Consider the following 144,179-nt stretch of genomic DNA (forward strand, 5'->3'; position numbering starts at 1 on the left):
GTGTATGATTGCGTTTGTGTGTGTATGATTGCATTCGTGTGTGTATGTATGATTTCTTTTGTGTGTGATTGAGTTTGTGTGTTTGTGTGTGTGTGATTGAGTTTATGTGTTTGTGTGTGTGATTGAGTTTGTGTGTGTGTATGATTGTTGTTGTGGTTCTGTTCGCCGAGCTGGGAATTTGTGTTGCAAATGTTTTGTCCCCTGTCTAGGTGACATCCTCAGTGCTTGGGAGCCTCCTGTGAAGCGTTTCTGTGCTGTTTCCTCCGGCATTTATAGTGGTTTGTATCTGCTGCTTCCGGTTGTCAGTTCCAGCTGTCCGCTGCAGTGGCCGGTATATTGGGTCCAGGTCGATGTGTTTGTTGAAAGAATCTGTGGATGCGTGCCATGCCTCTGGGAATTCCCTGGCTGTTCTGCCTCTAGGAATTCCCTGGCTGTTCTCTGTTTGGCTTGCCCTATAATAGTAGTGTTGTTCCAGTTGAATTCATGTTGCTTGTCATCTGCGCGTGTGGCTACTAAGGATAGCTGGTAGTGTCGTTTCATGGCTAGTTGGTGTTCATGGATGCGGGTTGTTAGCTGTCTTCCTGTTTGTCCTATGTAGTGTTTTGTGCCGTCCTTGCATGGGATTTTGTACATTATGTTGGTTTTGCTCATGCTGGGTATCGGGTCCTTCGTTCTGGTGAGTTGTTGTCTGAGAGTGGCTGTTGGTTTGTGTGCTGTCATGAGTCCTAGTGGTCTCATAAAGAAAAAATGGTCAAACTAACACACAACAAAGAGGACACCACAACATACACCTGGGTTAGAAACCTCTCCCACAGACAGCTCACAGACATGCAAAGAACAATACTGGCCAAGGGACTCAACTACAACCACAGGGACGCCAAGACAGCAGACTTCCTAGCAGCCCTAGAATGCACACTCAGGAACAATGGACTAACAGAAGAGACACAACAAACAGTGAGACAAAGTATCAGACCTCTGATAACAAGGAAAAGACAAACACACAACCTCAACATCAAGGAGAGGGAAGCATTAAAATCACTAAGAAACGATAAGAACATAATCATACTACCAGAATGACGGTCATCCTGGACAAAGCAGAGTACATCCAAAAAGCGCAACAACTACTTGCAGATACCAACACCTACCAAAAGAGGGAGTTTGACCCCACCCTACAGCTCACCAATAGGATAAACAAGACACTGAGGAATCTACAAAAAACGGACATATAACCAGGTTTGACCTACAGAGAATGAAACCTGAAAGCAACAACACCCCCAGATTCTATGGACTACCGAAAGTGCACAAACCAGACATCCCACTCAGACCCAGAGTATCACTACCAGGGACACCATCACAAACTGGCTAAAGAACTACAACAGAAACTGAAACACCTGATCAGCAGATCCAGACACTCTATACAATCAACACAGGAATTCTTGGACATCATCAGAAATATACACATAGACAAGGAAGAAAACGGATACCCGCGCAATTTCATCAACAGATGCCTAAGGGAGAGACAACGGAACGAGGACATGCCGCAACCCAAAGGACTGGTCACACTACCATACATCAGGAGCATTTCCGAACTGACAGCCAGACTGCTGCGACCACTAGGACTCATAACAGCACACAAACCAACAGCCATTCTCAGACAGCAATTCACCAGAACGAAGGACCCAATACCCAGCATGAGCAAAACCAATCCAGTGTACAAAATCCCATGCAAGGTCTGCACAAAACACTACATAGGACAAACAGGAAGACAGCTAACAACCCGCATCGATGAACACCAACTAGCCATGAAACGACACGACCAGCTATCCTTAGTAGCCACACGCGCAGATGACAAGCAACATGAATTCGACTGGGACAACACTACCGGCCACTGCAGCGGACAGCTGGAACTGACAACCGGAAGCGGCAGATACAAATCACTATAAATGCCGGAGGAAACAGCACAGAAACGCTTCACAGGAGGCTCCCAAGCACTGAGGATGTCACCTAGACAGGGGACAAAACATTTGCAACACAAATTCCCAGCTCGGCGAACAGAACCACAACAACTAGCACCCGAGCTACAAATCTTCTCCCAAACTTTGTATGATTGAGTTTGTGTATGTGTGTGAGATTGAGTTTGTGTGTGTGTCTGTGTGTATGATTGAGTTTGCATGTTTGTGTGTGTGTGTGATTGAGTTTGTGTGTGTGTATGATTGAGTTTGTGTGTGTGATTGAGTTTGTGTGTGTGTGATTGTGTTTGTGTGTCTGTGTGTGAATGATTGAGTTTGTGTGTGTGAATGATTGAGTTTGTGTGTGTCTCTGTGTGTATGATTGAGTTTGTGTGTGTATGTGTATGACTGAGTTTGTGTGTATGTCTGTGTGTGATTGAGTTTGTGTGTATGATTGTGCGTGTGTGAGTGAATGCTTGTGCAAGTGTCTGTCAATGAGTATGTGTGTTCATGTATGAGAGAGTTTGTGCTCGTGAGAATATATGTTCATGTGTGAGAACGAGTGTGTATGCATGTGAGTGTATGACAGTTTGCGTGTGTGTGTGTGTCTGTGTATGAGGTTGTGTGTGTCTGTATGTGTACATATGTGTGAGCTTATGTCTGTCAATGTGTGTGTGAATGAAGGTATGAGTGAAACTTTGTGTGTGTATCTATATTTGTGTATGAGTGAGTGATGGCATGTGTGAGTGAGAGAATGTGTGTCTGCGAATGAATGTTTTGCATGTGTCTGTCACTGAGTGTGTGTGAGTTAAGATGTATGTGTGAGAGTGTGCGTGAGGGTGAAGGGATGTGGGTGTGTGAGTTGAGAGTGAAGGTGTACATATATGAGCATGTGTGAGAATGTGTGTGTGCGTGTGAGTGGATGTGTGTATTTGTGAGTGCATGCATGAGATTGACGATGTGTGAGTGTACGACAGCATGAGAGTGGAGAGGTGTGTGTGTGTGTGTGTGTGTGTGTGTGTGTGTGTGTGTGTGTGTGTGTGTGTGTGTGTGTGTGTGTGTGTGTGTGTGTGTGTGTGTGTGGTACTTTTTGCTGTGTGCGAGAGAGTAGACATTGAGTGCTGTTGCAGGTTTCTGCAGGGTTAAATGACTCAGTCTTTGAGGATCAGCAACTCACAGAGGACTGTAACCCAGAGGCATCAAATCACCAGTCAATCCTGGTGTAAAACACCCCTCTGATCTTGTCCATCAGTTGCCCTGACAAACAAGATGGGAATTTTGAGATGGTCTGAACAGCAGGGAGAAAAGGACTGGAGGAAACGCAGGCAATTAAAGTACTCACAGGGAAGCAGCCCTTGACTCTGTGGGAATGTCTCCCGTCCTCCCTCTGACTGCCTTTGTACATCACGCACACATTGTGATTGGGGCTGGTCAGTACTTACCATCAAATAACAGCCTTCCAAATGAAAGGCTGCTAGGAGGCCTTTTCAGCTGCTGCACAGCTAATGGCATTTAAATTTGGACTAATGTCGCTGGTGCACTTTCATCTGCCTGCTTTCCAGACACAAAATTGATTCCGTTTTCTACGCCTTATACTTACCTTGCCATCTTGAAGGCAGTAATTTGTTGTAATAGCCTCTTTGCAGAGTTGCTCTGCTGTGACCTTTCAGGAGAGGGCTCGCTTCACCAGCCACTTTGCTCGCACTTTCCTTAAAGGGACCACAAGCAGGCTCGGAATGCCCAGGGGGGAGGGGCGCAGGGGGGAGGTTGTGATTAACGGTGTTCGTGCCACCACGGCGTGACTTTGAAATGCCAACTTCGACTGGCACATCTGGTGCTCTGTTTGTATATGTTTTTGGTGTCTCTGTGCTCACAGAGTCATACAGCAGGGAAACAGATCCTTTGGATCACACCGACCAGATATCCTCAATTAATCTAGTCCCATTTGGCACACATTTCTCTAAACCCTTCCTATTCATATATCCATCCAGATGCCTTTTAAATATTGCAATTGTACCAGCCTCCACCACTTCCTCTGGCAGCTCATTACATACACGTACCACCCTCTGCGTGAAACAGTTGCCCTTCAAGTCCCTTTTAAATCTTTCCCCTCTCACCCTAAACTTATGCCCCCTACATTTGGACTCGCCACCCTGGGAAAGAAAGATCCCAAGTATTTACCCTCTCCGTGCCCCTCATGATTTTGTAAACTTCCACAAAGTTACCCCTCAGCCTGCGACGCTCCAGGGGAAAACAGCCCCAGCCTGTTCAGCCTCTCCCTGTAGCTTTTCTGAACCCTCTCGAGTTTACCGACGTCGTTCCAACAACAGGGAGACCAGAGCGGAACGCAGTATTCCAAAAGTGACCTCAATATGTCTCCGTGACAGAAAGAGACAGCCTGTCTTCCTTCATTGCGTGTCAACGAGAAGAAATCTTGTTACTTTGCTTATCCGGTTTCTTACATGAATTCATATGATTCAAAAAGTCAGAGGTGTGTTCCCCTCCAAGATCCCTCAGGGCCCCTCACTTTCCCATGTGGTGATTTTTAAAATAATTTCTTGGCACCTATTCAAAAAGCGAACAGAGTACATTTTATTCCCATTAACTTAATTCACACCCGCTTTTGCCTTTCTATCATTCGGTCAGCTTTATAATAACTCTGGGAAGTGACTTGGAGGGGGCGGGGACTGTTAATCTATTCAAGATAGCCGATAAGTGTAAGAGCGTGCTCACACTCACAAGCAGGAGGCCGGAGGCTCAGCTCAGTGCCTGCACCAAGGGGCTCCCAAGCACACTCACAGTGACGACAGGAAAGCATCAGAGGCTGAGGGGTTACCTTTATCAGGGTTTATAAAATCATGGGGGGGGCATGGATAGGGGTCGTTTTTTTTCCCCCAGGTTAGGGGGAGTCCAAAACCAGAGGGCACAGGCTTAAGGTGAGAGGGGAAAGGATTTAAAAGGGACCTGAGGGGCAACATTTTTACGCAGAGGGTGGTGCGTGTATGGAATGAGCTGCCAGAGGAAGTGGTGGAGGCTGGTACAACGACAACATTTAAGAGGCATCTGGATGGGTATATGAATAGGAAGGGTTTGGAGGGATATGGGCCGGGTGCTGGCAGGTGGGACTAGATTGGGTTGGGATATCTGGTCGGCATGGACAGGTTGGAGTGAAGGGTGGTTCTGTGCTGTACATCTTCATGCCGTGATTTTTGACTGAAGGGTTTTTGAGCTGGTGAGATGTATCGACGTGAGAGACGGTGACCTCGCCAATTCTCCTCGGTGTCTCTCCCTCACTCTGAGCTGCCTGTTTCTTTCTCCCCCCCACAGACTAATGGCGGCTGGCAGGATGCAACCACCCCGTCCTCTGTGACATCGCCAACGGAAGGGCCCGGAAGCGTCCAGTCTGATACCTCCAACTGATCTTCTAGCAACAGGGCAGCCAATGGGGCGTTCACTCTGCACTGACCAATCAGACAAGGGGGTGGGGCAGGGAGGGTTGGGAGAGGGGTGGTGGGGTGGGTGGTGGTGGGGGGGGGCATGGATGGGGGTAAACATCGACCGAAGGCCCAGTCGTTTTGGTGGGTGCTCGACTTGGACACCCTGTTTTGTCTTTCTTTGTCTGAGTGTAGAAGCTTTCTCTCTTTAATAAGTGAATATTGTGAGAACAAACCAGTGGACAATTACCTCCGTCGTGACTTCACCTCAGACCAGTAAGTGATCCCTATCCTGTACATTACAGCGCTCACACTCTACCTCTTAGCCCCCTTGGCCTGCTCAAGCCAAATGTCATTCCTCACACGACCGACGTACCCTCTGTCGACATTGAATTCCTGGGGTGAGTTAGGCCCAGGCACCTCCTGGTCTGGGTGCCCACCAGACAAATGTGGAAAATAGAACTCCTTCCCCCCCCACCCCCGTCTCCTGCAGTTTGGTGAACTCGATGCTTTTAGTCTCACTTCCGTGCTGTCCATTCATAACCACGAATTCGCTGACTTCAGGGGTTACCTCCCATCTTCAAAATGTCTCCGTTGGTTACACATCCCTACCAACACCTCACCGTTACCCCTTCACACAGCCACCAGCTTCAGCTTTGCATTTCAGGTTGAAACTCCGAGTTTGACTTGGACATTGTCCCTGGGGTTCCTGGGCTGTGGGCTCTCGTACCTACGGCTTAGCTTTGGGATGGGTTTGTGGTTTGTGCCTGAGGTCGAACTGGCCTGTCCCAATGCCGTAGTCAGGGCAGAGTTTTAACTAGGCCGCAGTTTCCAGAAAGAACCAGCAATCTCCATCTGGCAACGGAGACGGCCTACCATATGGTCTGCATCTTTGGATAGCTGCTTTGTTTGAATAATAAGCTCCAAGGGATAACTTGGTTCTATAGCCTTGGATGATGCTAATTCATCTAAGTATAAAAGATTAAGGTCTTATTATTGAACCAGGCTAAAGGGGGTGGCAGGTTTTTTTCCTCTGGCTGGGGCGTCCACCTCAAGGGGTAAAGCCTTCGAATTAGTGTTGAGCCATTGGGTACCATTCTTCCGCACAGAAAAGGGAAGGGAATTCTGGAATTCTCTCCCAAATAACAATTGAGGCTTGAGGTCCATCAACAGTTCAGAAGCTGGGATTGATCGAGTCTGGGTGTTAACAGTAGGGCTGGGTCATTGGAATTTGGTGAGAGATGAATTAAAATCTAACTGAATGGTGGACCAGCCTGAAGCAGCTGAATGGCTAATGGACTGAGACATAGATCTATACCTTCCTCCTGCTCAAAGTAGGCAACTGCTTTGGGGAAATCAAACATTGGACTGCAGCAAGGAGAGGTCAAAAGTCAGTTGGTGAACTGACCCAACGAATTTTAGGCCCTAGTTCTTTGTCAGTAAGCCAAATGGTGATTCTTGTCCGTTGAGGTGTGATGAAGTAAAAGAGTCCCTTGATCAGTCATGGTACTAATACCCTTCCTGAGCAACAGTCAAAATGGCCGCTTACACTTACCATCACTACAGTTTGCTCAGTGCCACCTCTATCCTGACCACAACAAATGGGTCATTATAAGCTCCATCCTTCAAAGGGTAGGAGTCCCACCCAATCTGGTGAAAGGACGGTTTTTTTTCAGCTGCCCCCAACATGCCACCCCGGCGACACCCAGAGCCAATGCTTCACTCCAGTGACTGAAGACCAAAACCAGCTTCGGTTAAAATGACCCTCATTCGGAAGTGACAAGATGATTAACGCAGACAGACCTGGAAGCCCACTGCTGTTGTGCACCAGCTCCTGTTTGTTCTCCTCAGAACGATCATTCCCACCTCCTGCCCAGCAACCAGCCCCCTCTCCCTGCCCCCGGAATAAATTTTCAAACCCGAATCAGGCGGACTGGCGTGTATTTTGTTTTTGTTTATTTGTGGACCTGCACACTCACCATCTTCCCTGTCGAGCCCCTCTGTATTTCCAGCCCTCTGCTTTGATCTCCAGTCCCAAACTTTCCAACCTCTTGACATTACCGTGACCTCTCGGCCCATATCAGGATCTACATTTTCCATCGCTCCATAATCCTTTGCTTGCGGCAGGTAGGCAAAGAAAATTTACAGCCCAGGAACGGGCCCTCCAAGCCTGAGCTGATCCACATCCACTGTCTAAACCGAGCACCCAATTCCTAAGCATCTGCAACCCTCTGCTTCCCACCTATTCTGTACCGTGCCTGCCTCTACCACCTCTGCTGCCAACACATTCCAGACGCCCACCACCCTCTGTGTAAAGTATTTTCTGCTGTATCCCCCTTAAACTTTCCACCTCTCACCTTGAAAGTGTGACCTCTCATTATGGAATCCTTCACCCTGGGAAAAAGCTTGTCTCTATCCACCCTGTCTATAGCCTTCATGGTTTTGTAGACCTCAAACAGGTTCCCCCCTCAATCTCCTTTTCTCTAGTGAAAACAAACCTAACCTACTCAACCTCTCTTCATAGCTCGCACTGCTCACACCAGGCAACATCCTCGTAAACCTTCTCTGCACCCTCTCCAAAGCATCCACATCCTTTTGGTAATTTGGCGACCAGAACTGTACACACTATTCCAAATGCGGCCGAACCAATGTTGTGTACAATTCTAACATGGTCTGCCTGCTCTTATACTCAATAGCCCATCCGATAAAGGCAAGCATACCATATGCCTTCTTGACCACTCTATCCACCTGCGCAGAAACCTTCAGGGTACAAGGGACCTGAACTCCCAGATTTCAACAACATCTCCCTTGTCGAGCCCTTCAAATAAAATCTAACCTACAGATTCCTCAACACCTCCTTATTCCGCACTCGTGCCTGTGAGGCATCATGGGAATGTGTTGGGAAGTCAATGACATATATTGGTGGGCTATGACGAGCCAATTCAAGCCACCATCCCCACCCCCATTTGTGTGGTTACATTGAGGGGGGCAAGTTCAAATGCTTCAGGAGACCCCCCCCCCAAAGGAACTGTCAAGGGGTAATTAATACTGACCTCAACAACTAGAATCAAGGGATTGCTGACTCGTATCTCCTGTCAACAGGCCTTGAGTATCCGACTTTGACTGTTTCTTATCAATCATGAGGTTCGAACCCATGACCAAAGAGTTGAGTGTGCCTGAAGTCATCTCTCACTCTCCGAATGTGATTATCCCAAGGTCCAGGCTACAAACACTGAGGTGGAAGTGGGGATGGATGTTGTCGCCTCTTGTATCTCACGGAGAGAACTTCTCATGAGACTGAGCCTGAAGGGTTAAAGGGACATTGGTACAGGGGAGAAGGGAGGCTGCAGTTCTAGAGTCTTGGAGGCTTACAGCATGGAAACAGGCCCTTCAGCCCAACTTGCCAATGCTTCCCAATTTTCACAATCAAACTCATCCCATTTGCCTACATTTGGTCCATATCCCTCCATAACTATCCCAAACCATGTTCCTGGCTAAGTGTTTCTTGAGTGACGAATTTGTACTCACCTCCACTACTACCCCTAGCAGCCTGTTCTGGAAACTTCTGTGTGAAAATATTGTCCTTGTGGACTCTTCTGTGTCTCTCCCCTTAAACCTGTGCCCTTTAGTTTTAAACTCCCCTACCATGGGGATAAGCTGTTGGCTATCCACCTTATCTATGCCCCTCATGATTTTATAGACCTCTATAAAGTCACCCGTCAGTTTCCAACGCTGCAGGGAGAAAGATCCCAGTCTATTCAGCCCTCTCCTTGTTACCCCAATCTTCCAGTTTAGGTAGCATCCCAGTAAATCTTTTCTGCACTCATTCCAGTTGAATAATATCCTCAAAAGAGTGCAGAAAAATGTTTAGTGTTGTCATTGAATTGTCAAGGGCAAGTAGGGAGGCATGGTGGCTCAGTGGTTAGCACTGCTACCTCACAGTGCCAGGGACCTGGGTTCAATTCCACTCTTGGGTGACTGTCTTGCACATTTTCCCCATGTTTGTGCCGTTTCCTCCCGCAGTGCAAAAGATGTGCAGGTTGGGTGGATTGGCCATGCTAATTTTTCCTTGAATGTGAGTTAGCCGTGGGGAATGCAGGATTACAGGGAGAGGTGTGGGTGGGCCGCTTTTCAGACGGGCTGAATGGCCTGTTTCCACACCGTCAGGATTCAGTGATGTGTGCATCACCATCGCCAGCCAGGAGGTCTAAAATGGGCATTCCTTCGGCCTTCCCCACCTGATGAAGATGGCCCCCTTTTGGGTTTGGGAGGGTGGGTTACTCAGAGCACCCCTCTCCGTCAGAATTCAGTTGCTTTTCCTTCTGTCCATTCAGACTATCAACGCGATACCAAAAAAATACAATCAGAGCGTACGAAAGCCCCAGGGTAGGAATGAAAGAAAAACGCACGATGTAAGGTTTTCTTTATCCTCTTCCTGCCCCCTCCCCCCCCCAATACAGATTTAGTCACACCTTCCCCCCTCCCCCCACCCTGATCGCAGTTTGAGTCTTGTTACCTGTAGCTCCCATTTTGAACAATTACGAGTGAATGTTCTTGTACAGGGGAGGGTGGGCGGGCGGGGTTAAACAAAGAACCAAAAAACTGTCAAGAAAACCGTGTGTAATCCTTACTCTCACTGGCATGTGAATCTGATCTAATGACTGTTTGCTAATATCTGTGTCAACAGCTGATTGATTATATTCTGTCCTAGATAAAAATGTCCATTTCTGTGTAAAATGCTAAAGAGTTGCTGAACTACCTACCCTTTTTATCGGCTTCTTGTATTTATTTAGTGGTGACTGGCGACAGGGCACTTGGGTTCCTGTCTTCCATTTTATGGTTCGGATCTCAGCGTTCATGAGGGATGATGTGAAAAGCGGCCTTGACACAGTACCTCTCAGCGAGAACAATTCACCACACCACTTTGACTCTTCAATCCTTGCTTGACTTAAGTTGGCTTTCCCCTCCCCCCTCCCCGTTCTTTCAGGGGATGTGGGAGTCTCAGATGTTTGTTGTCTATCCCTAACTGCCCTTGGTACAGAGGGGTTTCCTCAACCGTTTCAAAAGACCATTGATGTCGAAAAGGGTGGCACTGGGAAAGCACAGCAGGTCAGGCAGCGTCCGAGGAGCAGGAGAGTCAACGTTTTGAGCGTAAGCTCTTCATCAGGTCGTTCCTGGTGAAGGGCTTTTGCCCGAAACGTTGACTCTCCTGCTCCTCGGCTGCTGCCTGACCTGCTGCGCTTTCCCAGCACCACCCTTTTCAACTCTGACCTTCAGTATCTGCAGTCCTCACTTTTACCCAGAAGGCCATTAAGGCAAGGCCTGTGGTCAGGGACTCCATTAATGGTGTCAGGTAGATCCCTACCTGAATCACTTGATTCTCCCAAGTGGCTTCGGCGCTTCCAAAGCTGTGGATCTGTGAGCTGTAGCCTTGCCCCTGAACTAGAGGAATGTGGCCGTCTGTCCCACAATAGAGACCTGAACTCGGTCTCCTGAAGTTTGAAGCTCTTGTCTCTGAGCTGGCATATTTATAGAGGCACGGTCTACCGCAGCTCCACGCTACAGATTTCCACCCAGCACCAGTTCAGAAGGACAAGGCAGTATTTATCCCTCAACCCCCTCATTCACTCTCCAGCTATTATCACACTGCTGTTTGTGAGCCCCTCGCTGTGCTCATAACAACTCATCGCCGGGTTTTTCGGGATGTCCCCGAGCGCATGATTTGAAGCCGAGTCCCCCTTTTTCCCTAGGATGCAGAGTGCAACGGAGGGCTGCCTGTGAGACTCTGGATATGCATTAATGACTCCGCAGTTTCCATAATGAGTCACCTCTCACACTGAGGGAGCCACTCTCAGTGGCTGTACGAGGGGTGGAAGTTGCTCAGGCCTCATTTCCAATAAGCTTATAGGCCCCAAATCAAATCCTCGACGGGAATTGATCCCACCAAACTTCCTCCTCCTCCTCCTCCGGAGGCTCTCGGATCGACCTCATTGTCCCTGGCCGGGATTTTGTGGAATGTTTCAATCTTCACCTTGTGTCGCTGGGAACAGAGAGCGCTGGAGCGGGTCTGGCAGTGTCTGTGGAGGGAGAGAAGATGTTTCAAATCTGGAATGACTCTTGTTCAGAACCGGACTGAACCCTCAAGAAGTTCATAAGACACAGGAGCAGCATTCGGCCATTCGGCCCATCGAGTCTGCTCCACCATCGAGCTGATATTCTCCTCACCTCCATTTTCCTGCCCTCTCTCCATATCCCTTCAACCCGTACCCAATTAAAAATCTGTCTGATTCCTCCTTAAATTTACTCACTGTCCCAGCGTCCACCGCACTTTGGGGTAGCGAATTCCACAGATTCCCAACCCTTTGGGAGAAGTGGTTTCCCCTCGGTGGTTAGCACTGCTGCCTCACAGCGCCAGGGACCTGGGTTCGATTCCAGACTCAGGCAACTGTCTGTGTGGAGTTTGCACATTCTCCCCGTGTCTGTGTGGGTTTCCTCCCACAGTCCAAAGGTGTGCAGGTCGGGTGAATTGTCTGTGCTAAATTGCCCATAGTGTTCAAGGGTGTGTAGGTTAGGTACATTAGTCAGAGGTCAATATAGGGTAGGGAAATGGGTCTGGTTGGGTTAGTCTTCGGTGGGTTGGTGTGGACTAGTTTGACCAAAGGGCATGTTTCCACACTGTAGGGCCTCTAATTCTAATTCTGTTTTAAATGTGCAACCCCTTATCCTAAGACGATGAGCTCTCATCCGAAAATGCCCCACAAGAGGAAGCTTCCCCTCCGTGTCGATTTTTTCTGAAGGAGTCAGATATGGTTCTTGGGGCTAAAAGGGTTGGAAGGTGTGGGGAGAAAGTGGGAATAGGGGACTGTGTTTTGGTGATCAGCCATGATCATCATGAATGGGGGAGCAGCGTCAACAGCCTACTCCTATTTTCTATGTTTTGGAAACTCAGCTTCTCTCTCCACCGATGCTACCTGACCTGCTGAGTCTCTCCAGCGCTCTCTGCACTTGTTTCAGATTTCCAGCATCCACTGTACTTTGCTTCTGTGATCAGTGTCTCCTAGTGTTGCCCTCTCTCTCCCTCAGGACAGTGAATTATCTCAAATGTTGATCATTTCACCTGGAAAGGTTTGTAGAAGCAAAGAATGTCAAAAGAGATGAGGGTAGCAGGTAGCTCAGTGGTTAGCAGTGCTGCCTCACTACACCAGGGACCCAGGTTCGATTCCAGCCTCGGGTGACTGTCTGTACAGAGTTTGCACATTCTCCCCGTGTCTGTGTGGGTTTGCTCCGGGTGCTCCGGTTTCCTCCCACAGTCCAAAGATGTGCAGGTCAGGGTGAATTGACCATGCTAAATTGTCCATAGTGTGCAGGTCAGGTGCATTAGTTATGGGTAAGTGTAGAGTAACAGGGTAGAGGGATGGTCCTGGGTGGGTTACTCTTCATCAGGTCAGTGTGGGCTTGTTGGGCCTGTTTCCACACTGGAGGCATTCTATGACGTCCCAGTGTTGGCCATTTGGAAGACTTATCCAATGAGTCCCATTTCCCTGCAATTGTCAAGAATTTATCCAGTTCCTTTTTACAAGTTGCTGCACAGTCTGCTTTCATTCATTCTTAAGGCCACAGCTCACCGTCATTGAAAAGAAACCCGTTTCTCCTTCATGTCCCCACTGGTTGATCTGCTCCGTATTTGAAATCTGTGCCCTGTGCTTCCTAACCCTGTTGGAAAGAGATCATTGGGGATTGATAACAGCAGTCTGAGAATCAGACTGTGCCTTTTAACGTTGTCGAAACTGAAAACTGCCTCCCCGTGAGTCATTCTTTGATGCACACAAAAGAAAACTCAGAGCTGAAGGGTGATGTACATTAAACTCTCTTGGAGTCAGGACTGATCTGGTCACTGAGGTTCAGTTCAGAGAGATTTCCCAACATCCAGGCTTACGTAGAACTTAGAACAGTACAGGCCCTTTGGCCCACGACGTTGTGCTGAGCATTTATCTTAATCTAAGATCAACCTGACCTACACACCCCTCAATTTAATGCTGTCCATGTGCTTGTCCAGCAGTTGCTTAACTGTCCCTAATGTCTCTGACTCTGCTACCACCGTTGGCAGTGCAGGGCTTGTTAGGCCATGGGATACCTCACTAGGAAGGTGATGCAGAAGCTAATGGATGTTTTAATGTAAGACAGGTACTCAAACAAAGCAAGATGTAGGTCTATAAGGGAACGAGGCAGAGAAGGATGCATTTGGGACTGACAATAAAATAGGGTGGAAGTTAGGTAAGACTGAATCTCTCACAGAGTTAGCACTGGGACAATGGGCTTTCTCCAACACTGGCAGGGAAATGAGTGATGAAATGTGACCAAAGAAATATTCAGACCAAATGCCAATATGACATAGAGGTGGAACAGGGAGGCCATTTGGCCCATCGGCCCTGAAAAGCCCAACAACGCCATAACTTCCTTGTCCACCCCATACCCCCTGAACAGGTCACCCACCCACCACGTATCCTCCCGCTGTTCAGTAAAGTGATAGACAATCGTACAGGGAAAAAACACTCTTGGCTTTGACTACTGGGTGAGGTCTTCATGTGGGTGTGCACTTTAATGCCCATATTTGTACACGTGTGCACGTGCCAATTAGATTAATCCACATGTCAAGATCGCTCAGAATCTTATCTGTTTCAACCAAATCACCTCTTGACTCTTCTAAGCTCCAGCAGATGCATCCTAGTTTGTTCAACCTTCCTCATAAGGCATTCCAGGTATAGTCTGGTAAACCTTCTCAGAACTGCTTTCAGTGTCCTGCCTTGAAAAGGTGTGTGCAGTACACCAGAAGTGGTCTCAACAGGGCCCTGTTTAGTCGAATTCCTATCTCCCTTTACCTTTGTGTTCAATCTCTCTCGCGATCAGTGGAACATTCTATTCCTGATGACTTGCTGTGCCTGTTCACTAACCTTCCGTGATTCTGCATTGGGACACCCAGATCCGTCTGCATCTCAGGGCTCTGCAATCTCTCCCCATTTGGATGACATTTTTATTCTTCCTGCCAAAAAGGACAATTTTGCATTTTCCTACATTATGCTCCATTCACTAGAGTTTTGCCCATTCCCTTAACCGATTCTATATCCCTTCATAGTTTCTTCAGCCCTTCTTAAGTCCTCTTCAGAACTTACTTTCCTCCCTGTCCTCATACATTGTAGAAAATGTTAAGGGTTCAGGCCCCAACACTGATTCTTGGGACCTATCACACATTTATCGACCAGAAAATGATCCATATATTCCTACTCTCTGCTTCCTGTAAGCCAGTCAGTCTTCTATCCATGCCAATACATTACTTAACCTCTACACCATGACCCGTCTGCAATAACCTCTGATGTGTGACCTTATCAAATGCCTTCAGAATCTCAGTACATCCATCAGTTCCCCTTTATCCTTGACACATGTTACGTCCTCAAAGATTCACAATAATAGGTTACGTATGAATTACCTTGCACAACTTTGCCGTATTACCCTGACATTTTCCTAAGTGCCCTGCTAAAATAGTTTGAGCTATAACTCGTCATGTTTTCCCTATGACGGTTGTAAAGCCATCTGGTCTGTCCTGCTTTTTTGTCTTCCTTTTTGAATGGAAAAGTTACCTTTGCAGTTTTCCAATTCAGTGGGACGATCCCAAAACAATCGCGCTTTGGATAAGTTCAAAATCGACTATCTCCCTGGCTGCTATTTTTAAGATCCTGGGATTAAGTCTCATCCCATAACATTCCAACTTGCTCAGTACCAATTCCCTGGTGATTGCTATTCCCTGCTATTTCCAGAACAATCTTACTTGTATCCTCCGGAATGATGGAAACTACCTGCTCCACTCATTTGGCTTAATTTCCAATATTAATTCTCCAGACTCACTTTCTGTAGGATCAACAGTCAAGTTGTCAACACACCCTTTTTAAAATATGTGCATAATCTCTTACTCTCTGTTTTTGTGTTTCGAGCCATACAGCAAGGAAGCAGATCCTTTGGATGCAGACCGTGTTTCCTAAACCGAACTCGTCCCATTTGCCTGCATTTGACCTGTATTCCTCAACACCTTTCCCATCATGTATCTGTCCAAATGCCTTTTAAGTGTTGGAATTGTACCTGCCTCTACCACTTCCTCTGGCAGTTCGTTCCACACACAACTCGTCTGGCTGAAAAAGGTTGCCCCCTTAGGTCCCTTTTAAATCTTTCCCCTCTCACCTTGAAACTTCTAAACTTTCTTACAATTTCTACCTATCCTTCTCTCATAACCGAATTTCCTCTGAATGTTTCGAAATCCTTTGCGTTTTAAATTTTCTGGCCCATACAATGTTATGCTTTTGCAAAATGACATGCTGTTTTTTATTTAAGTGTGATACTTTCTCATCATGATTCCTTCTGTGCCTTCTAAAATATCCCCTGAAATGTCTATCAGTGTATCTCTACTGACCTATCCCTTAACACAATTTGCAAGGTTGCTTTAGCTAGCTTGGGTTCTCTCTGCTCATTCAGCGCCTCTTTTACATCTAAAATATTACCCATGGACCCTCAGTCTTCTCTTCCTGAAACTGAATACGAACTTCAATCATGTTATGATCACTATTGCCCAGGAACACCTTCACCATGAAGTTAGTAATTTAATACCATATTTAGCCCACAATTTATTATTTTTTCCCCACATGGCTTGCCCTCTGGCTCCAGTGAGATGGATTACACAAAGGCACAGTCAAGGCCAAAGTCAGAAGTCTCACGACACCAGGTTATAGTCCAACAGGTTGAATTAAACTCACAAGTTTCACTTGACGGAGGAGCAGTGCTCTTAAAGCTTGTGCTTTTCAATAAACCTGGTGGACTATAACCTGGTGCCGTGAGACTTCTGACTTTGCCCACCCCAGTCCAACACTGACATCCTCATGTCCTGGACAAGGAGGTCGGGTTTAAGAAATGTCTTTGAGGAAGAGAGGGAATCGGTTTGGCTCAGTTGGCTGGGCCTTTGGTTTGCAGAGCAGTGTGACGCCAACAGCGCGGGTTCGATTCCCATCACCAGTTTGAGGTTACCATGAAGGACTCTCCTTCTCAACCTGTTCCCTCACCTGAGGTCTGGTGGCCCTCAGATTAAATCACCACCAGTCGCTTCTCTCTAATGAGAGAGCAGTCCCTATGGTCTGGGAAGACTGTGGCAACACAACAACAAAGGAAGAAGGTGGGATTGTTACAGGTCGGGAGGGGATTCCATTGCTGGCAGAAGGCGAGGCAATTGAAGACACAGCCACCAGAGACGGAGTGATTAAAGAAGGTAGTGCATGTAAAAGGCCAGAACTGGGACAGTGCAGAGATCTCCTGGGGAGAGAATATGGAGGTATAGAGAATATACGAGGTCAGATTATTGAGGGGGTTAGATTGAATGACGAGACTGCTGAACAAATTTTAAAAAAACATAAAGCGGATGCTGTAAATCTGAAATAAACACAAAAACAAACTGCAGGTCCTGTGCAGCAGTGAAACATTTATTAGCATTAAATCTTACTGCACTGCATTTACAAAAAACACCTACAACAGAATGACATGACGTTTCGTCCGAGAGGAGTCAAGGGTCTTGCTTTTCAACATCACGAGAAGTCCTAAAATGCAGGCAATTTTGCCTTTTTTTAAAATTAAAAGGTTAGATTTGAATGCATTTCGACAGGGAAGGATCATCATTGCATAAGAGTTGGCCACCATTTGCATATTGGTGTTCATTGTGAGATATTGCAGTTCATTGTTTTTTGTTTCTCTGTTTTTACTCACACATCTGTAAATAATTGAGATTCGTTGCTTGTGTTCACCGGTTAACGTCGGGGAACTTGTTTTTCTTAACTGCCGGGTTAGGACAGGCTGAATAATGAGGTGTAGGTTGGATTGGTTTTTAATTTGCATTTGTCAATGCATAATGCAAAATAAATCGTTCCACTTGTTGCAAACTGATGGCGGGCCGCTGGTTTTTGAGGTGAATTGTTCGGGGTGGAAAGCGAACGTCTCGTCTTGCCGTGTGTTTCTGACCGCGCGCCTTCTGGCCTGAAAGGGCTCATCTCCCAGACTGAGCCGACCAAGTTGAACCAGTGTCAGAAAAAGAGACTCCCCTGGTGGGGGACAATGATCAGCCCCATCGCCACACACTCTCGACCCTTGCATCTAGTCACAAGCGTCGACAGACTTGAATCAGCCTGGCTTCCTGCTCTTTGCGAACTTCGAGGTGGTATCATCGAGGGTCCAAGCACAGAAAGAGGCCCATTAGCAGGAACCGACCTGATTATTTCGACCCTTTTCCTCAAAATCTTGTCGGTTTTTTTTTTCTTCATGATTTGGAGATGCCGGTGTTGGACTGGGGTGTACTAAGTTAAAAATCACACAACACCAGGTTATAGTCCAACAGGTTTAATTGGAAGCACTAGCTTTTGGAGCAACGCTCCTTCATCAAGTGGTTGTCCAATCTTTTACTCTACAACCACCTGATGAAGGAGCAGTGGTCCGAAAGCTAGTGCTTCCGAATAAACCTATTGGACTGTAACCTGGTGTTGTGTGATTTTTAAGATTTTTCTTCCTTCTTCAACTATCTGTCTATTTTCCACTGGGCGTTTCTCCTCACCTCCCCTAGGGTTCTTCTGCCCATTGTATTAATTCTGTTAGCCTGCTCCCAGTGGAAACAGAGTCTTCCACCGACTTGATCCGAACCGTTTAAATTCGGAACACCCCGATTAAACCTTGGTTTTGACTTCTCCACGATAAGGAGCATCCCTGCAGTTTCACCAGGGTCCCATCCCCAAACTGGCAACCCTCATTCCTGGGATAACGCGGGTCCGTCTCCGCCGTTTCCCTGGTCTTGGACGGCCTTTTTCTGAAACTAGGGGGGTGCCTGCGGTGTTCAGGTGTGCTGCGTTTGATTATGTGAGTCTGTTTCCTACTGAGGCTCACTGTGCCTGATCGGCTCGGTGTGCTCACAAACTCCGTGAATTGGGCTAAATAAACGAGAGAGGTGGGAGAAAGCGGGCACTTGCAGATGCTGGAGATCGGAGTCGAGAGAGTGTGGTCGCTGGAAAAGCACAGCAGGTCAGGCAGCATCTGAGGAGCAGGAGAGTCGATGTTTCAAGCATAGGCCCTTCATCAGGAATAAATAGCTTATGCCTGAAACATGATTCTCCTGCTCCTCAGATGCTGCTTGACCTATAGAGCTAGAAGCCAGAGCTAAAGCATACATTCCAAACCCTGTTTTCCCCAGTTCTGTCCACACCTCAACATTAGAAGTCTAGAAATCTCCAGCATATCACATGCCAATTCGATTCATTCCACATGACGCCAAGAAATGGTTGGAAGCACAGGACACTGCAAAGGCTATGAGCCCTGTAAACATTCTGGCAATAGGACTGAAGACTTGTTCTCCAGAATTTGCCACTCCCCTAGACAAGTTCTTCCAGCACAGTTACAACACTGACAATGTGGGAAATTGCCCGGGTATGTCCAGTACACAAGTCCAACCCGGCCAATTACCGCCCCATCAGTCTTACTCTCCATCACCAGTAAAATGATAGAAGCCATGATCTTACTGCATGGAGGAGCAGGCTCGAAAGGCCAATTCCTGCTTTTTGTTCTGACATTCTCAAGGTGTCGTCAACAGAGCTATCAAGCTGTACCTGCTCAGCGACGCCCAGTTTGGGTTTCCATGAGGGCCATTCAGATCCTCACCTCATTCCAGCCTTGGTTCAAACATGGAAAAAAGAGCTGAATTCCAGAGGGGAGGTGAGAGTGACAGCCCCTTGACATCAAGGCAATACGTGACCGGGTGTGGCATCAAGGAGCATGAGCAAAGCAGGAATCAATGGGTTTTGGGGGCAAACGCTCCACTGATTGGAGTCATACCTGCCACATAGGAAGATGGTTGTTGGAGGTCGGTCATCTCAACTCAAGGACATAGGGTCATAGAATCCCTACAGTGTGGAAGCAGGCCATTTAGCTCATTGAATCCATACTGACCACTCTGAAGAGCATCCCACTCCCCCCGTCCTATCCCTGTATCCTTCCGTTTTCCGTGGCCAATCCACCTGACCTGCACCATCTTTGGATTGTGGGAGAAAACCTGGAGCAAACCCAAGCAGGGAATGTGCAAACCCCACACAGACAGTCTCCCAAGGCTGGAATTGAACCCAGATCCCTGGGGCTGTGAGGCAGCAGTGCTAACCACTGAGTTACTGTGCCACCCCTGTCTTGGCCTTGGCCCAGACATCTTCAGCTGCTTCATCAATGGCCATCATGAGGTCAGAAGTGGAGATGCTTGTTGATGATTGCACTCCATTCACAATACCTCAGCCACTGAAACAATCTGTGTTCAAATGCAACAAGACCTGGATAATATCCAGTTTACACCACACAGTGCCAAACATCTCACAACAAGGGAGAATCTAACCATCTCCTCTGAACAACCTTAGATATCCCCATCACTGAGGCCCCACAAGTTATCAACATCTTAGGGATTACCCTTGATCAGAAACCTAGCTGGAGTCACCCTATAAATACATTGGCTTCAAGAGCAGGTCAAAAGCTGAGGAATCCAGCAGCGAGTAACTCACCCCCTGATCCCCTAAAGCCTGTCCATCATCTATAAGGCACAAGTCAGGAGTGTGATGGAATACTCCCCACCTGCCTGGATGGGGGCAGCTCCAGCAACACTCAAGAAGCTCAACACCATCCAGGACAAAGCAGCCTGCTTGATTGGCGCTGCATCCACTCCCTTCACCACTGACACTCAGTAACAGCAGTGCATACTACCTGCGCTGGAGAAATTCCCCCAAGATCCTCAGGCGGCACATTCTGAACCCATGGCCGCTTCAATCTAGAAGGAGCAGGCAGCAGATACATAGAAGCACTGTCCCTTGCAAGTTCCCCTCCAAGCCACTCGCCATCTTGACTTGGAGGTGTATCACCATCCCTTCACTGTTGGGGTCTAAATCATGGAACTCCCTCCCCAACACCTTCTCCAGGATAATTAAGGATGATGGTCCAGCTAGAGGTGCCCACATCCGATGAATGAATTAAAAAAGCATAAATATATAGCGGTGTCAAGACCTGAATCTTAGACTCCAAGTCAGGGTTCGACCTATTGTCTCCCAGTGCCCTGTTTAAACTGTTGATGATGGAGGGGATCCTGGAGCAGTACAGCTCCCTTGACACCTCTGTGTGTCGAGTACCCACAGTCCTCCTGTCGCTCTCTGACGTCCAAGTGGATGAAGAGGAGGAGGTGATGGTTCGGTCAGGTCAGGTTCACACATTGCTCTGCCTTGCTGCAGATGAAATGATGGCCAGGGCGTTGTGCATGGCAAACGAACATAACCACTGCATGCCTTTGTTCAGGGTTTTCCCAAGCATTATGGCTGCTGTGCAAATAGAATTCTGAAATGGCAATCTGCAAATGTTTAGCGCATTTATGTCAAGCTCCTCTGGAAGGGCATTCTGAAACTGCTTCTGTGTCTCCCTAATCTGGAACTTTTGCTCCTCCTTTCAGCAAGGCCTTGAGAATCCACCTGATGGACTTTGTTTTCATCACATGAACCGGAGGTGGCCATTCAGCCCCTTGAGCCTGTTCCACTGTTCACTGAAATTGGGTTAGATTCCCTACGGTTTGGAAAGAGGCCCTTCGGCCCCTCAACTCAGCTCAGGTCAGGTGAATTGGCCATGCTAAATCACCCAAAGTGTTAGGCGCATGAGTTAGGGGTAAATGTGGGGAATGGGTCTGGGTGGGTTACTGTTTGGAGGGTCGGGGCGGACTTGTTGGGCCAAAGGGCCTGTTTCCACACTGTAGGGATTCTAACCAAGTCCACACCAAACCTCCAAACAGTGACCCACCCAGATCCATTTCCTTACCCTACATTTACCCCTGACTAATGCACCTAATACTACGGGCAATTTAGCATGACCAATTCACCTAACCTGCACATCTTTGGACTATGGGAGGAAACAGGAGCACCCGGAGGAAACCCACACAGACACGGGGAGAATGTGCAAACTCCACACAGTCAGTTGCCCGAGGCTGGAATCGAACCCGGGTCCCTGGTGCTGTGAAGCAGCAGTGCTAACCACTGAACACAGCTGATCTCTGTCCTAACTCCATAAAACCACCATTGGCCTACATTCCTTAATAACTTTGCTTAACACAAGCTATCTGTCGCAGATTTAAGATTAACAACTGATCCACTGCCATTTGTGGGAGAGAGTTCCAAAGCTCGGCCACCCTTCGTGTGTAAAATTACTTCCTAACATCTAACTTGAAGCAGTCTGACCCCAAAGCTCAGACTATGCCCTCTCATTCTAGAATCCTCAACCAGTAGAAATAGTTTATTTCCTGGCTGTTTTCCTATTGATATCTTGAAGATTTTGTTCAGATCATCCCTTAACCTTCCAAATTGTCGAGAAAGCGGACCTAATTTGCATAATCCCTCCAAGGCCAACACACCCTTCCAAAGGATGTGCTGCCCAGATCTGCTCACAGCACTCCAAGTGCAATCTCACCGGCATTTTGTAAAACGTTAGCGTAATGTCTTCATCCTCATACTCCAGTCCCCTCGGTATAAAGGCCAGCACTTTGCGGGCGCCGTGGGGGCACAGTGGTTAGCACTGCTGCCTCACAGCGCCAGAGACCCGGGTTCAATTCCCGCCTCAGGCGACTGACTGTGTGGAGTTTGCGTGGGTTTCCTCCGGGTGCTCCGGTTTCCTCCCACAGTCCAAAAATGTGCAGGTTAGGTGAATTGGCCGTGCTAAATTGCCCGTAGTGTTCGGTGAAGGGGTAAATGTAGGGGTGTGGGTGGGTTGCAGGTCGGTGTGGTCTTGTTGGGCCGAAGGGCCTGTTTCCACACTATAAGCAATCTAATCTACTCCAGTAGCTGGCCTGTTATTTTCTCCATTAAAGATCTATGCACCTGAACACCCAAGTCTCTTTGGACAGCCACTGTAATTAACTTCATACCATCGGGACAATACCCAGATTTTTCACCGGAAAATGGGTAACCTCACACTTGTGTACATTAAACTCTATCTGCTACAATTTGCCCATTCACTTAGCATAAAATTTCAAAGGGGTATTGATGAACCATCATGCACACGGTCGACAGGGCGGCCTAAATTTGTCTCATCAGCAAGTTTGGATAAATGGCTTTTTCTGCCGTTATCCAAGTCGTTAAGAAATAATGTGAATGGTTGAGACTCTAACATTGATCCTTGTAAGACACCACTGGCCACATCCTGCTCATTTCAGCACCTACACAGTATCACTATGTTCTGTTGCCTGCCACTCAGCCAGTTGCCCAGCCATGTCAGTAATTTACCCACAATCCCATGGGCTTGCGTCTGGGTTAACAGTCTCTCCTGTGGGACTTTATCAAATGCCTTCTGGAATTCCATATAAATAATATCCCATAGACATTCCTCTGAGCACTAGCTTAATCATCTGTTCAAAAAAATTCACTGAGGTTTGTCAGGCATGACCTTCTGTCGTGACTTTCCCTGGCTCAGTGAGAATCTCTCCGGTGTGGAAAGAGACCATTCAGCCCATCAATGCTGCAGCAACTCTTTGAAGAGCATCCCAACCAGACCCTCCCCCCGCCCCCACTGAGTCTAACCACACAACCTCCACCGCCTTTTCCTGGACGCTATGGGGAATTTTGCATGGCCAGTGTACCTCACATCTTTGGACTGTGGGAGGAAACCAGAGCACCCGGAGGAAACCCACACAGTCACAGGGAGAATGTGCAGATGCCTACAGCATGAGCCAAGGGTGGAATTGGACCCAGGTCCGTGGTGCTGTGGGGTAGCAGTGCTAACCACTGAGCCACCGTGCGTTCAGTACTGTGACTTGAATTAGTTTCAGTGGCGGCATCACCAATTTAAGGTAACCATACACTAATTGGGGAGGTGGGAGAGTGAGCATCATGGGATCTGCATTATGCAATACTAACTCAGGTCCAACCAGCCTGATGGAGATCGAAACACAGAAAATAGGGGCAGGAGTAGCCTTTCAGGCCGACTCTACTATTCCATATGTCCATGTCTGATCAGGCTTTTGCCCGAAATGTCGATTTTCCTGCTCCTCGGATGCTGCCTGACCTGCTGTGCTTTTCCAGCACCGCACTCCAGATCCAACTCCTTACCCTGTTCCTACTTCCTCCCCATATCCTTTGATCCCTTTAGCCCTAAGATCTATATCTAATTCCTTCTTGAAAACATTCAGCATTTTGTCTTCAACTGCTTTCTGACACAGAGGATTCCACAGGCGTGCCGACACTCTGGGTGAAGACTTTTCTCCTGACCTCAATCCAAAATGGCTGACACCATGACCTCTGGGTGAATACATTTTTCCTGACCTCAATCCAAAACGGCCGACCACATGACCTCTGGTTCTGGGCTCCCTGCTCATCAGAAACATCCTTCCAGTGTTTACACTGTCTAGTTGTGTGAGACATGCATTGGTTCTTGCAACGTTAATGTTATCCAGCAGCTTTCCCAGTGACATTCCTGAAGGCAATCACTTCACTGGACAGCGTCACCAAGAGCATTCAAGACCAAGGTCAGATAATCGTCTGTCACTATTTCTTTGACCTCATCCTTTCCTCAAGACATCGCTTCTGCTCGATGACTCTTGAAGTGACCATCTGGGAGGTGTTTTTACATTTTGAACCCCTCCTCCCCCAGGGATGGGGTTTTTGTTGGGGAACAGTAGCACATAGACAATCAATCTACTCTACCTCCTCTGGGTTTTGAACAGTCCGACGCCATTGATCGGTCCCCCACCCAGGGGATAGGTTTGTGTGACTGTCAGGACTGGCTTCCTGTGAAACGCTGGAGTGAAGCCACATCGTTGGGCATCATGGTCTGTGGTTCTCTAGGATGGGAGAGGTCAGTGCTGCCAAGGGTGAATGCCAAATCCCTGACTCCATTGGTGAGGAGGAGGGTGATGTTTGATCTCTCACCTTGGTGAGGCAATCAATATTTTGGACAATACTTACCCATTAACCGATGCCTAAAACAGATCTATCAGGTCATAGGGTGAGGCGTTTGCCTTGTGGTATTATCAGTGGACTGTCAATCCAGAGGCCCAGGTAATGGTTTGAGTTTGATTGCCGCCTCAGCATGATAGTAAGAATTGAATTTAATAAAACTCTGGAATTGTCTATTGTTAGGAAAAACCCATCCAGTTCATTAATGTCCTTTGGGGAAGGAAATCTCATCCTTACCTGGTCTGGTCGGCAAGTGACTCCAGACATGTGGTTGATGTTAAACTGCCCTCTGAACAATTAGGGATGGGCAATAAAGGCTGGCCCGCCCAATGATGCTCTCATTCTGTGAATGAATAAATAAATTACTACCCTCGGGCTTCGAAGAACTTGCTGTGTGTAAATTGGCTACCACTTTTCCGAAATCACACTGAATTAAATTGAAATGCAATATCTGTCTTTCTTTCTTCATCTTCTGCAGTGTGTGTGCCCAATTTATTTAGTATAGCGACTATTTCTGGAAGATGCTTATGGTTGTTAGAAATCAGTCATCTCAGCCACATTACGTTGAATCATACAGCATGGAAACAGACCCTTCAGTCCAACCAGTCCATGCCGACCATATTTCCCTAAGTACCCTTGTCCTGCCTTGCCTGTGTTTAGTCCATATCCCTCCAAACCCTTTCCTATTCATGTACTTATCCATTAAATGCCTTTTAAACATTGTAACTGTACCCGCATTCATCACGTCATCGGGATGTTCATTCCACACAGGAACCACTCTCCGTTTAAAAACGTTGCTTCTCGCGTCCTTTTTAAATCTTTCTTTATTGAGTACAGGAGTTGGGAGGTCATGTTGTGGCTGTACAGGACATTGGTTAGGCCACTGTTGGAATATTGCGGGCAGTTCTGCTCTCCTTCCTATCGGAAAGATGTTGTGAAACTTGAAAGGGTTCAGAAAAGATTTACAAGGATGTTGCCAGGGTTGGAGGATTTGAGCCACAGGGAGAGGCTGAACAGGCTGGGGCTGTTTTCCCTGGAGCCTTGGAGGCTGAGGGGTGACCTCATAGAGGTTTACAAAATTATGAGGGGCATGGATAGGATAAATAGACAAAGTCTTTTCCCTGGGGTCGGGGAGTCCAGAACTAGGCTTCGGGTGAGAGGGGAAAGATATAAAAGAGACCTAAGGGGCAACTTTTTTCATGCAGAGGGTGGTACGTGTATGGAATGAGCTGCCAGAGGATGTGGTGGAGACTGGTACAATTGGATGGGTACATGATTAAGAAGGATTTGGAAGGGATATGGGCCGGGTGCTGGCAGGTGGGACTAGATTGGGATATCTGGTCGGCATGGACGGGTTGGACCGAAGGGTCTGTTTCCGTGTGGTATATCTTTATGACTCTATAATATGAAATCCCTAGTCTTGAAATCTCCCTAGAGAAGAGGCACTTGCTATTCACCTTATCTATATCCCTCATGATTTCATAAACCTCTATCTGCTCACCCCTTCCAGGGGAAAAAAAAGTCCCAGTTTATCCAGCCTCTCCTTATAACTCACAGCAACATCCTGGTAAATCTCTTCTGAACCCTTTCAATTTTAATAGCATCCTTCCAATAATTCGTTCCCTATCACTAATCTTTTACATTGATCAATTATTTTAAAATGGATTACAGCGGTCCAACCAATAAAATGTTCATTATTGAAAAATGGGGATTATCTCATGAACATTGTCAGGAGCCTTTGCACCCAAGCCCTGTTTTGCATGTGTAAATAGAACAATTTGCCAATATAAGTAATTGGGACTTTTTGTTTATCCAATTGAATGCCTGTTAGTCGGATCTTACAGTGTATGATAATGGGGACAACACTTTATTAACAATCAAATGCTTTTTGACTGCCAAGGTTTGTGGACAGTTACTGTATAAAGTCTGATCTTCAGCCTCGCTAAACTCTTTCGACGTAACTTGGGCTAATCCCACTTGATTTCTTTCTGCATTCGACACTGTTGTGAACACTATCACGTTGTGAACTTCTCTGCCTCTCTGGTGGACCTGTACTGTTTAGCGACTGGAGAGGTTTGCTGATTTTCTGTCGGCTGCAGTTTGGTATTCATGTTAACGTCAATGGGTTCATTTTTGCCATTAGAAGAGCATTCCTCTTCAATGCTTTCAGCACAACTTCGAGGCTTCCCTCCCCCCCCATGGATTCCTCAGGAAGTCCCTCCTTCCCGTTGAGTTCTGTCCCTTCTTGCAGGTTCTGAAGCTCAGGGGAGGAGCTGGATTGGATTAGATTACTGACAGTGTGGAAACAGGCCCTTCAGCCCAACAGGTCCACACCGACCCGCCAAAGCACAACCCACCCAGACCCATTCCCCTACACTTAACACTATGGGGCAAATTAGCATAGCCAATTCACATATCCTGCACATTTTTGGACTGTGGGAGGAAACCAGAGGAAACCCACGCAGACATGGGGAGAATGTGCAAACTCCACACAGACAATCACCTGAGGCGGGAATTGAACCCGGGTCTCTGGCGCTGTGAGGCAGCAGTGCTAACCGCTGTGCCACCGTGCCGCCCGATTTGAGTGTGGTCAATATTAAATCCTCCTTCTGAGGTCTCCACAGTGAATGAAGATGGCACAACCTTTTCAGTCCTCCAGGTATACCCATACCAGTGCCCTGTACAGCTGCAGCATAACCTCCCTGTTTATAAACTCCATCACTCTATCAGTGAAGGACCATATTCCATTTCTTAGTTACCTGCTGTACCTGCAAACCAACTGTTTGTGAACCATGCACAAGAACACCCAGATCCCTCTGCACAGCAGCATGCTGCAATTTTTCACCTTTTAGATATTAGTCTATTTTGCTGTTATTCCTTCAAAGGTAGATGACCTCACGTTTACCAACATTGTACTCCATCTGCCAGACCCTTGCCCATTCACTTAACCTCTGCAGACCTTCTGTGTCCTCTACACACTTCGCTCTACTGCTCATCTTAGCGTCATCTATGAACTTTGATACACCACATTTGAGCCCCAACTCCAAATGTAAGTTGCAAACAGTTGCAGTTCCAACACTGATCCCTGAGGCACACAACTAGCTGCTGATTGCCAACGAGAAAAAAAATTATCCGCACTCTTTCTTTTCTGTTAGTTAGCCAATCCTCTATCCATGCTAAAATATTATCTGTAACACCGTGCACCTTTATCTCATGTAGCAGCCATTTGTGCGACATCTTGTCGAATACCTTCTGAAAATCCAGATGCATCACATTCACCGGCTTCCTGTTATCCATCACCCTCGCAATGTCCTCATAGAGTCTCAGTAAATCAGTTAAACGTGCACCCATGCTGTGTCTGGCTGATGGGTCAATCTCTATCCTGTGGAAGATTTTCTTCTGCTTGAGTTCACACAGAGGGTGGTACGTGTATGGAATGAGCTGCCAGAGGGAGTGGTGGAGGCTGGTACAATTGCAACATTTAAAAGGCATCTGGGTGGATACATGAATAGGAACGGTTTAGAGGGATATGGGCCGGGTGCTGGTGAATGGGACTAGATTAGGTTACGGGTGGACCAAAGGGTCTGTTTCCGTGCTGTCCATCTCTATGACCCTGTGATTGGAAGTTGATGATGACTTGGGGGTGAGGGAAGCAAAGTTACTGATTAAAGCCAACAGCTTATTCATTAAACCTTCAATGAATCCTTTTCAAACCTTTGGCAACTGGAGTAAGTTCATTAGAGCTGAAAATGTGTTGCTGGAAAAGCGCAGCAGGTCAGGCAGCATCCAAGGAGCAGGAGAATCAACGTTTCGGGCATAAGCCCTTCGTCAGGCTCATGCCCGAAATGTCGATTCTCTTGCTCCTTGGATGCTGCCTGACCTGCTGCGCTTTTCCAGCAACACATTTTCAGCTCTGATCTCCGGCATCTGCAGTCCTCACTTTCTCCGAAGTTCATTGGAGTCTATTTGAGTTTAACAAGCCGTTAAAATATTCAGTTTTCATATTGTCCAGCTTTGTCAAGACATGCATCAAATTATACAGATGATGTCGGCTGTGTCTCACAGGGAGTAGTGACATATGTCCCTGATGCTACTTAAAAATGTATTTGCAAGATACAAATTTAGAAAATGACCAAGGTATAAAAAATACCATGAAGTCCTGCCTAATTAAACAGACTATGGCAGGGCCGTTACAGCATCCACAATTCTTTCCATTTAAATTAAAGTAGGGCATTCGGATAAGTTCAAGAGAATAAAGCAAAGTCAGGGGGCAACAGATTGGCATGGATAGAAGACTGAATGGCTGAGAATAGGCACAAATGGGGCTTTTTCAAATCTCTGCAGGAGTTCCTCAGGGTATTGTCCAAGGCCCAACCATCTTCCATCAATAACCCTCCACCCACAGTAAGGTCAGAAGTGGGGATGTTCACCGACGGTTACACAATGCTCAGCACCATTTGCAGCTCCTCAGATACTAAAGCAGTCCGTGTTCAAATGTAACAAGATCTGGACTGGGCTGACAAGTGGCAAGTTACATTCATGTCACATGAATGTCAAGATATAACTATCACCAAGTAGAGACAATCTAACCCCCGTCCCTTGACGTGCAATGGTATTAGTGTCACTGAACCCCCCCCCCCACCATAATCAACATCCCGGGCATTATCAAGGCCGGAAACTCAACTGGGTTCGTCACGTCAACACAGTGGCTACAAGAGCAGCTCAGAGGCTAGGAATATTGCAGCAAGCCACTGCCCTCCTGACCCTCCCAAAGCCTGTCCGCCATCTACAAGGCACCAGACAGGAGTGTGATGGAATACTCCCCACTTGTCTGGATGGGGGCAGCTCCAACAACACTCAAGAAGCTTCATTCTATCCAGGACAAAGCAGCCACTTGATTGGCCCCACATCCACAAAGACCCACTCCCTCCACCACCGATGCTCAGCAGCAGCAGCAGCAGCAGCAGCAGCAGCAGTGTGTACCATCTACAAGATGCACTGCAGAAATTCACCAAAGATTCTCAGATTCCAAACCCCCGACCACTTCCACCTAGAAGGATAGGGCAGCAGATACACGGGAAAATCGCCTCCTACAAGTTCCCCTCCAAGCCACTCACCCATCCTGACGTTCCTTCACTGTTATTGGAATTCCCTCCCTGAGGGCATTGAGGGTCAGCCCACAGCAGGTGGACTGCAGCGGTTCAAGAAGGCAGCTCCACCCCCACCTTCTCAGGGGGCAACTAGGGACCAGGCAATAAAAGCTGGCCCAGCCAGTGACACCCACATCCCACAAATAATAAAAAAAAGGACAGCCATCTTTGCTGCTCCCTCTGCATGGTAATCAATAAATTCTAGCTGTATATATCTTGGAGCCAACTAGCCACTCAAATGATAGGAGCAAGCAGGATTTCATCCCCGAGTGAGACTTGGAGGGAAATCATTTTCGTTTCCCGTTCCCTCCTGATCAATTCCGATGTTGTCTGGGAAGGTGTGGGTTATGAAGTGGAGATGCCTGGACGGTGCTGAACAGATGATTAATGAGATCCGAGCTCGGAGCAGGAGGAATTAAGGGAGCTGTTATAATGCCTGTCAGTAAAGCAGGGCTAGGCTGCCTGAGCTGATTGACTCCTGGGTGACAGGCTCGTTTTGTCTCAGGCCCGAAACGCGTTTCTTGTGCAAATGGTTGAGCACAGAGTTTATGGCAACCCGCCCTGGTTTCTCCTAAAGCCTCACTCGCCCCTCGATCCCCACCCCTCGGCCTGCATCGCTGCTGACAGAAAGCAGCTGGCCATCGTCACTGCTGTTTCTGGGACCTGGCTGTGACCCAACAGCTATGACATTTCAAAAGTACCTTCCTGATTCTTCAAACGTTGGGGCCTCTCCAGGTCGACTCAGTTGCTACATAAATGCAGGTCCCTGTGACTTCCGCCAGGTCAGGTCTCTGAACGGACTCTGCCTCGCACTGAGAAACTCTGAGGTCGGTTACTTTCGACAAAAGGGAGGGAGCAGGCCCTCACGTTAGCTGTATATTCTTATCGACTGTCGCAACATTTTGACACAGGTCTAAAGGTCAATGAGTGTGGCAGACTCAACAAAATTAACCTCAGCAATCGAGAGCAGGGAGTCTCCCGGACCCCGACACTGGGGATTGGAGGCCTGTGGTGGGAGAGGCCAGGAGATCCCGAAAGGGCCCATCAATATGTCCTGCCACCTTCACTGATTTATGCACACATCCTCCCAGATCCCTCTGTTCCTGCACCCTTTTCGGACGGGTGCCCTTTGCTGCCCGTTGCCTCTTATTCCAAAATCAGTCACATCTCAGCTCTCCACATTGAAGTCCCTCGGCTACCCCTCTGCCCACTCCACCAACCTGTCTGTGTCCTTTGGCGCCCTTCCTTTGACAGTTCACAATGCCTCTGGGATTTCCCTCACCTGCAAACTTTCAAATTGTATGTTTAAGTCTAAAACATTTGTATATGAAGCTGTAAAAGCTGGAGTCCCAACTCTGAACTCCCTGGGAACTCCCTTCCACCACCCCAAAGAAATTCCATTGACCATTGCTCTCTGTTTCCTCTCATTCTGTACCTAATTGACAGCCAGCTTTCCGAGATATTGAAATTCTAGTGTTTCCTGGAACTCATACACTGTCTGTAAATTGCCAATCCATGGGACATCAGAGTGGCACACAATCAGAATTGTAAATGGAGAAAATGGCAGGCCAATGGGCAATGTGTCACTCACACATAAGGGCTGTGCCTGCAGTAAAGGAGCACCCACTGCTTCCCTCCGCCTTAGACTCATAGAGTCATAGAGATGTACAGCACGGAAACAGATCCTTTAGTTCAACTCGTCCATGACGACGAGATATCCCAACCCAATCTAGTCCCACCTGCCAGCACCCGGCCCATATCCCTCCAAACCCTTCCTATTCATATACCCATCCAAATGCCTTTTAAATGTTGCAACTGTACCAGCCTCCACCACATCCTCTGGCAGCTCATTCCATACACGTACCACCCTCAGTGTGAAAACAATTGCCCCTTAGGTCTCTTTTATATCTTTCCCCTCTCACCCTAAACCTATGCCCTCTAGTTCTGGACTCCCTCACACCAGGGAAAAGACTTTGTCTATTTACCCTATCCATGTCCCTCATAATTTTGTAAACCTCTATAAGGTCACCCCTCAGCCTCCGACGCTCCAGGGAAAATAGCCCCAGCCTGTTCAGCCTCTCCCTGTAGCTCAGATCCTCCAACCCTGGCAACATCCTTGTAAACCTTTTCTGAACCCTTTCAGGTTTCACAACATCTTTCTGATAGGAAGGAGACCAGAACTGCATGCAATATTCCAACAGTGGCCTTACCTCTACCCTGAGTCGTCATTCATAGAACCCCTACAGTGTGGAAACAGGCCATTAGGCCCAACAAGTCCACACTGACTCTCCGAAGATGATCCCACCCAGACCCAATCCCCTACCCTATATTCACCCTGACTTATGCACCTAACCTGCACATCCCTGAACACCGCAGGCAATTTAGGATGGCCAATCCTCCCTAACCTGCACATCTTTGAACTGTGGGAGGAAACCGGAGCACCCGAAGGATATCCATGCAGACATGGGGGGAATATGCAAACTCCACACAGACAGTCACCCGAGGATGGAATCGAACCCGGGTCCCCAGCGCTGTGAGGCAGCAGTGCTAACCACTGAGCCACCATGCTGCCATGTTGTCTAGCCTGCTTTGCCGTCTCATGTGTCCTCCATCCGGTTGGACAGAGGCTGGGTCTCACGGTGGGAGCACAGTGGAAGGGAGCACGATTTACCGTCTATCCGCCCTGTCCCACCTTACCCAGCTCCCAGTTAGAAAAATGGAAGTGGGAGGATTCCGAAGTCCGCCCCGGTGTATCAGAGAACGAAAGTTCGATCTGCCAAACAGGTCCCTGAGGGAAGGGCAATGAGCAATTGGTACGGATACTCTCAAATGTTAATTTCTTTCTGAAAGCCAGCCTTTTGCAATGACGCTTAGGAGTTATTTGAGGCAGGACATGTAGTAAACATAAGACCAGAAAGACTATGTGATAAATCAGTATCCCAATAATCCTCACAATGTTTATTTTACATTTGACTCAAATCTACTTACTTAACCTGCTCCCAACTAAATATTGATTGCTGTCATTAATCCACAAGTCCATTATTATTAGATAATGTAATTCTGAGGACGGAGGGGGGGAGGGGGGATATGTGAACTCTGCAAATGACTTTCTTCCTCTCCCTCATTATTCAGCTCTAGTTAAGACTTGCATTGTGCTTGTCAGAACCACCCAGACGTCCCACAGTGCTGTACATCCAGTTAGGCTGCTTGTGAAGATGGTACACGGGAAACATACATGATTTGGAGATGCCGGTGTTGGGCTGGGGTGTACACAGTTTAAAAATCACCCATCACCAGGTTATAGTCCAACAGGTTTAATTGGAAGCACACTAGCTTTCGGAGCGACGCTCCTTCATCAGGTGATAGTGGAGGGCTCGATCGTAACACAGAATTTGTAGCAAAAATTTGCAGTATGATGTAACTTTAAAAAGAAGGGTTTTGTGATTTACACATGAAAGAAGTGAAACTATCACTGTATTCTAACAGATGAAAGGCTTAACAGACAATCAATTTTTCAATGTATAATTTCAGTTATATCACACTGTAAATTTTTGCTATAAATTCTGTGTTAGGATTGAGCCCTCCACTATCACCTGATGAAGGAGCGTCGCTCTGAAAGCTAGTGTGCTTCCAATTAAACCTGTTGGACTATAACCTGGTGTTGGGTGATTTTTAACAGGAAGCATACATTCCTGTTCCCTTCAATTATAATGACCAGCAAAGGCTTTCCTGAGTTCACCTAACCTGCACATCTTTGGACTGTGGGAGGAAACCCACCCAGACAAAGAGAGAACATGAAAACTCCACATCGCCCATGGGTGGATTTGAACCCGGGTCCCTGGCGCTGTGAGGCAGCAGTGCTCACCACTGAGCCAAAGTGCCACCCAGATGGGTGACAAGCCCTTGTGATCTTGATGAAGTGTCAGCATTCCATGTGCACGCATGTTCCTGCTTCCAGATGGGGCAATGGAGTCTCAGGTACAGGCCCCCATCCATGGACCATGTCTGTGCTCATGAACTGCAGCTGGATGGTGTGGAAACGTGTGGTGTGCATTCATATTTGGTTTGATTTATTATTGTCACATGGACGAAGACACGGTGAAAAGTATTGTTTTGCATGGAATCCAGGGAAACTGTACCTTACATAAATACATCAGGGTAATAGAACAGTGTATAGTATTACAGCGACTGAGAAGGTGCAGGGAAGGATCAGCTCTAACATGTTGAGAAATCTGATAGCAGTGGGGAAGAAGCTGTCCCTGAGTGTAGTGGTACCTGTTTTCAAACATTTGGAAGAGGATGGAAGAGAGTACAACTTTGATGATGTTGGGTGCTTTCCTGAGGCAGCAGCAAGTGTAGACGGAGTCAATGGAAGAAAGGCTGGTTTTCCTGATGGACTGAGCTGTGTTCACATCTCTCTGTAATTCCTTGTGATCTCGGGCACAGCGGTTCCTGTACCAAGTTGTGATGCATCCTGGACTGCATTTATTTATTCATGCCTGTACAATTCTTTATTAATAAAAGCATTTATGGGCACGCCTCTATCTACAAAACAGCTTTCTTTCATCTCTGCCACCAAATATGTTTCCTTCTCCCAGTCCTTTTGTTAGGATCTAGGCCAGACCTCTCAGAACATTTTGAAGTCGACAGCCCAGACTGTAATTTGTTTTAGCTACGTGTATATCCCCCGAGTATGTGAGCCACCAGGTTTTAAACAAACAAAATTTATTCACAAAATCATGGAATGAAACACAAAGAACCGAAAACAGAATACCAGATAACGAATCCTATCCAAACCCGACTTAGTGATGCTGTTCCGAACATACTTTCAATGGTCCCGACATCCCTCAGTAAACGATGGTACAGGTAACTTACAGTCTTCACAGTTAGATGGGCCGAAGGAGAGAGAGAGCTTCCAGTTCCGACTGGGACTCCTACTCAACTCACTCCCAAACTGAACTGCGCAGCTAGAGAGCTGGCCACACCCCCTTGACCAGACCTGCTTCTTCAAAAGACTTTTCAAGCTTTTGCCCCGAAGCACTTTCTGTTCGAGTAAACAGTAAGGCCCCAATGAAACAATCAAACTTCAGACACGATGGAGCCTGGCCAAATACCACCTCTCTGATAAAAAAACTCAAGGGCATAATAACCTTGTAAAAGACCAGCATTGTCACACTTCCTACTCCCTGCCTCTGTGGTGGGGATGGAGGGTCCCTGCTCTGATGAACTGTCCAACTCAGGCTTCACCCCTCCCCCAAGTCCCTCCAATCACATCCTCATGTTCACATATGTACTGCCGCCCATCCCATCCCTTAATGCCAGGGTGCCTCTGACCACAGCATTAACCCTACTCCGTTCCCAGTCCCTCCTCTATCCCCAGACCCTCCACAGAGGCACAGACACCCTGACAGAGATAGCCTCAACTGAATACCTAGCTGTGATCAGTGCCCTTGGCTGCTCCGAGTCGTTGGCTAACTGTGCTGGCATCCCCTGATTGATGGGCACCCCTATGGACCCTCCCAATGAGACTGACTCCCCTGAGAGCGGGTGACAGGGCTGTCGGCTTGCTGTGCATGCAGAGTGTTTGCCACCTCAGTCTCTGCCAACGTGGAGACTGACGTGGCGCACTGGCGTACAATAAAGACCGATGAACACCAAAACAAGCCCCCTGGCTGTGGTGGCTGTACTCATTGACATGGCAAGTCAAGGCAGGGGTGGTGCAAGCATGCCAATATGTGCTATGATTGAAAGCACTGAGAGGGCGAGCAAACAGCTCTGAAACGTAGCCCGGTCCGAGGTAAGGGTGTCGGTCCCCTATGTACGATGCTCTCTCATCAATGCCAGTCGCCTGTGTGCCAGTGCACTCACTGCCAGTGCAGTGTTGAAATGCCAGGATGTTTGTGATGGCTTGGCAGATGGCAGACACCAGTGTCCATGGAGGCTATGTGCCCTCATCTGCTGCCTGAGGGTCATGCCCTATGTGACAAAGAAACAAAGCTCACTCACTTTAATAATTTCAGTCCGAGACAAGATCTGAAGCGATTGGTATGTTTATTCAATGCTTGCAAGTGTGGTGCCTGGAATAGGGCACGCAGAGTTTAGCAAGTACATATCTTATATAGGATCCACTACTCCCAACCCGGTGCCCATTCCTATTGTGTATCTCTTGCCTTATCCTGCCTTGTGCATAACAAAGTACAAGTTTTACTCGGCCATTTCACCACATCCTGCTGTGGCCCATTGTTAGATATTTCCTCCTTCACTACTATCTCCTTCCCCCACCTGTGACATTTCCTCCCTTTCCCCAACCATATTGACCTTTCAATTGGGGTTTGTTTTTGTGTTTTTGCAAAGGTGGGAGACAGATGCTTATAACTACAGCTTATACAGGCACATCTGGCTTAACCTACACCCTCACAGCACCTGATCTAGTTGTCTACCATTGTTTGCAGGCGCCTTTCATTCTTGTATGCACATTTTAGCTAATACAAAAACAATTAGATAATTCCTCCACATAGTTTTCATTCTTGTTGACTCAGCTCTTGGCTGAAACAATTATACACTGGTGTGAGTGCATTCACCTTGCATAAGTAATTATGATTGCAGAAGTGACACTACTTGACCTATATCCCACACCTGAGATGTAATTGGCCAGCGTTCAACCACAGAGGTCACACCGAGTGACGTCGGTTCTACCCACGTAGCATTCCACCTCATGAGAGCGACACCAGCCACTGATCAGTCTGCAAACTGTGAAGCTCAAACGTCCTGTGGGATCAGCTTGGCTGGGATATCGGGGGAGATACACACCCTGCAAGCCTCGCACTCCATTTGGCCAATTCCAAAAGCCCAAGGAAAAGAAAAACAGTTAGTTACCCTTAGAATAAGTACAGACTTTTTATGAAAACTATTTCTCAGAAAGACAAAGAGAAGAAAAGTCTAAACATGAGGTAAAAGCTCAACTTTCACTTTAAAGATTAAGAATATTAACCAATCCGACTGACTAATCAGTTTATTTCCCTGCAGTGGTAACATTGAGCTGACCACAGCTCAGTTTCTCAATCCACACTCACTCATCCCTCACTCTTTTTTGCTGTCGGCTTTGATTAAACATTTTTTCCACATTGATACAAATTCCCAGGTACTCTCTGTTTCTGCCTCCCCCCTGGCGTTGTCTCCCTCACCCTGGCCAGGCTGCTGACTCATGTTGAAGCCTGCTGCCAACTTGCCCTGAGCAACCTCACACCCAGTGTTGACGTTGTTTGTCAGAAGCGGCCATCTTGGCACGGCCCGGTCACTCTGGAGCCTGAGCTCCAACCTCCAGCCATCTTGGCATGGCCTGGCCACTCTGGAGCCTGAGCTCCAACCTCCAGCCATCTTGGCTTGACCTCAGGCTGACATTTTAACATTGCCTGACGAAAATCATGACAAGGAAAAGCCAGTAAAACTTGCAAAAACACACTGCTCTGCCTTAGAAACTGAGAAAAAAAATGGAGGTCCACTCAACTCTTTACCTTTTTATGTTAAAATTGAACTTTCCCTCTGGGAAAGAAAGCAGGTTTGTTTTTTAACCTTTCAGCACTTGGGAGACAAATGTGGGTCCTGTATGACTTGTCCTGAACTGAACCAGGGTAATGCGAGTATTGATTTTTGCATAAAATACACATAGTTTACAAGACTTGTTACTTTGGAGAGTTCCCTCAATCAATGTTAATGGCTGGTAAAATGTCAGGCCATTGTTTAATCAGTGTGGCTGATGTTATTGGCTTCAAAGACTCAAAGGGATTTGGCTGCGTCTCATAATTGACCTTTCTTAGCAGACTGTTGTGGCATTTCAAATATACTTTGCTTTCTCCGCCTCTCTCCCAGCTCGACCCGAGAGAATTACTCGCAGCAATTTCAAACACGTCTGTTTCTCTCCTCCTCCACCCTTCAGGCAGAGTGTTGTACTGAAGTCATGCCTTTGCCCTGTAATTTGCTGGAGACCGGGCAGCATCATTTGTATTACGTTTTTCAAATGCCGTAGCTTCAGGGATGTTGTAAGGGCAGGCTGGAGATTGAGTGTTCTCCCACTCTCTGCTCCCAATGTCAGTGCCGTGCACTCCCCAGGTCATGTGCAGTGCCGCCAACAACGCCAAGACAAATCCTCCTTTCAGAGGAGAAGGGAAACTGTGTCCAAGCCAAGTTCTGAAGATTACCTGCAGATTTTACACTGTCCCTCATCAAACACTCCCAGGACAGGGACAGCATGGGGTTAGATACAGAGTAAAGCTTCCTCTACACTGTCCCTCATCAAACACTCCCAGGACAAGGACAGCACGGGGTTAAATACAGAGTAAAGCTCCCTCTACACTGGCCCCATCAAACACTCCCAGGACAGAGACAGCACGGGGTTAGATACAGTGTAAAGCTCCCTCTACACTGTCCCCATCAAACACTCCCAGGACAGGGACAGCACGGGGTTAGATACAGAGTAAAGCTCCCTCTGCACTGTTCCCATCAAACACTCACAGGACAGGGACAGCACAGGGTTAGATACAGAGTAAAGCTCCCTCTGCACTGTTCCCATCAAACACTCCCAGGACAGGGACAGCACGGGGTTAGATACAGAGTAAAGCTCCCTCTGCACTGTTCCCATCAAACACTCACATGACAGGGACAGCACAGGGTTAGATACAGAGTAAAGCTCTCTCTACACTGTCCCCATCAACCATTCCCAGGACAGGAACAGCATGGGGTTAGAAAAATTGTAAAGCTCCCTCTACACTGTCCCCATCAAACACTCCCAGGACAGGGACAGCACGGGGTTAGATACAGAATAAAGCTCCCTCTACACTGTCCCCATCAAACACTCCCAGGACAGGGACAGCATGGGGTTAGATACAGAGTAAAGCTCCCCTTACACTGTCCCCATCAAAAACTCCCAGGACAGGGACAGCACGGGGTTAGATACAGAGTAAAGCTCCCTCTACACTGTCCCCATCAAACTCTCCCAGGACAGGGGCAGCACAGGGTTAGATACAGAGTAAAGCTCCCACTACACTGTCCTCCATCAAACACTCCCAGGACAGTGACACCACGGGGTTAGATACAGAATAAAGCTCCCTCTACACTGTCCCCATCAAGCACTCCCAGGACAGGGACAGCACGGGGTTAGATACAGAGTAAAGCTCCCTCTACACTGTCCCCATCAAACTCTCCCAGGACAGGGGCAGCACAGGGTTAGATACAGAGTAAAGCTCCCACTACACTGTCCTCCATCAAACACTCCCAGGACAGTGACACCACGGGGTTAGATACAGAATAAAGCTCCCTCTACACTGTCCCCATCAAGCACTCCCAGGACAGGGACAGCACGGGGTTAGATACAGAGTAAAGCTCCCTCTACACTGTCCCTATCAAACACTCCCAGGACAGGGACAGCATGGGGTTAGATACAGAGTAAAGCTCCCTTGACACTGTCCTCCATCAAACAGTCCCAGGACAGGGTCAGCATGGGGTTAGATACAGTGTAAAGCTCCCTCTACACTGTTCTCCATCAAACACTCACAGGACAGGGACAGTACCAGGTTAGATACAGAGTAAAGCTCCCTCTACACTGTTCCCATCAAATACTCCCAGGACAGGGACAGCACGGGGTTAGATACAGAGTAAAGCTCCCTCTACACTGTCCCCATCAAATACTCCCAGGACAGGGACAGCACAGGGTTAGGTACAGAGTAAAGCTCCTTCTACACTGTCCCCATCAAACACTCCCAGGACAGGGACAGCACAGGGTTAGATACAGAGTAAAGCTCCCTCTACACTGTCCCCATCAAATACTCCCAGGACAGGGACAGCACAGGGTTAGGTACAGAGTAAAGCTCCCTCTACACTGTTCCCATCAAACACTCCCAGGACAGGGACAGCACGGGGTTAGATACAGAGTAAAGCTCCCTCTACACTGTCCCCATCAAATACTCCCAGGACAGGGACAGCACAGGGTTAGGTACAGAGTAAAGCTCCCTCTACACTGTCCCCATCAAACACTCCCAGGACAGGGACAGCATGAGGTTAGATACAGAGTAAAAGTCCCTCTTTCCTTCCCTACCTTGCAGTGTTTTGACAGTTCCTCTGTTGACTGGGTATCATGTCCATTTGGAGAATGATATGCTCTTGGTGTGGGCAGAGTCTATCAATGACTTGTCCGGACTTGTCCGACCTGCCTATCTCCTTTTCCACCGATCCACCCCACCCTCTCCTCCCTGACCGATCACCATCATCCCCTCCCCCACTCACCCATTGTACTCTATGCTACTCCCTCCCCACCCCCACCCTCCTCTAGCTTATCTCTCCACGCTTCAGGCTCTCTGCCTTTATTCCTGATGAAGGGCTTTTGCCCGAAACGTCGATTTCGCTGCTCGCTGGATGCTGCCTGAACTGCTGTGCTCTTCCAGCACCACGAATCCAGAATCTGGTTTCCAGCATCTGTAGTCACTGTTTTTACCTCTATTATTCATGCAGTCTGGCCTGATTGGGCAGAATTCTGAAGTTGACAGAAGGTGAATGGTTGCAATAATCTACAGTGCCGGTGGAGATGTGGATGAGTCACACTGATGGCTGGGTGGATGGACAACTCGGATATCCTTGCTGCTGAGGGCGCTGCTGGCCTAGTGGATGGCTTCCCTTACGGTTCCTCCTGCGCTAGGATGCTGACCCTCCATGCAGTGGGAGACCCAGGGTTTGGGGAGAATCCCAGTTTACGATCTCCAGGCCCGATCTTGCTGCATTATCGCTTCAATATCCCCTGAGGCAGCCTGGATGGTCAAACACGGTCAACTCCAGCCTTCGTTTGACTGACCTTGGGGGTGATACGACTCAGGTAATGAGCTGACTACACACGAGACTGTGAACAGAAGGATGTTGGGAAACTTGAAAGGGTTTAGGGAAAATTCACAAGAATGTTGCCAGGGTTGGAGGGTTTAGTTTACAGGGAGAGGCTGAACAGGCTGGGGCTGTTTTCCATGGAACATCGGAGACTGAGGAATGACCTTGTAGAGATTTATAAAATCATAAGGGACGTGGATAGGGTAAATAGACAAGGTATTTTTCCCAGGTTGGGGGGGTGTCCAAAGTTGCCCCTTAGGTCCTTTTCAAATCTTTCCCCTTTCACAGTGGCGCAGTGGTCAGCACTGCTGCCTCACAGCGCCAGAGACCCGGGTTCAATTCCCGCCTCAGGCGACTGACTGTGTGGAGTTTGCACATTCTCCCTGTGTCTGTGTGGGTTTCCTCCCACAGTCCAAAATGTGCAGGTTAGGTGAATTGGCCACGCTAAATTGCCCGTAGTGTTAGGTGCAGGGGTAAATGCAGGGGACTAGGTCTGGGTGGGTGTGCTTTGGCAGGTCGGTGTGGATTTGTTGGGCCGAAGGGCCTGTTTCCAGACTGTAAGTAATCTAATCTTAAACCTATGCCCTCTAGTTCTGGACTCCCTTACCCCAGGGAAAAGAGCTTGTCTATTTACCCTAACCACACCCCTCATGATTTTATAAACCTCTGTAATGTCAGCCCTCAGCCCTTGCCTCTAGCCCCTCCAACACCCGCGTAAATCTTTTCCGAACCTTTTCAAAGTTTTGCCATGCCTTTCCTGTCGCAGGGAGACCAGATCTGAGGGCAGCATTCCTAAACTGACCTCACCGACATCCTGCACGGTGACCTCTGACCTGCTGCCCCCCACAGTAGAAGCGGGATCGGTTTCCCCATTTCCAAGGCAGACAACGAGACAGCGAATGAGCACCCCGAGAGTTCGCACACCCAGTTACGGCAAACCAGTGAGCAGCAGCTCTGCATTACTCTGCCGGGTTGGAGACCTGACCGCTCTGTCTGTAGCACGTCAGCAGTGAGCTCAGGGTCATTGGGGTTTACAGTAATCCTGATTCTAAGTAGCCATGCACCCACAATTCTGATCCACCAATGCTCGCCCTCTGCAATTATCAACAGAGAGGGTGGGCTGTGCATTAATCGTTCTCATTGTTTTTTTTGCCAGCTCAGTAATTCAATTAAAGCAGCAAATTATCTTCAGCCCCAGTGTTGATGTTCTTGCTGTACCTCTGACAATGAAATGAGACTCCTCTACACGTGAGTGTCTTCCTCCTTACTTATCCAATTTGCTGGTGCTCTCTCCTGCAAGACAAATGAAGCTTCCCCAGCCTCAGGCCTGACAGCTTGCTATCATCTCCAAAGTTCTTCACCACTGCCGTCACGGTGAAGGAGGGTACCGGCGTCTGCTCTGCCCAGGACTGCAAGAAACCGCAGAGAGTTGTGAACGCGGCCCAGTCCTTCGTACAAACCAGTCTCCTATCCATTGACTCCAAACTGTGCCTCGGGAAAACAGCCAACATCATCAAATCCCCCTCCCACCCCGATTATAATCTCTGCCAACCCCTTCCATCAGGCAAAAGCTTAAACACACAGGTTCAGGAACAGCTACTTCCCCGTTGTTCGTAGACATCTGAATGGACCGCTTAAATTTTAAATTCACTGCCGATCTCACTGTCCGTGCACCTTCCATAACATCGCCTTCCTCACTCTGTTCTATCACTCTAATGCACTGTGTACAGTATGATCTGCCTGTACTGCATGCAAAACAGAACTTTTCACTGTAGCTAGGTACATGTGACAATAATCAATCAAATCACTTCAAAGTCAAATCAAGAGCAAGAACTTGTGTTTGTGATTGAGTTGTTTGTGACCGTTCGGCCCAGCGATTCGATGCTATCTCCCCCCCCATGGATCATTTTATTTCCCTCCCGCAGCCCTGCAACTTTGTTTCCTTCAAACCAATAAGTGTCTTTGGTTTGACCACCCTCACGGGCCAGTTCAGGTCGTTAAACAAGGTTCTTCCTCACAAACACCCTCAATCCCCTCCACAACCTTCAACCAAAGCCCTAAATCTGTGTTCCCCTGGTCTTCGGTGTCCTTGCTAACCTTACCTATCCCTGTCCGAATCTTGGCCATCCTTAGCCAACCTCTCCCCTTGCTTCAAGAACAACACCAGTTTCCTCAAAACTGCCTACGAGACACGTTTAAATCCCCTTGACGTCCTTTCGGGGTGCGGCCTATTAAAGTACAAATCGTACCCAGCAGCCCTCAGCCGAGAGGGGACAAAAACGTAGTCAGAACAGGTGTAAAACCAACAGCTCCGACACGAGCTGGAAGTTCAGGAGAAATCTGGTGGTGCATCGGGATCAGTCAATTGTGAAACAGAAGCCTCAGTCCTTGGAGGGGGTCCAGAGAGATTTGCATCAATGACCTCAGCATGAAGGAGTCGTTGAAGACTCTGGGTCTGTACTCAATGGATTTTAGAAAGATATGGGGTCGAGGGGAGGTGGGGGGCATCTGATGGAAGAGACCTGGACAGAGTGGACATGGAGATCATGTTCCCACCGGTAGGGAAGGTGAGGACCCACGGGCACAGAGTGAAGGGATGACCCTTTCGAGCTGAGATGAGGAGGAATTTCTTCAGCCAGTGGGAGGTGAACCTGTGGAACTCATTGCTACAGAGGGCAGAGGAGGCCAAGTCATTGAGTGTGTTTAAGACAGTGATAGATAGGTTCATTATTGTTAAGGGGATCAGAAATAATGGGAGAAGGCAGAGATTGAGGAACAGGTTCCTTTATCTTACGGTCATATCCTCTCTGACCCCCTCGGTACTGCCTGGGGTCCTACCATTCACTGGGCACTGTCTCATGTGGTCAGTCCTTCCAAAGTGTATCACCTCACACTGTTCGGGACTAAAGTCCATTTGCCAGCGTTGAGCCCAACAGACCAGCCCTTCTCCATGGGAGGCAGTCAATGTGACATACAAACTGCACAGTCCCCTCAGCCAGCCGCCAAGGCCAGGCAAACAAAGATGGGTGCTGCAAACACCGCCTCCCGGTGGTGGGAAGAGTGATCATGCACCGCCACTCAGAGAGGATGGAGAGCAACCGCCAACCCCTGAAGACGACCCTGCTGGAAGTCAGCCTGATGTTGCGACCGACCCAGGGCCCGGTTGCCTCTCTCCTCCCCTGCGCTGAGGGGACTCAGGCTGTGGGGTCAGTCTATCAGGTATTGAAAGAGCAGCTATAGCAGAGGAGCCCGGACACCAGACTGAAGGCAGCTGGTAGTCCACTGGGCTTGGACAGAGAGGAGGAGAGGCGAGCAGAAGGTCACTGTGAAGGTGTGGATCCTGGCCCTGGGGCGCAGCTATGTTTGCCTGTAGGGGGTTAAGTGAAGGGTTTCCTTTCTTAACGTTTTCAGTTACTGATTTGCTAAGACGTGCCCCGATGACCCTTGTTCCTCCCCTCACCCCGCCGCCAACTTATTTGATCACACCCATCACTAGTCTCACCTCACCTGGGAGTCAACAATCATACCTTTACTATCAGTGGACCACTCTGAGGATTGCAGAATCCCTCCAGTGTGGAAAGAGGCCATTCAGCCCATCGAGTCTGAGCCAACTCTCTGGACAGCGACCCAGTCCAGATCCAGTCTCCTACAGTAACCCCCTCATCCCACATTTCCAATGGCCAATCCACCTAACCTACAAGCCCCTGGTCACAATGGGGTGATTTAGTATGGCCAATCCACCCTGACCTGCACATCTTTGTGACTGTGGGAGGAAACCCACGCAGACAGGGGGAGAATGTGCAAACTCCACACAGAGGATCGCCTGAGGTTGGAATCGAACCCGGGTCCCTGGTCTTGTGAGGCAGCAGTGCTAACCACTGAGCCACCCACACAGCCACACATTGACTCACTGCATCTCTCAGTTGAGTTGAATACTTATTGTTCTGCACATAGAAGGCATTGATAACACGGGGATATTGTGAATTTGGAGAGCATGGTCACACAGACCAGGCATGGAAACCCAGTCCCTCCACCTCTGATGGATTTGTCAGGAGATTCCAGGCACTTTGTGTTTGAGTGACACACTGTTAGAAACAGAGTTATTCAAACTTGAAGTGATTCTGGTATCAAACTAGGTGTTAATTTATTCACTGAAGGTTTATTTTGTTGTGTTCTTAGAAATTGACATCTGCCTCTTCGGCCAAAATGGAATAGGGAGAATCGCAGGTGACTCCGATAAGAATATTGTTGTCCCTTGGCTGGGATTTTAAGCAGGGCCCATTTTGTTCATCTCTTCCTCTGTCGACTTCCGCGTTGCAGATCGCTAGTTATACAACATTTGAACATAATTATACGATTTGTTGTGATGGAGAAGCTCTTCTCTGTGGAAATGTGAATTGAAGAACGCATGGCAGGCGAGGGAGGGAGGGGAGAGGCCTTGAACTCGTGGCTACAGCCTTTTGTTGGAGACAGCAACTCAGGCTCCCTCCTCACCCTTCCTGCAGCCTCTGCTGTCCTCTGATGGCTCCGTGGAAGCACTGCAGCTTTCCCCAACACTCCCGGTCTCTGCAATGTATGTGCCACTGAGCCAGCTTTGTAACTGGGTCTGTTTCTGGCTTTGGCTTTGTGTTGGAATGCAGTTGCATTGAGCATGCAGCAGTGTGTTTGGGCTAATAGATTGCTTCTGATCAGTAATAAGGAATTTCTGTGTGTGTGTGTGTGTGTGTGTGTGTTTGTGTGTGTGTCTGTGTGTGTATTTGTGTATGTGTGTGTGTCTGTGCGTGTTTGTGTGTGTGTCTGTGCGTGTTCTGTGTGTCTGTGTGTGTGTTTGTGTGTGTGTGTGTCTGTGCGTGTGTCTGTGCGTGTGTGTGTTTGTGTGTGTGTGTCTGTGCGTGTTCTATGTGTCTGTGTGTGTGTGTCTGTGTGTGTCTGTGTGTGTTTGCGCTTGTGTGTGTGTCTGTGTGTGTGCCTGTGTGTGTGTGATGTGTATCTGTGTGATGTGTATCTCTGTGTGTGTGTTTGTGTGTGTGTCTGTGTGTTTGTGTGTGTGTGTGTTTGCGTTTGTGTGTGTATGTTTGTGTGTGTGTTTGTGTGTGTGTGTGGTTGTGTGTGTTTGTGTGTGTGTCTTTGTGTGTTTTTGTGTGTGTGTGTCTGTGTGTTTGTGTGTGTGTGTGTCTGTGTGTGTGTGTCTGTGCGTGTGTCTGTGTGTGTTTGTGTGTGTGTGTCTGTGTGTGTGTCTTTGCGTGTTCTGTGTGTCTGTGTGTGTTTGCGTGTGTGTGTGTGATGTGTGTCTGTGTGAGTGTGCCTGTGTGTGTGTCTGTGTGTGTATGATGTGTATCTGTGTGTGTGTCTCTGTGTGTGTGTTTGTGTGTGTGTGTTTGTGTGTGTCTGTTTGTGTGTGTGTGTCTGTGTGTGTTTGTGTGTATGTTTGTGTGTGTGTTTGTGTGTGTTTGTGTGTGTGTGTGCGTGTGTCTGTGTGTGTGTTTGTGTGTGTGCCTGTGTGTGTGTCTGTGCGTGTTCTGTGTGTCTGTGTGTGTTTGCGTGTGTGTGTGTGTGATGTGTGTCTGTGTGAGTGTGCCTGTGTGTGTGTCTGTGTGTGTGTGATGTGTATCTGTGTGTGTGTCTCTGTGTGTGTGTTTGTGTGTGTTTGTGTGTGTCTGTGTGTGTCTGTGTGTGTTTGTGTGTGTATGTTTGTGTGTGTGTGTGTCTGTATGTTTGTGTGTGTGTGTTTGTGTGTGTGTGTCTCTGTGTGTGTGTGTCTGTGTGTGTGGTGTCTGTCTGTGTGTGTATGTGTGTCTCTGTGTGTTTGTGTCTGTGTGTGTGTTTGTGTGTGTGTGTGTGTGTGTGTGTGATGTGTGTCTGTGAGCATTGGTGCTATACAATGTACATTGACATTATTTTAATCCAGTTTGGTACATTTATTCATATAGATGTATCTCTGTCACTATATGTGCGCGTGTCAGAGCTTGGAGCTTACACGTTGACTCTGGGTGTGTACATGTGTACACAGTATTTGCATGTATATGCACATGTATGAGGGTTTGTGCTCCTATGTCAGAGTATGTATACCATCATGATATTGTATGTCTGAATTACTAGACCCCAGTGTAGAGCTGGGCTTAGGAGTACGATCAGGACAAGGTCAGCTAGGCAGGTAAATTCCATTCCAAAGTCCCTGTCCCTCACCAGCATTAAGAAACCACCTTCAGGGCAGGATTTAATGGTAAGGCCCTGAGGGAGTGTTGCCAAATAAAGAGACCTTGGAGGGCAGGTTCATAGCTCCTTGAAAGTGGAGTCGCAGGTAGATAGGATAGTGAAGGCAGTGTTTGGTATGCTCTCCTTTATTGGTCAGAGTATTGAGTACAGGAGTTGGGAGGTCATGTTGTGGCTGTACAGGACATTGGTTCTGCCACTGTCGGAATACTGAGTTCAATTCTGGTCTCCCTGCTACAGGAATGATATTGTTAAACTTAAAACAGTTCATAAAAGATTTACAAGGATGTTGCCAGGGCTGGAGGATATAAGCTACAGGGAGGGGCTGAACAGGCTGGGGCTGTTTTCCCTGGAGTGACGGAGACTGAGGGGTGACCTTATAGAGGTTTACAAAATCATGAGGGGCATGGATAGACAAGGTCTTTTCCCTGGGGTCGGGGAGTCCAGAACTAGAGGGCATAGGATTAAGGTGAGAGGGGAAAGATATAAAAGGGTCCTATGGGGCAACATTTTCATGCAGAAGGTGGTGTGTGTATGAAATGAGCTGCCAGAGGAAGTGGTGGAGGCTGGTACAATTGCAACATTTAAAAGGCATCTGGATGGGTATATGAACAGGAAGGGTTTGGAGGGATATGGGGCCAAATTGAACTAGATTAATTTAGGATCTGACGAGTTGGACTGAAGGGTCTGTTTCAGTGCTGTACAACTCTATGACTCTGTAAAACCTGTACTGAGGGAGCAGACAGGCAAGTCCACATTGATAACAGAGTTAACAAGCACCTCATAGATAGACTGATAAGCTACAACATCAGTAATGGAATTCACAGAGACTGGCCCAGGACAAATTGAAGATATCTCAATCCATTGAATCGTTTCTTGATGCAGAACATAGTGAACAAAGAACAAAGAAAATTATAGCACAGGAACAGACCCTTCGGCCCTTCAAGCCTGTGCTGATCCAGATCCTGTATTTAAACCTGTCGCCTATTTTCCAAGGATCTGTGTCCCTTTGCACCCTGCCCAGTCACGTATCTGCCTAGATGCATCTTAAATGACACTATCATGCCCGCCTCTACCACCTCCACTGGCAAGATGTTCCAGTCACCCACTACCCGCTGCGTGAAGAACTTTCCACGCATATCTCCCCTGAACCTTTCCCCTCTCACCTTGAACTCGTGACCCCTAGTAATTGAGTCCCCCACTTTGGGAAAAAGTTTCTTGCTATCCACCCTGTCTGTCCCTCTCATGATTTCCCCCTCAACCTCCGTCTTTCTCATGAAAATAATCCCGATCTACTCAACCTCTCGTCATAGCTAGCGCCCTCCATATCAGGCAATATCCTGGTGAACCTCCTCTACACCCTCTCCAAAGCGTCCACATCCTTCTGGTCATGTGGTGACCGTCAGTCATACGGTAGTGGCAGTGGCAGTGGCAGTGGTAGGGTCGTGTTTAAGACTCAGCTACTGCTTTGTGGTGCTGAGTTCGAATCCCATTGAGGTTGCTGGTGGGATTTAAATGTGTTTAATAAAGCTGCTCACTACATTTGAAAAAGGAAACCTTTGATTCTCTTTGAAGGTTGAGATCTTTGGGACTGCAAAGGCGAAGGATGCAAAATCTTTCAGTATTTCTAAAGCAGAGATTATCGGGGATATGCAGGAAGTGGAGAGTTGGGTTTAAAGTTAGATCAGCTTCTGATCTTGCTGAATGGGGGAGCAGGCTGGAAAGGCTTCCCCAGTCAGGTCAGGGGTACCCCTGGATGTTTATGAGGGGAATTGGGAGGTCAGGAAACATTGCCTGGCGTCAACGCTTTGAGTCAGGGAGGTCAGAGAGGCAGTGAATGGGAGAGGTCAATGGGAGTGAGTGAAGGTCAGCGAGTGAGGGGGTCAGTGAGTGAGGGGGTCAGTGAGTGAGGGGGGGTCAGTGAGTGAAGGGGGGTCAGTGAGTGAGAGGGATCAGTGAGTGAGGGGTCAGTGAGTGAAGGGTCAGTCAATGAAGGGTCAGTCAGTGAGTGAGAGGTCAGTGAGTGAAGGGGTCAATGAGTGAGGGTTCAGTGAGTGAGGGTTGGTCAGTGATTGAGAGGGATCAGTGAGTGAGCAGTTAGTGAGTGAGGGGGGTCAGTGAGTGAGAGGTCAGTGAGTGAAGGGATCAGTGAGTGAGGGGTCAGTGAGTGAGAGGGGGTCAGTGAGTGAAGGGGTCAATGAGTGAGGGTTCAGTGAGTGAGGGTTGGTCAGTGATTGAGAGGGGTCAGTGAGTGAGCAGTTAGTGAGTGAGGGGGTCAGTGAGTGAGAGGTCAGTGAGTGAGGTGTGGTCAGTGAATGAGGGGAGTCAGTGAGTGAGGGGTCAGATATGGGTCATTGAGGAGTCAGTGAGTGAGGGGTCAGTGAGAGGTCAGGGATTGAAGGGTCAATGAGAGATCAGTGACTGAAGGGTCAGTGAGGAGTCAGTGAATGAGGGGGATCAATGTGTGCGGGGCAAGTGAGTGACGGGCCAATGAGTGAAGGGTCAGGAATGGAGAGTCAGTGAGGAGTCATGGATTGAAGGCTCAGTGAAGGGTCAGTGACTGAGGGGTCAGTGAGGACTGAGTGAGTGAGGCGTCAGGAATTGAGGGGTCAGTGAGTGAGGGGCCCATCAACTCTGCTCCACCATCCATCATGCTGTTATGATTCTCAACCCCACTCTGCTGCCTTCTCCCCTTAGCCCTTGATTCCCCTGACCAATCAAGAAAATGGCTACCAGTTGGGTGAGAGTTTTAGGCACCAGGAGGGTGAGGGATCGAGGGTGCCAGGTGTCCTACTATCCCACAAGCCACTACAAAAGTACCAATCGCCAACAAGAGGGCCAAGATGGTCAATTTGGCTGAATGAGCGTTAAACAGGTCAGAAACAGGTTTCGGACAGAACAGGGAAAGAAACAGGTTTTTGTATTGGAAACATGCACATTTTTTTGTCACAATTTCATTCCTTTGGATAGAGAGGGTCAAAGATCATCTAATTAGGGGCGAAATCCTCTTGACTTTGAAATGACACACTTACTTGAGATTTGGCAGGAAGTTCGGATGAGGGTGATTTAAATTGTCAAATGGAATACAAATACTGGGAAAACCTTTGTTTAACGTCATCCCATCCTGGCGCCATCTTGAAACACAGGAAACAGAAACAGTGCAGAGAAGGTAAAGCTGGAAAATAGGTCGTTATATTTCATTGTTACATGCTCCAGCCCTTTTGGATATAATCATCCCCTCCAATGGCGACCCCTGGTGTGGGCCTAGGACTAACTGCTACAGACTCACACTGTACGCCATCCTTATCCACCAACATGGCCACCCTATCACCCTGATCCCACGCTTAATCTTCCAGGCAGGGGGGCCATCTCCCCTGCTCCCCAGCACCCTCTGCTAATGTCACACTGTCAGTTAGTTCCTCAGGATTTCCCTGGAGTCTTCACCAGGAACTTGTAAGACAAATTCAACCCAATTGTGATGCCGGAGTAACTACATACGAGACGGTAAACTGTCCCTCCACATCACTCACTCAGAGCTTTCCCCTTCCGCTCTCCCACTCATTCGCACTGACCCCCTCACTCACTGTTCCGGCACTCACTGTCCCCTCACTCACTGACTCCTCTCACTCACTGACCCCCCCCTCACTCACTGACCCCCTCACTCACTGATTCCCTCTCACTCACTGTCCCCTCACTCACTGACCCCCCCTCACTCACTGACCCCTATCACTCACAAAACCAGTCGCTCACCGACCCCCTCACTCACCGACCCACCCTCACTCATAGATCCCCCCTCATCACTGACGCCCCTCACTTACTGACCCCCTCACTCACTGACCCCACCTCACTCATCAACCCCCTCATTCATGTCCCTCCTCACCCACTGTCCCCCCTCGCTCACTGACCCCCTCTCACTCACTGACCCCCTCTCACTCACTGTCCTACCTCACTCACTGACCCCTCTCACTCACTGACCCCCTCTCACTCACTGACCCCCTCTCTCTCACTGACCCCCTCTCACTCACTGACCCCCCTCACTCACTGACCCCCTCTCACTCACTGACCCCCCTCACTCACTGACCCCCTCTCTCTCACTGACCCCCTCTCACTCACTGACCCCCCTCACTCACTGACCCCCCCTCACTCACTGACCCCCTCTCTCTCACTGACCCCCTCTCACTCACCGACTTCCCTCGCTCACCGATCCCCCCTCACTCACCGAAACTCCTCACTCACTGACCCCCTCACTCACTGACCCCCTCACTTACCAAACCCCTTGCTCACCGACCCCCCTCACTCACTGACCCCCTCAATCACTGACCCCCTCTCACTCACTGACCCCCTCTCACTCACAGATCTCCCTCACTCATGACCCCCCTCACTCACTGACCCACCTCACTCATGACTACCCTCACTCACTGACCCCCCTCACTCACTGACCCACCTCACTCATGACTACCCTCACTCACTGACCTCCCTCACTCACTGACCCCCCCTCACTCACTGACCTCCCTCACTCATGACTACCCTCACTCACTGACCTCCCTCACTCACTGACCCCCTCTCACTCACTGACCTCCCTCACTCATGACTACCCTCACTCACTGACCTCCCTCACTTACCGACGCCCCTCACACAATGACCCCTCCTCACTCACTGACCCCCCTCTCACTCACTGACCCACCGATCCCCCACTCACTGACCCCCTCAATCACTGAGCCCCCTCACTCACTGACCCACCTCACTCACTGACCTCCCTCACTCACTGACCCCCTCTCACTCACTGACCTCCCTCACTTACCGACGCCCCTCACACAATGACCCCTCCTCACTCACTGACCCCCCTCGCTCACCGACCCCCCACTCACTGACCCGCCGACTCACTGACCCCCCTCAGTTAGCGACCACCTCTCTCACTGACCCCCCTCACTCACTGTCTCCCCTCACACACTGCCACCCCTTCGCTCACCGACCCCCCTCACTCACCGACCCCCCTCAGTCACTGAGCCCACACTCACTCACCAACCCCACTCACTCAATGACCCCTCACTCACTGATACCCCTCGCTCACCGATCCCCCCTCACTCACCGAAACTCCTCACTCACTGACCCTCCTCACTCACGGACCCCCCTCACTCATTGACCCTCCTCACTCATTGACCCTCCTCACTCACTGACCCCGCCTCACTCACTGACCCTTCTCACTCACTGACCCCCCTCACTCACTGACCCCCCTTTACTCATTGACCCCCTCAGTCACTGACCCCCCCCACTCACTGACCCCCCTCACACCCTGACCCCCCGCACTCACTGTCTCCCTCACTCAATGACCCTACTCACTCACTGACCCCCCTCACTCACTGACCCCCTCACTCATTGACCCCCTTTAAACACTGACCCACCCTCACTCACCGACCTACCATCACTCACTGTCCCCCCTCACACACTGACCCCCCACAATCACTGACCCCCCCTCACTCTCTGACCCCTCTCGCTCACCGACCCCACCCACTCACTATCCCCCTCACTCACCGACCCCACCTCACTCACTGTTCCCCCTCACACACTGACCCCCCTCACTCACCGTCCCATCTCACTCACTGACCCCCCTCACTCCCTGACCCCCTGCATTCACTGTCCCCCTCACTCACCGACCCTACTCACTCACTGATCCCCCCACTCACTATCCCCCCTCACTCACTGACCCCCCTCACTCAGCAACCACCTCACTCACAGACCCCCTTCACTCAATGACCCCCCCTACTCACTGACCACCCTCACTCACTAACCTCCCTCACTCACCGACGCCCCTCACACACTGACCCCGCCTCACTCACTGACCCCCCTCGCTCACTGACCCCCACCACTCACTGACCCCACCTGACTCACTGACCATCCTCACTTAGCGACCACGTCACTCACTGACACCCCTCACTCAATGACCCCTCACTCACGGATGGCCCCCTTACTCAATGACACCCCCTCACTCACTGAGCCCCTCTCACTCACTGACCCCCCTCACTCACCGACCCCCCTCACTCATTGACCCCCTCATTCATGTCCCCCTCACTCACTGTCCCCCCTCGCTCACTGACGTTCCTCACTCACTGACCCCCTCTCTCTCACCGGCCCCACCCCCTCACTCACCGACCCCCCCTCACTCACCGACCCCCCCCTCACTCACTGACCCCCCTCACTCACTGACTCCCTCTCACTCACTGACCCCTCTCACTCACTGACCCGCTCACTCATTGACCCCCTTTAAACACCGACCCACCCTCACTCACCGACCTACCATCACTCACTGTCCCCCCTCACACACTGACCCCCCACACTCACTGACCCCCCTCACTCTCTGACCCCCTCACTCACCGACCCCATCCACTCACTATCCCCCTCACACACTGACCCCCCTCACTCACCGACCTTTCTCGCTCACTGACCCCCCTCGCTCACTGACCCCCGCATTCACTGTCCCCCTCTCTCACCGACCCTACTCACTCACTGACCCCCCTCACTCCCTGACCCCCGCATTCACTGTCCCCCTCTCTCACCGACCCTACTCACTCACTGACCCCCCTCACTCACTGTTTCCCCTCACACACCGCCCCCCCTTCGCTCATCGACCCCCCCGCACTCACTGTCCCCCTCAATCAATGACCCTACTCACCCACTGACCCCCCCACTCACGATCCCCCCACTCACTGACCCCCCCTCACTCACCGAACCTTCTCACACACTGATTCTCCTCACTCACTGTCACCCCTCACTCATCGACCCCCGACTCATCGACCCCCTCACTCATATCCCCCCTCACTCACTGACCCCCCCACTCACTGACCCCTCTCACTCACTGACCCCCCTCACTCACTGACCCCCTCACTCACTGACCCCCGCTCACTCACTGACCCCCCTCAATCACCGACCCCCCTCACTCACTGACCTACCTCACTCACTGACCCCCCTCACTCACTGACCCCCCTCACTCTCTGAGTGAGAGGGGTCAGAGCGTGAGGGGGTCAGTGAGCGAGGGGGGTCAGTGAGTGATGGGGGGTCAGTGTGTGAGGGTGGTCAGTGAGTCGGGGGGGTCGGTGAGTGAGCGGGGTCGGTGAGCAAGGGGTTTAGTAAGTGAGAGGGGTCGGTGAGCGAGGGGGGTCAGTGAGTGAGGGGGGGTCAGTGAGTGAGGAGGGGTCGGTGAGCGAAGGGGGGTCAGTGAGTGAGGGGGGGTCCCTCACTGTCCCCCCTCACTCGCTGACATTCCTCACTCAGTGACCGCCTCACTCACTGACCTCCCTCGCTCACCGACCCCCCCATCACTCACTGAACCCACTCACTCCCTGACCCCCTTTAAACACCGACCTACCCTCACTCACTGACCCCCTCACTCAGTGACCGCCTCACTCACTGACCCCCTCACTCACCGACACACCCCTCACTCACTGACCTCCCTCACTCACTGACCCTCTACTCACCGATCCCCTCTCACTCACGGACCTTCCTCACTTACTGACCCCCCTCACTCACTGACCCCCTCACTCACTGAACCCACCTCACTCATCGACCCCCTCACTCATGTCCCCCCTCACTCATGTCCCCCCTCACGCACTGACCTCCTCTCACCCACTGACCCCCCCACTCACTGACCCCCTCACTCACTGACCCTCCTCACTCACCGACCCACTCTCACTCATCGACCTTCTCACTCACTGACCCCCCTCACTCCCTGACTTCCCACATTCACTGTCCCCTTCACTCTCCGACCCTACTCACTCACTGACAACCTCCTCACTCACTATCCCCCCTCACTCACCGACCCCCCCACTCACTATCCCCCCTCATTCACCGATCCCACCTCACTCACTGAACCCCCAGTCACCATCCCCCCTCAGACACTGACCCTCTCACTCACTGTCCCCCCCACTCACTGACTTTCCTCACTCACTGACCCCCTCACTCACTGTCCCCCCTCACTCACTGTCCCTCTTCACTCACTGACCCCTCACTCACCGACAGCCCCCTCACTGACGCCCCCTCACTCACCGACCACCCCTCACTCACCGACCTGCCCTCACTCACCGACTCCACCTAACTCACTGACCTCACTCCTCCCCCACTCCCTACCCCCCCTCACTCCCTGACCCCCTCATTCACTGATCCCACATCACTCATGGACCCCCTCGCTCATGTCCCCCTCACTCACTGTCCCCCCTCACTCACTGACGTTCCTCACTCACTGACCCCCTTACTCACTGACCCCCCCACTCACTGACCCCCCCTCACTCACCGACCCCCTCACTCACTGACCTCCCTCACTCACTATCCCCCCTCACTCACTGTCCCCCCTCACTCACCGACCCCACCTCACTCACTGACCCCCTCACTCACCGACCTCCCTCAATCACTCACCCCCTCACTCACTGACATTCCTCACTCACTGACCCCCTCACTCACTGACCCTCCTCACTCACTGACCCCCTTACTCACCGACCCCCCCCTCACTCACTGACCCCCTCACTCACCGACCTCCCTCAATCACTCACCCCCTCACTTACTGACGCTCCTCACTCACTGACCTCCTCACTCACTGACCCCCCGTCACTCACTGGCCCCCTCACTCACTGACCTCCCTCACTCACTATCCCCCCTCACTCACTGACCCCCTCACTCACTGACCTCCCTCACTCAGTCCCCCCTCCCTCACTGACGTTCCTCACTCACTGACCCCCTCACTCGCTGAACTCCTCTCACTCACTGACCCCCCTCACTCACCGACCCCTCCTCACTCACTGACCCCCCCTCACTCACTGACCCCCCTCGCTCACTGACCCCTCCTCACTCACTGATCCCCCCTCACTCACTGACCCCCCTCACTCACCGACCCCCCTCGCACACTGACATCCCCTCACTCACTGACCTCCCTCACCGACCCCGTAATCACTCACTGACCCCCCTGACTCACTGACCCCCTTCACTCACCGAAACGCCTCACTCACTGATACCCCTCACTCAACAACCCCCACCTCACTCTCTGACCCCCGTCACTCACTGACCCCTCACTCACTGACTCCCTCACTCACTGACTCCCTCAGTCCCTGACCCCCCTCACTCACTGACCCCTCACTTACTGACAGCCCCCTCACTCACTGACTCCCCCTCACTCACTGACGTTCCTCACTCACTGTCCCCCTCTATCACCAATCAATAATCCCCCCTCCTGCCTAAACCCATAAGTCCCCCCTAGCCCTGCCCTCCTGGTGGGCTCTTTTCCGTTCCTCACAGTGGGTCACATATTCTGCCAGGTTTGCCTCTCAGTCCCTGGAGTCTGGCAAATAAATCATAGGCCATTCAGCCCCTCCAGCCCGTTGTGGCGTTCAGCGGCAGAACTGCCAGCACCCTGTGATGAAGCCAATCCGACCCCCCAGGGAGCCCGGTGTTTTATGCCCTGGTACATACTGGGGTGTGACCTGATATCTCAACAACGAAATCTGTCTCTATTCTTCCTTCGAAACAAGGAGACGACAGAATCATGAGTGCAGCCAGTGGGGTTTATTTTTAACAAGGGAGAGTTGTTGAGCTGTGGTTTGTGTCGGCTCCTGGCTGACTTGAAGACTTTTGTCATTTACCCAAGGAGCAGAGATATCTTTCTGCAATTGTACCGGGCCTTAGTGTGACCACACCAGGGGTCATTGTGTGCAGGTTTGGTCACCTTCCCTGAGGAAGGATATTCTGACTACAGTGAGAGTACCACAAATTCCCGGGATTGATCTCATGGACGACGAGAGGTCTGTTGGCACTATTTTCACTGGAGTTCAGGAGAATGAGGGGAACATCTCGTTCTCACAGGGTCAGACACGGGAAGGCTACATCTGACGACAGCAGAGATCCAATAGACAATAGACAATAGAATTAGGATTAGGATAGAATCCAGAATTAGGAGTCACAGCCTTAAGGTAAGGGGTAGGCCATTTCGGACTGAGATGGGGAGAGATGTCTTCCCCCAGAGAGTGGGGGGAGCCTGTGGAATTCTCTGCCACAGGAAGTGGGTCAGGGCCAAAGCATTTTAAGAAGGGGATCTTCGGAGTAAAGGGTTTGGGGAGAAAGCGGGAACAGGGGGCTGAGTTGGATGATCAGCCATGATTATATTGAATAGGGGGAAGCAGGGTCAAAGGGCTGGATGGCCTCCTCCTGGCCCTCGTGCCAAAGTCCTGCGGTGTGAATACACCTTCATTGGCCGGGTCCTGAAGTGGAACCCAAACTGGAGCTCCCGGCTCAGAGTTCGGGTTCCGGTGTGTCCATTACTCCACCAGACCTGGCTGGGAATGTGGAAATAATGCACACACTCATTGGCCTCACAATATTAACCCCGTGTGTTCCTCTCTCTGTCAATGCTGCCAAATCCGTCAATGAGTCTCTGCCGCAGTTTCTGCTTCCAGTTGGGAAATGATTCATCCCGGAAAGGAATAATTCGGCACCGTATATTCATATTGTTTCTTTATTTGAGGACAATGTGTGTTTTTGTTTGGAACTGGAATATTTCTCCATTTCCTCTCTCTCTCTCTCGACAGGTGAGCACCCAGCCCCTCCAACCTTTTCCGTGGTCTATTTCAGGTTTCCGGCGCCCGCTGGACTTTCCCTTTTTTTTATTTCTGCATTTGTGTAACGCCTTTCATGACCTCAGTCCTCTCTGGGGGTTCTGGGGGAGGTGGGGGGGGGAGCTTGTCACCCGGCAAAATCTCTTGGTGGGAGGGTGGGAGGAGGGGAAAGGGGTCCGGAAGAGACGACTGGGAAAACGTGGGAAAGGTGACAAGGGCTGGTCTGGGGTTGGGAGGTTGGAAGGTGCGTAATGAGCTCTAGGTTCGAAGGGGACAAGAACTTGAACAGGGGCAGGGGGGTGGGGCAATGGGGGTCGCCAGTCTGACTGTTACCAGGCTCACCTTACGGTGGGACAAACCAGTCGAAATTTCCAATGCACCTCAGCACCAATGATAGGAATGAATCATAGATTCCCTACAGTGTGGAAACAGGCCCTTCGGCCCAACCAGTCCATACCGACCCTCCGAAGAGTAACCCACCCAGACCCATTCCTCTCCCCTGTTACTCTACACTTCACCCTGACTAATGCACCTAATCCGCACACTATGGGGCTATGTAGCATGGCCAATCTACCGAACCTGCACATCTTTGGACTATGTGGCACTGCTGTGGATTTCATTGGGTATCAATTTCCCTCTGACCTGTCAGGGGGGGTGTTGGAGGGGGTTGCTATGGAGATGGCCCGCGGCTGGTGGAGGGCGGGCGGAGACAGACCCATTTCTAAATCGGGAAACACGTAATAACGGGATGACCAGCTGCAGACAGCTCCTGCGAAATGCCACCGCGACGTTAAGGGGGAGGGGAGGGGAAAGGGGAGAGGGATGGTCTGATGGGGGTGGGGGGGATGGAAGTTCTCACAGCTACAGGAGAGCGTGAAATCCTCACGAGTTTATCAAGAAAGCACGGTTTCTGGGTGAAACCTCAACTGAGCAATGGGGGAAGCCTATTTCAGCCACTTTCCCAGTCTATTCATTCCCAATTTAGACACCTCACTAACCCCTCACCTTTTCTGACCTGGGGTGGGAGTTGCAGTTACCCTTCCCTGATCTCATGAGTTGACAAGCGGTCTTGTCAACCATTCATTTACCCTCTCTGGGACGCGACAAGGCCAGCATTTGTTGTCTGTCACTCATTGCCCTTGACGTGTCTCGCCAGGGCCATTTCAGAGGGCGTTGCTGTGGGTCCTAAGTCACTTGTTGGCCTGACCAGGGGGAGGATGGCAGATTTCTGTCCCTGAAGCACATTAGTGAGGCAGATGGGCTTGTTTCTGACAATCGGCAATGGTTTCATGGCCAATGTTTGACTCTTAATTCCAGAGATGTTTTTGTTTATTCATTTGTGGGTTTGTGAGCGTCGCTGGCTGGGCCGGCATTGACTGCCCATCCCTAATTGCCCAGAGGGCGGCTAAGAGTCAACCACACCTGCTGTGGGTCGGGAGTCACTTGTAGGTCAGACCAGGTAAGGATGGCAACTTCCTTCCCTAGAGGCCATGGGTGAGTCAAATGAGTTTTTCCGACAATTGGCAATAGATTCCCGGTCACTATTTACACTCGCCATTCCAGGGTGAAGATGAACTCAAATTCCACCCTCTGCCACGGTAGGATTTGAATCCGGAACGCCAGAACTGTTGTGCCAGCTGTCTTTGCTGCTAAGATGGCACAGAGGTGAGGAGATGGTAGGCACCCTCTACTTCCTCCCTCTCTGCACCACATTTATCCCTCTCATGCTAGCTTCCAGGAATCCTCAAGATGTTAGGAAAGTGTAGTCCCTATTGAATATTCCAGCCGGCCAGGCAGGGAGGATGAGGGACATGTGCTGATGGTTTGCACTCTGATAGATGTTGTCTGTGGCATCGGATATCACCCTTGCCCTTGGACCCTGAAGGCTGAGGGTTCAATGCCCCCTTCGCCCCTCCCTCCCCCCGACAGTGGGTCATGTGATTCCAGCTGATGATTGCATCACACCCCTGTCTCCTACTGCCAGTGAGGAGCAGATCTGTGCTCTGACTGGTCGCCATGGTACTGAGATATGCCAGGCTAGGCCATAGGATCTTCTGCAACTTGCTTCTAATGCCCGGGTGAGGGGTTGTGTGCCTTGCCACTGGCATCTGCCAGGCTTTGTACCTGGCAGTGGTGGGTGTCTGTTCCCTTGATGGGAGAAACAATTGAGCTGTTGTTATTCCAAATGGCTACTTCCTACTGGGTAGCCTTTCGGGTGACGGACTGCTTCCAAGAGCAGAGAATGACAGGCCATTGACATGATGCTCCCATTCGGAATTCTCTTCCAATCCCACCTTCAATTTTACCTCATCATAGAGTCATCCAGCACAGAAACAGACCCTTCGGCCCAACCCAGTCCATGCCGACCATAATCCCAAACTAAACCAGTGTCACCCGCCTGTGCTTAGCCCGTGGCCCTCCAAACCTTTCCTATTCATGGACATATCCAAATATCTTTTAAATGTTGTAACTGTACCCACATCCACCACTTCCTCTGGCAGTTCATTGCACACACGAACCACTCTCTGTGTAGAAAACATTTCCCTCATGTCTTTTTTAAATCTTTCTCCTCTCTCCTTAAACATATATCCCCTAGTCTTGAAAATCTCCACAGGACTGCCAACATTCACTCCAGCATTACAGCACTGAGAGAATGCTGCACTGTGCCGCTGTCAGAGATATTAATCTAAGTCTCCTACATAAAAGGATCCTGAATACTGGACACTATTAACCCTTCAACTAAAATCACAACAAAAGGTGGTTTGGTTATTTACCTCACCGCTGCTTGCAGTGGGTGTAATATTGAATTGTTCAGTGGCTCTGTGTTAAATTACGTGAATCTGTTTATAAGTTCATAAGTTCAGAAGACATAGGAGCAGAATGAGGCCATTCGGCCCATCGAGTCTGCTCCGCCATTCGATCATGGCTGATATGCTCCTTATCCCCATTTTCCTGCCTTCTCTCCATATCCCTTCAACCCATAACCAATTAAAAATCTGTCTGACTCCTCCTTAAATTTACTCACTGTTCAATCTCTCTTCATACGACAAACCTCCCATCTCTGGGATCAATCTCGTGAACCACCTCTGAACTGTCTCCAGTATCACTACCTCTGTCTGTGTGGAGTTTGCACATTCTCCCCGTGTCTGCGTGGGTTTCCTCTGGGTGCTCCGGTTTCCTCCCCCAGTCCCAAAGATGTGCCGGTCAGGTGGATTGGCCAGGCTAAATTGCCCCTAGTGTTAGGTGCAGGAGTCAGAGGGAAATGGGTCTGGGTGGGTCGGTGTGGACTGGCTGGGTCAAAGGGCCTGTTTCCACACGGTTGGGAATCTAATCTGGACTTTCCTCAAATAAGGGGACCAAAACTACACATGATACTCCAGGTGTGGCCTCACCAATGCCTTGTAAAGTTCAAACAATAGTTCCTTCCCTTTATATTCTACTCCTTTAGCTATAAAAGCCGACCTTTCTTCATCATCTGCTGTAGCAGCATGTTAGTTTTCTGTGACTTATGTTTACTGTTGGCCCTCGCTGTGCTGGTCTGGTTAGGCCGAGGTTCGGACTCAGGGACAAGGCAACAACTTGACCAAAGTGCTACAATGCAAAAGTGCGGGGAGCGGACATTTTGAAGCCGTGTTGAAGATCTCCTGTCGCCCTCTTTTGAGCCGGTGTGTGTGCCTTTGCTAGCGATCTCTCAGTGACCAAATCTACATCAGCATGCAAATTGACGCGTGGATTTCCGAAATTGCAACACTCATTACACTTTGAAACAAACTTAATTGGCTCCGAGATGCTGTTTCCATCTCCTTTTTCGATTTAATGAGGTAGCCGTCCCAGTGGATTAGATAGCATGTCCATTGACAGCAAACAGGCTTTCACTGACAGTATTTATTAATATTCTGCTCAGATCAAGGCGATGTAGAAACGAGGATGTTCAGCACTGATATAAACCCGCTGATAGGTTTAACCAATTCCATGCCAGGCAGTCAGTTCCTCAGCGAAGGGTCATAGAAAATCATGAACTAGGAGCAGGAGGAGACCATTCAACCCCCTCGAACCTGCTTTGTCATCACTGGAACCTCAATACACGCCTAGCCCCCCGATAGCACTGTGCTTAGCAAAAATCCCTGCCTTTATATATTCTGCTGCAGCCGCATTGTTTCCAAACATTTGTGACCCACCCCCCCAACAGAGAGAAAAAAAATCTTCTCCTCACCTCTGTTGTAAATGGGCCACTTCTAATTTTTAAACAGTGACCACCCTGCCTCCCCCTCTCCCTCCAACCTCTCGGTTCTAGATAGTCCCACAGAGGAAGGAAGCATGCTCCTCACATCACGGAGAACCCTTGGGATCGGTTATGTTTGAACCAAGTCATCTCTGAACCTTCCAAGCTCCAGTAGATACAAGCCAAGCCTTTCCTCATAGGCCTCATTCCTGAAGAAGGGCTCATGCCCGAAACATCGACTCTCCTGCTCCTTGGATGCTGCCTGACCTGCTGCGGTTTTCCAGCAACAATTTTCAGTTTTCCTCATAAGCCAACCCACCCAGTCCAGGTGCACCCTTTCTGAACTGCCTACGATACATTTCTCCTTAAATAAGGGGACTCGTGCCGCAAGATCAAGATCCCCAAACGTTGTCTCACCAATGCTCTGTGTCACTGAAGCATAATCCCCCCTTCTTTGGTATTCAACCCCTTCGGCAATAAGTGCAAACATTCCGTTAGCGTTCCTGATTACTTGCTGTGTCCGTGGTTTGCGATGCATACACTCACATCCCTCTGCATCTCAGAATCCTGCCATCATTCTTTCATGAGTGCCGCCAATTTCGCACTTTCCAGCATATGTTCCAATTGCTACGCCGTTGCCCATTCACCTCACCATCCACATCATTTCAGAGCCTCCTTACGCCCTCTACACAACCTACTATCCCACCTGACGCTCGGCATCGCTCAGGACATGAGAACCGCAGAAGTAAGAGCAGACTCACGCTCCTGATCTTAGACTTTTAACTCCACTTTCCCCTGTGATTTCCAGACAGACTATGTTAAAATTTCCAAAACATACTTTAATCATAAAAATATCTTTATGCACATAGTCACTAAAGCAATTCGATTCTGGACAGGAGCATATGAAGTAACAAACAAACATTGGAACTTGACTCTATCCAACAAACAAACCCAAAGCATGTACAAGTTTATATTTATTTACATCTATTTGTGGCTCTCATAACTGAACGGACCCTCGTTTAACTTACGCAGAAGGACGATGGTCTTTCCCTACTGTTCCTTGATGGCAGCTGTCCCAATATTAGAGTGGTGCTGGAAAAGCACAGCAGGTCAGGCAGCACCTGAGGAGCGGGGAAATCGATGTTTCAGGCAGGAGCCCTTCATCAGCTGCCCCAAGCTTCAGTGCGTCTCTCAGCAAGTAGTCCTGGACCTTGGAAGGTGCCAGTCTGCAGCATTCGGTCAGGGTCAACTCCTTGCTCTGGGAGACCAACAAGGTTCGGGCAGACTAAAGAGCATCTTTCACCGAGTTGATGGTCCTCCAGGCGTAATCGATGTTTGTCTCGGTGTGCGTCTCGAGGAACAGACCGTGGAGCACAGAGTCCTGTGTCACTGAGCTGCTCCGGATGAACCTCGACAAAAGCCATTGTACCTCTCTCCAGAATTCCTGTGTAAAAACACATTCCAGGAGGAGATGGGTGACAGTCTCTACCCTCCCCCCTCCACAGCCACTTCGAGGAAAGCATGCGGTGGTGCAGAGACTCCAGGTGGACATGAAGGGTCTCGCCAGTAGTGCTCACCTCACCACCAGCCAGGCGATGCCCTGGTGCTTGTTAGAACTTCTGGGCTGTGCGGCATTCTGCCAGAGATTCCTAACAATCCCAAGTGTGCACAGGTGCAGGGACCCCACATGATATGGGTGCGAGGAATTTCCTGGAAAACGTGGGGGTGAGGGAAGGTGAGGTCAGGAGGAGGAACGGGAAGAGGAAACTTTCAAAACCAGCTTCACCATTCCACTTTACCTCCAACCTTCACACACTCAAACAGGGCTGCCACTCTGAAGCCTGTGATAAGCGGGTCACCATTTACTGTACACAGTAAGTGACATCTAGGCGCCATCCATTGGAAGTTCTACCACCCACCATCCTCCCTAATTCATCCTGTTCAGTACTCGGTGTCAGAGGGGAGGGGCCACACATAGGTCTGAGCAGAAGAGGCCTCCATTTCAGTGACATCTCAAGAACGGCACAGAGCTTATGCCAACTCTGAGGCACAGGAACCATTACACACTTGAGAAAGGCGACACCGTTGAGTTTGGAGCCTGTGCTCAAATGCTCTAACAGCTACTCCGGTGCCAGTGTCAAATCTCAGGATGGGCGGAGCTGCAGCTCAATTCAGATTAACCCTTTCACCACAGTGACCCAATGTCACAGATACCGGAGTCTCCAGAGGTCAATGCAGGTTGACGTATGAGAGGATAGACCAAAATACAACGGCAGACAGAACAGAATAGAATTGGTTTTATTAGTCACGGGCACTTGAGAGAGTGCAGTGAAAAGTTTGCAATGGCATTACTTACAATGCCACCTTAGGTTCAAGATACCTAGGTACAGGTGCTTAAGTATTTGGTATAAAATAGAAACAGTGACAGGTAAAAAAATGTCCAGCATAAAAATAAAAAGGAAAAATAAATGTAAGTACAGAATTTACAGTCCTTCCATGCCAGTCTGTGCCAGCACCTAGACTCCAGACTGCACCGGGCCTAGCCTTCACTCTACATCTGGCCTAACCTCCAACCTGCACTGGGCCTAGACACCAGACTGCATCTGGCCTGGTCTCCAGACTGCACTAGACTAGCCTCCAGCCCACGTTGGCCATTGTCTCCAGACTGGACTGGCCCTAATCTCCAGACTGCATCATGCCTAGTCTCCAGATCACTCTGGGCCTAGTCTCCAGATTGGACTGGGCCTAGCCTCCAGGCTGCACCAGGCACAGTCTCCAGACCATGCTGGCCCTAGCCTCCAGACTGCACTGGCCCTAATCTCCAGACTGTACTGGGCCTAGTCTCCAGACTGCACAAGGTCTAGTGTTCACACCGGACTGGGCCTAGTCTCCAGACCGTGCCAACCCTACTCTCCAGACCTCACCAGCCCCAGATTCTGGACTGCACCGGGCCTAGTTTCCAGAACACACCGCACTTACAAACCCGAGGTGTCGCCTCCAGTCTGGGCCTCACCTCTCTGCGAAGGCCTCTGGTGGGATGAGGTAGAGTGGGTAATCCAAACAGGCTGTTTATAATAACAAAGGGAACCAGCTGGGCAAACACAGAACAGCTCACACCCAGCGCCAATCCCTAAGCAAGAACACAGGACGAGATCTTCAGTCTGTCAGGGGGCAGCCTGACCCATTGCAGATCAGGGGAAGAAAAGAATCCAGACTCGCATTTACATAGCACCTTGTCTAGCCCTTGTTGGTGACTGATTCCTCTGAGGTTCAAAATGCCACAGGAAGCAGACAATATCAGGCTGTCCACCAAAGTTAACATGCTCAAATACAACGTCTCCTTTCCTCAGTTTGAATAAGGGACACCCTAAGTCTGGTGAACCTCGGTGTGGATGTGAATGGATCCTGAAAGAAGTGGAAGGCCCCTAATCTGACCTAAGGCCTGTGTTAGTCAGCCCCCAGGATTGTTGTGTTACGGGTAGATGGAGTGCAGTGTACGTCTCTGTGTAATCCAGTCCCTCCCTTTCACCATTGCTTTTTGGAAAGCAGGGAGCAACAAAAGTACAGATTTTTAAATCACTTTAAAGTGTGGCTGCTGTTGCCATGGAAGACCATTGTCATGATCAAAACCTGTGTTCATATAGCGCCTTTAATGAAGCATAACATCTCAAGGCACTTTACAAATTCATGACTGGGGCAAGGTGTTGGCACTGAGTGACAGAATGAGCTGACAGTCGCCCCAAAAGCTACGGAGCAAGAGGTAGGCAGTAAGGAGTGTCTTAAAGGAAGGACAGGAAGGGGGCAGAGAGGCGGAGAGATATAGGGAGGGGATTTAGAGACAGAGAGATCCAGGGAGGGGACTTAGAGACAGAGAGATTCAGAGAGGAGATTTAGGGACAGAGAGATTCAGAGAGGGGATTTAGAGATGGAGAGATTCAGAGAGGGGATTTAGAGACAGAGAGATTTAGAGAGGAGATTTAGAGACAGAGAGATTCAGAGAGGGGATTTAGAGACAGAGAGATTCAGAGAGGGGATTTAGAGATGGAGAGATTTAGAGGGGATTTAGGGACAGAAAGATTTCGGGACAGAGAGCTCTAGGGAGGGGATTTAGGGAAAAAGAGATTTAGGGAGGGGATTTAGAGACAGAGAGATTTAGGAAGGGGATTTTGAGGCATATCTACAGAGGAATTTAGAGATTGAAATTTAGAATTTAGAGAGTTGAAAATAAGAATAAGAGAGATTACTTTTAAACTAGTTCACAGGCTGGCTGGGCCCAGCATTTCTTGCCCATCCCTAATTGCCCTTGAGAAGCTGATGGTGAGCTGTGTTCTTGAACCACTGCAGTCTACCTTCTGTAGGTGGATCCACAATGCACTTGGGGAGGGAATTCCAGGATCTTAACTCAGCAACAGCGAAGGAACAGCAATATATTTCCAAGTCAGGATGCCAGTGAATTGGAGGAGAACTTGTATGTGGTGGTTTCCCCATGTATCTGCTGCCCTTGTCCTTCTAGAAGGAGGTAGCCATGGCCGTCTGAAGATCTTTGGGTGAATTTCTGCAGTGCATCCTGTAGACAGTACACAGTGCTGCTATTGTCGGCGGTGGATTCTGGTGGATGTGGTGTCAATGAAGTGCTTTGTCCTGTTGGTGTCATGTTTCTTGAATATGCTGTTGGAACTGCACTCATCCAGACAACTGGGGGGTATTCCATCACACTCCTGACTTGTGCCCGGTAGTTGGTGGACAGGCACTGGGGAGACAGCAGTGCTCCTGATCTTTGACCTGTTCTTGGAACCACTGTAGTTACCTGACTAGGCTGGTTCAGCTTCTGGTCAATGGTTATCCTCAAACTCAAAGTGCTGACAGTGGGTTCTTCATCAATAGTAATGCCATTGTTGTACCACTTGTTTGACATTTCTGCGGCATGGATGTCACTTGACACTTGTCAGCCCAATCCTGGATGTCATCCAGATCTTGTTGCATTAGAATATAGAACTGCTTCAGTAGTTGAGGAGTCGCAAATAGTGCAGAACATTGTGTAATCATCATTGAACATCATCACTCCCAGTCTTATAATGGAGGGAAGGTCATTGATTGGGCTGGGTCAAGGACAATACCCTTGTAGCCTATTGCTGCAGAGATGTCCTAGAGCTGAGATGACTGACCTCCAACAACCACAGCCATCTCCCTATGTGTCAGGTATTATCCCAACCAATGGGGAAGTTTTCCCCCAGTTCCCATTGATTCCAGATTTTCTTGCACTCCGTGATGCCACAACTGCTCAAAGGCAGCCTTGATGTCAAGGGCTGTCACTCTCCCCTCCCCTCTGAATTCAGCTCTTCTGTCCAGGTTTGAACCAAGGCTGTAATGAGGGCTAGAGCTGAGTGATCCTGACGGAACCTATACTGGGCATCACTGAGCAGGTTATTGCTGAGCAAGTGGTGCTTGATAGCCCTGCTGGTGACAGCCTCCATCACTTCACTGATACTCAAGTGAGACTGATGGGATGGTAATTGGCTGGGTTGGATTTGTCCTGCTTTTTTTTATGAAAAGGGCATTCCTGGGCAATTTTCCACACTGTCCGGTAGATGCCAGTGTTATAACTCTATTGGAACAGCTTGGCTGGGCAGTGGCAAATTCTGGAGCACAAGTCTTCCCGATGAAGGGCTTATGCCCGAAACATCGATTCTCCTGCTCCTTGGATGCTGCCTGACCTGCTGCGCTTTTCCAGCACCCACACTCTCCGCCTCTGATCCCCAGCATCTGCAGTCCTCACTTTCTCCGAGCACAAGTCTTCAGTTCTATTGTTGGAATGTAGTCAGGGCCCATAGCCTTTGCAGTATCCAGTGCCTCCAACAGTTTCTCTCCATCATGTGGAATGAATTAAGTCGGCTGAAGACTGGTATCTGTGACCCTGGGGACCACTGGAACAGGTTGTGACGGCACTTCTCGCTGAAGATTGCTGCGAAAGCTTCAGCCTTGTCTTTTGCGCTGATGTGCTGGGCTCTTCCATCATTGAGGATGGGGATATTTGTGGGGCCTCCTCCTCCAGTGCATTACATCGTCTCCTATCATTCACGACTGGGTGTGGCAGGACTGCAGAGCTTAGATCTTATCTGGTTGTTGGATCACTTAGCCCTGTCCATCACTTGCTGCTTATGCTGTTTGTACAAATAACCCTGTTTGGTGGCTTCTCTAGGTTGACACCTCATTTTTAGGTCTGTCTGATGCTGCTCCAGGCACGCCCTCCAGCACTCTCCACTGAACCAGGGTTGGTCCCCTGGCTTGATGGTCACGGTTGAGTGGGGGATATGCCGGGCCATGAGGTTACAGATTGTGCTGGCCCATAGCGCCTCATGGATGCCCAGTCTTGAGTTGCTCGATCTGTTTGAAGTCTACCCCATTTAGCAGTGATAGTGCCACACAACACAATGGAGGGTATTCTCAATGTGAAGGTGGGACTTTGTCTGCACAAGGACTGTGTGGTGGTCGCTCTAACCGATACTGGCATGGACAGATGTTTTTGCAGTTGGTAAAAATGATGCCAAGTATGTTTTGCCCTCTTGTTGTTTCCCTCACCACCTACCGCAGCCCCAGTCCAGCAGCGATATTGTTTAGGACCCGACCAGCTCGGTCAGTAGTACTGCTGCCCAGCCACTCCTGGTGGTGAACATTGAAATCCCCCATTCAGAGAACATTTTATGCCTTTGCCGTCCTCCGCAATGCCTCCCAAGTGCTGTCCACCCCATGGAGGAGCATTGACTCATCAGCTGAGGGAGGACGGTATGTTTTTGTGCCTCACCCTCAGGTATGCCTGGTGCTTGTCCTGGTATGCCCTCCTGCACTCTCCATTGAGTAAGGGTTAATCCCCTGGCTTGGTGGTAATGGTTGGGTGGGGGATATGCCAGGCCGTGAAGCTACAGATTGTACCGGAGTACAGTTCTGCTGCTGTTGATGGCCCACAATGCCTCACGGATGCCCAGGGGAAGTTTGAAAGACAGAGCGAGAGAGAAGTGAGAGAGGGAGTGTGAGAGCTGAGAGAACACATAAGAGAGAAAGAGAGAAGAGGCGAGAGTGTGAGAGGTGAGAGCAAACCTGGGAGAAAGAGAGAAGGAGAGATCGTGAAAGAAAGCAAAGGAGAGAGAATATGAGGTGGAAAATGAGAGAGGAAATGTGACGGGTGAAAGAGAGAGGTAGAGTGGAGGGGGGGGGAGAGAAAGAGTTAGGAAGGAGAGATAAAGAGAAAGAGGAAGAAAGAGATAGGGAGTGAGAAAGATATGGAGGGAGAAAAAGTGGGAAGGAGAATGAAAGAAAGAGAGAAAAAAAAGAGGGAGGAAACAATCGAGAGAGAGAATGCGAGAGTGGGAGAAAGAGAGATGGAGAGTGAGAAAGAAAGAGGGAGAGAGAATGAGAGTGAGAAGGAGAATGAGAGAGGGAGAGAAAGTGAGGGGGAGGGAGGGATAAAGGGGGAGGGATATGGAGGAAGGAATCAAGAGAAAGAAAGGGAGGAAAAGATGGAGAGGGAGAATGAGAGATGGAGAGTGAATAAAGAGAAAGAGAATGAGAGAGTGAGAGAATTTGAGAGAGGGGGGAAGGAAAGAGTAACGACACAAGAGAGAAGAGAGTTCCCTTCAGTTCCAGCTCTCATCAGGAATGATGCATTGTTGAGGAGGCTTCAGTTTCTGTCAGGAAATACTGCCACCTTGAGGTTGCTGAAGGCAGCAGCTGTTAGTCAGAGGTGAAGCCAATGATACGACGGGGCTGCACTTTAATGTGGAATCGACTGTGAACATTTAACCCCCTCCGACCATTCCTAGTGTGAACATATTCAAAGAAAAGTCAGGGTGGGAAGGAAAGTAGCAAGCCTGCGGGGTGACTGAACAACATCTTCTGGCGCACTGTCTCAACAACTGTCAAGGAAGTGAAGCTCTTGTTGGGTTTTAATATCCCTCAGAGGAGTGGATCCAGATCAAAATGCTGTTGCTTGGGAGCTCATAACTGAATGTATCAGAGAAGGTTCCCTCTCCATCACTTCAACTCTGTTGCAATTTGCCCTCCATTTCCTCAATTGAGAAGGGAACATGACCAAAGTTTCCAGAATATTCTTGAGAAAAAAAAGAATGCGTGCACTGATCAGGATAGCATTGCAAGAATACCAAATCTCAGCGAGAACAACAATTAGCTGCATGAAACACTGATGATAATCGCTCACACAACCCACACCCCAAGGACGCAATACTTTTTAAAGAGTTGGTGCGCTTCATCTAAGCTTTTACTTTTCATTTCACTTTGAAATATGTAGCATTTCGTTAGCCAATGCATCATTTATTCCCTCGGCCAAACATCAGGAAATTCTAAGGTGCTTTACAGACAGTGAAGGAATTTTCCAAGCGATGTCACCAAAGTAGGAAACATAACAGTCAATCCATGCACAACAGGATCCCACAAGGTTCCTGTTGTTCAAGGTTTCATAGGTTGAGAGGCAGGCACAGGTGCACAATCCTTTATCCGAAGTGCTCGGGACCAGCTGGTTTTCGGAATTCAGCATTTTTCGAATTTCAGAATAAGTGGCAGTTTTTTAGATTAGATTAGATTTAGATTAGATTACTTACAGTGTGGAAACAGGCCCTTCGGCCCAACAAGTCCACACCGACCCTCCGAAGCGCAACCCACTCAGACCCATTCCCCTACATTTACCCCTTCACCTAACACTGCGGGCAATTTAGCATGGCCAATTCACCTAACCTGCACATTTTTGGACTGTGGGAGGAAACCGGAGCACCCGAGGGAAACCCACGCAGACAAGGGGAGAATGTGCAAACTCCACACAGACAGTTGCTTGAACACTTCGGTCTCTCTGTTGGACAACATCACCTCAGGGTCCTACTGTTAACCGTATAAGTCATATTCTTGTTTGTTTTAGCAAAATGCTATATCCAAATTAAACTCCATCTGCCACTCCTCAGCCCATTGATCAAGATTTCTTGGTAATCTTAGATAACCATCTTCACCATCCACTATACCACCAATCTTGGTGTCATCCCCAAACCTACCAACCATGCCTCCTAAATTCTCATCCAAACCGTTTGATGGCGAAATGTTTAAGAATCTTAGAGGAGGAGCAAACTCACTCAGTACAACAGGCCTTGAGAGAGAATCGAAGCCTGTCAGTGTTGGGCCACCCCCACGTGTCACACCTGAGTGACACGCATTAACTGTTTAAATGCCAAAAAACTTTGTTAACGAGAAAAAAACTTCACAAAAAAACCTTCGGATTTTGGAGCTTTTCGGATTTCGGAATTTCGGATGAAGGATTGCCTGCCTGTATTAACCCAGACACTGAGGAGAGATCAGGATCAGGGTGGTGCTGCAAAAGCACAGCAGGTCTATTGTTTCCTCTTTATCTCTTTCTTTCCTCTAACTTCTCCCTATCTTTCATTCTCCTTTCCACTCTTTCTCCCTCCATATCTTTTTCTCCCTCCCTCATTCCTGATGAAGGGCTCCTGCCCGAAATGTCGATTTTTCCTGCTCCTCGGATGCTGCCTGAGAGGGAGAATGCGAGAGTGGGAGAAAGAGAGATGGAGAGATCCCTCATTCCTGATGAAGGGCTCCTGCCCGAAACGTTGATTTTCCTGCTCCTCGGATGCTGCCTGACCTGCTGTGCTTTTCCAGCACCACTCTGATCTTGACTCTAATCTCCAGCATCTGCAGTCCTCACTTTTGCCCCACGAGGAGGGATCCCCTGTCCTTCTTGAGCAATTCCATTTCTCTCCGTTTCTCTGCCTCCAATTGTTCTAACGATCCTACCTTCCACACCAACACTTTGATTTTCTTCAATTGAGGAATCTGACCCCTAACCCCCCCAGTTGGGTCGACCCTTTTTCCCAGAAGTCCAATAGGATTCCCATCTTGTCCTCAGCTTCCATCTCACCAGCCACTGTATTCTCTAAACCACCCTGCTCTGTTTCTGTCAGCTCTGTGGTAATGTTGTCCATCTTCCCCTGCCCTCTCCTCTCAGTGTCCCAAAGGGCCTCCTGCCCTCTATCGCCTCCAGCACCATCTCCCTTTCCCTACCGTAGCTTAGCGTGTGAGTGATGGAGACTCAACCCTTCTGCCACCTTCCTCCTCAATCCACGTTCCCAAACGCTCTTACCAAGTGAGGCAGAGATAGATCTGAATTTCCTCCAATTGAATGAGTATGGCCTCCTCTACAATAAGGCTTTGTTATTCACCTCCACACTGCAAGTACAGCCATGACCTGCCCAGCCACAGGAGGGAGACTAGATAGGCTTGGACTGTTTTCTCTAGAGCAGAGCAGACTGAGGGGGGGTACGTGATCGAGGTGTATAAGATCATGAGAAGTATGGACAGGGTGAATAGAGAGCAGCTGCTCCCCTTGGTTGAGGGGTCAATCATGAGGGGGGGGTGGGCACAGTTTGAGGGTAAGGGGCAGGAGATTCAGAGGGGTTTTAGAAAGAAGCTTTGTCACTCAAAGGGCGCTGGGAATGCACTGCCTGGGAAGGTAGTGGAGGCCGGAAACCTTTAAAACAGTGCTTCAAGTATCATGACATTCAAGGGTATGGGGCAAGTGCAGGAAATTGAAATTGGCGCACGTTTAGTGGTAGATACATCAGTGCATCGATGGGCCAAAGGGGGTTTTCAGCTCGATGAACCTACAAATCACTGGCCATTTAAATTCCCCACCTTGCATTGACATTGACCTCCCCCTCCTAAGGGTGCGGCACTGTTGCAATGAAATGCAACGTAAGCTCAGAGAATAAACGGCCATCTTTAGGCCAGGACTTTGAAGCATCGTTGGCTCACAGGTGAGTTCATGACTTTTTAGTTTGTACCCTTTGACCTCACTTTGGTTCCTTTCTCTTTGCTGGTTTTGTTTCCATTCCTTAGTTCCAACCCTTTCCTTAAGTTGTTGTTTTGGGAGAATAATTGTTCATCACGTTACTACTCGTGCCTCCTCTGCACCCGTCTTGTGTTTCATAACTTGTCCCATTCACACTTCCATCGGGAAAGACTTACAGTCCACCTGGTCATGGAGGTTTACTGATAGAGAGAGAGGGAGAGAGACGGGTAACAGTATCACCACTGCAGGATGTAGAAACAGCAGGAACTGCCATTAATATCCGACCGTGACAGTAATACATGGATTCTGTCTGCCTAACGCACCAGAACTAGTCAGTTTAAGAGCGTAGGTAAAAACAATGACTGCAGATGCTGGAAACCAGATTCTGGATCAGTGGTGCTGGAAGAGCACAGCAGTTCAGGCAGCATCCAACGTTTTAAGAGCGTAGGTCAAGTTGAGTTGGGTTTATGTGGTGTCTGACACCATCACATGGCCGAAAGTGAGGACTGCAGATGCTGGAGATCAGAGTGGTGCTGGAAAAGCACAGCAGGTCAGGCAGCATCCAAGGAGCAGGGAAATCGACATTTCGGGCAAAAGCCCTTCATCAGGAAAGATTTTTGCCTGAAACGTCGATTTTCCTGCTCTTCGGATGCTGCCTGACCTGCTGTGCTTTTCCAGCAGCACTATCACGTAGAGGTGGCAGAAGACAGCATGTGATGCAGTGTGGACCAATGGACCGAGGAGTTGTAGATGGAGTTCAATTTAGATAAATGTGAGGTGCTGCGTTTTGGTAAGACAAATCACGACAGAACTTATACACTCAATGGTAGGGTCCTGGGGAGTTGTTGCTAAACAATGCAACCTTCGGGTCATAGTTCCCTGAATTGGAGATGTCGGAGATGGACTGGGGTGTACAAAGTTAAAAAGGTTACTGGGGGTGTTGTGTGATTTTTAACGTAGTTTCTTAAAGGTAGTCACAGGTAGATAGGATAGTGAAGCAGGTGTTTGGTATGCTCGCCTTTATTGGTCAGAGCATTGAGTACAGGAGTTGGGAGGTCATGTTGTGGCTGTACTGGTGAGGCCACTTTTGGAATACTGCGTTAAATTCTCATCTCTTTGCTCTCGGAAGGGTGTTGTGAAACTTGAAAGGGTTCAGAAAAGACTTACAAAGATGTTGCCGGGATTGGAGGAGTTGAGCTATAGGGAGATGCAGAATAGGCTGGAGACAGGCAGCTCCTTGGGATAGAAACAGGTCTAATATTTCGCATTTTGAATTCGAACTCCATTGGTGAAACTTAGACCCTCTATTATTGAACCTTCTGAGCAGACTGCCTCTGCTGGCACATGTGTACATGGGAGCCTCAAGTGGACACTGCATAGAATTGCAGCGATGGCAAAAGTGGGGACATCATGATAAGGGTAGAACAGGAAAGGTGAATGGGATGGCAGAATTGATTAAGTGTGGCAAAATGGGGAGGGACAAGTAATTAATATAAATCATTATTCCAAACCTATTCTTCTGCTAACAATGATGATTCTCTCCAGTGGAGGGCCCTCTACGCGGGAGTCATCCCCCTCTCTCTCTCGGGGATCTGGGGTGGAGGGTGCTGCACGCAGCAGTCCTCTGCAACCACAGATTGTGGTGGTTCATGGACTCCCAGCCCAACTGCTTGTTCTGTAGTGCTGTGGAGTCCGTGGACCATGTGTATGTTGGGTGTGGGCGTTTGCACTCCCTTTTTGATTTTCTTAAAAACCTCCTCCTCTGCTTTTGCACTTCAGTCCCACGCTCCTGATCTTCGGGCACCCGGTACGGAGGAGGGAGGGCAGGTCTGAAGACCTCCTTGTGGGTCTGCTCCTGGGCCTGGCCAAACTGGCCATAAACAGGTCCAGGCAGCGGGCCGTGGAGGGGGTCGTTAGGGCCGACTGCCTGCCCCTCTTACGCGGTTACGTTAGAGCCTGGGTGTCCTTGGAGAAGGAGCACGCAATGTCCACCAACACCCTGGAGTTGTTCAGGGAGAGGTGGGCGCCACAGGGAGTGGAGTGCATTTTGACTTTTAACTCTATTTTGACTTAGTCCCTGCCCTCCCCTTCACTGTTTGATCACACAGCATTGCCCTTTGACGTGAAGGACACTGCTCGTCACTGACCACTCGGGGTGTTCCTTCCTTCCTAGTGTTGGACTATAAATAAAGATTTACACACTCGTTGTGTCCAACACAAAAAAAAGAGAAAAAAAGGACAAAAAAGAGAAATAAAGAAAAAAAAAACGATAATGACTCACTCAAACGAGAAAAGTTGCCAGTAAAATGTTAAAATGCGCATGTCAGGACTGAGTCCATAGACAAGAAGATGACCACAGCTTGCACCCTTCAAAGGTTCTCCCTATTATGACTCCGATAGACAAATGTCGCACAAACTTAGACTCAAAGGAGGAGCAACTCTTGAGAAAAGAGTTCACATTTGGGCTCTGCTGTCCTCTGACTGTAAGCAACTCACAAATACAGACACTCCATGGAAGTTCGATTGCTAGCGTTCGGCTCACCCAGGCTGTCAGACAGCTTCAGGGAACTTTTTTGAGTCAGCCCCAGCTCCTCCAAGTAACAAAGTCCTGGTCCGAATTTCGCCGGGCACACATTTCATTTTTATGACTGTCTCGCTCGTTTTTTTCTGACAGAGGGTTTGGGGTTGGAGGGCAAACGTTTGGCCATATCACCAAGCTCAAGGGTTTTTGTGTGCGATGGAACCGTTAAAAAGAGCCATCACGTCAGGCACAAAGTTAAAGTGAGCAAAGCCACTGGGGAAGGGTTAAAATGACACGAAGCTCAGAGGAACTGTGAAAGGAGTATAGCTAATGTGTGCGTGGCTCTGGGATTGATATTCCCTTCCAGCAGAGTTCCAGCATGCATTCAAGGTGAGAGGGGAAAAGTTCAAAGGAGATGTGAGGGGCAGGTTATTCACACAGAAAGTGTTCGGAGTCTGGAACACGCTGATGGGGTGGTGGTGGAGGCAGGTACGATAGGGGCATTTATGGGACTTTTAGGTAAGACCATCAGATCATAAGACATAGGAGCAGAAAATAGGCCATTCAGCCCATTGAGTCTGCTCCGCCATTCAATCATGGCTGGTAAAGTTCTCAACCTCATTCTCCTGCTTTCCCACTGTAATCATTGATCCAGGGTGGCATGGTGGCTCAGTGGTTAGCACTGCTGCCTCACAGCGCCATGAACCCAGGTTCGGTTCTAGCCTTGGGTGACTGTCTGTGTGGAGTTTGCACAATTTTCCCGTGTCTGCGTGGGTTTCCTCCCACAGTCCAAAGATGTGCAGGTTAGGTGAATTGGCCAATGCTCAAATTACCCAATATTCAGGGACGCGGAGGTTGGGTGCATTAGTCAGGGGTAAATGTGGAATTATAGGGGAGGGGAACGGGTCTGGGTGGGTTACTCTTCGGAGGGTCGGTGTGGACTTGTTGGGCCCTGTTTCCACACTGTAGGGATTCTCTGATTCCTCAAGAACCTATCTCAGTCTTAAATTTACTCAATAACCTGGCCTCCACAGCCTGCTGTGGCAATGGGAGAAGCACATAGATATGCAAGAAACGGAGCAATATGTACCAAGGGCAGGCAGAAGGATTAGTTACTTGGCGTCATGTTGCGTACAGCATTGGGGTGGCGAAGGGCCTGTTTCAGTGCTGTACAGTTCGATGTTCTATGTTCCTCTCAAGCAGCAATGCATTGACTCTGCAGTGCCTCTTTTGCTTCAATTACGATGGCTTGGCATGCTGGGTTCACTCAGTGAGTGGGGAGGTCGCTGGTTCAGATCCCGGCCCAGGGCTTGAGCACATTCCCTAGCACTGGCCCCCTTTCAATGCAGCTTGGATGGAGTGCTGCACTGCCTCTCACTCGAAACGGTGAACATCAAGGCCCCTCAAAACCAGGGAGCTCTCTACCTCCGCACGATCTCTAGCTGGGCGTCGGCAAACGTTTTCTCTGCTGACTCCCTCCAACAATTGGGACAATATGTCCGTTTCCTCTGATTGGAGACCCCTCTTGTCCGCTCTCGCTCAGTGTGAACAGCTTCCACATTCTGGGCTGGGGGGGATGCTGAATGGGCAATGGGAACCGCGAGAAGTGGGAAGTGGGACATCAGAGCAAGCGGAGGCCATTCAGCCCCTCAAGCCTGCCGCACAACATGATCTTGGTTGATCCGACTGTGGCCTCAACTCTTGCTTTCCTGGCTGACCCTTCAGTAACCCTGAGCTCTCGGCAAAGTCTTTTCCCTGGGGTGGGGGAGTCCAGAACTAGAGGGCATAGGTTTAAGGTGAGAGGGGAAAGATATAAAAGAGACTTAAGGGCAACTTTTTCACTCAGAGGGTGGTACGTGTATGGAATGAGCTGCCAGAGGATGTGGTGGAGGCTGGTATAATTGCAACATTTAAGAGGCATCTGGATAGGTATATGAATAGGAAGGGTTTAGAGGGATATGGGCCGGGTGCTGGCAGATGGGACTAGATTGGGTTGGGATATCTGGTCGGCATGGACGGGTTGGACCGAAGGGTCTGTTTCCATGCTGTACATCTCTATGACTCTATGGCTCCATAATTCCGGCTCACTCAGCTTTCAATAAATCCATTCACCTAGCCTTTCTTTGGGAAGAGTTCTGAAGAATTATCCAAGAAGAGAATTCCAGAGACTGACCGTCTGAGAGAATCGACGACGCCACTTTCCAGTCTTCACCTTTGATTCCCTTCCTGATTGAAAATCTTAGCCTTCAATAGACTTAACGACCCAATCTCCACAGCCCTCTACGTTAAATAATTCCACAGATCTACCCCCATCTCAGAAATTCCTCCCATTTCCCTTTGCCTCCGATACATCCACCCCTTCCTTTCCTTGTCCATCTTCTCGACCACCCCTTTTTCATTTTTATCCTCTGTTTCCCACTCTGCCATCCTTCACTGTTACCCCTTCAACCTCCTCTTTGACACATTTAACCCCATTACTCCCTCCCTCCCACTATTTTGCATCCATGTCCCTCCAGTCCTTGTGTCATGTGACTTCTGCTCCCACAGCCCCTCCCTATCTCTAGCTCCCCTCTCTCTCCCCCTTCCCCTCCCCTCCCCTCCTGTCTGCTTCACCCCCATTGCCCCAGTCTCCTCACCTCCTCATTAATTACCCCTCCCCTCCCCTCCTGTCTGCTTCACCCCCACCTGCCCCAGTCTCCTCACCTCCTCATTAATTACCCCTCCCCTCCCCTCCTGTCTGCTTCACCCCCATTGCCCCAGTCTCCTCACCTCCTCACCAATTACCCCTCCCCTCCCCTCCTGTCCTAGCCTGCCTCTTTCTGTCCAGTTCCCAGTCACTGGTGTTCAGCTTTGCTCAGTTTACACTGGGATGCAGACCGGGTGAATGTGTACGATCGGGAAAAGGGCACACAATGTGGCACTGATTGTGGGAAAAACCAGGCCCACATTGGTATCCTAACTCAGTTTCTGCCTAAGTCCATGAGTGCAGCTGGCTTCACCCAGGCAGTGCAGTTAAAAAGATGCATTACCCACAGTCAGGCAATAAATTAGCTTTGCTCGCTCCCAACTCAGCGCTAAGTGTGCTGAAGATTGCCAATTAATTACTCAATTCGGCATATGTTAGATCTCTAATCATCATACACATTAGCACCTCGTTGCAGAATAGATAAACTCATCTCTGGCGCTGTGGTGACGTTCTGGGGAAAATCCAGCCGGAATTCCAGAAAATATCTCAAAAAGGGATAGAATGCTAAGGGGGGGGGGGGAGGCAGAATGTTAGAACAGGTTTCAAAACAAGTACATTTGACAAATGCATGAACTGTGTACAAATCGCCAGTAATCCCATCTGAAACAGCAGGACTAGGTCTCACCCACCCTCCCCCTGCAACTGGATTCTCAACTTCCTGACCTGCAGTCAGGACGAATAGGTGACAACACCTCCCCCACCATAATCCTCAGCACCAGTGCCCCACAAAGGCTGGGTATTCAGATAGTCCTTATGTATGGATGGCTGGGTGGTCAAATTCCACCCCAACTCCACTTACACGCTTGCAGATGACAGCACGGCTTGTTGGGCTGAAGGGCCTGTTTCCACACTACAGGGTTTCCAATTTCTAATAAAACCTGGAGATGCTTCACTGCAGTTTTACACAGTGACAGAAAGACCACACCTGGAGCTTTTTGTAGGTACAGTTTTAAAAAAAAATCTCCAAGCTTTGAAAAACACATCACCTCTTAAAGGGACCTCTCTTTTGAAAAAAAAAGCAGAACATGTTTATATTGGAAAGAGCGCAGTGATGATTTACTCAACCGATGCTTGGGATGTGCAAGTTATCTGATGAGGACCTGTTCGACACGCTGAGTCTGTATCCATCAGAATTGTGAACAATGAAAGGTGATCTATTGAAATGTAGAAAATCCCAGATAGGAGTGGACAGGAAGGATTCTGGATGGATATTTCCGCTTGTGGGAGAGGTTGTAACTGGGACGCAGAGTTTCAGAATAAAGGGTCTCACATTAAGAGAGACATGAGGGAAAACATTTTCTCTGAGAGGCCCACTTAGAGCTCTCTGCTCCTGAGAGTAGTTGGGACTTGGTCCTTACATTTATCCAAGGCTGTGTTTGATATATTTTGGGTAGACAAGGAGGTCAAAGGCTATTGTAAGGGGAGAGCGAGACGGAAATGAGGTTGAGGGAATAATAGAGTGGGTGCAAGAGACTGAATGGCCTCCTCCAGCCCCGTGTTTGTGCATTAGTGTGTTTGTAAATGTAATACCCCGCAAATTGATCTAGTTGCTAGGATGGAGGGGCCTACTCCAGTTCCCACAACATGTTCTGGTGTGGTTAGTTACAAGCAGAATGAGGAAGAGAAATGAGAAATGCGAACACAGACTTCTGTTGTGAATCGGGAGATTGGTAGAATCAGATTTCACAAGAAAACCTAGAAAGCAAGTAGAGGTTGTCACCAAGTTGGGTAGAATACCCTGAAGTGGAAAGCAGGAAGCTAGAATTTGTTTGTAAACATGACAGGATATAATGCAGGGCCCCTTTAAGAGGTGATGTGCTTTTCAAAGCTTGTAGTTTAAAAAAGTGTCTGCAAACATCTGTGGGCGTACAGATAGTTCTATGTATTAACTCGCTGTCTGATGGGAAAATTTTAGGCTTGTTTTGATGTTAAAGCAACAGGTTTGAATATTAGCCAATTAACTTAAACCAGGCCCTAGACACCAAAACCCAATTAAATTTAAATCTGATGGTTTTGACTAAGCTGATTGTAAAGAAATTAATATGTCATAACGAGTGTAAAGAAGAGGGTATTTGAAAATGAGAGAGAGAGCAAACTGCCATCTGAGAAAGCTGTCTCGTTCTCACATAAACTCCACGCTCTCTGAAAAAAAACCGCCATCTACAGTATTCATAAAGGTACATGGCACTCTTAGATATTATTCCTGACCCCAGAATTTGGCAGAGGGAGTGGTGCTCAGAACGGACGATATTACAAAGAAACCATCTCTGGAAAGAAAGATCAGCAGAAGTAAGGCTGGAGAGACAGCGGAAAAGAGGTCAGAACATTCCTGAAGACCCATTCGGTGTGAACTTTGAGAGACTGAGTTTTAATTTATTAGATTAGATTACTTACAGTGTAAGGAAACAGGCCTTTCAGCCCAACAAGTCCACACCGACCCGCCGAAGCACAATCCAACCCTTCCCCTACATTTACCCCTTCACCTTACACTACAGGCAGTTTAGCATGGCCAATTCTCCTGACCTGCACATCTTTGGACTGTGGGAGGAAACCCACACAGACATGGGGAGAATGTGCAAACTCCACACAGTCAGTCGCCTGAGGCAGGAATTGAACCCAGATCTCTGGCACTGTGAAGCAGCAGTGCTAACCACTGTGCCACCCACTTATTACTTGGATTTATATAATTGAACCAGCATACCAGCAGAGTTGAGTTCAGTTAGGGAATAGCTAGTAATTAAAGGGGGGGGGGGGAAATTGTTCAGTTTTTTAGTAATTCTGTTAATTTGTTCACTGTTGGAGTTGAATAAATAAATTGTTACTTGTTACTCACTTCTCATGTGAGTATAAGGGCTTCCTTTCATTTAACCACTCCTTTATAACAGATTGGGTCACACTTTTCTTTTAGAGATTTATAAAGCGAGGTGTTGCTCTCTGGGTGTTCCAGTTTCTAGTAATTAGAAAGTGTCAACCTCCCATTAATAACAGAGATTTACTGGAAAAGGACAAGATTTGTAGTTGTCCTGGGAAAAATATTGGAGTTTGGGACCACCTTGTTTACCATATCATGAAACAGTACAGACACAATGGGCCAAATGATGTTCTCCTGCATGATGTTACAACTCAAGCACATCAAGACAAACTCTCCATTTGTCTGAGGTTAGCAACATGCCCATGTGTAGGAATGGACTAATCTTAGCCTGACTGAGCAGGACATTGATGCCTGGAGTGAAGAATCAGGTCAGGGATCCAGCTCTAAGCCAGGAAGTGGTGAAATATTAACCAAAGCATTACTGTTCCCCCAATCCCAATTGAAAATGTGGGCTTGTCAGGGGATCGAGTGAGGTGATCCAAGCCTAAATCTCAGAGAAGGATCTACAGGCATTATCTTCCACTATGACTGAGGGGGTACTGGTAAAGGGTATTTTACTTATTTTCTAAGCTGTACATTTATACCAGTCCCTGCCTTGGAGGATAGACTAAGCTGAAGGTGGGGCTGAGCCCTGGTTGAAGGGACGTGGGTCAGCAGGATGAAGACAAAATTGAATAAAGTACTGAAGTAATTCAAAAACGTGAATAAATCACATTGTGAAACTTAAAAGTTTATGGTTTAGGTTTCATAACATGGACCCTACTGAAGACTTAAGAAAATAGGTATTTCAGTATTTGAAACAACACTTGCATATATTATTATAGTGATTACTTATTCATAATTAGTTGCCTTAATTCACTTTTATAGCTTATCATGGGGGTAAACGGTTTAGCTCAGTTGACTGGGTTGTTGGTTTATAGATCAGTGTGGGTTCAATTCTCATCACTGTTTGAGGTTATCATGAAGGACTCTCCTTCTCAAGCTCTTCCCTCACCCGAGGTATGGTGGCCCTCAGGTTAAATCACCACCAGTTGCTTCTCTCTCTAATGATAAGAGTAGCCTCCATGGTCTAGGAAGATAATGGCAACACGCACCTAGTTTGTCATTGGACAGGTTCTATTGCATTTTGACAGTCAGGTTCCTGATTGCCACATTAATCTTTAACTTTGAGTAAATTAACAAAAGGAGGGACTGTGAATGGGAAACAGATCCCTAGCAATTCTTTCACTCCGGGATAATTATTAAAGGAGTGAAATGAACAAGGACGATGAGCCCCACATGAGGTGGTGATGAATGACAAACCTTTATCAAACAGGGGTTGAACAATGTTCCAGAGGTAACCAGGGTGACCAAATGCTGTTGGGGAAGGGACAGGCCAGTTTGTGGCTGGCTTTGCTGATGAGAGATGGGAAAGTAAACTGTGGGAAGGATACAAACTCACTGCAAAGGGATAGGCTAAGGCGGTGAACACCAAGATTGGCAGGTGGGTGGGAAAATGGGACATTCTCCACTTAGGCAGGAAGACTAGAAAAACAGTGCATGTTTTTGACTTGATTTGGTTTATTACTGTCATGTGTACCTATATACAGTGAAAAGTTTGGTTTTGCATGCAGTACAGACAGATCATACCAGTATTGGGGCAGTAGAACAGAGTGAGGAAAGCAATGTTACACAGCTGTAAAAAAGTTGCTCATGGAGCAAAATCAATACTAACTTTGAGAGGTCCGTTCAGGAAGCCATTAACATCGGGAAAGAAGCTGTCATAGAATCATAGAGTCATAGAGATGTACAGCATGGAAACAGACCCTTCGGTCCAACCTGTCCATGCTGACGGGATATCCCAACCCAATCTAGTCCCATTTGCCAGCATTTGGCCCATTTCCCTCCAAACCCTTCCTATTCATATACCCATCCAGATGCCTTTTAAATGTTGGAATTGTACCAGCCTCCACCACATTCTCTGGCAGCTCATTCCATACACGTACCACCCTCCGTGTGAAAAAGTTGCCCTTTGGTCTCTTTTATATCTTTCCCCTCTCACCTTAAACCCTCTAGTTTTGGACTCCCCTCCCCTGGGGATGGAACAGTGACATTCCCACTGACCCAGCAGCTTCACGAGGAAGAACAGAGTGAGAGAGAGAAGAGTAGAGGGATAACGTTAGGATGACAAGCAGTGGAAGCTCAAGCACAAACAGCATCAGACCTTGATGGGACGAATGGACTGATCCTGCACTGCTACTCCTATCCTTCCAAAGGACATCCCATCCTATCCCTGTATTTCCTAGGCCCAATCTCAGAGGTTCCAGAAAGGGAGAGGTGGGAGATTGGACAGTAAGGATTATCCATTGACACACCTCCTCCTTTTTACACAGGGCATCCGAGATGTGCCAAGTCTTGGGTTTGAGGGGTTAGAATCAGGAATTCCCACAGTGTGGAAAAAGTGTCTGCACCAAACCCTCTGAGGAGTAGCCCACCCAGACCTACTGCCCCGACACTCTTCACATCACCCTGCATGTCCCACCCTGACCTGCACAGCTTTGGAAGGAAACCAGAGTACCCGGAGGAAAGCCACACAGACTTGGGGAGAATGGGCAACCTCCACATAGTCTCTCGTGGCTGGAATCAAACCTGGGTCCCTGGTGCTGTGAGGCAGTAGTGCTAACTACTGAGCCACCAATGGTGCCTTTCCAGTATGTGTGTTTAAGCTTTTGTAACTTCAGTCTGACAGAAGAGGTTGGAATAGATTATAATGATTATGAATGGAAAGGGACTGTAGACCTCTGCTGTGCTGAGGGATTCAGGAGAGATCTGCACATGAAAATCACAAAGCATTCATATGCAGATACAGCAAGTAATAAGGAATACCAATACAGTGTTGGCCTGTTTTGCAATGGGAAATTACAGTGGAGAACAGAAGTGAGTCAGTCAGGGACAAAGCAGAGAACAAGGTCAGACTGATCAATTAAACTGCATTTATTTCAATGCAAGGAGCCTAACAGGGAAGGCAGATGAACTCAGGGCATAGTTAGGAACATGGAACTGGGATATCATAGCAATTACGGAAACATGGCTCAGGGATGGGCAAGACTGGCAGCTTAATGTTCCAGGATACAAATGCTACAGGAAGGATAGAAAGGGAGGCAAGACAGGAGGGGGGGTAGCAGTTTTGATAAGGGATAGCATTACAGCTGTGCTGAGGGAGGATATTCCCGGAAATACATCCAGGGAAGTTAGTTGGGTGGAACTGAGAAATAAGAAAGGGATGATAACGTTATTGGGATTGTATTATAGACTTCCTAGTCAGAGGGAAATTGAGAAACAAAAGAGATCTCAGTTATCTGTAAGAATAATAGAGTGGTTATGTAGGGGATTTTAACTTTCCAAACATAGACTGGGACTGCCATAGTGTTAAGGGTTTAGATGGAGAGGAATTTGTTAAGTGTGCACAAGACAATTTTCTGATTCAGTATGTGGATGTGCCTAATAGAGAAGGTGCAAAACCTGATCTAGGTAAAAACAAGGATTGCAGATGCTGGAAAACAGAATCTACATTAGAGTGGTGCTGGAAAAGCACAGCAGGTCAGGCAGCATCCGAGGAGCAGGAGAATCGACGTTTTGGGCAAAAGCCCTTCATCAGGAAAAGAGGCAGGGTGCCTGCAGAGTGGAGAGATAAACGAGAGGGGGGTGGGGAGAAAGTAGCATAGAGTACAGTAGGTGAATGGGGGTGGGGATGGAGGTGATAGGTCAGAGAGGAGGGTGGAGTGGATAGGTGGGAAGGGAGATATTCAGGTGGGACAAGTCATGAGAGCGGTGCTGAGCTGGGAGGTTGGAACTGGGGTGAGGTGGGGGAAGGCGAAATGAGGAAACTGGTGAAGTCTACATTGATGCCCTGGGGTTGAAGTGTTCCGAGGCGGAAGATGAGGTGTTCTTCCGTCAGGGGTCGGGTGGTGAGGGAGCGGCGGTGAAGGAGGCCCAGGACCTGCATGTCCTCGGCAGAGTGGGAGGGGGAGTTGAAATGTTGGGTCAAAAGGCGGTGGGGATGATTGTTGTGGGTGTCCCAGAGATGTTCCCTAAAGCGCTCTGCTAGGAGGCGCCCAGTCTCCCCAATGTAGAGGAGACTGCATCGGGAGCAACGGATACAATAAATGATATTAGTGGATGTGCAGGTAAAACTTTGATGGATGTGGAAGGCTCCTTTAGGGCCTTGGATGGAGGTGAGGGAGGAGGTGCGGGCACAGGTTTTACAGTTCCTGCGGTGGCAGGGGAAGGTGCCAGGATGGGAGGGTGGGTTGTAGGGAAGCGTGGACCTGACCAGGTAGTCACGGAGGGAACAGTCTTTGTGGAAGGTGGAAAGGGGTAGGGAGGGAACTATATCCCTGGTGTTGGGGTCTTTTTGGAGATGACGGAAATGTCTACGGATGATGTGGTTTACATGAAGGTTGGTAGGGTGGAAGGTGAGCACCAGGGGCGTTCTGTCCTTGTTATGGTTGGAGGGGTGGGGTCTGAGAGCGAAGGAGCAGGATGTGGATGATATGCATTGGAGGGCACCTTCAACCACATGGGAAGGGAAATTGCGGTCTCTAAAGAACGAGGCCATCTAGTGTGTTCTATGGTGGAACTGGTCCTCCTGGGAGCAGATACGGCAGAGACTGAGGAATTGGGAATACGGGATGGCATTTTTGCAGGAGGTAGGGTGGGAAGAGGTGTAATCCAGGTAGCTGTGGGAGTCGGTGGGTTTGTAAAAAATGTCAGTGTCAAGTTGGTCGTTATTAATGGAGATGGAGAGATTCGGGAAGGGGAGGGATGTGTCAGAGATGGTCCAGATGAATTTAAGGTCAGGGTGGAAGTTGATGAATTGCTCAACCTCCTTGCGGGAGCACGAGGTGGCGTTGATGCAGTCATCAATGCAGCAGAGGAAGAGGTGGGGATTGGTGCCGGTGTAATTACGGAAGATCAACTGTTCTACGTAGCCAACAAAGAGACAGGCATAGCCGGGGCCCATATGTGTGCCCATGGCTACCCCTTTGGTCTGGAGGAAGTGGGAGGACTCACAGGAGAAATTGTTAAGGGTGAGGACCAGTTCGGCCAAACGAATGAGTGTGTCGGTGGAAGGGTACTGGTGGGGATGTCGGGAGAGGAAAAAATGGAGGGCTTGGAAGTCCTGGTCATGGTGGATGGAGGTGTAGAGGGATTGGATGTCCATGGTGAAGATGAGGCGTTGGGGGCCGGGGAAACAGAAGTCTTGGAGGAGGTGGAGGGCATGGGTGGTGTCTCGAATGTATGTGAGGAGTTCCTGGACTAGGGGGGACAGGACAGTATCGAGGTAGGTGGAGATGAGTTCGGTCAGGTAGGAGCAGACTGAGACAATGGGTCGGCCAGGGTGGTCAGGCTTGTGGATCTGGGGAAGGAGGTAGAACCGGGCAGTACGGGGTTCCTGGACTATGAGGTTGGAAGCTGTGGGTGGGAGATCTCCTGAGGTGATGAGATTCTGTATGGTCTGGGAGATGACAGTTTGGTGATGGGGGGTGGGCGGTAGGAGGAGGTGTCTTCGAGTTGGTGTCTGGCTTCAGCAGTGTAGAGGTCAGTGTGCCAAACTACACTGCACCCCCTTTATCCACTGGCTTGATGGTGAGGTGGGATTGGAGCAGAGAGATTGGAGGACTGCGCGTTGTGAGGGTGAGAGGTTAGAGTGGGGGAGGGGGGTAGACAGGTTGAGGCGGTTAATGTCCCGGTGGCCGTTGGAAATGAAGAGGTCGAGGGTGGGTAATAGGCCAGCGCGGGGTGTCCAGGTGGATGCAGTGTGTTGGAGGTGGGCGAAGGGGTCCTCGGAAGGTGGGCGGGAGTCCTGATTGTGATAGTAAGCTCGGAGGCGGAGGCGACGGAAGAATTGTTCGACGTCACGGCGTGTATTAAATTCATTGATGCGTGGACGGAGGGGGATGAAGGTGAGTCCTTTGCTGAGGACTGATCGTTCGTCCTCAGTGAGGGGGAGGTCTGGAGGGATGGTGAAAACTCGGCAAGGCTGGGAGCTGGGATCTGGTGTGGGTGTGGAGCTGGGAGTGGGGGCGGAGCCTGTAACTGGAGCGGGCGTGATGGTGGGGGGGATGGGAGTGGAGTCATGAGCAGGGGTAGTGTTCCCCTCGGGGTTCTGGGGGAGGGGGGATGGTGACAGTGGGATCTATGAATGGCAGAATGCAGGTGAGTGGCACTGGTGGGGGTGAAAGTGGTGGCGACCACGGCAGTGGGGGGGACGGAATCACGAGCGTGTGACATCGGCAATGATGTGAGGGGCGGAAATGATGTCATTTGTGGTGCATGAGGAATTGTGAGGGGCGGAAGTGGCTGTGGAAGCTGGGGATGGTAGCTGCAGCAGTTGCATGGCTAATGGTGTCCGAGCAGTTCCAGAGGCCGGGGGAATCTTCTGGAATGTTTGAGGAGTGCTGGTTATGGAGGTGGGTATATGAAAGTTTGTTGTACTTACAGTTTTTGATGTTTGAGATGGTGTTGAAATACTGTTTGTTGAGAGTATGTGCATGAGGAATTGTGAAGGGCGGAAGTGGCTGTGGAAGTGGCCATGATGGGGGTGGAAGTGATGTCATCAATCACCATGGGGATGGTAGCTACAGCTGCATGAGGAATTGTGAGGGTCCGAAGTGGCTCTGGAAGCGGCCTACTCTTGGGAAATAAGGCAGGGCAGGTGACTGAGGTGTTAGTGGGGGAGCACTTGGGGCCAGCGACCATAATTCTATTAGATTTAAAATAATGATGGAAAAGGATAGACCAGATCTAAAAGTGGAAGTTCTAAACTGAAGAAAGGCCAATTTTGATAGTATTAGGGCAAGAACTTTTGAAAGCTAACTGGGAGTAGATGTTCGCAGGTAAAGGGACGGCTGGAAAATAGGAAGCCTTCAGAAATGAGATAACAAGAATCCAGAAAAAGTATATTCCTGTGACGGCGAAAGGGAAGGCTGGTTGGTATAGGGAATGCTGAATGACTAAAGAAATTGAGGGTTTGGTTAAGAAAAAGAAGGAAGCATATGTCAGGTACAGACAGGATAGATCGAGTGAATCCTTAGAAGAGTATAAGGGCAGTAGGAGTATATTTAAGAGGGAAATCAGGAGGGCAAAACGGGGACATGAGATAGCTTTGGCAAATAGAATTAAGGAGAATCCAAAGGGTTTTTACAAATACATTAAGGGCAAAAGGATAACGAGGGAGAGAATAGGGCCCCTCAAAGATCAGCAAGTCGGCCTTTGTGTAGAGCCGTCGAAAATGGGTTGGATACTAAATGAATATTTTGCACCAGGATTTACTGTGGAAAAGGATATGGAAGATATAGACTGTAGGGAAATAGATGGTGACATCTTGCAAAATGTCCATATTACAGAGGAGGGAGTGCTGAATGTCTTGAAATGGGTAAAGGTGGATAAATTTGTGGGCGGCACGGTGGCACAGTGGTTAGCACTGCTGCCTCACAGTGCCTGAGACCCGGGTTCAATTCCTGACTCAGGCGATTGACTGTGTGGAGTTTGCACATTCTCCCCGTGTCTGCGTGGGTTTCCTCCGGGTGCTCCGGTTTCCTCCCACAGTCCAAAAATGTGCGGGTCAGGTGAATTGGCCATGCCAAATTGCCCGTATTGTTAGGTAAGGGGTAAATGTAGGGGTATGGGTGGGTTGCGCTTCGGCGGGTCGGTGTGGACTTGTTGGGCCGAAGGGCCTGTTTCCACACTGTAAGTAATCTAATCTAAAAGTAATCTAATCTAATCTAAAAATCCCCAGGACCTGATCAGGTGTACCCTAGAACTCTTTGGGAAGCTAGAGAAGTGATTGCTGGGCCTCTTGCTGAGATATTTATATCATAGATAGTCACAGGTGAGGTGCCGGAAGACTGGAGGTTGGCTAACGTGGTGCCACTGTTTAAGAAGGGTGGTAAGGACCACTGTTTAAGAAGGGAACTATAGACCAGTGAGGCTGACCTCGGTGGTGGGCACGTTGTTGGAGGGAATCCTGAGGGACAGGATGTACATGTATTTGGAAAGGCAAGGACTGATTCGGGATAGTCAACATGGCTTTGTGTGTGGGAAATCATGTCTCACAAACTTGATTGAGTTTTTTTGAAGAAGTAACAAAGAAGATTGATGAGGGCAGAGCAGTAGATGTGATCTATATGGACTCCAGTAAGGTGTTTGACAAGGTTCCCCATGGGAGACTGATTAGCAAGGTTAGATCTCACGGAATACAGGGAGAACTAGCCATTTGGATACAGAACTGGCTCAAAGGTAGAAGACAGAGGGTGGTGGTGGAGGATTGTTTTTCAGACTGGAGGCCTGTGACCAGTGAAGTGCCACAAGGATCGGTGCTGGGCCCTCTACTTTTTGGCATTTACATAAATGATTTAGATGCGAGGATAAGAGGTACAGTTAGTAAGTTTGCAGATGACACCAAAATTGGAGGTGTAGTGGACAGCGAAGAGGGTTACCTCAGATTACAACAGGATCTGGGCCAGATGGGCCAATGGGCTGAGAAGTGGCAGATGGAGTTTAATTCAGATAAATGCGAGGTGCTGCATTTTGGGAAAACAAATCTTTGCAGGACTTATACACTTAATGATAAGGTCCTAGGGAGTGTTGCTGAACAAAGAGACCTTGGAGTGCAGATTCATAGCTCCTTGAAAGTGGAGTCACAGGTAGATAGGATCATGAAGGCGGTGTTTGGTATGCTTTCCTTTATTGGTCAGAGTATTGAGTACAGGAGTTGGGAGGTCATGTTGCGGCTGTACAGGACATTGGTTCGGCCACTGTTGGAATATCACATGCAATTCTGGTCTCCTTCCTATCGGAAAGATGTTGTGAAACTTGAAAGGGTTCAGAAAAGATTTACAAGGATGTTCCCAGGGTTGGAGGATTTGAGCTACAGGGAGAGGCTGAACAGGCTGGGGCTGTTTTCCCTGGAGCGTCAGAGGCTGAGGGGTGACCTCATAGAGGTTTACAAAATTATGAGGGGCATGGATAGGATAAATAGACAAAGTCTTTTCCCTGGCGTCAGGGCGTCCAGAACTAGAGGTTTAGGGTGAGAAGGGAAAGATATAAAAGAGACCTAAGGGGTAGCTTTTTCACACAGAGGATGGTACGTGTATGGAATGAGCTGCCAAAGGATGTGGTGGAGGCTGGTACAATTGCAACATTTAAAAGGCATCTGGATGGGTATAAGAATAGGAAGGGTTTGGAGGGATATGGGGCGGGTGCTGGCAGGTGGGACTAGATTGGGTTGGGATATCTGGTCAGCATGGACAGGTTGGAACGAGGGGTCTGTTTCCGTGCTGTACATCTCTATGAGTCTATGACTCTAAAAGGATGTAAGAGACAGGAAGACCTGCTGTAACTGTACTGGGTGTTGGGGAGACCACATTTCAATATAGTAAAGCACACAGTTTTGGTCTCTGAATTTAAGGAAGGGATTCAGAGAAGGTTCAAGAGGCTGATTCCCAGGATGATCAGTTAACCTTTCAAGGAATGATTGGTCGGGTCTGTACTCATTGAGATTTTGAAGGAGAGCTAATTGTTTTGAAACATATACCATTCTTGGGGGTTGGGGTGGGGGTGAGAGGGGGTGGGAGCTGTCAGGGTCATGGTTGAGGAGTTGTTTCCCCAGGGCGGGTGGGACGAATGTGGAAGTAAGGGACCCAGTTTTAAAATAAGTGCTCTCCCACTGAAGGTGGGGACGACGATTGAGCTGTTTGGAGCCATCTTGCCCCAGACAGTGGTGGATGCTCGGTCATTGAGGATCCGGCAATGTATCCAAGATGGCGGCAGAGTAGGACTCCTGAGCTGCAGCTCCTCCTCTCTGTCCATTTCTTTTCTTCTTTTGTTTTCTCTTTTCATGTTTTCTTCTACCTTTCTACATATCTTCTGTCCTCGAACTGCATTGGTTGCCAGGGAGTTGAGCCAGCATGGACTCAGGGGATTCCTGGCCTTTGATTTAAAGTCCGGTGAGGGCTCAACTGCTTCATTTTTTCCGTCTTCGTCTTCTTTAGGACTGTAATGCTCAACTTTTAACTTTATTTCTTTATGTTTCTAATTTGCACCTAAGATTTTATAACCAGGTATTGTTGTACCTAAGATGGTGCCAGAAATGGCGACTTTGTACATCTGCATCTGTGTTCTTGAGTACATGTGACAGGTCATGAACATTAAGTTGGTTAAGGGTCATGGTGGGCAGGTAGGAACATGGAATCAAAACCACAATTAGCCATGATAGGATCAAGCTCAGTGGGCTGAAATGCCTCCTCCCACTCCTATATCTTGTGATTTCCTGCTCTTGTGGATATTCTGGGAAACAGAGTATAGATCGGGAGTTTCGTCAGGTTGGATTAAAACACCTGGCAACACAATGTGGAGGTCTTAAAGGCTAATTCCAACTTCAGTTGTTGGTTCATTCGGATGTAATAGTGGGATCCGCAAAGCCAGAGGACATCAGGTGAATATTTCAGGGCACCGGAGGGCAGTGGGAGAGGTTGTCAATCTGAATCAAGGGTTCCAGGCTCTCACAGACCAACTGACTGCTTCCGCTTCCCAGTCCCAGCACCACCCATCCTGCCCCCTTTGGGTGACCCAGCCTATGGCCAGTGGATTCCTGCAGGCTGGAGGTTATTCCGAGGGGCAATGGGAAGATGAGGAATCCTTCTTTTGAAGATCACGCGAAAGGGTGCTGTCGATGTCGCCTCTTTGTGGGGTCGCTCGGGCAGGTCACGGGGGCCAGGCCTCTCCGTCTCAACGACCCTATAATGAAACCAGCATAGGGTCCGTTTCTGTGCTCTCTCTTCCTGCTTCTCTCCCTTGCCCTGCATGAACTGTTTTGATGTTATTAGGCTGGACAGAGGCTTGTCGGCGTGAATTACTTCCACTGCGGCTCCCTGTTTGCAATCAACTCAATCTAGGACAGTGAGAAAATGCCAGCAGCAATGGACTGCCTGGTCACTGGTGTCGAGTCCGCCCACTCTGGGAGGACCTGAGCTGGTCTCTGTCCCCTCCTCTGTCCTTTGGTTCCCTGATGTACAGCACAGAAACAGACCCTTCGGTCCAACTCGTCCATGCCCAGCCAGATATCCCAACCCAATCTAGTCCCATTTGCCAGCACTTGGCCCATATCCCTCTAAATCCTTCCTATTCATGTACCCATCCAGATGCCTTTTAAATGCTGTAACTGTACCTGCACTTCCAGAACGTCTTCTGGCAGCTCATTCCACACAAGCACCACTCTGCATGAAAAAAGCTGTCCCTCGGGTCCCTTTTAAATCTCCATCCTCTGGCTTTCGACTCCCCTCCCCTGGGGAAATGTTCTTGGGAGTTCACCCTATTCACGCCTCTCATGATTTTATAAATCTCGACAACGTCACTCCCCAGCCTCTGACGCTCCAGTTAAAATATCCCCAGCCTACACACCATCTCCCTGTAGCTCAAACCCTCCAACCCTGGCATCATCCTTATCAATCTTTTCTGCACCCTTTCAAATTTCACAACATTCTTCCTATAGGAGGGAGACCAGTAATTCAAACGTGGTCCTGTACAGCTGCAACATGACCTCCTAACTCTTGTACTCAATGCTCTGACCAGTAAAAGCAAGTATACTAAACATCTTCTTCACTATCCTATCTACCTGCGACTCATTTTCAAGGAGCTATGAACCTGCACTCCAAGGTCTCCTTGTTCAGCTGTGCTCCCCAGGACCTGACTACAGTGTATAAGCCCTGCCCTGATTTGCCTTTCCAAAATGCAACACCTCACATTTATTTAAATTAAACTCCATCTGCCCCTTCTCGGCCCATTCGCCCATCTTCAGTTGGTTGATAGACCTCTCAAATTTCAAATATAAAGTTAACCTTGTTTCTTTGTCACCTCCTGTGCAGCGTAACCTCGTTTGCCTTGCTCTGTCTAAGCACCCTCAGCAGTTGTCACAACCACCTGATGAAGGAGCAGCGCTCCGAAAGCTAGTGCTTCCAATTAAACCTGTTGGACCGTAACCTGGTGTTGTGTGATTTTTAACTTTTTTATTTTGGTGTCAACTGCCAACTTACTAACCATACCTCCTATGTTCACATCCAAACCATTCATATTTGATTTGATTTGATTTATTGTTGTCACGTGTATCTACTTACTGTGAAAAGTTTTGTTTTGCATGGAGTATAGGATGATCATAACATATAAGTCATAAGGTGCTTCGACAGAGCAGGGCAAACAAGGTTACGGCTGCACAGGAGGTAGCAAAACAAACAAGGTCAACTTTAGATTTGAGAGGTCCATTCAGGAACCTAATAACATTGGGGAAGAAGCTGTTCTTGAATCTGTTGGTACGTGTGTTTAAGCTTTTGTACCTTCGGCCTGATGGAAGGGGTTGGGAAAGATTATCATTGGGGTGGGGGTGGGGGTCTTTAATGATGTTAGCTGCCTTCCTGAGGCAGCGGGACATGTAGATGGAGTCAATGGTTGGAGGGTTGGCTTGTGTGATGTGGGCTGTGTTCACTACTCTCTATAGTTTCTGACAGTCCTGGGCAGAATGTCCTTAGCCCCCTAAGGAAGAACAGATATTGTGCTTTCTTGACCATCGCATCGCCATGGACAGTCCAGGACAGGTTGTTGATCATTGTCACGCTAAGGAACTCAATGCCCTCGACCCTATCCCCCCTCAGCTCTGTTGACGGAGATAGGGGTGTGTCCTCCTCTGTGCTTCCTGAAGTCAATGCTGACATTGAGGGAGAGAATGTTATCATTGCACCACAACACCAAGCATTCTGTGTCCTTCCTGTACTCTGTCTTGCCGTTGCTTGATATCCGGTCTACGATGGTGGTGTTGTTAGTGAACTTGTAGATGGTATTCGTATAAAATTTGGCCACCCAGTCATGAGTGTCCAGGGGGTACAGTAGGGGGTTGTGTATGCATCCTTGCAGGGTGCAGGTGTTGAGGATTGAGAGGTACTGTTGCCTATTCTCACTGATCCAGTTGCAGAGGGTGGAGTGGGGACCTGGGTGTTTGGTTGGGGTTATAGTGTTGAAGGCTGAGCTGTAGTTAATAAGTAGAAACCTGACATAGGCATCCTTATTATCCAGATGTTCCGGGGATGAGTGTCGGGCTAGGGAAATGGTGCCTGCAGTGGGCCTGTTACATCGGCTGGCAAATTGCAGGGGACCGAGGCAGGCTGGGAAGCGGAGTTGGGCCATGACCAGCCTCTTGAAGCACTTCATAATTATGGAGGTTACAGCCACTGGGCAATAGTCACTGAGGCTTGCTGCTTGTGATTGCTTTGACACCAGGATGATGGTAGTCTTCTTGAAGCGAGTCGGGATTTCAGATAGGAATACGGAGAGATTAAAGACGTCTGCAGATATTCCCACTAGCTGGTCCATGCAGGAGCTGAGTGCATGGCCAGAGACTCCATCCAGGCCCAGTCACTTTCCGTGGGCTCACCCTGGAGTAGGCCGGTCTGAGGTCTGTGGCAGTGACTATGGCTACAGCTGCATCCAGGGCTGTCAGGTCAGGTGACACCATTCTAGAAGGTCTGGAATAAGGCTAACACCTGAAACGTTGATCTCTCCACCTCCTCATGCTGCTTAGTTTGCTGTGTTCTTTCACCCTCCCGTTTTTTCTACCTTTAAATCCAGCATCTGCAATTTTTTTTGTCTCTGACACCATTTCACTGGCGTTCTGGTCGAACCAACCATCGATGGTGTTAAGGAGGGCTGTGTTTTAGTCCGCTGTTCAGTTCGGCTTTATTTTGTTTCCTGTCATGTTGTGTAGGCCTTGTCACACGTGTCCCGTGTGGTTAGCAGAAGGGCTCATGCCCGAAACGTCGATTCTCCTGCTCCTCGGATGCTGCCTGACCTGCTGCGCTTTTCTAGCAACACATTTTCAGCTCTTTGATTCAGTCCAGTATTGCCACTTGGCATCTCGAATGACCTCGCCACCATATAAATGAGAGAAAGTAGTGGATGCAGTCTCCTACTGAGGGAGATCAAGGTTCCAGGAGATTCCGGGCTTGCTCACGTCCAAGAGAGGTATACCATGTGTACTCGAGTATTAGTCAACCTCACGTAAAAGGCAACCTGGAATTTTCCATATATCTTGTGTAAAAGTCGACCCTAGCTCTTCACAGATAATAGATCAACGTTTATGAGTCAGTGCGCCAGCCATCATGCCCCATTCCAGTATTCCAGTCTGCCGGTTGTCCTGTTCTGCTCCCGGTCTTCCAGTCTGCTGGCTGTTGTGTTCCCCTCCGGTTTTTCAGAATTACCATAATTCATTTTCTTTTTTTTTCATTCATTTAGAGATCAATTGGGCTTCTGCTAATGATACGGTGTGAATTTGGACGGGCATGAACTTCAGCCTCTCAAAAGTAGTGTCCATGTAATAGTTGACCCCATAAATTTCGCCTTAAAAAAGTAGTCAAAAAAAATGACTTGAGTTGATATGGTTTATATGTGAACCTGTAAGAGCCTATCACTGGCAGTGATGAGACATTTTCATTCATGCACTGATGTCTTTCCCACCTTCGGAGTTTGCTCAGGTTGGTTTGAGCTAACCTCTGAGAGGATTGGGCTGTGTGAGAAACCAAGCTCACTCACTGCAATAATTTCAGTCCGAGACAAGATCTGAATCAGTCGTGTCGTTTATTTCACACTTGCAAGTGGGTGTGATGTCCACAAGGCAGGGGCAAAACACACTGAATTCAACAAATACTCGATATTTATGTAATTTGGTTCCTACATATTTTTTCTTATTTCATTGTTTCCCCCCCTGTTTACATCCTCTACTTCCTTAAGACCGGTACCCATTACTCCTGTTTATCTCTTGTCTTATCTGGTCTTGTCTGTGACAAAATTCTTATTCCTGGCCTCACAAGGCTGTTTGACCTCATCCCATCCTTTGCTTACCATTATCTACTCCCTCCATCTGTGCTGACCCTCACAGCCTCTTATCACTAAGCCCTTTTAATTGGGGTTTGTTCCTGTGTTTCTGTAAAAGTGGGAAACAGATGTTTATACCTACGGTTTGTACAGGCATATCTAGTTTAACTGCCTCTCTTCACAGCATCTTATCTAGTCGCCTGTAATATCTACCATTGTTTTGCAGTCCCATTTCGTTCTTGTATACATTTAAGCTAATACAAAAAAAAATTATGCATTTCCTCCACATAGTTTACATTCTTGTTGCCTCAGCTCCTGGCTGAAACAATTACATATTGGTGTGAGTTCATTTATTTTTGTATAATCAGTTATAATTGCAGAATTGCAGAAGTAACATTAATTTACCTATATCCCACAGACTTGCCCAAAAGCAATGCATATTGTCACTGAAGAGGTTTTCTCACAAGCATCCCATCCCAAAACCAAGAGTTAACTCAGAAGGAATGCTGTCCCCTTTGCACATGACTGCAATATAGCTGCTTGCTACATTGAATTTCCCTCGAACGAAGTGTTTTAAAATGTGTAGAGAAGGAGCCTGGGAGTCAAGAACATTGCTCAGATTTGAAGTTTTCACAAGGAAACAATGGGCTGAATGGCCACCAATTCAGTTTCATTGGTTCATATGGAAGGCTTCACAGTCACTGTACTGAACTCAGGAACTTCCTGCACCTTGAGACTGATGAGGTAACGGGTGTGTAACAGGACCTTGGAGCAACCTTGTGGTGATGCCAAAGAGCTGCGCATCACTGGGTATAAATAGCACAGAGTTGGAAGAACATGCTTGAAGAATGCACCAGACTAGCCCGCACTACACTAGGCTAGAACTCCGGACAATCTTAAGAACGGACAGAGACGGACTCACAAACACCGATTTGTCTTTACTAGTATAAGTCTAAGCTCAGAGCCTGATATCTCTTTGATTACCAAGTGTAGCAATACTTCGCATTTAGATTAGATTTAGATTAGGTTGAGTTCCCTACAGCCCAACAAGTCCACACCAACCCTCCGAAGAGTAACCCACCCAGTCCTGTATTAATGCATCAAGGATAATGTCACTTTAAAGTTGAAGCTTCAGGACAAATCTTGCCTTTATCTGCTCTTTGAACCCAAACTCATCATGTGGCATCAAACCACATGATAAAACTTGATGGAATTCACTGCCTAGAAGTTTGCAGTGGAGGCTGAGAAACAGAAATGAGATCGTTTGGGGATGGAAAGAATGAAAAAGCATCATCTTTTTCTAAATATTGTTGGTCCGGCTTTAAGAGCAGCTGCTATGAAAGGCACATCTCTGAACCGGAACCACCTCCTGAGAAACCCACCATAGACAGTTAAGCCCCCGTCAGGATTTTACAGTCAGTTGCAGGGAGCGTTCAGAGGAGCAGTACAAACCCAGTAACAGCTAAGGGGATAAATCGGAATCAGTTACCCATGAAATGGGCTGGGCATCCAAAGCAGATCGGATCCCTTAAAGGAAGGGACAAAAATATCTTCCTTGCACCCTCAAAACCTGGCCGGGGAACACAGTTACAACTTTAACCAATGGGGTAACGAACTTCTGAGCTGTTTTAATCAATGCCAAAGTTTCCAACAGGTGTATTGAGATCACTTTTCAGGGACAGGCTGAAACAACGGCAATTGAAAAAAGGGGGGAAAAGACGTGTGCATAAAAATTTCATCTTTTTGGTTTCCCTTATTTTTGGACTGTGACCGAAAACAGGGAAGAGACTTGCTTTAAACCAAGGGGATTGTGCAAAGAGATGGCAGCAGTTTTAAAAGCCATGGACTGGGAGAGGTGATCTCATACAGATTGTCGCTCCAGAAATGGGCACAGCACTCCAAAGAGGCCTCACCGATGGCCTGTACTACCTCAGTTGTTCAATCTAGTGGAGAATTTTGCTTTGGTTTACCTCCCTCTGTCGGAGAATTTAGCTCAATTAATCCGAGACCACAAGCATACAGACCAGACTGAGAAATGGCAAGGATTTATTTAATAAACAGTGATATCGCAGTCGAGACTTGGCCCCCACTGAAACAGTCACTGACAGGCTGGTTCAGAAGGAACTGAAAATTTGTTGCTGGAAAAGCGCAGCAGGTCAGGCAGCATCCAAGGAGCAGGAGATTCGACGTTTCGGGCATGAGCCCTTCTTCAGGAATCACAGCTTCTTCCTCAAACAGGGAATACAATGGGGTTTTATAGCCTTACAACGATGAAGTCTGAGTTGTCAGATAATGGTGTGACTTGTACAACAAAGAAAAATAAAGTTCATTCAGTGAAAGGTGTCCGATGTCTGACAATGAGTTTCATAACTGACTCAGGGAGCTTCCGATTCTGGGCTGGAGTTGGTGTTAGTTGGTTTCATCCTGGTATAAATGTGTTCATATTGTTGAGGGGGCAAGCGAAGTACCTTTGGTGCCTCCTTGTCTGGGTACCCTTTGTGAAGGCTTTACCCCTATTGGGGGCAGCTGTGCCCTAAGAACATCACAGAAGTGGCTGGGCTGTTGTGGAGTGTGAGGCTCATGACCAGTTAATCTGAAGGAGTACATTCTCTTGATCTAGGGCTGGATGAGTCATGTCCTGAGGCATGTGTCATGTCCTGAGGTATGTGTGATGTCTGGGGCGGCTGGTTTGAGGCATTGTGGGTAGGCTCAGTGGCTAAGTGTTGTCTGCTCTGTGGCCATGTCATTGGGAGGCTGGGACTCATATTTTCTCCCACACTCTCGAATACATAACTGCTGTTCTGGTGAGCCTGTGTCTCAGTGCTGTCCCCAAGTAAGATGGTTGACTTAGTCCTGTTGACCTTGCTGAATGGTTGCCACAATCCTGCTGTGAAGTGAAATTTGATTCCTTATCGTATTCAGCACAACAGGATGACCATTGAGGAGCAATGGGTCATCCGCCGAGGTCGGGTGTGGTGGCTGCTCACGTTACCACCGTTTGATTTGACTCGTAGATTGGAAGTGGGACTGAACATTCTTCCAGGCAAAGCATAAGAACCTGCACCCAGCTTTGTTGAGTCGAGTTCATTTCTTGAAAAGTTGTTACCGAAGCAAAGGGGACCTGCCTGTTGCGAGGACAACGACCACCTTGGATTCAAGTGACACATCGGGGTTTGGAAGCTATGGACCTCAGCTCTGGATGAAGTGATCTGCTGTGCTGAGAGTTTTGGATGCATGTAGTTACACAGCACAGTCCAGATACCCTGGACCACAGGACTCTGGTGATGCCTTGGCAGCCATCTTGAAAGGGTGACGTCGCCCTTAATGGGGGTCAGATTGAAAGTGTAACCCCCTCAAACAGTCAGAAAACTTGGTCATGACCCACTCAGGTCTCTCTCTCGATTATTGCTTATCCTTACTTGGTTTCTGTCGGTGAGTAAAATACAGAGTAAGCCAGCTTTCCCGTGCCGTCAGGTTGGAGTTTATTAGAAAACGTTCCCAAAGCCAGTGGAAGAGATATCCACCATGGCAAGAGCTGGCAGACTGCAATGAGGATGGGTCAGAATGTCTGGAGAGAGAAGGTCTCAATAATCTCCTGGCTTGCCCCATCTTGTTCACTGGATTCATTCGGGAGAGATCTCTTCAAGGGTCTGTAGCAGAAGTGAGGTCACCCATGAATTTATCGAGTCGAAGAGTGTGGTGTTGTAGCAGGTCAGGCAGGAGCAGGAGAATCGACGTTTTGAGCATTAGCCCTTCATTTCCATCATCGCACTCTTTGACTTGGATCTCCAGCATCTGCAATCCTCATTTTCTCCATGAATTCACCGACTTGGCTAACTATGCGTAGAAAACACTGGATGCTCAAACCTTCTTAGATTGTGGATAGCCTTGATTTTTTTAGGGCTAACGGACAGCATTTCTGTCAATGTTATGGCTTCGGGACTTACTTGATGTTTCAACTACTCTCCTCTGTTCAATGTGTCCAATTTCACGTTTGCCAATTTATTTGAGATCCTCCTGGTTCTGTCATTGTCTCCCGCTTTGGTAACTTCATGGATACAGATGACAGATAACCAGTTGCCTATTTTCCCTCGTGAATTTCTGATGTAGTACATCGAAATATCTGGGGCTGACAATGGATCGAATGGAAGACGGTTGAAGCAATGGTGACCGAATGGGGTGATGAATGTAATGAGGAGTCTGGACTCCTGATCCTGTGAGATCTATCAGAAGCTACCATTCACATCAAGCTATGATAAGAAACATCCCGTTGTCGATGGAGGACATGGATTACACCTTCCGTTGAACGATTTGGCCTTTGACCTGTCAATGTGTTTGGGTGCTCATTAACTCAGAGGGGAATCTGACTGCTTTGGAATGGTGACCAAACTAGAGGACCAGGATTGATGACTGGTTAAATAACTCCAGCCTTCAATGTTACACACAACTCCGCTCTATCCCTGCCCAGCGGTGAGTGTGACACCTTCCCAGAGGTGAACAGATCAAGTTCGATAAGAAACAGAATACCGTACTCGGTTGGAAACTTATTTAGAACCTGAGAAAGGTGGGGAATTCCTGCTGGGAAGAGACTTCATTGGGCCATCCGGAAACCTGGTGCTCACACACACACACACACACACGCACACACACGCGTGCACGCACTCACACACACACGCACACACGCACGCACACACACACGCTCACACACACACTCACACACATGCGCACGCATGCACACGCACGCGCACGCATGCACTCACACACACGCACGCACTCACACACAAACGCACGCACACATACACACGCACATACACATATACGCACTCACTCACTCACACACACACTCTCTAAGCAAAGTACGTGTCGACGGACTCAGGAGAGAGATCCTGTCGTCTCGGGAGAGAGGGAGTGGTGTGCGCGGCACGGTGACTCAGTGGCTAGTACTGCCTCCCCCACCCCCCCCACACCCCCTCCCGCCACCACCACCTACAGCATCAGGGACCTGGGTTCGATTCCAGCCCTGGGCGACTGTCTGTGTGGAGTTTGCACATTCTCCCCGTGTCTGTGTGGGTTTCCTCCGGGTGCTCCAGTTTCCTCCCACAGTCACAAAGATGCACAGGTTGGGTGGGTTGGCCATGCTAAATTATCCCAAAGTGTCCAGGGATGTGCAGGCTAAGTGGATTCGCTTTGGGAAATGTGAGGATAGGGTGTGAGTCAGAATGGTAAGCTCTTCGGGTGGTATGCTCTACGGACGGTTGGTGCAGACTTAATGGGCTGAATGGCCTCTGTAGGAATTCTCTGATTGCTGCTTAATAGTTCAGGAATGGTGTGGCAATGTCCTTCCACATGTCCGTCAACGTAATACCAGGCAGCTGCAGACAGCTTGATCAGCCTGCCAATGTGATAGCAGATACCCCTATACCCAACTTCAACCAAGTTTAGACTTCACTCCCTGGATCATGGGCAGATACAAAAACCTGTCTGCAATTCCATTCAAAGTACTGAAGGGCTTAGAACAGGGCGAGATTGAGGGACTGTCTCTGCTGGTCAGGGAATTCAACACACAGGCACACCGTCTCGGTATAAAGGGAATGATCATTTCGGATTGAGATGAGCAGAAATTTCCTCACTTGCGAATCTCTACCCCAGGTGCTATTGAACCACTGTAATGGTGAAATGGGCCATTCAGCCCATTGGGTCCACACTGACCCTCTGAAGAGCATCCACCACCCCGCTTCCCCCACTCCCACCACCCTGCTCCTGTAACCCTGCATGTCCCATGGCTAATCCACCTAACCTGCACAAAGAGTCATAGAGATGTACGGCACAGAAACAGACCCTTCGGTCCAACCCGTCCATGCTGACCAGATATCCCAACCCAATCTAGTCCCACCTGCCAGCACCCGGCCCATATCCCTCCAAACCCTTCCTATTCATATACCCCTCCAGATGCCTTTTAAATGTTGCAATTGTACCAGCCTCCACCACTTCCTCTGGCAGCTCATTGCACACATGTACCACCATCCTCTGCGTGAAAAGATTGTCCCTTAGGATCTTTGGACAGCGGGTGGGAACTGGAGCAAATCCATGCAAACAACGAGAGAACATGCAAACTCCACACAGGGTGTCACCTGAGGGTGGAATCAAACCTGGATCCCTAGCACTGTGAGGCAGCAGTGCTGACCACTGAGCCACCATACCTCCCCAATATATAATACATTGAGGACTGAGGGTGATAGTTTTTAATTGCAGTTTTAATTACAGGATGTAGGGAGCGGGGATGTTGAGGCCCAAGACGGGCCATGATAGAACTGACTGACAGTGTCGACTTAATGGGCCGAATGGCCCACTCCATTGAGTATCATGTTCCACCTGGGCTTTTCTTTGATGAGATACCGCACCCTTGTCTATATAAAGAGAGGTTTGACTGATAGAAATTTGTATTCTGTGATATTGCAGTAATTACACTTCAAGCTTTGAGTGAGGGCAGCTCCATCTTGTTTAATTGTGCGGACTGCTTGGAAGTGAAGAAATCTCTGGCTCGGGATACCCACACCAATCCTTACCGGTACACAGTGCAGCTGCGCAGTGTTCCCTCCTGAAACAGTCATATACGTGTCACTTCAGTGCATAGCTGGACTATATTTATAAACCCACAACAGAGGTTGTGAATATATTGTCACCAAATTTGCGGATGCAACAAAAATAGGTGGGAGGGCAAGTGGTGAGTTTGACTTTCAAAGAGTCTTCAGTGCAAAAGATAAGGCAGACGTGCAGAGTGGATGATCCATCGTGGCCTCCTCCAGTGGTCCCCAGCTTCGCAGATACCAGCCTTCATTCAATCCGATTCTCTCCATGTGATACCAAGGAATGGTTGGAGGCACTGGAGACCACAAAAAGGCTATGGGCCATGACAACATTCCAGCCATGGGACTGAAGACTTGTGCCCCAGGACTTGCCGCTCTCCTAGTCAAGCTGCTCCAGTCCAGTTACAACACTGGCATTGACCCGACAAGATGTGTGGTGCGATTGTTCCTTGGCACTTGTCAGCCCCAACCTGGATCTTTCTGCTTTGGAACATGGTCTGATTCAGAATCCTGAGTGATGCTGAACATTGGCCCCAGTGATATTATCACGGGACTGTTCATCTGGAGACCCAGATAATGTTCTGGGGGTTGAATCCTGCCATGGCAGATGGTGGAATTTGAATTCCATAAATATCTGGAATTAGCAATCTAATGATATTCATAAATCCATTGCTGATTTCTGGAAAAACCCATCTGGCTCACTAATGCCCTTTCAGGAAGGAAGCTGCCATCCTTACCTGGTCTGGCCTACATGTGACTCCAGACCCACAGCAATGTGGTTGACTCTTAACTATCCCCTGGGCAATTAGGGATGGGCATTAAATGCTGCCAAGCCACTGATGTCCTCATCCCATGCATGAATAAAAAAAGTTTAAAAATCACTGGTGAACATCCCCACTTCTGACCTTATGACGGAGGGAAGGTCATTGATGAAGCAGCTGAAGATGGCAGGGCCTAGGACATCACCCTGAGGAACTCCTGCAGAGATGTCCTGGGATGACCGATCTCCAACAACTCTGATCATCTTCCCGTGTGTCAGGTAACCACCAGAGAATTTCCCCCCCTGATACCCATTGATTTGTTTTGCGAGGGCACCTTGATGCCACACTCGGTCGAATATGGCCTTGATGTCAAGGGCTGTCACTCTCCCCTCATCTGGGCTAATAACTATAATGAGCACATAAGATAATCATAGAACATGGAACATTACAGTGCAATACAGGTCCTTCGGGCCTTGATGTTGCGCTGACCTGTCATACCAATCTGAAGCCCATCTAACCTACACTATTCCATGACGACTTAAATGTACTTAAAGTTGGCGAATCTACTACCGTTGCAGGCAAAGCACTCCATACCCTTACTACTCTCTGAGTAAAGAAACTACCTCTGACATCTGTCCTATATCTATCACCCCTCAATTTAAAGCTATGCCCCCCTCGTGCTCGCCGTCACCATACTTGGAAAAAGGGTCTCACTGTCCACCCTATCTAACCCTCTGATTATCTTATATGTCTCTATTAAGTCACCTCTAAACCTTCTTCTCTCTAACAAAAACAGCCTCAAGTCCCTCAGCCTTTCCTCGTAAGACCTTCCCTCCATACCAGGTAACATCCTAGTAAATCTCCTCTGCACCCTTTCCAAAGCTTCCACATCCTTCTTATAATGCGGTGACCAGAACTGTACACAATACTCCAAGTGCAGCTGCACCAGAGTTTTGTACAGCTGTAGCATAACCTCATGGTTCCAGAACTCGATCCCTCTATTAATAAAAGCTAAAACACTGTATGCCTTCTGAACAACCCTGTCAACCTGGGTGGCAACTTTCAAGTGTACCTGGACACTGATCATCTACACTACCGAGAATCTTACCATAAGCCCAGTACTTTGCATTCCGGTTACTCCGACCAAAGTGAATCACCTCACATTTGTCCACATTAAACTCCATTTGCCATCTCTCAGCCCAGCTCTGCAGCTTATCTGTGTCTCTCTATAACCTACAACATCCTCCGTCACTATCCACAACTCCACCGACCTTAGTGTCGTCTGCGAATTTACTAACCCACCCTTCTACGCCCTCATCCAGGTCGTTTATAAAAATGACGAACAGCACTAGACCCAACACCGACTCTTGCGGTACACCACTAGTAACTGGACTCCAGGATGAACATTTCCCATCAACCACCACCCTCTGTCTTCTTTCAGCAAGCCAATTACTGATCCAAACGGCTATAATTTCCCACAATCCCATTCCGCCGCATTTTGTACAATAGCTTACTTGTGGGGAATCTTATCGAATGCCTTGCTGAAATCCATATACACCACATCAACCAGTTTACTCTCATCTACCTGCTTGGTCACCTTCTCAAAGAACTCAATAAGGTTTGTGAGGCACGACCTACCCTTCACAAAACCGTGCTGTCTGTCCCGAATCAACTTATTCTTTTCTAGATGGTTATAAATCCACATGGCTCTTCATCATTCCATTAGCAGGAATGCTTCTACAGCCCGCTGCCCTATCTTGCCAAATGTGGAATTTGGTTCAGTGAGTTGGTATAAAACGACGGGTGTAACCGATGGGGAAACATCCCTGTACCGTTTGCCAGGGTGGTAGGGAGCTATTTCTCGCTTGAGAGCACCATGATGGCGGACTGCATTCTGAACCTTGGCAATCTCATTCTCGCTGAGCTGGTTCATATCCCGCTGCAGACTCTTCATGTCATCCTCTGCTTCTCTAATGGCCATAAACTGCCTGAGTCCGCAGCACCATCCCATTATTTAATCCACAGCTTTAACTCTGTCTGTTGAGACCAATCTTCCTGGGTTCTTCAGCACCACATTATTAACGTTTAGCTCCATCTTCTGATGGAAAAACAAACTACATACAGTGAACGTCTGCTTAATAAATGAAGTATTGAGAATTGTCACAGTGTTGATCACAAATGCATGTGCAGGTATTTCTTCTATAACGCAATGGTTGCTTTCTTGTGCATTAGAAACAATCCCACTGTTTCAAAGTGCAATTTTTCTATAATGCAGGGTTGCATGACAACACAATCATCACGATATAGGAAAATCACACTTTTTTTATTTCAAAAGTATACTTTATTCATTAAATATTTTGATGATGTGTACAATTGGTGGTGCCATTCATAGGCATACCCTGCATCGGAATTAATCATTCGGATATACAGATCTGTACGTTTACCATCCATACATTTAGCTGAGGCATCAGCAAGTCCACTTACTGCGTGGGACCCCTGTTCTTCTTAGGCAGGTAGATGTTACACTGTGGTCTTTCCCCACCGCGCCTTGGCGGCAGCTGCCCCAAGCTTCAGCACATCCCTCAACACGTAGTCCTGGACCTTGGAATGTGCCAGTCTGCAACACTCAGTCGGGGTCAACTCCTTCAGCTGGAAGATCAACAGGTTTCGGACCACCCAGAGAGCGTCCTTCACCAAGTTGATGATCTTCCAGGCACAGTTGATGTTCGTCCCGGGGAACAGACCGTAGAGCACGGAGTCCCGCGTCACGGCACTGCTCAGGATGAACCTCAACAAACACCACAGTGAGTGGTAGTAGAAGGAAAGTATTCTGCCTGGAAGTCTGTGGTGAGTGGTGTTCCACAGGGCTCGGTCCATGGGCCTCTATTGTTTGTAATTTTTATTAATGACTTGGATGAGGGGATTGAAGGATGGGTCAGCAAGTTTGCAGACAACACAAAGGTTGAAGGTTTCGTTGACAGTATAGAGGGCTGTTGTAGGCTGCAGCGGGACATTGACAGGATGCAGAGATGGGTTGAGAGGTGGCAGATGGAGTTCAACCTGGATAAATGCGAGGTGATGCATTTTGGAAGATCGAATTTGAAAGCTGAGGACAGGATTAAGGATAGGATTCTTGGCAGTGTGGAGGAACAGAGGGATCTTGGTGTGCAGATACATAGATCCCTTAAAATGGCCACCCAAGTGGACAGGGTTGTTAAGAAAGCATATGGTGTTTTGGCTTTCATTAACAGGGGGATTGAGTTTAAGAGTCGTGAGAGCTTGTTGCAGCTCTATAAAACTTTGGTTAGACCGCACTTGGAATACTGCGTCCAGTTCTGGTCGCCCTATTATAGGAAAGATGTGGATGCTTTGGAGAGGGTTCAGAGGAGGTTTACCAGGATGCTGCCTGGACTGGAGAGCTTATCTTATGAAGAGAGGTTGACTGAGCTTGGACTTTTTTCATTGGAGAAAAGGAGGAGGAGAGGGGACCTAATTGAGGTGTACAAGATAATGAGAAGCGTAGAGAGAGTCGATAGCCAGAGATTATTTCCCAGGGCAGAAATGGCTAACACGAGGGGTCATAGTTTTAAGCTGGAAAGTATAGAGGGGATGTCAGAGGTGGGTTCTTTACACAGAGAGTTGTGAGAGCATGGAATGCATTGCCAGCAGCAGTTGTGGAAGCAGGGTCATTGGGGACATTTAAGAGACTGCTGGACAAGCATATGGTCACAGAAATTTGAGGGTGCATACATGAGGATCAGTGGTTGGCATAACATCGTGGGCTGAAGGGCCTGTTCTGTGCTGTACTGTTCTATGTTCTATGTTCAATTTCTCTCCAGATGTCTTCTGCATAGGCACATTCCAGAAGGAGGTGTGTGACAGTCTCATTCCCCCCGCAGCCGCTTCGAGGGCAGCATGCGGTGCGGCTAAGAGTCTGGGCGTGCACAAAGGATCTCACAGGAAGAGCCCTTCTCACCACCAGCCAAGCCATGTCTTGATGCTTGTTGGAAAGTTCTGGCGATGAGGCATTCTGCCAAATGGCTTTGACAGTCTGCTCAGGGAACCGCTCGATAGAATCCGCCCTCTCCTTTTCCTGAAGGGTCTCAAGGACACTACGTGCTGACCACTTCCTGAGGGACTTGTGGTCAAAGGTGTTTTTCTTCATAAACTTCTCCACGAAGGACAGGTGATAAATCACACTTTGAAAACAGCGCTTAAACTGTTGGCAATATAATCTAACACTACGGGCAATTTAGCATGGCCAATTCACCTGCCTGCACAAGTTAGGACTGTGGGAGGAAACCGGAGCACCCAGAGGAAACCCATGAAGACATGGAGTTTGCACGTTCTCCCCGTATCTGTGTGGGTTTCCTCTGGGTGCTCTGGTTTCCTCCCACAGTCCAAAGATGTGCAGGTCAGATGAATTGGCCGTGCTAAATTGCCCATAGTGATAGGTGCATTAGTCAGAGGGAAACGGGTCTGGGTGGGTTACTCTTTGGAGGGTCGGTATGGACTTGTTGGGCCGAAGGTCCTGTTTCCACACTGTAGGGAATCTAATAGTCTTGCATGTTTGAAAAGGTCGCACTTTAGGAGCAGTGTCCCCTGTTTGTCAATTGCATCACAGTGAATTCGCATTATCGAAACGCGCATTATAGAAGAGCAACCTGTATACTTAAACATACTTAAACAAGCCGATGGTGGCATGGGGCTCAGTGGTTAGCATTGCTGCCTCGCAGAATTAGTGAGCCAGGTTCGATTCCAGTCTCGAGTGACTGTGTGAAGTTTGCTTATTCTCCCTGTGTCTCTGTGGGTTTCCTCCCATGACCCAAGGGTGTACAGGCTATTGGATTGGCCATGGAGGGGTATGGGTGGGATTCTCTTTGGAGGGTTAGTGTTGAGTCAGTAGGCCTAATGGCCTGCTTCCACACAGTAGGGACTCTATGAGTAGGCCATTCAGTCCTTTGGACCCATCCTGTCAATCATGTAAGCCCCTATGGTCTGTGCCTGAACCACACTCTCCTGCTTTCACATTCTTTAATATACTGTGCCTTTTATGTATGGGCCTTTGCCCCAGTCCATGTTTCTGAGGGTTGGGATCAGTGGACTGGTTCCACAGCTGATGGCTGAAGTGTTGTCACTGCCCCCTGCAGGTCGGCTGACCAGAAGACTCTCATTCTTACTGAGAGGGCTCTCAGACGGATTTATTGATCGACTATCTACCCGCTTGGGCCACACCACAAACCCATGAGTAAGGAATAAGGGTTCATGAATAAGAAATGCTTGGAGGGATATGAGCCAAGCGCAGGCAGGGTGGGACCAGCTTAGTTTGAGATTATGGTCAGCATGGACTGGTTGGGCCGAAGGGTCTGTTTGTGTGCTGTATGTCTGTAACATCACACGCTTGTTGGAGATTGTGCATCAACTACACTACTCTCCTTACGCATCTCTGTTAGCTCATCGAAGAACTAAATAACGTTCCTTAAACATGATTTAGAAATCCAAGCTGCTGTTGCCTAATTAATCCACATTTGTCCAAGTGACTTTAACTTTACCCCAGTTTACAGTTCCTGAAACTTGGTCCAATACTGAGTAGAGATTGACTGGCTTGTCATCGCTGAACATATCCTTCTTCTCTGTTTCGAGTGTGTTCAACACAAGGACTTTATTGAAGTGCAGCTTAAGATGTCTGCTGACAGGTTGGGTGTCTCTCATGGTAGAAGTCGCATCACTATAGTAGACCGGCACCGACATTTGTAAATATTTGGATTTAAGTCAAAACTTTCCCCTTTTGATTCAAAAGCAGGTCTTTTTACTTACCTAAGTTCCCAACTATACACACTAGTGTTCTCATGTTTAGCAGTTTGTCATTTCCATCAGTCTCACAATCCTCAAATCATGTTGATTTCTTAATGGTTCGCATACATGTAGTCTTTGGCTGTTCGTCTGAGGAATATTCTTAGATTAGATTACTTACAGTGTGGAAACAGGCCCTTCGACCCAACAAGTCCACACCGACCCGCCACCCATCCATACCCCTAACCTAACACTATGGGCAATTTAGCACGGCCAATTCACCTAACTCGCACATCTTTGGACTGTGGGAGGAAACCGGAGCAAACCCACGCAGACACAGGGAGAACATGCAAACTCCACACAGTCAGTCGCCTGAGGCGGGAATTGAACCCAGGTCTCTGGCGCTGCGAGGCAGCAGTGCTAACCACTGTGCCACCCAGAGTATTGGTCTTCTGTCATTTGTTGATGCTGTGGAAGCTGTTGTTGGCGCATTTGTGTTGTTGGGTCTGATGGTTGCTGTGGGATCTGTGTAGGTAGTGCTTTTACCTCTTTCCCAATTAACTAGCTCCAATTAAGGACAGGCAGCTGCAGTTAGTTCTGTGTGCCTGCAGTTACGCTGGCACGTCTGCTTTATCACTTCCAGTCCAAGTGACGACTGCTCTAGACAAGACCCTTGGGCTAGCTTTTGTTGAGAGTGTTGAACTCTGAGTGGCTCTCCACTACTCAACTCTGGCAAGAATTTTGTAGATTCGTCAAAATCAAATTTGGCTTTCTGCCATTGCACCTTGATCTTTTGTCATTCTCACCTAATACTTCCTCTGCATTCAGTAGCTCCTTGCTATTGGAAGAGTACTTTGCACATAGTCTTTGCAGCGGACTATTCCCATGCATTCAGACATTCTAGGAAAGCTTTGCATGTATTCGTGTGGCATTTGCTCAATTTCTTTCTCAATCCTTTGGAAATTTTCGCAGCCGCCATTTGTACGGGGATAATGTGGAAACTATGTGAGGGGGTTGAATGTTCCACATGTTTGTGAGGTGACTAAGTTTTTCACTCGTGAACTGAGGGCCTTCGACGCTCATGACAATATTAAGAATGCCATAATGGTTGAAGTGTCGAGGATTCGACATTCTCAGCGGTGGTCATTGAAGTCAGCTGGTCCACCTCCCAGTAGCTAGAGTAGTAGCCAACAGTGACAAGGTCACCAGTTCTGGCAATTGTGGAGAGGTTTACCCTTAGCTTCATCCTTGGTCTGTCTGTGATGTGTATCATCAGCAGCTCTCCAGCTTACTTCATTTGGGAGGTCAGCTCACCTTGACCTCCTTCCACCTATCACATCTCCATCGCCCCTCCCCCAAGTCCCTCCTCCCTACCTTTTATCTTAGCCTGCCTGGCACACTCTCCTCATTCCTGATGAAGGGCTCTGGCCCGAAACGTTGAATTTCCTGTTCCTTGGATGCTGCCTGACCTGCTGTGCTTTAACCAGCAACACATTTTCAGCTACTTCATTTGATACCCATTGTAAGCTCTGTACTGGCTGTGGTCCTTGATCTCATTGCTCAGCTTTGACCAGGAGAGCTTATGCCTCACCTTCCTCATGCTTGATTCAATTCATAGAGCTGTACTGCACGGAAACAGACCCTTTTGTCCAATCTGTCCTTGCCGACCAGATGTCCTCAATAAATCTAGTCCCATTTGCCAGCACTTGGTCCATATCTCTCCAAACCCTTCCTATTCATATACCCATCCAGATCCCTTTTAAATGTTGTAATTGTACCAGCCTCCACCACTTCCTCTGGCAGCTCATTCCATACACGTACCACCCTCTGTGTGAAAATGTTGCCCCTCAAGTTCCTTTTAAATCTTTCCCCTCTCACCTTAAACCTACGCCCTCTGGTTTTGAACTCCCATACTCTGGGATAAAGACCTTGACTATTCACCTTACCCATGCCCCTCATGATTTGATAAACCTCTATAGGGTCACCCCTCAGCCTCCGACGCTCCAGGGAAAACAGCCCCAGCCTGTTCAGCCTCTCCCTGTAGCTCAAACCGTCTAACCCTGGCAACATCATTGTAAACCTTTTCTGAACCCTTTCAGGTTTCACAACATCCTTCCTGTAGCAGGTGAGGGCATTGCGATCCAAGCACACATTTATTTGAAAAGGGTTAAAGTTTGTTATTGTCCACTCCTCTGACTCTATCCCTGTATCTAAGGAAGATTGGAAGATTGCAGCCTGTGGTCCCACTTTCTCAGTGACCTTGGATGTATCCCATCCACTGCTGATGACTTGGCAATGTTCAGCACTTTCCAATCGCCCCCTTTCATCAATTTTTAACCTATCCGTTATCTCAACTACTTCCGCTTCTGCTGTGACATTGGCAGTATCTTCGTCTTGTTAAAGACACAGAGAAGTAGCGTAAATGCAAGTTCTCTCTACCGTCGAACCTTGCTGTATCTTGCATTTTAACTGGGATGAGCTAGTCTCGGGAGAAACTGAGGTACAAGGAGACTGGTCTTGCACTCATTCCGACACACGGATTTCTCTCAGTTCAGTGAGCACCAGAGCCCAATTTATCAAAACGACTTGCGACTCGTTTAATCAAATTGTCTTGGCGGTGAGATTGCCGTCTGCTGCTCGGCAATGCCATTGGGAAGCTGCTTCAGACCGAATCATCTCTGGCCCTCGTGAAAGCACCAGGCCCTAATTCAGCTTTCCTTACTCACTAGGGCTGAATTTCTCAGGCACCCGTGGACGCGAGGTACTACTGCTCGAGTGGCTTGGACACAGAATAGTCAACAAACCCTAGTGTGTGTGTGTCCCCTGGAAAAGATCACTGAAATCTAGTGGTTCTCCTGCTTTAAGGGAAGGAACACTTACTCCCCACTGTGGCCTATGGCAAGGTGACAGTGTTTCTGCTTGGCGCTCAGGAGATGACAGGATCAAGTCCCCTTTGAGGTTTTTTTTGATGTTATTCATTCACAGGACGAAGGGGGTCACTGTCTAGGCCTGCACTTATAGCCCATCCCAGAGGGCAGTTAAGAGTCAACCACGTTGCTCTGGGTCTGGAGTCACATGTAGGCTAGAGCAGGTAAAGCTGCCAGTTTCTTTCCCCCTAAAGGGCATTGGTGAGCCAGGTGGGCTTTTCTGCTGACATGGTCATCATTAGATTCTTAACTCCAGAAATTTATCAAATTCAAATTCCACCATCTGCCCTGGTGGGATTCAAACCTGGGTCCCTGGAGTGTTAGCTGGGTCTCAGGATGAACAATCTACTAATGATACCACGAGGCCATCGCTAGCCCTTAAGGCATGCTGCTCCCAGTATCGCAGAGAGGGGATAGCTGCACTGTTGCTAAGGGCCATCCTATTAAATTGTCTGCCCCCCCTTCCCCCAGTGTAAAAGTTTCCACTGCCGTTGGTTGACGTGATGGTTCTCCCCGGTGTTCTGGCTGCTACTTATCCCCTCGATCAACATTGCTGCAAGCAGACTTTTGGTCAGAATCCTATGGTTGGAGATTGCTGTGCAGAAATTGGCAGTGGCCCTCTCTATGTTACAGGAACGACCAAGCTTCAGTAACGAGGCCTAAAATGCTCCGGGGGGCCTCCCTCAGGTCATGGAGGTCGTTACGTCATTCTTCCTTTGCTGACCTCAAGGGGGCGATGTTATGGTGGAGGCAATAAACTTCGGGCCTATTTGTCCTCACAGATTCAGGTGAAAGAAGGCAAATGAAATATGGTCCTCCACCGATAGAGTGATGGAGTTTATAAACAGGGAGGGTATGTCGTAGCTGTACAGGGTGCTGGTGAGGCCTCATCTGGAGTACTGCGTGCAGTTTTGGTCTCCTCACCTGAGAAAGGATGTACTGACACTGGAGAGGGGGTTGATTGCGGAGTTGACAGGGTCGGCTTATGAGGAGAGATTGACTGGAACTCGTTGGAGTTTAGAGAAATGAGGGGGAGAATCTTAAGACCATAAGACATAGGAGTGGAAGTAAGGCCATTCGGCCCATCGAGTCCACTCCGCCATTCAATCATGGCTGATGGGCATTTCAACTCTACTTACCAGCGTTCTCCCCGTAGCCCTTAATTCCTCAAATTCCTTAATTCTATAAATCATATAGAAACGTCGAACTTTAAGAAGGGAGTAGATAAGACACAAGCAGGGTGTTTGCTCCCACTGGCGGGTGAAACTCGAACGAGGAGCATAACCTCAAAATCAGGGGAACAGCTTCAGGACTGAGTTGAGGAGGAACATCTTCACCCAAAGGGTTGTGAATCCCCTGCCCAGTTGAGGCTTCCTCATTGAATGTTTTTAAGGCAAAGATAGATAGATTTTTTTGAACAGTGAAGGGATGAAAGGTGACAGGGTGGGTAAGGTCACAAAAAAGATCAGCCATGATCTTATCGAATACTGGAGCAGACGCAACAGACCAGATGGCCTGCTCCTGATCCTATTTGTTAAAGATGTGAAGGGACCATTTGATGATCAGCAGGGGAATTTTCCTGTGGTGTCCCGGACAATACTCACCCCTCAACCAATACTCACCACTGAACAGTCTCATTGGGGTTTGTGGGGATTTGGTGAGTACAAATTAACAGACGCATTTTCCAGCATTACAACCACATCTTGGAAGGGCTTCACTAGCTTTGGAGCAATTTGGGACTCATTGTGGGGTGTTTGATAAATACTCGAAGGTGGAGGGGGAGCAAATTCAAGAGATATTAGTTGTGCTACTGAGCCAGGGATCAAAAGGCATAAAGTGGGTTTACATCGCACTAAGACATGCAGATAGTTTAAATTTAGTTCATTGGATAAACCTCAAGTTAAAAGGTGACCAATGCCAGTCCTTTGAAAGAGTGATTCAATGAGGCCTATTCCATCCACCACCTGCCCCCCCCAACCCCAACAACCCCGTTCTTTATCCATCGCCCTATAACCTTCCGTATGACATATTCATAGGATGTGGTTAAGGTGAAAATTCATTGCCCACCTCCCTCAGCCCTGCTGGGCCACCAATGAGTCACTCGCTTATCTCTGTATCTGGATCTTAGGCCAGTCAGAATGACGAAAACTGTTCATTTCCTCTACATTCGTGAGCCAGATGAATCTTTATGCTGGTTCTGGAAGTAGGTTAGCTCGCTGAGCTGGAAGGCTCATTTCTCAGACGTTTCGTCACCATACTAGGTAACATCATCAGGAAATCCAAACTTATGAATAGAAAGCGGGGAACACCAGCAGTGCTTCGTCCTGAGGCTCACTGAAGATGTTACCTAGCAGGGAGACGAAACATCTGAGAAATGAGCCTTCCAGCTCAACAAGCAAACCTACATCCAGAACCAGCATAAAGATTCATCTGGCTCACGAATGTAGAGGAAATGAACATTTTTCATCATTCTGACTGGCCTAAGATCCAGATACAGAGATAAGCGAGTGACTCATTGGTGGCCCAGAGGGCTGAGGGAGGTGGGCAATGAATTTTCACCTTAACCACATCCTATGAATACATCATATGGAAGGCTATAGGGCGATGGATAAAGAACGGGGTTGTTGGGAGTCGGGGGGCAGGTGGTGGATGGAATAGGCCTCATTGAATCACTCTTTAAAAGGACTGCCATTGGGACAATGGACTGAATGACCTGCAGCAAAATCTGTGGGCGGAAGCTATATAAATGCAAGTTTCACTTTCACGAGGCGGGGGGGAGAGCGCTCAGAAGAGAATTTAAAAGTTGAGCGGGGGGGGGGGGGGGGGGTTGCTGGAATGCTTTTCGAAACGAGGATTTTGTTTTGCGTTTAAGCTGGGATTAGAATGACAAGCCTTTCACTTGCAGCATGTGTGGTACACCGCAGATCTTGTGTGTAGGTCGATGCGAAGGGTAGTTGAATTCCCTACACCCACCCTGAGTGCTGGAGGTTCGCGAGGTAGCATTATGCTAATGTCACGACTGCCAGGATTAATAAAGAGACTCATTAATCACAGCTTGACTGGGGTGGCAGTGCGACTCCTGTCTCTGGGTCCAAGGCGAAACTCATTAGTTGTATTGTTTCAGCCATGATTAATTGGAGGATAATTCCAGAAAAGCGGTGCTCTGGTGCCGTTATGGGGCATGAGGCATCATGACTTTGTTCGGGGGTAGCTGGTACTCAGGCAGCACCTCCAACAAACCAGCTAATTGATAGTGGCATGTGCACCAGGTGTACAGTACAGTAAGGGAGGCTGAGGGCTGGCCATGTACAAAAGAAATAACTGAGTTCAGGATGACAGCAGTATTGTCATGATGAGCACAGCCAATGCATTGCAATAGACTGATGCCTCAATTTAATTCTTTGGAGCTCAAGTGTAATAGCTCCCTTCCCATTCTCTCCCACCATACACCATTACCAGCCTTGGGTAACTGTCTGTGTGGAGTTTGTATGTTAAAAGTGGGGAGGTGGCGGCGGGGGGAGGCTGGGAGGGCGGCTCAGTGGTTACCACTGCTGCCTCACAGCGCCAGGTTCGATTCCAGCCTCGGGCGACTGTCTGTGTGGAGTTTGCACTTTCTCCCCGTGTCTGCGTGGGTTTCCTCCCACAGTCCAAAGATGTGTGGGTTAGGGTGAATTGGCCGTGTTAAATTACCCATAGTGTTCAGGGATGTGTAGGTTAGGTGCATTAGTCAGGGGAACTGGAGAGAAATAGGGTAGGGGGAATGGGCCTAGTTACCGAGGGCCGGTAGTTGACCCCGGGTCCCTGGTGCTGTGAGGCAGCAGTGCTAACCACTGAGCCACCGTTCCGCCCTAATCATACCGATTCACTCCTGATGTATTGAATACTGATAGACACCTGCTCTTTCCATTCACTCCCAATCGAACAAACTCCTTTCCACTCGCTATCAGGTGATGGGCAGTGAGCTTGGGTGGCTGGGTGAGTGAAACCAACAGCATGGATTCAATTCCCACACTGGCTCAGGTCATTGTGCCTCAACCTTGTCCTTTCCCTGAGGCGCGGTGACCCTCAGGTTAAACCACCAGCAGCCATCTCTCACGAGAGAGCAGCCCTATGTTCTAGTAAAACGATGGTGACGTTACCTTAACTGTATCGAGGGGCCCTGGGTCAAAACTGTGTCCAGTCACTCACATCAGATAAAATTCTATTGCTGCAGCCCCTCTTCGTTTGCTCGAAGTGTGTAGGATTGCCATGATGAGTTTCCTTATGAAACTCAGCTGCTATATCTGAACTACACAGCTCGCTTAGTGAACATCCGATACTGGATGAGCAATGATTTCCTCCGCGTTAATATTGGGAAGAGTGAAGTCATTGGCTTTGGTGTCTGTGCAGGCTTCACCCTCCCACCCTCGGCTCTATCTTTCTCCCTGGCAACTCTCTGAGCAGAACCAAGACTGCTCACCGTCTCAGTGACATGGTTGACCACATATCTACCTGGTACCATTGCCTGCCTCCATCCCCTCTCTCAGCTCTTTGGCCAACACAAGACCTGGAGACTCCAATGTTCTTTTGCCTGGCCTCCCACATTCTACCTTCATGAACTTGACCTCAGCTACCAGTATCTCAGGCCCCATTCCCCTACCATCCCTGACCTATACCGACTCCCATTTAAACACCAACATGACTTCAAATCCCTCCATTGCCTTGCCTCTGTGTAATCTCATGCAACCCATATTCCTCCAACATGTCTGCGCTCCTCCAATTCTGGCCTCTTAGAGTCATGTGGAAGCAGGCCAATCGGCCAATCGAGTCTGCCCTGACCCTCCAACAAGCATCCCAACCAGACCCATTCCCCTTACCCTATCCATGTAATCCATTTCCCACAGATGGTGGTAGATGGTTGCTTTTCAGACTGGAGGCCTGTGACCAGTGGTGTGCCACAGGGATCAGAATTGGGTCCACTGTTATTCATCATTTATATAAATGACTTGGATGAGAATTTAAGAGGTACGCTCGTAAGTTTGCTGATGACGTGAAGATGGTTGGTACAGTGAAGAAGGTTACCTGGGAATACAGTGGGATCTTGATCAACTGGACCAGGAACGGCCAAGAGAAGTGAATCAAACTTCTATGGTAGGTCAAACCAGGGCAGGACTTACACAGTCAATGGTAGTGCTCTGGGGAGTGTGGTAGAGTAAGGAGATCCAAGGGTACAGGTTCAGAGCTCCTTGAAAGTGGAGTCACAGGTAGACAGGGTGGTGAAGGCGGCTTTTGGCACGCTTGCTTTCATTGGTCAGAGCGTTGGGTATAGAAATTGGGATGTCTTGTTGTAATTCATACAAGACATTGGCAAGGCCACACATGGAGTACTGCGTACAGTTCTGGCTGTTCTACTATAGAAAGGATATATATTCAAACTGGGCAGAACGTAGAGACGATTTACTAGGATGTTACATGGACAGGAAGGTTTGAGTCATAAGGAGAGGTTGGGACTTCTTTCTCTGGAGCATTGCAGACCGAGAGGTGACCTTACAGAGGTCTATAAAATCTTGAGAAGCATAGATAAGGTAGAGAGCCAATCGCTTTCCCCATGGTAGTGGTGTTGATGACGAGAGGGCATAGGTTTAAGCTGATAGAGGGACGGTTTGTTCAGACAGAGGATGGTTAGTGTGTGGAGTGGGCTGCCAGAGAGAGTGGTCGAGGTGAACATAATTTTGGGTCACTTAAGAAACATTTTGGCAGGTGCCAGGATGGGATAGGTATGGAAGGATATGGATCAAACACAGACAAATGGGACTGGTTTAACTGTGAAAACTGACTGGCATGGACAAGTTGGGGTGACTCTAATCCACTTAACCTGCACATCCCTGCACACTACACGCAACTTAGCATGGCCAATCCAGCTAATCTGCGGATAGAGTCATAGAGGTCCAAAGCATGGAAACAGGCCCTTCAGCCCAACCTGTCCATGCCACCCAGTTTTCACCATTAAACTCATTCCATTTGCCTACATTTAAACTAGAACAAAGAACAAAGAAGATTACAGCACAGGGACAGGCCCTTCGGCCCTCCAAGCCTGCGCCAATCCAGATCCTCTATCATAACCTGTCGCTTATTTTCGAAGGATCTGTATCCTTCTGTTCCCTGCCCCTTCATGTATCTGTCTAGATACAGCTTAAATGATGCTAGTGTGCCCAGCTCTATCATCTCCACTGGCAACGTGTTGCAGGCCCCCACTACTTCTATATAAAGAATTTTCCATGCATACCTTCCCTAAAACCTTCCCCTCTCACTTTGAACTCATGACCCATAGTAATTGAGTCCCCCACTCTGAGCAAAAGCTTCTTGCTATCCACCCTGTCTATACCTTTCTTGATTTTGTAGACCTCAGTCAGGTCCCCCCTCAACTCCCGTCTTTCTAATGAAAATAATCCTAATCTACTCAACCTCTCCTCATAGCTAGCATCTGCAATCCAAGGCAACATCCTGATGAACCTCCTCTGCATCCTCTCCAAAGCGTCCACATCCTTCTGGTAATGTGGTGACCAGAACAGTACGCAATATTCCAAATGTGGCCGAACCAAAGTCTTATACAGCGGTAACATGACCTGCCAACTCTTATACTCAATATCTCCGTCCAATGAAGGAAAGCATGCCATATGCCTTCTTGACCACTCTATCGACCTGCGTTGCCACCTTCAGGGTACAATGGATCTGAATATCCAGATCTCTCCGTACATCAATTTTCCCCAGGGCTTTTCCATTTACCATATAGTTTGCTCTTGAATCTGGTCTTCCAAAACACATCACCTCGCATTTGCCTGCATTGATCTCCATCTGCCATTTCTCTGTCCAACTCTCCAATCTATCCACATGTATTCTCCGACAGTCCCCTTCAGCATCTGCTACTCCACCAATCAGTGTCATCGGCAAACTTGTTAATATCCCTCCATGCCTACAGTTTGAGCATCCTTGATTTTAATCACACCACTATTGGACTTCAGTTGCTGAGAACCTAACCTCTAGCAAGCCCTCCGTACTCCTCTCTGCCTCACTTTCCCCCTTTTAAGATACCCCTTAAAACCTATCACTTTGAACCAAGTTTGGTCATTCGTCTGAGTTTTTTTTTTAAGATTAGATTCCCTACAGTGTGGAAACAGGCCCTTCGGCCCAACCAGTCCACACCAGCCCTCCGAAGAGTAACACACCCAGACCCATTTCCCTCTAACTAATGCACCTAACACTATGGGCAATTTAGCACGGCCAATTCACCTGACCTGCACAGCTTTGGACTGTGGGAGGAAACCGGAGCACCCGGAGGAAACCCATGCAGACACGGGGAGAATGTACAAACTCCACACAGACAGTTGCCTGGGGCTGGAATCGAACCTGGGAGCCTGGTGCTGTGAGGCAGCACTGCTAACCACCGAGTCACCAGTGGCCCAGTGCCATAGGTGGCTTGAGACTTTATGTTATATCAACAGCATTTTACAAACAGGGGTTACGGCTGATAGATCAAATTCCCAATACAAGCCCAAGTTGACCAAGGTGTTTGTCATTCATTTCTATTGTTAGACTTTCATTTTTTTTAACTCATTCACAGGATTTGGGTGTCACTGGCTAGGCCCAGCATTCATTGCCCATCCCTAATTGCCCTAGAGTGCAGTTAAGAGTCAACCGCATCGCTGTGGGTCTGGAGTTACATGTAGGCCAGACCAGGCAAGGATGGCAATTTTTCTTCCCTAAAGGGCATGAGTCAACCAAACGGGTTTTTCCCACAATCGGCAATTGGTTCATGACCATCAGAAGACTCTTAAATCCAGATTTTTGCTGAATTCGCATTCCACCATCTGCCATGGCATGATTTGAACCCAGAATGCCAGAACGTTACCTGGCTCTCTGGATTAACAGTCCCGTGATAATATCACTCGGTCGTTCCCTCCCACTAAACCTTTCCTCCCACTAAACCCACTGCCTTCCAGTAGAATTCCAAACCTCTTTCCAGAGTCACAGAGATCCACACCCACCCTCCATCATTGTGCCTAATTCAGTTAGACTAAGTCCTGTCCCATTCATGTCCACCTTACAGTGTCCCATTGCCATCCATCTCCAGCCATAAGGCTTTGATGTCAGTGAAATCTGCTTCTGTTCGGACTGTAGCCAATTGGTCAGGCAGGTCACCTTTCCTCTCTCCCCCTCCAATGTGTAGCTGCCACTTCGGTAGCCACACTCGGTCTTCCCAACTCCGGATCAGCCCGTCCACATCCCCGAGGCAAGGAATTCTTTCCAAATGCGGTGCCCCACCTTCATTCCAAGCTGGCTTCCTATCTCAGACTGTGGGTGGTTGATATAAAGAAAAGGAGTCTGGCAATATCAGCTCAAACTAAACCACAGGATTAAGCCAGGAATCTCCCTGTCATCCTGCTATCAGATCCTTTGCTTTTTTTAAAAAAAATAGATAATGTGTCATCTAATCTTTAAAGCAGAGCTGGATATTGCAATGCAGCATGAGGCAGAACCAGGCTTGAGTGAATTCTGCATCACGCCAGCAGACAATCAGCTACATATTAAATCATTGTGTTCATATTGCAATTGCCTTAGATCTGGCAGAAGCGGACAGATCACGTTCCAATCTGCTAAAAAAGGATTAAGTGCAGATGGCAGATACTGAGAGATTGTGCAATCAGAGAGATTTTAATCAATCCCGTACATTTGAGCTCTTGTATCTGATTATATTGACTACCCAAACTCATTCTCAGGTGTTTGACACTTTTAGACAGAAACCACTCAATTCGGTCCCAGTGTATTATTTTGTATATAAACCACTCAAAACTCTCCATTATTTTCCAGTCTGCATCTCACTCCTGGGTATCTATCATTCTATACATACCCTCCTGAACTCCTCAATTAGATTTCAGTCTGTTAACCACTTCCAAATATGTCATTCTATACATAGATCCCCTGAGCCCCTTGCTTAGATTCTAGTCTGTAACTCACTCCCAGATTTGTGCTATTCTATATGTACCCTCCTGAACCCCTCGATTAGATCCAATCTGTTACCCACTCTCAGATTTGTGTTATTCTATATATGAATCCCCCAGAACCCTCGATTAGACTCAAGTCTGTAACTCACTCCTGGGTATCTGTTATTCTATATATTAACCCTGAACCCCTTGATTAAATTCCAGTCTATAATCACTCCCAGGTATCAGTTATTCTATATATTAACCACCTGAGTCTCTCAAATAGATTCCAGTCTGTAACTCACTCCTGGATATCTGTTATTCTATATATAAACCTTTGAACCCCTCGATTAGATTCCAGTCTGTAACTCACTCCCAGGTATCAGTTATTCTATATATTAATCACCTGAGTCCCTTAAATAGGTTCCAGTCTGTTACTCACTCCTGAGTATCTGTTATTTTATATAAATCCCTGAATCCCTCAATTAGATTCCAGTCTGTACCTCACTCCTGGGTATCTGTTATTCTCGAGAGATTTGCAGTATATATTCCACTCGAACCCCTGAATGAGATTCCAGCCTGTAACCCGCTCCCATACATCCTGCGTGGATTCCTAAGGACTGTGTTCTTTGCCTGCCTTTCACGCTATCTGAGCCCAGGGCTCTGTCTCAGGGGCTGATGCCATTGAGGGGTCTGTTCGAACCCACATCACTGGGCCCCAGCTTGAGAGCACAGCAGTCGCACAGATTTGCAGCATCCATCACCACCATCCACCGCCATCCACACCCCCCCTCCCCACCTTTTCCTGTCACTTTCCGGTTAAAGCCCGTTGCTAAGGAACCCTGGGCACGCTCTGAGCCACAGCACCCAGTAACGTTCAGACATTGACAGCTCAGTTAACGGGATCTGACTCTGTAGGGCCTGTTGGAGAGGGGGGAGGGGCCTTAATGCTGTCTGACAGCTGGGTTTGTCAGTTGCTTCCCACTTCTTTGTTTGCTTAAAGACCCTCCTCACCCGTGCCAACTTGGAGAGGTGCTCCTCTTCCTGAGCGCGGGGCAACTTTTTTGACTCGTGGCTAATTGGGAAATTGGTTGAGAAACCAGACCTCCCAGAGTAAAGGGGGAGGGGAGGGGTTAGCAAAGAGAGACTAACGTGGGGAAAGGGGGGTGGGGAGGAGGCTCTTTTATGAGTCCGTGCCTGGTGTGGCTGGGAGGAGGGTGGCATGTGTTGGCGAGATCAGAGTGGCACACCGGCAGAAGGGCGGACAGTAGGGTGCCGGGGATTCCGCACTCACGTCCGGCTTTGGCTAACGAATCCTGACAGCTCCGAGTGGGAGAGTGCGGCAGCTCTGGCGATGGCAAGGTCTTAATTAGCGCCCGCGCAAGTGTGGGTATGCGGGCCTGCCAGGCGAGAGACCGGGGTGGGGCACTCTCGGTGAACGTTAGTGAATGGGGGGGCCTTGGGGGCGGAGGGGGTGTTGGTATCTCCATAGTCTGGCCGCACCAGTCTCATCTGCCTCCCCACTGGACGGCTGGAAGCTAATTAGTAAAGGAATACAAACGCGTGGCCCAGTACAGCACTGGATGCAGAGTGACAGGCCGCACTGACACTGAGCAGGAAGACCTCTGTCTGAGCGGCGACACTGGGTAATTAGCTTCTTGCTGCCCCGCTGCTCTCTCCCGCTGCCTGTAACGCTTGTCTGAACTCACTGGTGCTATTGGTGTGGACTGCACAGAGTGGACAGGCTGGACTCTGTCACTCGGCCTCCCCTCCAGCAGATGTTTGGGAGGTGCTGTGAGAGCTGGCTGCAGGAAGCATTACAACCTGTCCTCCCTAACCTCCCCCCACCCTCCCCTCTCTGTTTCTAGTTTGCTATCATCTTTTAGCACACTGTTTAAGACACAGCTCCGATGTTGAAATCTGTCCATGTGTAGGTGTGTATTGTGGGCCAGGGAAGAAGTGTGTATGTGTGTGAGAGACAATATCTGTGTGTGTGTGTATGAGTCTGGCTGTGTGTGTGGGAGAGAGTGTGTGCGTGTGTGTTTGTGACAATATGTGTGTGTATGCATGACAATATGTATGAGCATATGTGTCTGTGTGCGTGAGAGTGTGTTGGTGTGTGTGTTACTGTATGAGTGTGGGTGTATGAGTGTGTGTGTCTGTGAGTGTGCATGTCAGTATGTCAGTGTGCATTTGTATCTGTGTGTGAGTGTGCATGTGTGCATCTGTGAGTGTGTGTCACTGTGTGAGTGGATGTGTCTATGAGTGAGTGGGTGTGTCTGTCAGTGTCTGTGTGTGAATGTGTGTGAGAGTGGGTATGTGTGTGTGTCTGTGTGTGAGTGGGTATGTGTCAGTGTGTGTGTGTCTGTGTGTGTGTCTGTGTGTGAGTGGGTATGTGTCAGTGTGTGTGTCTGTGTGTGTCTGTATGTGTGCATGTGTGAGAATGGGTGTGTGTGGAATAGGTATGTGTGTGTGCGAGTGGGTATGTACACGTGTGTGTCTCAGTGTGTGAGTGTGTGTGTGTAAGTGGGTGTGTGTGTGTGTCAGTGTGTGAGTGGGTCAGTGTGTGAGTGGGTATGTGTCAATGTGTGTGTGAGTGGGTGTGTCAGTGAGTGTGTATGTATGAGTGTGTGAGTGGATCAGTGTGTGACTGGGTATGTGTGTGTGTGTGTGTGTGTCAGTGTGTGAGTGGGTATGTGTGAGTGGGTATGTGTGTTGTCAGTGTGTGAGTGGGTAGGTGTCAGTTTGTATGTGTGTGAGTGTGTGTGTGTGAGTGTGGGACTGGGTATGTGTATGTGCGTGGGTATTAGTGTGTGAGTGGGTATGTGTGTGTGTCAGTGTGTGAGGGGTATGTGTGTGTGTCAGTGTGTGAGTATGTATGAGTGTGAGTGGGTGTGTGGGTGTGAGTGTGTATGAGTGTGTGAGGGTATGTGTGTGAGTGGGTGAGTGGGTGTGTGGGTGGGTGTGTAGGTATGTGTGTGTGAGTGTGTATGAGTGTGAGTGGGTATGTGTGTGTGTGAGTGTGTGAGTGGGTATGTGGGTGTGTGTGTATGAGTGTGTGAGTGGATATATGCGTGTGAGTGTGTACGAGTGTGTGAGGGTATGTGTGTGAGTGTGTGAGTGGGTATGTGGGTGTGAGTGTGTACGAGTGTGTGAGGGTATGTGTGTGAGTGTGAGTGGGTATGTGGGTATGTGTGTGTATGAGTGTGTGAGGGTATGTGTGTGAGTGTGAGAGTGGGTGTGTGGGTGGGTGTGTGGGTATGTGTGTGTGTGAGTGTGTGAGTGTGTACGTGGGTATGTGTGTGTGTGAGTGTGTGAGTGGGTATGTGGGTGTAAGTGTGTATGAGTGTGTGAGGTATGTGTGTGAGTGTGTGAGTGGGTGTGTGGGTATGTGCGCGTGTGTGTGTGTGTGTGAGTGTGTGCGTGTCTGTGAGGATGTGTGACCACACCCTGTACCTTTCTGTGATTCTGTGGCCATTTCCATTTGATGATTGCTGCCATGCAGGTCGTTGGGAGATTTTGCTATGCTAAAGGGGCTAGGTAAATGTAAATTGTTGTTCCTTTCTTCTTGAATTGCCGATGGGTTTGGTGTGACAGCGTAGCAAGTGAGACCATTTAGAGGCCATTCAGGCAGCTGGCAGATTCTGACCTTCCCTGATACTTCAGAGTTCAGGATAGCTCTGCCCACTGTATGTTGGCAGATCGCAGTGATGGTGCCAAGGTGGGTTTCCTTAGGGATCATCCAGATTGACTGAAGTCTCCTTTTAGCTCATGTGAGGTCTGGGGGGTGGGGTGGAGGTGGGGATGTGGGTAAAATGACGATCCTCCTGATTCAAGTGAAGAAGGAACCTACATTGATGTAGCACCTCTTGTGACCTTAGGACACCGTAAAGCATCTCACAGTCAAAGAAATGTGACACACGTGATGTTCTAGTGGAGGCAAACTAGTTGCCAATATCCACACAGTTAACTCCTACAAACAACAAGTACTTTTTGCAGAAGGTCAGCAAGTTTGGCAGCATTTTTGGGGAGAGAGAGAGAGAGAGACAGACAGAGAGAGAGAGAGAGGCATTAACACCTCAAATCAAGTACGACTTTTCAGAACTGAACGGTGTTGAACAAAGCATTAGTTTTGATAGTGTTGACAGTCAGTTACTGCTCCCCCTCTCTCGCCTCGTGAAGCATTCCTGGTACATTGTTCACATCATTGGAAGACATACTTTAATGCCCACCACCCAGTGGCTTTGATATCCATCATTACGAAGTGCTTTGAAAGGATATTAATGGCACACATCAACTCCAACCTCCCCGATTGCCTTGATCTGCTACAATTCGTCACAACTTGGCTTGGAAAGGGTGGACGCTAGGAAATTGTTTCCGTTAGGCGAGGAGACTAGGACCCATGGACACAGCCTTAGAATTAGAGGGGGTAAATTCAGAACAGAAATGCGGAGACATTTCTTCAGCCAGAGAGTGGTGGGCCTGTGGAATTCATTGCCGCAGAGTGCAGTGGAGGCCGGGACGCTAAATGTCTTCAAGGCAGAGATTTATTAAATCTTGATGTCACAAGGAATTAAGGGCTACGGGGAGAATGCTGGTAAGTGGAGTTGAAATGCCCATCAGCCATGATTGAATGGCGGAGTGGACTCGATGGGCCGAATGACCTTATTTCCACTCCTATGTCTTACGGTCTAACAGGTCCAATGGCAGATGCCACCTCCCTGACCCTATGCTCCTTGACCCTCCCTGGAGCCTCTGGGTAACAAGGACATGACGTCAGATTCCCATTTATTGACTTTGCCTCCACCTTCAACACCAAAACACATCTCCAGACACTGAGATGTAGCCCTCTCTTCCTCACCTTTGCATCTGGCTCCTCGACTTCCTGACCCGCAGACCAGTAATCAGTAAATATCGGTAACAACACATCCTCCACAATAGTTCTCAAGGCTACGTACTCAGCCCCTTACTGTACTCCTTATACACTCCTGGCTAAATTCAGCTCTAACTCCCCTTACAAATTTGCTGATGACACCACTGTGGTGGGTCACATCTCAAACAATGACAAGACAGATTAAATTAGAAACAGGCCCTTTGGCCCAACAAGTCCACACCGACCCTCTGAAGAGTAACCCATCCAGATCAGTTTATCCCTGACTAATGTACCTAACACTACGGGCAATTTAGCACGGCCAATTCACCTGACATTCACATTTTTGGACTGTGGGAGGAAACCAGAGCTAACCCACGCAGGCACAGGGAGAATGTGCAAACTCTACACAGACAGTCACCCGAGGTGGGAATTGAACCTGGGATCCTGGTGCTGTGAGGCAGCAGTGCTAACCACTGAGCCACCATGCCACCCCAGGTACAGGAAGGAGATAGACAGCTTAGTGGCCTGGTGTAAAGACAATAATCTCTTCCCTCAATGTCACCAAAATGAAGGAAGCAGTTATCACCTTCAGGAAGGGGAGTGAAGGACACGTACTGATGGTGCTGAAGTGGAAATGGTGGAGAGTTTCTAGTTCCTCGGAGTAAATATCACCCACAATCTGTCCTGGTCCATCAGCGTCAACGCGACAGTCAAGAAAACACACCAACACCAACAGAAGGGTAAGGAAATTTGGCATATCCATAAAAACGCTCACCAATTTTTATCCATGCACCATCGAAAACATCCTATCTGGCTGCATCACAGCTTGGTACAGTAACTGCTCTGTCCTAGATCACAAGGAATTACCGAGAGTTGTGAATACAGCCCAGTCCCAGAACACAGCAAACCAGCCTTCCATCCATTCACTCCACCTGCTCTCCCCGCTGACCCGGAAAAATCAAAGACCCCTCCCACCCAGGTTACACTCTCTTCCACCCTCTTCCGTCAGGCAGAAGATACAAGAGTTTGAACACACCGGCCAACAGATTCAAGAACAACTTTTCCTGGCTGTTGTCAGACTTCTGAACGGAACTCTCAAATATTAGAGTCCATCGTCCCTGCCCCTTCTCTGTAACACTACATTCTGCTCTGTTACCCTGATGCACTTATGTAAGCTATAGTTTGTCTGGATACCATGCAAAACAATACTTTTCACTGTGTCTCGGGACATGTGACAATAATAAATCAAAAATCAAATCAAAGATGTGTGGCCTTTCACCCTGTATGACTCACTGGGAGCACAATCATCTTCAAATTCCCCTCCAAGCCCTGCATCGTTCTGACTTGAAACTATTTTGCAGTTCACAGCCAATTTTCCGAAACTCCGTCACTAACAGCACTGTGCTTGTACCTGCGCTAGACCATCTGCAACTGTTTAGAAAACCAACTGACCCACCACCCTCTCTGGGACAACTAGAAAAGAACAATAGATGCTGGCAAACTTAATTGCTATGGATCAATAAAATCCATTTTAATGATAAATAAGGCACAAAGAGGTGACTTTCCTACACAGTTGAGGTGCTGCATGGAGAACTGGCCGTGGTGGTGTCTTAAACAGAGATTATTTTAAATTAATTTTTAGATTAAGGCTTAAATTCATGTTTGCTTTTAGCAATGCTTAAGCAAGCAGTGAACCTATGCAAAAAGACACGACCCTCTCTCCCTCGTAGCCCTACACACGGAAGGGAAAAAAACACCATTTCGACTGGGACAACATATCTATCCTGGGACAGGCTAAGCAAAGACATGCCAGAGAATTCCTAGAGGCCTGGCACTCCAACCACAACGCCATAAACAAGCACATAGATCTAGATGCCATCTATCAACCCCTCAGAAAAACAAACAGGAAATGACATCACCACAAACCCCAGGAACCCCATCCAGGACAAACATATAAATAGAAAACAGGAGACAACAGCTTCGCTTCACTTGGAGGTCGCCACTGATGATGTTACCTAGCCAGGTAATGAAACGTCTGGATATCAAACCTATAGCTCAGCGAGCAAACCTACACCCTAAACTTATAACGTTGAGGGAGAAAGTTAGGTAAGCTATGATTGCTTCCTTCAAAATAAGGGAGGATGGAGAGGTTTAGTTAAGCTGTGTGCCATTAGAATTGGATCTTATTGTCACTGTAGTCAAGTGTAGGAACACATGAGTACAGTGAAAAATGTACAAAGTCGCTATCTTTGATTACAAAATCAGAATCTCAAAAAAACACCTAATAGCCAAAATAAAAGAAAACCAAAAGGTAAGAGAAATATCCAGATCTAAGAGTCTAAGACTTATTTCCCTAAACGGTATTGGGAACCTCCAAAGCAGGCGCCCTGGCCTAGCCATGGCCTTAAGGCCTAGTCAGCCTGCGAGTCTTCCATTGATCGCTGGGAGGAGCGTGTTCTTGCTGCTGCTGATGCCACTGCCTCCGATCGTTGCAGGAGCGTGCCCCCGCCGGCCCCGAACGTCAGGAGGGTGTCCTTGCCGCCGCCCCCAATCACTGGGAGGAGCCGCGTCCACCTCCTGGTGCTGCCTCAGACCGCCATTCCATGTACGCCCTGCTGTTGCTGTTGGGCCCAATATCGCTGATTCACCGGCCAGAAAAAGCAGAGAAAAAAAAAGTACTGAACGAAAGTAAGAAATGGAGCAGAAGTGAAAAGAAAATAAAAGAAAGAAAGCAGAAGGCAGCAGACAAGCTCTGGGCAGGGGAGCCCACATAGATTGGTGGAGTTGTGGACAGTGAGGAGGGCTGTTGTCGGCTGCAAAGGGACTTGGATATGATGCAGAGCTGGGCTGAGGAGTGGCAGATGGAGTTCAACCCTGTCAAGTGTGAGGTTGTCCATTTTGGAAGAACAAATAAGAATGTGGAATACAGGGTTAACGGTAGGGTTCTTAGTCAGGTGGAGGAACAGAGGGATCTTGGGGTCTATGTACATAGATCTTTGAAAGTTGCCACTCAGGTGGATAGAGCTTGTAAGAAGGCCTATGGTGTATTAGCGTTCATTAGCAGAGGGATTGAATTCAAGAGTCGTGAAGTGATGTTGCAGCTGTACAGGACTTTGGTTAGGCCACATTTGGAGTACTGTGTGCAGTCCTGGTCGCCTCACTTTAGGAAAGATGTGGAAGCTTTGGAGAGGGTGCAGAGAAGATTTACCAGGATGTTGCCTGGAATGGAGAATAGGTCGTACGAGGATAGGTTGAGAGTTCTCGGCCTTTTCTTGTTGGAACGGCGAAGGTTGAGGGGTGACTTGATAGAGGTTTATAAGATGATCAGAGGAATAGATAGAGTAGACAGTCAGAAACTTTTTCCCCGGGTACAACAGAGTATTACAAGGGGACATAAATTTAAGGTGAAGGGTGGAAGGTATAGGGGAGATGTCAGGGGTGGGTTCTTTACCCAGAGAGTGGTGGGGGCATGAAATGCGCTGCCCGTGGCAGTGGTAGAGTCAGAATCATTGACGACCTTTAAGCGGCAATTGGAATGGTACATGGATGGGTGCTTAATCTCGGACAAATGGTCAGTACAACATGGTGGGCCGAAGGGCCTGTTCTGTGCTGTATTGTTCTATGTTCTATGTTCTATGTTCTATGTTCTAATGCCACTACACCACCGCCATCTTGTTTAAAAGCTATTGAATTATGAGGGGCCTAGACTGAGTGACTAGAAGAGATTTATTTGCCTCAGCAGGGAAGTGCCTCACCAGACATCATTGGTGAGAGTAATTACTGAAGGACAGGAGAGGTAGTTTGTTTTTACCCAGAGGTTAGAGGGGATCTAGAACTCGTTGGCTGGAAGTGTGGCAAAACCAGAAACCCTCATTACATTTAAAATAGACTTGGATACGCACTTGGAGTGACATCATGTACAGAACTACGGACCAGGCACTGGTAGGAGACACTGGGCCGGCTGGCTTTCAATCTTCGGAGATGGACGTGAATGGCCAAGTTGAGGTGATGATTTTCTCTGAGACAAAAGAACAGACAAGTGTGGACAGGCAGGAGGCTGGGCGAACACAGCAGGCCGGGCAGCGTCAGGAGGTGGGGAAGTCAACATTTCGGGTGTAGCCCTTGTTCAATCCTGATGCTGATTTTCTGTGTCTGTAAGAAAGCAGAGACACAGAAGTTGCCAAGGTTCTGGGAGGAAACCTGAGGGTCTAAGTAGTCAAATGCAGTCACCAATAGTGGCCCAATTAAAATCAGAGATGTTCAAGGGGCCAAAGGTAGAGCAACACTGATATCTGAGGCAGTTGTGGTCCTGGAGGACATAAGAGGGAGAAAAAAGGAGGAGAAACATATGGAGCCATTTGAAAACAACGAGGAGAATTTTTAAATGTAAGTATTGTTTAACAGGACATTAAAGTAGATCAGCAAGCACAGGGGAGATCAGAGAACAGGACTTGGCATTGAGGATTATTCTTCAGGATATCATTCCGAAAGAAAAACAAGTGAGAATTTTATTCTTCTGTCTGCATTTAAATGCTTTTCTGGCACTAGTCTCTGTTGAAGGGCAGCAACAATGTGGGAGATTGGACAAAAGGAACTGTATGGCTGAGGGTCAAGGGTCAACCAGTCATTTTCAAGTTGGCGTTAGGCACTGGTTGTTATGGGCAACCAAGCATAGCATGATTGGAACGAGGAGCTTAGAGCCGAGGGGGGTGGTGTGGGGATGATCTGGAATAAACCCTGGCTGCTGTCAATCCGAACCCACTGTGAGGTAACTGGTCAGCAGGAGCGAAAGCTAGGCCTCAAATCCAAGATGGCGCCAGAATGTGGCGACATTATCCATGTTTCACTGCACCTAGGTACAAGTGGCAATATTAAATATTAAATAAATAAATGGATTCAAAAGCTGTGTCAGAAGCAGAGACAGGAAACTGAAGCTAAAATGCCGTGCTTTGCCTGTCTCAGTTGGCAGCCCAAAATCCAGACAATACGTACTGCCCCCTGACTGGGTCATGAATAACATTTCGCCATCCACTGAGTTGCCTCTTGAGGCCGAGACACAGTGAGAGGGAGAGAGAGGGCAGCTCCACCTTGGATAAGCCCTCTTGGTAATTTTAAAGACTTCCACGTTGGGAAACTGGCCCCGAGCACCGGTCCCTGTTGTGGGAGTTGGTTAGTGTAAAAAGTGAGGTCTGCAGATGCTGGAGATCAGAGCTGAAAATGTGTTGCTGGTTAAAGCGCAGCAGGTCGGGCAGCTTCCAAGGAACAGGAAATTCGACGTTTCGGGCCAGAGCCCTTCATCAGGAATAGGGAGTTGGTTAGGCATCAACGTTGGCTTCACCACTTTCCAAGTCTCCAGATCCCACATCCAACCCTCCAACTCGGCATCGCCCTCTGTCCCACCCCGTCCATCTTCCTTCCTACCTCACTGCTCCGCCTTCCCCACCGACCTGTCACAATCACGCCCCCCCCCATCTGCATCCACCTTCCCAGCTACCTTCCCCCCAGCCCCACCTCCACCCCCCCACCCCGCCATTTATATCTCATTCCCCCTTCCCCCGCCACATTCTTGATGATGGGCTTGTGCTGAGAGCCTGGTTGCTGGAAAAGCACAGCAGGGTTAGGCAGCGTCCGAGGGGCGGGAGACTCGACGTTTCGGGCATAAGATTCCCTGATGAAGGGCTGAACGCCTGAAACATTGACTCTCCCGCCCCTCGGAAGCTGCCTGACCCTGCTGTGCTTTTCCAGCGCCACACTGTTCGACTGCCGACAAGGTGTGAGAGGGGCCTCAAAGTCACCCTGTGTTTCTTTTTTATCGTGCTGGTTCAGAGGGTGTGGATATCTTTGTCAAGGCCAGATTTCGCTCTCCCATCCCTGATCCCAGTGTCAACTGTCGATCAAGGCCAGAAGAAACAGGGACTGGAGTAGGCCTTTTCAAAGCCTGCTCCACCGATCGTGGCTGATCCAATATTCCCCACGCCCACTCTCCTGTCCTTTGATTCCCTCATGGATCAAGAAAGTATCTCAGCCTTAAATATACACAAGGACCCTGCCCCCACAGCTCTCAGTGGCAAGGAATTCCCCTCTGAGAGAAGAACGTTCCCCCCCTCACCTCAGTCTCAAATTGGCGCGTCTTTATTCTGCGAGGGTGCCCTCTGGTCTTAGACTCTCCCATGAGGGGAAGCATCATCTCAACGTTGACCCTGTCAAGCCCCTTAAGAAACCCGATATGTTTCAATGAGATCACCACTTGTTCTTCTGAACTCCAGTGATAGGACAGACCAGGTAGAGATTGCAGCTTTCCACCCCTGAAGGATGTCAGTGGGGTTAAGCAGCACTCAACGATAGCTTCACGGACACAACTGGGGAGGCAGAGAAACATAGAAGGCCATTTAACCCTTCGAGCCTGCTTCCCCATTCATCATAATCATGGCTGATTGTCCAACTCAGTAGCCTGATCCTGCTTTCTCCCCTTATCCATTGATCCCGTTTATCCCAAGTGGTATATTTAGCTGTAACTTGAATACATTCAATGTTTCGGAATCAACCACTTCCTGTGATAATGAATTCCACAGCCTCACCGGTCATTGGGTGAAGAACTGTCACCTCATCTCTATCCTAAATGGCCCACCCCGACTCCTCAGACTGTGACCCCTGGATCTGGACACACCCACCATCGGGAACATCCTCCCTGCATCTACCCTGTCTAGTCCTGTTAGAGTTTTATACGTCTCGATGAGATGTCCCCTCACTTGTCTAAAGTCAAGTGAAAACAACCCTAATCTAGTCAATCTCTCCTCAGACATCAGTCTCGCCATTCCCGGAATCAGTCCGGAAAACCTTCGCCGCGTTCCCTCACGAGCCAGAGCATCTTCCCTCAGAAAAGGAGACCAAAATATGACAATGTTTTAATTTTCAGTTTGAGGATTTGAGTTTCGGTTCCACCAGGTGGCTAACTTTGGATTTGAGGCGCAGGTCTCAGTGCACTAACCTGGGCCCCAAGATGGTTCATGATGTGCCACTATCACCCACAGCCACAGTTTGGCTTCCTCTCCTCATCTGGCTGCCCCTGGGTGGCTACGGTACTGACAAATGGGCACAGGCCGGTTGGAAGATTCCCTCTGACCTTGGACAACTGGACTTAACTGGCCTCATCTGAACCAGCTGCACCCTCTCCTCTCTAGAGGGCAGGTGGGCATTACAGCTGCCCAGACCCAGGGCCTGCTCAGGAGGGCAGGATGTCACCAGAAAGTGGCCAATGACGTGGATCTGCGTGCCCTCCTGTTACTGTTCATGCTCACCCTCCCCTGCCCCCCCCGCTGCCCAGCTCTGCTTCATCACCCACCTTGAAGGGCAAAACGGCCCACCCAGAACTCCGCAGAACCACAAGTCGCCGCGAGATTTTAATTTGGCAAACCCAGAGGGAAAGAGGAAGGCGGTGGGGTGGTGGGGGAGGGTGGGGGTCGACAGCAGGGAAACTCTGGGGGCGGGGCAGGAGTACATGACAAAATGCCAGTGAGGGGGCCAGATCCGACATGGTGAGAATGAAGTCAAAGATGGCACAAGCTCACTCCCAGGAGCTCCCATGATGCAACGGTAGTGCCCCTACCTTTGGATCGAGTGAACCTGCTTTCAAATCCCAACTGCTCGAGAAATGCATCCCAGCAGCCATCAACAGGTCGGTGAGGGATGATCTAAAGCCTCAGCGCTGGCTGTTCATTCAGATCCCCTCTACAGACGCTGCCTGACCTTCTGGCTATTTCTAGCGTCCGCCATCTTGAAAATGTAGGAGAGGAAGGGGACATGGGGACACAAGGACATGGAAGAGTAAGCAGGAGCTGGGGTAGGTCTGAGCCCTAAAGCTGAGAATTTATAAAGCACCAGGCAGAAGACTAAGAGCATGTGCCAATGCTTTGTAAGGTGGCACAGTGTAACGCAGTGTTGTATTGTGACATGTTATTGGGAGGGATGGTATTTATTTCTGTTGTGTGCGTGCGTCTCAGTGAGAGCCGGACCTGTGGCAGTGACAGATGGCAAGCTGGGAGAGCTGGCAGGCCGGGCTAAACCGGGATAAGGCGGTCTGTTAGTGCCGTGCGCTCAGGAGCCAGCTGAGAGTGTTACATTGGAAATCTGTGGGAATGTGTGAAGACAGCGGCTGCCCTGTTGGGGGGGGGGGTTGGAGCCTGCCATTGATGGTCTCGGTCACTGTAGTGGCACAGAGAGTGGACACAGGCAGCCCAGGGGCAGTCCGGGCGTCAGACCAGATCAGGCAGCGATGTGTCATGTTCCGTCAAGCATGGAGACACAGCCTGGCACGGGGAAGACATGGGCTTGATTCTTGAGTGGAATTACATGTACTGGGTCGTGCCAACACCAGAGACTCCTCTGTTTGTCTGATGTGGCTCCGTCTCAACCTCCCTCTGCCGGAGTGTCTCCCTGACCCCACCTCCCTCTCCCTGTGTGTCTGGGTGTCTCCCCGTCCTGACCTCCCTCTCCCTGTGTGTCTGGGTGTCTCCCCGTCCTGACCCCCCTCTCCCTGTGTGTCTGGGTATCTCCCCGTCCTGACCTCCCTCTCCCTGTGTGTCGAGGTATCTCCCCGTCCTGACCTCCCTCTCCCTGTGTGTCTGGGTGTCTCCCTGACCTGACCTCCCTCTCCCTGTGTGTCTGGGTGTCTCCCTGACCTGACCCCCCTCTCCCTGTGTGTCTGGGTGTCTCCCCGTCCTGACCCCCCTCTCCCTGTGTGTCTGGGTGTCTCCCTGACCTGACCTCCCTCTCCCTGTGTGTCTGGGTGTCTCCCTGACCTGACCTCTCTCTCCCTGTGTGTCTGTGTCTGTGTTTCTTATATCCGTTCTTTAGTGTCTGGTTATTCTGTTTGTATCGATCTATAAAATCTGTGAGTTTTGTGTGTCCTCATGTTTGATGTATATGTGTGAGGTTATGTCTGTGTGTGTGCATGGGTGATGTATATGTGTGAGGTTATGTCTGTGTGTATGCATGGGTGATGTATATGTGTGAGGCTATGTCTGTGTGTGTGCATGGGTGATGTATATGTGTGAGGTTGTGTCTGTGTGTGTGCATGGGTGATGTATATGTGTGAGGTTATGTCTGTGTGTGTGCATGGTGATGTATATGTGTGAGGCTATGTCTGTGTGTGTGCATGGGTGATGTATATGTGTGAGGTTGTGTCTGTGTGTGTGCATGGGTGATGTATATGTGTGAGGTTATGTCTGTGTGTGTGCATGGTGATGTATATGTGTGAGGCTATGTCTGTGTGTGTGCATGGGTGATGTATATGTGTGAGGTTGTGTCTGTGTGTGCATGGGTGATGTATATGTGTGAGGTTATGTCTGTGTGTGCATGGTGATGTATATGTGTGAGGCTATGTCTGTGTGTGTGCATGGTGATGTATATGTGTGAGGCTATGTCTGTGTGTGTGCATGGGTGATGTATATGTGTGAGGTTGTGTCTGTGTGTGTGCATGGGTGATGTATATGTGTGAGGTTATGTCTGTGTGTGCATGGTGATGTATATGTGTGAGGCTATGTCTGTGTGTGTGCATGGTGATGTATATGTGTGAGGCTATGTCTGTGTGTGTGCATGGGTGATGTATATGTGTGAGGTTATGTCTGTGTGTGTGCATGGGTGATGTATATGTGTGAGGTTATGTCTGTGTGTGTGCATGGGTGATGTATATGTGTGAGGCTATGTCTGTGTGTGTGCATGGGTGATGTATATGTGTGAGGTTATGTCTGTGTGTGTGCATGGGTGATGTATATGTGTGAGGTTATGTCTGTGTGTGTGCATGGGTGATGTATATGTGTCAGGTTATGTCTGTGTGTGTGCATGGGTGATGTATATGTGTCAGGTTATGTCTGTGTGTGTGCATGGGTGATGTATATGTGTGAGGCTATGTCTGTGTGTGTGCATGGGTGATGTATATGTGTGAGGTTATGTCTGTGTGTGTGCATGGGTGATGTATATGTGTGAGGTTATGTCTGTGTGTGTGCATGGTGATGTATATGTGTGAGGTTGTGTCTGTGTGTGTGCATGGTGATGTATATGTGTGAGGTTGTGTCTGTGTGTGTGCATGGTGATGTATATGTGTGAGGTTATGTCTGTGTGTGTGCATGGGTTATATATATGTGTGAGGCTATGTCTGTGTGTGTGCATGGGTGATGTATATGTGTGAGGCTATGTCTGTGTGTGTGCATGGGTGATGTATATGTGTGAGGTTGTGTCTGTGTGTGTGCATGGGTGATGTATATGTGTGAGGTTATGTCTGTGTGTGTGTATGTGTGATGTATATGTGTGAGGCTATGTCTGAGTGTGTGCATGGGTGATGTATATGTGTGAGGTTATGTCTGTGTGTGCATTTCCATGTTTGTGAGTGTGTGTATGTATCAGTGTGTATGTTTGTGAGTCAGTGTGTGGGTGTGTCGCTGAGTCCATTCGTCCCTTCAATCTGAGACTGTACCCTCAGGGTTTAGTCTGTCCTACATCTTCTCCACATCCAGGCCTCTCATATTCTATCAGATCCTCCCTCATCCTGGTAAACCCCATCGAGTACAGACGTAGCAATCCCAACTGTTCCTCCTTCGTCAGGCTTTTCATCTGCGGGATTTTTCTTGAAAACCTCCTCTCGACCAACATCAGCTCATCCTTCCCTAGATACACGGCCCAAAACCGCTCACTATATTCCGAATGTGGTCTGACCAGAGCATTATACAAGCCTTAGCAGTACATCCCTGCTGTTGTATTGCATCTTTTTTGACATGAATGCTGACATTGTATTTGCTTTCCGAACTGCCATCTGAACCGACATGTTCACCTGAAGAGAATCCTGAGCTGGGACTCCTCTGTCCATTTGTGCTTCAGATTTCCGATGCCCTTTCCTGTCCAGCAGGTCTCTATGCTTCCTACCAAACTGCATCATCTCACAGTTTCCTACATTGTAATCCATCTGTCACTTCTTTGCCTACTCTCCTATCCTGTCCAGGTCATTCTGCAGCCTCCCCACTTCCTCAATCCTGCCAGTCCCTCCACAAGTGTGTGTGTGTGTGTGTGTGTGTGTGTGTGTGTGTGTGTGTGTGTATGTGTGTGTGAGAGTGTGTGTGTCTGTCCGTATGCATATGTGTCTCTGTGTTTGTGTGTGAGTGAGAAAGTGTGTGTGTTTGTGTGTGTGTGAGAGAGAGAGCCTGTGTGTGTGAGTGTGTGTGTCTCTATGTGTATGCATGTCTGTGTGTGTATGAATGTGTGTCTGTGTGTGTGTGTTTGTGTGTGAGTATCTGTGTGTGTCTTTGTGTGTGTTTCTGTGTGTGTGCTTGCGTGTGTGAGTGTGTGTGTTTGTGTCTGTGTCTTCGTGTATGTGTGTGTGTGTGTGTGCTATTGTGTGAGTGTGTCTGTGTGAGAGTCTGTGTGTGTGAGTGTGTATCATGTGTGTATTTGTGCACATTTATGTGTATGTGAGAGAGAGAGAGAGAGCCTGTGTGTATGTCTGCGTGTGTGTGTGTCTGTATGTGAATGAGTGTCTGTGTGTGTGTTTGTGTATATGTCTGTGTGTGTATGCGTGTGTGTGGCTGTGTATGTCTGACAGTGTTTCTGTGTATGTGTGTGAGAGTGTGTGTCTGTGTGCGTGCGTGTGTGTCTGTGTGTAAAAGTGTATGCTTGTGTGTGTGAATGTATGTCTGTGTGTGTGTCTGCATATGTGTGTATGCGTGTGTCTGACTGTATTTCTGTGTATGTGTGTGAGAGTGTGTGTCTGTGTGTATGTGTGAGTATGTGTGTGTTTGTGTGTGTGTAACTGTGTGAGAGAGAGTCTGTGTGTGAGTGTGTATCACGTGTGTGTGTTTGTGTGCAAGTATCTGTGTGTGAGAGAGAGACCCTGAGTGTGTGTGTCTTTGTTTGTATGTCTGTGTGCGTGCGAGTGAGTGTCTGTGTGTGTGTCTGTGTGTGTGCATGTATGTGCATCTGTGTGTATATATCGATGAGTCTGTATGTATATACGTGTCTGTGTGTATGTGTGTGCACGTGTGTGTGTGCACGTGTGTGTGCGTTCGTGTCCGTGTGTGCGCGTGCACGTGTGTGTGTCTGTCTGTGTGCGTATGTGTGTGTATGTGTGAGTGTGTGAGCGTGTCTGTGTGAGAGACAGTCTCTATGTGTGAGTGTATATCATGTGTATGTGCTTGTGTGTGTGTTTGTGCACGCGAGTATGTGTGCTTGCATGTGGGAGAGAGCGATAGACCCTGTGTTGTGCATGTCTGTGTCTGTTTGTGCATGTCTCTGTGTGTATGTATGTTTGTGTGTCTATATGCGTATGTGTGTCTATGTGTGTATGTGGCTGTCCATGTCTGACTGTGTTTCTGTGTATGTGTGTGAGAGTGTGTGTGCGTCTGTGTGTATGTGCATGCGTGTATGTGTCCGTGTGTGTGCCTATGTGTGTGCGTGAGTGTGTGTCTGTATGTGTGCATGTGTGTGTGTCTGTGTGTGAGAGTCTGTGTCTGTGTATGCCTGTGTGAGTGTGTGCATGTGCACCTGCGTGTGTATCTGTGTGCGTGTCTGCACGTATATGTGTGTGTGTGTGTGTCTGAGAGAGTCTGTGTGTGAGTGTATATCGTGTGTGTTTGTGCATGCATGTATGTGCGCGAGTATCTGCATGTTTATGCATGCGTGTATGTGTGCGCGTGCATATGTGTGTGTGAGAGAGAGACTCTGGGTATGTGTGTATCTGTGTGTGTGTCTGTGTGGGTATCTGTGTGTTTGTGCTTGTGTGAGTGCATGTGTGAGTGTGTGTATTTGTGTGTGTGTATCTGTGTCAGAGAGAGTCTGTATGTGTGTGTTTATTGTGTGTGTGTGTGCTTGTGCACACGTGTATGTGCGCACGCGTATGTGTGTGTGTGTGAGAGAGAGAGAGAGAGACCATGTGGGTGTGAGTGTGTGTGGGTATGTATCTGTATGTGTATGCGTGTATGCGTGTCTGTGTTTGTGTATGTGTATGTGTGTATGGGTGTCTGTGTGTGTGTATGTGTGTGTGTCTGTACGTGTATGTGTCTATGTGTGTGTGAGTGTATCTGGCTGTCTGACTGTGTTTCTGTGTAAATGCGTGAGTGTGTATGTGTGTCTGTGCGTGCATGTATGTGTGTATCTGTGAGCACACATGTGTCTGTGTGCGCATGCATGTGTGTGTATCTGTGTGCACATATGTGTGTGAATGCATGTGTGTATGTGTGTTTGTGTGTGTGTCTGTGTCAGAGAGAGTCTGTGTGTGTGTGTGTATCGTGCGTGTGTTTGTGTGTGTGTGTGTATGTGCGCGTGTGTATGTGCACGTGTGTATCTGTGTGTGTGTCTGTGTGAGTAATTCTGTATGCGTGTGTGTCTGTGTGTGCGCGTGTGTGTGGGTATGTCTGTGTGTGTGTGTCTGAGTGCTGAGAGTTTGTATGAGTGTGTGTCTGTGTGTATGAGTGTGCGTGTGTCTGTGCATGTATGAGTGTGTGTGAGTGTGTGTCTGTGTGTGATTGTTTGTGAGTGCATGTCTCTGTGTGAGTGTGTGTCTATCTGTGGGTCTGTGTGTGTCTGTCTGTGTCTGTATATGTATCTGTGTGTGTGTCTGTGTGAGTGTGTGTCTGTGCATGTGTCAGTGTGAGTGTGTGTCTGTGTGTCTCTGTGTGTATGTCTGAGTGTCTGTGTGTGTGTCTGTGTCAGTGTTTGTGTGTGTCTGTGTAAGTGTATGTCTGTGTGCATGTCTGTGCATGTGTCCGTGTGTGTGTATGTGTGTCTGTGTGTGTGTGTGAGTGTCTGTGCATGTATGTGCGTGTATGTGGCTGTGTGTCTGACTGTGTTCCTGTGTAAATGCGTGAGAGTGTGTGTGAGTGTGTGTCTGTATGTGCATGCATGCATGTATGTATCTGTGTCTGTGTGTCTGTGTGCATGCACACGTGTGTGTCCATGTGTGCGTGTATGCATGTGTGTATCTGTGCGTGCACGTGTGTGTGCCTGTGTGCATGTTTGTGTGTGTGCACGCGTGCGTGTATGTGTATCTGTGTGTGTGCATATGTATGTGTCTCTCTGTGTGTGTTTGTGCGTACATTTGCACATTTGTATCTGTGTGTGTGTCTGTGTGTGATTGTGTGCATGTGTGTCTGTGTGTGTGTGTGTCTGTGTGAGTGTGTGTGCGCGTGTCTATGTATTTGAGTGTGTGCCTGAGTGCACGTGTGTTTGTATGAGTGTGTGTCTGTGTGTGATTTTTTTCTGAGTGCGTGTCTCTGTGTGTGTGTCTGTGTGAGTGTGTGTCTATCTGTGTGTCTGTGTGTGTGTCTGTCTGAGTCGGTGTGTGTTTGTGTGAGTGTATGTCTGTGTGTGTCTGTCTGTGTTGTATGTCTGAGTGTGTCTGTGTGTGCAGCTGTCAGTGCATGTGTCTGTGTGAGTGTGTGTGTGTGTCTGTGTGCATGTGTCTGGGTGAGTGTGTGTGTGTCTGTGTGTGTGTGTATGTCTATACGTGTGTGTCCGTGCGTGTGTGTGTGTGTGTCCGTGTCTGTGTATATGTGTCTCCATCTGTGTGTGTGCCTGTGTGTGAGAGAACCTGTGTCTGTGTGCATGACTGTGCTTCACACTCAGTGAATAATTGTTACTTGCTTTTAATCTCTGCAAATCTTCCTCTGTCAGTCTCAGGATAAAGAGCAGGTAAATCAATCTGCGAAGCTCCTGAAATGCATTCTCTTGATGAATAAATTGATACCAATTGCAGAAACATGCACACACACACACAACACAGACACACACACGCACAGTCACACACACACAACATAGACACACACAGACACACGCACACATATGCACACACACACAACATAGACACACACACAGACACACACACACAATATAGACACACACACAGACACACACACAATAATATTGGGCAAAGGGGAAAGATTGAAATGACAGCTCAGTCATCTCTGTTCCCAGGTTCTGTTGTTGAGAGGATATTTATGATTTGTCTTGTGGCTAGCACACTGCACAATCATTCTTCTCCAGATGCTTCCACTGTTTGGTAAGAGACACAAGGTGCTGGTCTCTTATCTCTTAATGGTTGCACAAAGATTTTCCTCAGGCTTATGGTGCAGTGTGACTGCAGAGAACAGAGAGACTGCTCCCGAACTGAAGGAGAGAACTAAACACTCCTTTCTGCCTGCAACTTGGTTGCGATTTAAGCTGTTCAGTTACCTCGGAACTGTAGAATTAGCATAACTTTGAGACTGCTAGCGCAGTGATGTCACCACCACACCATCAGCTTCCCTGAGGCATGAAGGCGACTTTGTGAAAATGTGGCTTTATCTGTGTTGTCTAAGACAGTTGGTGCCTGAAAGACTTCAGTCCCACGCTTTAAGCCCCACCAGTTGTGATATAACGTACCTTCCAGGTATTGTTGGGGTTGTGTACGATAATATTTCAGTAGCAGTAATATGTGCTTACTCAACAATGAGCCTGATAGAGTCACAAGGTACACATAGAAATATCAGATGAAACTAGCCATTAAATAGGAAACCTTTACAGTTCATCTAGGCTAGATCTAACTTCAGTCAAAGGTATTTTGTGGAAATCATTCCCTGATGAAAAGTGACTTAAACAGATTTATGGCATGATCGAATTTTTGCTGTAAATTCTGTGTCTTATGGTCCTGCTGCACAACCACCTGATGAAGGAGCAGCGTTCCGAAGGCTAGTGCTTCCAAATTAAACCTGTTGGGTCTATAGCCTGGTGTTGTGTGATTTTTAACTTAACCCAACTCCGGCACCGAGACACCGTGAGTTCAGAACCAAGCTGTGATGGAGTGGGGCAGCAGTAAGGACAGAAACAGAGTACTGCCTCTTGGTTTGGGGAATGAAAGCTTACAATAGGAGCACTCCCAGGAGGGAAGCCAGGCATCCAAAGCCCCCTCAGCCTTCGACAGGAGGAACACCTCCGGAGTTAAATGGAAACCAGGATGGACAATTCAGTTTAAGGATAACGATCAATGTGCTTCCTGAAAGTTAGAGAAAGGCGGATTTCCCAATTCATGGAGTAATGGATGGCATGGGTGGGAAGGGTCTGTCTTGGAGGTGGATAGGTCCTTTCTACAGTGAAACATGGCACTCTCTGCCTGCCCCACAGGGGCTCAATGTCACTCTGACTGTTGACATCGCCGAGTAACACTGCGAGAGCTACCAGATGGCAGTAATGTACTCAACAGATTGATCAAAGTCAGGGCACTTGGCACCCTGAGCCCATCGAATGTCATGCCAGCTCTAATTCCGGCTCTGTCCAATTGGCACAGGGGCCAGGACAGTTGTTGTGCCCAAAGTCAGCCATTCACTCCTTGCCTCCTGCAGATATGTAGTGTAGTCCTCAGATCACATTAATTTGGAAGCACTAGCCTTCGGAACGCTGCTCCTTCATCAGGTGGTTGTGCAGCAGGACCATAAGACACAGAATTTACAGCAAAAATTCGATCATGCCATAAATCTGTTTAAGTCACTTTTCATCAGGGAATGATTTCCACAAAATACCTTTGACTGAAGTTAGATCAGCCCCTCCCACCTCTTGGTATTGGACGATGCACAATTCCTTCCTGAATGGAGATGAATCATTGGTCAGATACTGCATTACTGCACCACTGCTTCCAGTTAGGGATGACAGGAGAGCCCCATAGACGCTCTTGGAGCCAGTGAGGACTGCAGATGCTGGAGATCAGAGCCCAGAGAGTGTTGCTGGAAAAGCACGGCAAGTCAGGCAGCATCTGAGGAGCAGGAAAATCGACGTTTGGGGTCAGAGCCGCTCATGAGGAATTCCTGCTCCTCGGATTCTGCCTGACTTGCCGTGCTTTTCCAGCAAAACACTCTCAACCCATCTACACACTCCTCAACACACACCCACCCACCCATTTAACCCCCTTCCCCACACCATGTACACTCTCACCTATCAGACACTCAACCATAGATTTAACCCCCTTCCCCACCCCATGTACATTCTCCCCTATCTCACACCCACCCACCCATTTAACCCCCTTCCCCACCCCATGTACATTCTCCCGATCATACACTCTACCCACCCATTTAACCCCCTTCCTAACCCCATATACACTCTCCCCTTTATACACTCTACCAACCCACCCATTTAATCCCCTTCCCCACCCAATGTACACTCTCCCCTCTCACACACTCTACCCACCCACCCATTTCATTCCCTTACCCACTCCGTGTACACTCTCCCCTATCACACACTCTATCCACCCACGCATTTAATCCCCTTCCCCACGCCATGTACACTCTCCCCTATCACTCACCCACACACCTATTTAACCCCCTTCCCCACCCCATGAGCACTCTCCCCTATCTCACACCCACCCACCCACCCATTTAATCCCCTTCCCCACCCCTTGTACGCTCTCCTCTATCACACACTCTACACACCCATTTAACCCCCTTCCCCTGCCTGTGTACACTCTCGACATCACATACACACTCACCCATTAATTCCCATTCCCCACCCAATGTACACCCTCCCCGTCACACACTCGACCGACACATTTAATTCCCTTTCCCCACCCCATGTACACACTTCCCTATTACACACCCACACACCCATTTAATACCCTTCCCAACCCCATATGCACTCTCCCCTTTCACACTCTCTACTCACACATTTAACCCCCTTCCCCATCCCATTTACACTCTCCCTTATCATACACTCTATCCACCCACACATTTAATCCCCTTCCCCACCCCATGTACACTCTTCCCGATCTCACACTCCACCCACCCATTTAATCCCCTTCCCCACCCCATGAACACTCTCCCCTGTCACACACCCACCCAACCATTTAACCCCTTCCCCACCCCATGTACAATCTCCCCTATCACACACTCTACCCACCCATTTTAACCCCCTTCCCCACCCCATATACACTCTCCCCTATCTCACACTCTACCCATTCACCCACTTAATTCCCTTCCCCACCCCATGTACACTCTCCCCATCACTCACTCTACCCACCCACCCATTTAATTCCCTTCCCCACCCCATGTACACTCTCCCCTATCATACACCCACCCACCCACCCATTTAATCCCCGTCCCCAATCCATTGACACTCTCCCCTACCACACACACACCCACCCATTTAACCCCCTTCCCAACCCCATGTACACTCTCCCCTATCACACACACTCTACCCACCCACCCACGTAACCCCCTTCCCAACCCCATGTACACTCTCCCCTATCACACACCCAACAACCCATTTAACCCCCTTCCCCACCCCATGTACATTCTCCCCTATCTCACACCCACCCACCCATTTAACCCCCTTCCCCACCCCTTGTACACTCTCCCCGATCACACACTCTACCCACCCACCCATTTAATCCCCTTCCCCACCCCATGTACACTCACCCCTATCACACACCCAACATCCATTTAATCCCCTTCCCCACCCAAAGTACACTCTCCCCTCTCACACACTCTACCCACCCACCCATTTCATTCCCTTACCCACCCCGTGTACACTCTTCCCGATCTAACACTCCACCCACCCATTTATCCCCTTCCCCACACCATGTACACTCTCCCCTATCACTCACCCACACACCCATTTAACACCCTTTCCCACCCCATGTACACTCTCCCCTATCACACACCCACCCACCCATTTAACCCCTTCCTAACCCCATATACACTCTCCCCTATCACACACTCTACCCACCCACCCATTTCATTCCCTTCCCCATCCCATGTACAATTTCCCCGATCTAACACTCCACCCACCCATTTATCCCCTTCCCCACACCATGTACACTCTCCCCTATCACTCACCCGCACACCTATTTAACCGCATTCCCCACCCCATGAACACTCTCCCCTTTCACACACCCACCCATCCATTTAACCCCCTTCCCCACCCCA

The 144,179-nt window shown here is 48.6% G+C and overlaps 1 protein-coding gene across 3 annotated transcripts in view; it reads left to right on the forward strand.

Moving 5' to 3' along the window:
• LOC132818645 (pre-B-cell leukemia transcription factor 1-like) overlaps positions 1–5,418 on the forward strand; it is a 381,714-nt gene extending 376,296 nt beyond the window's left edge. For 2 of the 3 annotated variants that reach the window (XM_060829652.1, XM_060829653.1), the window contains one exon: positions 5,277–5,418. In XM_060829652.1, the coding sequence (XP_060685635.1) occupies positions 5,277–5,369 (93 nt within the window). In that variant the 3' untranslated portion in view covers positions 5,370–5,418. The remainder of the gene's footprint in view (positions 1–5,276) is intronic. The other variant, XM_060829654.1, reaches the window with a different exon arrangement.
• The last annotated feature ends 138,761 nt before the right edge of the window (positions 5,419–144,179 follow it).

This window comes from Hemiscyllium ocellatum, chromosome 9 (assembly GCF_020745735.1).
Source record: "Hemiscyllium ocellatum isolate sHemOce1 chromosome 9, sHemOce1.pat.X.cur, whole genome shotgun sequence".
Taxonomy (NCBI): domain Eukaryota; kingdom Metazoa; phylum Chordata; class Chondrichthyes; order Orectolobiformes; family Hemiscylliidae; genus Hemiscyllium; species Hemiscyllium ocellatum.